The 143,547-nt window shown below is 46.5% G+C and overlaps 3 protein-coding genes across 5 annotated transcripts in view; 1 reads left to right on the forward strand and 2 right to left on the reverse strand.

Moving 5' to 3' along the window:
- The first annotated feature begins 2,278 nt into the window (after nucleotides 1-2,278).
- On the forward strand, nucleotides 2,279-88,289 carry JPH3 (junctophilin 3). Its single transcript, XM_035120767.2, has 5 exons — nucleotides 2,279-3,368; nucleotides 23,114-23,891; nucleotides 73,566-73,690; nucleotides 78,192-79,099; nucleotides 87,052-88,289. Exons 1-5 carry the CDS (start codon nucleotides 2,987-2,989, stop codon nucleotides 87,130-87,132), a joined length of 2,274 nt encoding a protein of 757 aa, XP_034976658.1. The 5' UTR covers nucleotides 2,279-2,986; the 3' UTR covers nucleotides 87,133-88,289.
- Nucleotides 88,290-88,405: 116 nt separating this feature from the next.
- On the reverse strand, nucleotides 88,406-112,246 carry KLHDC4 (kelch domain containing 4). Of its 3 annotated transcripts, XR_009557789.1 has the most exons (13): nucleotides 112,065-112,246; nucleotides 111,004-111,095; nucleotides 110,272-110,350; nucleotides 108,318-108,416; nucleotides 106,388-106,524; nucleotides 104,031-104,123; nucleotides 102,595-102,754; nucleotides 99,896-99,965; nucleotides 99,326-99,534; nucleotides 97,850-98,258; nucleotides 95,225-95,356; nucleotides 90,264-94,905; nucleotides 88,406-88,543 (listed from the first exon to the last, which is right to left on the reverse strand). XR_009557789.1 is itself a non-coding variant. In XM_035120042.2 (12 exons), exons 1-12 carry the CDS (start codon nucleotides 112,161-112,163, stop codon nucleotides 94,730-94,732), a joined length of 1,755 nt encoding a protein of 584 aa, XP_034975933.2. In that variant the 5' UTR covers nucleotides 112,164-112,246; the 3' UTR covers nucleotides 88,540-94,729. The 3 variants fall into 3 exon arrangements, 2 of the variants coding, with proteins under 2 accessions (XP_034975933.2, XP_034975935.2); XM_035120042.2 differs by having other exon boundaries at nucleotides 88,540-94,905; XM_035120044.2 differs by lacking the exon at nucleotides 112,065-112,246 and having other exon boundaries at nucleotides 88,540-94,905; nucleotides 110,295-110,350; nucleotides 111,004-111,088.
- A 27,533-nt stretch (nucleotides 112,247-139,779) lies between these two features.
- SLC7A5 (solute carrier family 7 member 5) overlaps nucleotides 139,780-143,547 on the reverse strand; it is a 49,576-nt gene continuing 45,808 nt past the window's right edge. The window contains exons 9-10 of the mRNA XM_035117901.2: nucleotides 143,190-143,367; nucleotides 139,780-140,677 (exon numbers count right to left, since the gene is read on the reverse strand). Coding sequence (XP_034973792.1) covers nucleotides 140,622-140,677; nucleotides 143,190-143,367 — 234 coding nt within the window. The 3' untranslated portion in view covers nucleotides 139,780-140,621. The remainder of the gene's footprint in view (nucleotides 140,678-143,189; nucleotides 143,368-143,547) is intronic.

Below are 143,547 nucleotides of genomic sequence, written 5' to 3' on the forward strand. Positions count from 1 at the left end.
ATTCTGTTTCTATTTCCCTTTGCACAGCCAGGTGTCCCAAAGCAATTCACAATGAAGGCCAATGAACTGAACCTGAACACCAACCCGATGAAGGTGCTGTTAGCCAGAGGTTTCCAGGTGCAGGAAATGGGCAGCAGGCCTGCTCTGGATTGGTTGCACTTCTGCTGGAGGACCAGCTGCATAGCCTAGGCTTACTTCTGCATTCTGCTTTGTCACCAGAGGCCTAAGTGATCTCAGTGGCATGGATCACTTATTTTCAGCTCTGGCTGGTTCACCAGCTATGGCTGTTCCTGGACAGAGCCAGCCTTGCCACAATAACCCATGCTCTGGTAACCACCTGGTTAGATTACTGTATTGCACTCTTACATGGGTCCACCCTGGAAGACAGTCTGAAGGTTGGCTGTGATGAAAATGCAGCTGTAGAGTGTTAACTGTCTCAGCCTCCTGGGACCACATAACACTGATTCTAAAAAAGTTTGCATTGGCTGACTATATGCTATTGAACCCAACTTAAGGTTTTAGCGTTGACATATAATGCCTGGACTGACTTAGAACCCAGGTATCTGAAGGAGTGGCACATACTTCCCTGTGTTGTCCTGCTCATTATTTAAGGTAAGCTGGGGCACCCCTTTCTGTCCTACCATGGTTTTAAGATTGTGGAGCCTGTGGAGCTGTGTTTCAATATGGGGTCTTCCTGACTGTGACTAGTCTCCAGCAGCAGCTGGCCTACTGGCGTTAAGGTGTGTGATGTATGAAACCAACTGGAGCCATTTGGGTTGTCTTAGAAAGGATCAGAGGAAATGAACTGTCTTCTGCCATGCTAGTTTGAGGTTTCTGCTTGACTTTATTATTTTTGTTTTCTTTTTACTGCTGGGGCCCTCCCTGGACTCATGCAACAACGAAGGGGATGGCCACCAAGTTGAATGGATTTAAAATGTGATTAGAGAAATTCTTGGAGGAGATGGCTATCAATGGCTACTAGCCGCAACAGCTGTGTTCTGTCCCGTGGTCAGAGGAGACAGTTGCTGGACTCTGCAGGAGGGGTGAGTGCTCTTGCATCTGGCTGGCGGCTGGGAGAACAGGATGCTGGGCTACAGGGGTCAGGTATGTCCTTATGACAGGCAGGATGTAATTTGCTTTAGTAAATAAATAAGTGCTCTTGCTGTTGATGCAGGGGTATACCTGGACTCCCTTGTGCCCTTGGCAAGGAGCTGTATCAGTGCCCCCCCCGGTCCCTTGTACCCTCCTCCAAGGCACCCAGAGGAGCCTGCGCACCTTGCTTGGCCAGTTCAGAGCAGGAGAGGAGTGGCCCTGGGAATGGGCAGGCGAGTGGACTCCTAGCCACTCCAAGCCAAAGTGGAGATGTGTGATTTTTGTGCCCCCTCCCCTAGGCCTGTGTCTTTGGCAGGGGCCAACCTGGGCAACTCCTAGGTATGCCCCTGGCTGTTGTTTTCAAGTCAGGAAATTAGGCTTATTTAAGAAGTGGGATGGGAGAATAGAGAAGTAAGTATTGCCAGCAGCAAAATTAAGTCAGGAGTGGGATCCTCCTAAGCATAGTCTGTTGCTTCTCCCAGCAAAATCAGTGCCACTTGTGAATGAATAAGCCAGGTTAGTGTTGGGATATCAATATGGAAGGCAAGAGCTCCCACTTGGTTTCCCTGAGAAATCTTTACCCTCTTCCTAGGCTGATAGATTGCAGCCTGCCGTTTGAATGCATTTTTTCTGGAAGCTATCTCTCTCTGGCCTGCTGGAGGTTTTTTAGCCTCCTGTCTCTAAGGAAGTGAAAGAGAACAGAGAGATCTGATGGGGGGGGCGAGGAGGGAGCGAGCGGTGAGTGTTACGCAGTTCCTGTACCTTTAAATCTAAGGAGCTTGAGCTGAGACAGAGAGCGAGAGAGGCAGAAGCTGAGCCTGGGGTCTGTTCCCCTTAATAAGCAAGATCGGTCTCCACTGAGGAAGATGGGAAGAAGAGGGTGAGGAGGATGCAAGAAGACCTCTGCCCCTCCCAGACAGGAGATACAAAAAAGGAAAGAGAGAGAGGCGCCTCTTTCCCTCCATCCTCAATCTCTTCCGCCTCCTCCATCCATTCTTTTTCTGCCACCCTGCTGAAAGAATCCAGCCCTTCCGAAAAGGGCACCTCTCCCTGTCTCTCTCTTTGAAGGCAAAATGTGGGAGTCGTTCCAAAAAACAAGCCGAGATCTAACGGAGTGAGAGGTTTGCTGTGGGTGGCGGTGGGAGGTGTGGGGAGGGGGGGGAGGAAGAAAATGAGAACAGTTGTTTTTGTAGGGTGAGGTGTAGGTGTGTTTGTGAGTGTGTATGTGTGTGTTTGTGTGTATGCGTGAGTGTGTGTGTGAGAGAGAGAGAAAGAGAGAGAGAGAGAGAGGAAGAGAGAGTGTGCGTGAGATTGAGACAGACACAGACACTGCATTGCTGCTGATTCAGGAGTCTCTCCAGCAAAAACATAACCACCAAGATGCTGCTCTGCCTCGGACTGCCTGATCCATTTCTCCATCAAAACAGCAGCAGGTGGAGGTCACAGAGGGGGATTTGAGACCCTTCCTGCCGCCTGCGTGTTGCATCCTCCCGCCTCCCGCAAAACCAGGAATTCTTCTTCTTATATGTTGGCACTTGGCCTCTTTCCCCCGCATCCTTTCTTTCCTTGGGTTTTGCCTCGGATGGTTTTAAAGGAGACTTGCTTGCACCAAAACCTGCCTGATTTGCTGTTCTGGACAATATTATTCTCCCTATTTTGCTCCAATCCAGCCTCCAGAGCAGGAAGTCAAGAGGATCCAGGTTCCATGAGTCTCCCCCTTGAGAAAGTGTGAGCAGCAGAAATTGACTCAAGCAGCTATTTGGATTTGGTGCATTATTTAAGGTGTTGTTGGGTTTTTTTTGTTTTGTTTCTTCCTCCCCTGGCGGCTGCTTCTCCTCCTCCTCCCTCTCTCTTTTTTTCACCTTTTTGAGAATTTTCAAACTGAGTTACATGCATGTCCAGTGGGGGAAGGTTTAATTTTGACGATGGAGGGTCCTATTGTGGAGGCTGGGAGGACGGCAAGGCTCACGGCCACGGAATATGCACCGGCCCCAAGGGTCAAGGAGAGTATGCGGGTTCCTGGAGTCACGGCTTTGAAGTGCTGGGGGTCTATACCTGGCCGAGTGGCAACACCTACCAGGGCACCTGGGCCCAAGGAAAGCGCCACGGCATTGGTGTGGAGAGCAAAGGGAAGTGGGTGTACAAAGGCGAATGGACTCATGGATTTAAGGGACGCTACGGAGTACGTGAATGCACAGGCAATGGGGCCAAATATGAAGGCACCTGGAGCAATGGTCTTCAGGATGGTTATGGGACAGAGACCTACTCGGATGGAGGTAAGTAGCCCATTTGCTCCTTCTGTCCCTTGGTGTTGTCCAGTGGATCATCCTTCCTTTTCTCTGCCAGTTTGTAGTGTATCCTTTTAGGAAGCCCTTCCAGTTGAAAGCTTCGTTCTTACTGTAAGACAGGGGAAAGCAGCCCACCCAAGGCAGTGCCCCTTCCCAATGGAGTCCTCTAAGTTCATTTGTGACCAGGGCTGTTTCTTTTCTCGTTCTCTGTTGCCTGACGAAGGGAAGGCCTTTTTCTGCAAGCTGGTTTGTTGGATAGAGTGGGGGGGCAGGAGGCTGGAAGGCATTCAAATTCTTACTCAGCTATGAAACTCCCTGTGGTGGGTTAGTCACTATCTTTCAACTAAGCTCACCTTGTGGGCTGCTGTAAGGATAAATGAGGTGATAATTGTGAAACATTTTTATTTTATTTTTTATTTTATTGCGTATGGAAAGGAGCTTAGAAATTAAGAGCAATGGCTGTGAGGAACCAAACTGTATCCAAAGTTGTATATGAGGAGGAATACAGTAAGGCAGGGTCATGAAACTGGTCAGAATCATAACAGGAAATGCAGGTTTTTGGTATCTGGAGCAAATGGCCCAAGAGAGAGCCCTTTACATGGATTAATCTGAGCCACAGTCTGCCAGGAAGTGACGTTTGGCTTCCATTCATTTTCATGAGGGTTGTTCAGAACGTCCCGGTGAATTATGCCCCCTGGATCAGGTTGTGTCTCTGCCACCGCCAGTCTGCTATCCTTAATTGTTGCCCATAATCTGCCACCTGAGGTGGTCACGTGCCTGTCCTATCATTGGGCTGTTTTATGACTTGAAAGCATGACTGTAGACCCACCACTTGAATCTGTAGGTTCTTTCAACTCCGAAGCAGATTAGGTTTAAAAACAAACAAACACATAACCCAGGCAGCAAGATGCAATGCTGGAGCTTCTCAGTGCAGGCACTTTGAAATTCTCACAATAATGAAAACACATTGCAAGCTGCTATCATTTTTTTTTATAATTCCCCCTCCACACATAAAGCTCAACCTGATGCACCCAGAGCTTATCTGGCAAACAACTGCAATTCGTAGAGAGTTCCTATGCTGAGATTTCACAACTTGATTCTGTACAGCAGGGGTAGAGGCTCAGAGGCCAGATGTGGGCCCAAGCCTCTCTCTGGGCCATACTCCCTCTTTAGTCATGTCCCTTCTGCCCAGGCCACCCTGCTCACTGGTTTTCCTTCACACCCTCATTGAGTGTGGCTTTTGTGTGGCTGGGATGTGTCCTTGAACCCTAATAACGACTTGCCTGCCTGGGTAGAGCATAGAAAGGTGTAGAAATAAATTTACATTTGTTGCTCTGGCCCCATCCACCACTGACTTGCAGCTCCCAGAACGTTGCTCAGAAGGGAATGTGGCCCAGGGAATGGAAAAGCTTTCCCACTCTTAATGCAGAGAAACCCAGAGGCAGGTGAGGACAGCTGTTTTTGACCTGTGATGGCACTTTCAGGTGTATCGGGGTGAGTGAGAATGGGTACAAATATTTAGCAGAGACACAGAGAGACATTATCTAGTTCTGATGTCTTATCCTGAGAAAACAGCTTTCTTTCTCTCAAGTGACTGAATCGCTCGGCCTCTTGTTCATTAACAGTGTCCCAGCTTCCCTAGGTAGTAAGGGCCAAACCAGCTTCCTAGAATCCTGTGGAAACAACAAGGGAGACCTCTGGTTTTCATCTTATGTGTCTGTATTTATCTCCCTCACCCCAGCCCATGTTGCTTAGAGTGTTCTAAAGATTTTAGATAGAGAAAGAAAGAAAAAAACATCCAAGGCCTTTATCCCCAGCCTTGAAAGTGCAACTCTTTATAAACAAGTTTGTTGTTCTGACTGGGGTAATAGCGGAATGGGGCGACGGGGGTGGGGGGGTGGGGATGAGGAAACAGGACTTTGATATGTTTTAACACTCTATGCTGTGCTTACAAACTTGCTTTGAAATGGTTAGAGCTGAGGGTTTACTTGATTGAACACAGAATTTTGAAAGAGCATGGATACATTCTACATGTTTCCTGCTCCGCTTCTCTACCTTTATCACTCCCTAAGGAGGAGATAATTATTCTGAATACATGGTTTTCTATAAAGGCAAGACTAAAGACCAGCTTGAAAAGTCTCCTAAAACCCAAGGGATGTTTTTTTTTAAAGAAGACATCTGGCCTATCCATGCCTTATTCAGAACTCAGGTGGTCATGATGGAATCTTACTGCAGCAGTACAATTCCTAATGAATTCTGGCTGGGTATGGAGTCCACCATAGCTGCCAAGTTATCCCTTATTTTAAGGGATTTTCCCTTATGCTGAATAGGCTTCCTCGCAAGAAAATGGAAAACTTGGCAGCTATGGAGTCCACAGAATAGGACATTAATTTGAATAACCCAAGAATTGGCCAGAAATGTAAATCTTCTGTCGTGGCTAAATTAATGTTGTCTCTAAAAGCCAGGAAAGATGGGGGAAACAGACTTCATGATGGTTGTGAAACTAGTTTAGGAAGAAATGCTGTCGAGGTAGCAGAAACCTACCCAGCAAAGCTTTGGTGGAGAATTGTAGGGCAAGTGTGGGGAACTTTTGGGCAACTCCCATCATCCCTAGTCATTGGCCATGCTTGTTGGGGCTGATAGGAGTTATAGTTAAGCAATATCTGGAGGGCCATTGGTTCCCCACATATGATGTAGAGCCTTATTTTGCACCTACGGTTATTATTATTTTTATTTTAAAAAAATATTTTCCAAGATTTTTTAAAAAAACAACAACACTTTTACATTCAATTATACACCAAACTCATATTGTTTGCCTTCCTCCCCCTCGCCCTGGCTTCCAAATTCAATCATTCATCATCATGCATATCATTATTTTTCCTCTGTAATTTTCAAATCTTAGTATGTTGTCCATATTTAACACATCATAAATGTTATAACAACCCTGCTAATGTTTTAACATATTTACAGTGTTCTTTAACATATTCTATAAATTTTATCCATACATAAACAGTCTCTTTAAGTTCTTTGGTATCTCTTCACCCACTATTCCAAGCAAGAAGGCTTCTGGGTTTTTTTTTATAAATAAAAGGTTATCTAAAACATTTTTTAAAACTCATTGTAAATCATTTCCCAGAAGTCCTTTGCCCTTCTACAAGTCCACCACATTATCTTTACATTTCCAATATACCGTATATTGGTGGAATTTTTATACATCTTTGCAATCTTAACTGGGGTTAGGTACCAACGGTACATCATTTTTATATAATTTTCCTTTAAAGAACTGCATGCAATAAATTTTAAATCCTCTTTCCACAGCCTTTTCCATGACTCAAATGGAACATTGTGTCCCAAGTCTTTTGCCCATTTTATCATTATATCTTTAACCTCTTCATCTTTTGTTTCCCATTCCAACAGTAGCTTATCCATTTTTGTTAATAATTTCCCATTATTTCCCAACAAATCTTTTTCAGACCTTGAGAAATCCTTCCCAAAGCCTATCTCCTTATCACTTCTGAATATGTCATTTAATTGGTGGTATTGCAACCAATCTGTTAACAGAAATTTTATTTCATCAAAATCTTTTATCCTCAATTTATTTTCTGTTTCTGTTAACAGATCTTTGCATGTGGACCAATTTTCTTTGCACCTACGATTAGCTCAGCAGTTGTCGGTGTAGAATCGAAACACACATAAAAGTATGTCCCTAAAACAGGCTCATGTCTCATGGTATGTCATTTAATCTTGGTTCACCTGAGGATAAAAAATGGCCTTAGTGGAATTCAGCTGAGTTCTCCAAGGGGACTGGGCTGGTGATCAGTCCTAATCAACTCCTGCATTCAGATATTATCGCATCTGGGTGTATGTATGGTCAAGTATATTACACTAGGAAGGAATGGCTCACTGCTTGTCTTGACAAAAAAGAGGTAGCTGTTGAGAGTTAAAGCTCATGTGCTGCTTTAATCCTTCTGATTTCTTAAGCTTCATCATTTCCTGGGATGTCAACATTGCTATCTGCCACAATGCTGTTTTTTAAATTGCAGATAAACTCCAGTATTGTAAGCAGATCAAGTTTTGTTAACAGGTTTAGACAAAGCAAAGCTGGTGTGTATTAAAGATCTGATCTGAAGAGTCTACATTTTCTTGCATAGGAGAAACCAACAGAGGGACATCAAGGTGCCAAGAGGAGCTCAGCATTATTTACAAATGACCATCGCTATGAGTACAGTACATTTGAATTTGAATTTGGATCCAAGGGGTCCGAACACTTCTGTTTTCATCAGCTGTCCACCTAATTGGATGCACTTTCCTCTTTCTACCTTTGATGCTCCCACCCACCCCACATCATATAACATGCTCCTGTTGCAGCAATACAGTTTCCTTTTGCTGTTATCAGTCTCCTGGAACTCCCACACACTCTCCTGTTCTTCAGGCACATGCGCATAGTCTCTCTCGCAAACTTCAATGCTGTCATACACATAATATTCACCCTTTGTACACATACCCACACACAGATGCTCCCACCTCCACATTTGTTTCATGTTTCAGACATGTTTGTCAAAAACAGGCCCATAGATTGCACAATTATATCTCACAGTTGCACAGATGCTTCAGAGGCACAGGAAAGGTATACTGGGCCTTGCAAGCACACAGATGCATTGCTCATACCCAGAAGCACACAGTGAATACCTTTCACACAGACACACCTCGTTTTCAGTATCACTCGGAGGCCCAGATCACAAACATTCCAAAGCTCACTTTTCTCGATGTCATGCTGAAGTTGCCACCTGCATGTAATCACATTTGTGTATTTGCTGTGCATCCTGGGTAATTGTACTTGCACCCTGGGTCAAATACATCATATGCACAGCCACACTGCTATTGTCAAACTGACTCTCCACATACATAAGCTTCCCTCTATTGGAGCAAGGGGTTCAGACTTGTGAACCCTTCCAGTCCCACGATTTTATACATCTCTAGCAATGCCATTTCTCTCTCAAATCATGCACACATAGAAAGAAGAAACATATTCTTGCTTTTCCAAGGTATAAACCTTCGTAGCAATCAAAGCAATGGACATTAGAGTGATAGAAGAGCTAAAGGAGGAAAGTGAGTACTCATTTCATGTTTCTAGGACTGAAAATTGCACGAGAGAGAGAGAGAGCCTGCAAGCATTTCATACATGCCAGCAATCTCTATTTTAGCTGCTTTATATTTGGAAATTGAAGCAGAGCTAATTGAACAATACCAGAAAGGCATCCCAGTCCTGGAAATAACTAAGCAATACTATGTCAGGCTGACGTTAGCAACTCAAATTAGCCTAGCCAATCATCAAGAACATTCTTTTTTTAAAAAAAACAAAACAAAACAAAACCCAGTTTTAATTTCTAGCAATCTAATCTCAAAAGGACACACTCTCAATCTTTCTCCTCCTCATATCAACTCTTCCTTTTTCAGGACCTTGGAGAGTACTAATTGAGCTGCCTGGGCATACAATCAACTGGGCCCTGCTGCCATAAAATTTCCACTTATTTTGATCCCTTTGTCCCAGTACCCTAAAATGAATGTGGTCTGCAAGCCTCAGTCTGTGGTTTATTGCAACCAATGCATTCTCCAAGGACACATCCAGAAGGCCGCTGGGAAGGGGGAGATGCTGTATGTGTATCAGGTGCACACCTGTCTCATGTGGTCCTCCTGTGTGTTAACTCAATCCTTCCCTGGCCCTGGAGGTCCCTGCCTTTCCCTGAACAAAAGCAAGCATATCAGACTAGTATTAAGTCATGAATGGAGACTGCAGAGCTACAGGGCTTGGTATACGGCAACCAATGTTTTCTCCAAGGACAGATCCAGATGGCAATTCATATGGTGCGAATCTAACTCTGATAAAGTGGAGGGGGAAATGGCACTGCCATTTGAAGATACTTCATGAGTCAAAGACTCGTTTACTGATTCACATGCACAACTTGTAACCCACCAAGCCGATTTCATCCACCTTGGTTGCCAGATGCTTCAGAGCCACCCTGTTTTTTGGCAGTCCCACACAGGCAACAAAACAGGAGGCTGATCGAGTCCCTGGTGGACTCCCATAATGTCTGGGGGCGGTGCTTGGGTCACAAGGTATATGTAGGCCTGGTGTACGTCATCCTATGAAAGCTCTGTGGTGTTTGATCGGCAGTGGCTCTTTCTCACATGCAAGTAATCCTTAAATGCTGCCCTCAACCTGTGTGGCAGGCAATGCATGTCCAAACCACCCTAACCACTCTCACACAACTGCCCAGCTGAATGTGCTGAAAGCAGTTGCTCAACAATCCCAACCCATTAGGAGCATGGTCCAGCACATTTTTCAGGAATGCGCACATGCACAGCCTCCAATGGCAACAGGGAAGTTTTTTAATGGAACTTCCCCACCTCCCCACTTTGAGTCATACCTTCCAGTAATGCAAACAGATTAGTTAGGGTAAAAATTGGAGGTAAGAAGCATCTCCTTCCACATGTAATGAATTTTATTCTAGGCTTTAACTATCTGTCATTCTCCTGCCCTCTTGATTTGCACCAAATTTGGTACCCACACTAAAAGGCATATTTACAAGAATTTGGACAATTTGTTCTATAGCCAAGGTTTCGTTCTGAAAATAAGACGGGTTTTTCACCTCACCACAGGGATAGAAATAAATAAATAATAATTATAATAATAATAATTATAATAATAATAATTATAATAATAATAAATTATTTATACCCCGCCCATCTGGCTGGGTTTCCCCAGCCACTCTGGGCGGCTTCCAGCCAAATATTAAAAACAATACAGCATCAAACATTAAAAACTTCCCTAAACACTGAATATAGACTATATATTCTATATATAGAATAGAATATATAGAATAGAATATATACTGAAAATAGACACGGAACTCAGCTCTGGGAGTGTGTAGAGAGAGAGGGGTGGTGGTGGTGGTAAAGGAATATAATTATTATTCTTTGCTGCCGTTGTTTATTTATCGCCTTCCACATATATATATCTTAGGACGATGTACGAAACATAATAAAAACTGAAAAACACAAGAAATAGATGATTTTTTTGTGTGTGAAATTATACAGAATGGACACATTGGCAGAGACCTCTTCATCCAGGAGGGAAAATGTGTCAGAACATATAATTATGCCCCCATCCCTCTCTCTTATTTTACTCTCTTTCCTTATAAGGCCTTAGCATTTGTTTACTTTCCTGGACAGTACATCATCTTCTAAGTGGGGTTCTTTTTGGAGGCACAGTTGCTATTTCTCCCACTGTGTAGGCCATTGGAGTGCTCTGGGTTTGTAACTTAGGCTAAGTGCACATCCCATTTGCACCTATTTGATGATGAAATACTTTGGCCCCATTCATTCCAGAGCCCCATGTGAACTTTGGTGTGTGAGCTCAGAGCTACCACATGTACGGGACACTTGTGCTGTTGTTCTGTAGAGAATAAAGAACTGTTGGCACCCTCACCAAGCACAGAAGGGCCACAGGTCAGTGGCAGAGCACCTGCTTTGCATGCAGAAGGTTCCCCGTTTGATCCCCAGTGGCATCTCTGGTTAAGTAGTCAGATAGCAGAGATGGGACAAATCTGTTCCTGAGACCCCAGAGAGCTGCTGTTGGACCACAACAGCCACCATTCCTGACCACTTCCCATGTTGGATGGAGATGATGGCAGTTGAAGTCCAAACAGCATCTGCAGGGCCACAGCTTGCCCATTCCTGGGGTAAGCAATACTGAATTAGCTGGACCAGTGGTTTGACTCTGTAAAAGGCAACTACATGTGTCCAGGCCACAATTTTGCAGGGTTTCCTGAGGGAAACAATGCATTAAAATGGTATAGAACCAACATCGTGTAGTGCAGATTATAGTGTAGGCTAAGCTGGCTGGGGATGATGGGTTTTGTAGTCCAACTGCACTTCATGACCCAAAGCTGAAGAACGCTGGTGTAGATAATCACTTGAATTCTGGCAATTGGTGGTTAGGGGACCCTCCCGGTACCTTTTTAAAAATTACATATTCCAGATTATTTGTGCTCTAATGCTATGTGAGGGAAGGGCAGTGTCACACATGATCCTGCTTTTTATACTGTTCACACTTGCAAAGTTTCAGGGTGATCACACTGCTTCATTTCCAATCAGTGCCTATCCTGAAGTTACCTGCTGAAATCATGTAGCTTTTTATACCCAAAAAGTTCTAGTTTATTTTTGCCCTGCTTTTTTGTGCTATAGCCCATCTGGAGAGCAACGATGTGGTAGCTTTGGGGGAAGCATTGCAGAACAACAAGTAAAGCAGAATAAATCCACCACTAAGGCACCATTTTTGTCTTAAGAACATGTTGCAGAATACAACCAAAATAAAACACCGGTCTGGAGGGGCCCAGTAAGATTTCCCTCGAGGTGATGGTGAGGGATTGTTTCTTTTCCTGGGATGTAAGGTGTGTGGCAAGCACCCTTTTCAGCCCTTCTTGCTCATATTCCTCCCTGTCAGATTCTCTTCCTGATAGTGAAGCATCTGAGCAACCGGCTGGTTTTTGTTAAGTGCCTTGGTTTCGCTGTTTACAATTCACCTCAGCGTCGTGGTAAATGTACCGTGGAACATTGCATAAGGAGAGAAAGGGCCTTAACTCGCCTGAGAAGTGGGATGAGATCGCAGAGTTTGTGATGAGGATTATTGAGTTTGAGGATTAGTGAAGAGAAAGAGAGAGAGAGAGAGAGAGAGAGAGAGAGAGAGAGAGAGAGAATTAGCCAGATTCTGCTGTACTTTGTGCAGGAAGCATATTAGAAAGAATAAGGCAGCTGAATGCATTTGGGAATGTTTAGCGTGATACATGCTGGAGCATCAGACAATTTTGTGGCACCGATCTTACCCTCAGAAGCAAAGCGTGATGGTCTAGTAGGAGGCTTGGATGAGGACAGGGAAATGGGCTGATTTAGGTGCCATTGACGCTGGGTGCTTTTTAGGTGAGTGGCCAAGATCCTTTTCTAGCCATAAAGCCTTGGCAAGTAAACATTTCTCAGTCTAACCTACTATGCTGGGTTGTTGTTGTTAAGGAAGAATGATAGAGGCCTCCATTCTCTGGAAAGGGCTACAGACACAATTTATGAATAAACGGCAGTCTAAGGTTGCACAGTGCAGAGCTCCTTCTCTCTTGCCACCAACTGTACCCAGGTTCTTGTGCAAGGCTGGTCCAAGCAGAAGTGGCGTTCACCTGGGGGGGGCATGGAACTCCTGGGGACAGATGCTCAGTGGCTCTTTTACAACCTGCCTGAATATTGTCATAGATACAGCTCCCTCTGTCTCTGCTGCTACTGAAGCACTATGGAGATGCCTGCCTGTTGCAGAGAGACATCTCCTGCACTTTACTCCACCCCACCCCACATTAGCCCCTTGTGCCCCATGGAGAAGATCCTTCCTGGAACACCTGATTTCCAGAGCATCAGAAGCCACCCAAAGTGTTATTTAATCCATGGTAGCTTTTTTATATATAAAGCAGGTGTGGGGAATTTGTGGCCTTCCAGGTGTTGCTGAACTAAAATACCCACCAGCCCCAGCAAACATGGCCAATGAGCAGGGATGATGGGAGTTGTAGTTCTGCAACATCTAGAAAGCCAAAGGTTCATCACACATGCTTTAAAGGTTCCTCCAACAGAGGCTCCCTGTCCAAACCTTTTCTTTGGACAGAGAAAGGAGATGCCACAAGCTCTTTAAGGCAGCCTATTGCTGAGCTATGCTTTACATTTGGAGAGTTTCCTCCTTATATTCCACCCTGGAGTAATGGTCAGCAACTGGAGGCTCCAGCTCTGGTCTGGGTCCATCAGGAGCAGTTCTTCCTAGCTTTTCAGCCACCACCCTAGAAGCCAAAAGAGGTGAGGCAACAGAACTTACTGACTGGCTACTTTGGGGGTAGGTGGGTGATTGAGGTGCAGATTTATTGCTCCTAAGCTTCTTATCAAAGCCCTCAGGAAAAAAAAAACCTACCATAGTTTCTGACAGGCCTCCTAAATCAAGCTTCTTGTAATTTAATTCTATTTCTTCTTGCTCTTTGAAAACATAAAAAGAGCCTGGTTGGTCAATCAGGCCAAAGGCCCATCTAGTCCAGCATTCTGTTTCCACAGTGGCCAATCAGATGCCCCAATGGGAAGCCCAAAAGCTGGCCCTGAGTGCGACTAGTGATTCCCAGCAAGTGGCATTCAGAGCCATACTGTCTCCGACTGTGGCAGTCAAGCATAGCTATCACTGCTAGTGGCCACCTGTAACCTTATCCCCCAGGAATGTGTTGAATCCTGTAAAAAAAACATCAAGTTGGTGGTCATCATTACATCTCAGGGTAATTCCATATTTTAAATTTTTGATGCATCAAGAAATACTTTTGTCTGTCTGTGTCTTGAATCTTCCAACACACAGCTTCATTGGATGGCCCCAAGTTCCAGTTTTATGAGAGAAAGAGAAAAAACTTTTCTCTTTACACTTTCTCTCCATCCTGCATAATTTTATACACCTATGTCACAGACGCTCCAAGTGTCCCTGTTTTCCAGGCATGTCCCTGATTTTAAAAAGTCGCCCCAGTTTCTGATTTGATTCCGGAATGTCCCGCTTTTCCTTAGGATGTCCCTGTTTTCATTGGAGAGATGTTGGAGGGTATGGAGTTATCCGATCCCTAAGCCGTCTGAAGGCAATCCTGTATAGGAAAGTTTTTTAATGTTTAATGTTTTATTATGTTTTTGTATATGTTGGAAGCTGCCCAGAGCGACTGGGGCAACCCAGTAAGATGTGTGGGTGGTTATAAATAGTAAAAATATCATTATCGAATTGGACAGTGATGGGAAACCTTTTGAGCTTGGTGTGTCAAAATTTGCCAAAAAACCGAGCATAACTCGGGTGGTGTGTCACTTCGAGAGAAAAACCATAATTTCGCGATATTTAAAGTTTAAATAACAAAAATGTATAATTGTAATATATAACTGTATTTAATAAACCAAAAATTAATAATTTAACCAAACCAAACCAAAAACCCCTTATTTATCACAAAGTGCCCAGAGTTGTTGAACTTTTCTGGGGGAGCTGCCGACCAAAGTTTTGGAGGTTTTTTTGGGGGGTGCAAAAGTTGCTTTGCTTTTTTGGGGGGGTGCCCCAAAGCTGCTGCACTTTTTGGGGGGGGGGAAGAGAACAGAAATAAATGACGAATAATACCTTTGCTGGAACTAACATGCAGCACCGACATAGTTAAAAAACGAACGCTGTTACACCCAATCATCGTCTGCCAAAGCGCCAGAAAAAACAGCACAGAAAGGGTTAAAAAACCAATCTCTGACTACCAGCAGCAACAACAACAAAAAGGATCCGGGTTTTAACAGCGGAGACAAGCTGTAGCGGAGACAAGCTGTAGGAGGAGCGGGAGAACAAATGGGGGGAAAACAACAACAACAGCGTGAATGGGCCGAAGGGGCGCGTGCCAGCAGTGAGGGCTCTGCGTGTTATGTCTGACACGCGTGTCATAAGTTCGCCATCACTGGAATGGGATGTCCCTATTTTCAATGGAGAAATGTTGGAGGGTATGCTATCATGTCCCCTTGTACTCACATTTTCAAGTTTAAACTAAAAACCTCCAAATGTTCTTTCATAGGGAGTATATTCACAGTTAGTTTTATATGCTCATGTTAGCTGTGAGCAACAATTTTGTTACAGATTGAGAACCCGCACAAACTGTCAAGCAGGAGGGACAGAAATTTGCCTTGAGAATATAGAGGAGCATTGTCTCTTAGCGGTAAAGTTTATTCTAGAGCAAACTGGGAGGGCAACATTGCATACACAGAGAGATTTTGTTTCAAATATCTATATGCTATATTCACCCAAAATAAATTATTGAAGCAGCTTTCAAAAACGTTAAACAATTGGGCAAATAAAGAAGCAACATTTTTTTTAAAAATGGAGGGAGGGGTGATTCAAAGGTACCATTCCGCTAAGGCCTTTTGCCAGCTGCCCTAGGAATTTCCAATTCGGAATGCAGAGAATGCCCCTCCAATGGGAGAAGGCAATACTGTTCCCAAGATGCCCAAGAAAACTATATGAACAAGAGAGGGTTTTGCATCCGGAAAGGTAATGCATACTGAGGCAGGCAGAGGCAGAGGAAAAACACTCACTCCAAACTCAAAGTCAAATTTAAATTTTGTTTTGTGAACCAGCAGGGCCGTCTCAACCACGTCGGGCGCCCCACCCCGCGCCACCCAGACTACCCCTAGAGCCAGCCCTGTGAACAAGATTGCCTGCATTGTCCAGTCTGAATGTTGGTTCATATTCTAGAAGAGCCAGAAACTCACCAGCTAGCCATAGGGCAATTTACTGATTTCTCAGCCTCGGCTTCTTATCTAGAAAATAAGTATAATAATGACATAGCCCACAGTGTTGTTTCAAGAAATAATTAAGTACAGATAATGAAATACACAAATATACAATATATTGCAGGAGGTTGTAAAAACTTGTGATGTCACAAGGACCTCCAGTAAGTCTTAAAGCCTTTCTTTTTCATTTATGAAATGTGTGTAAGGATATAAGTAGTAACATCAAAAGCAAGGATGATTGTTTTTGCTTTGTGCTGGCTTGAATTTGCAGGAATTGTCCTTTGGGAAACTGGTGAAAACAAGCCTTTTCTCTCAGGAGAATACCGGGCAGAGGGCCCAAGAGTTCAACAAACAAACAAAATGAAAGAAGGAAATTACTTGCGGGTGTATCACACATAGGAGATCTGCCAGACATTGCCTTTAAACTTTGGTTCTCACTAGGCTTTTCTCTAATCACAGATTAAATATTGCAACTGGAGGCAGGGATATTATATTTCCCCAAAATTCAAGCATTATAATTTTTGTTTTTTTCTCTCTCCTCCATCTCCTCTGCTAGCACCGTCTCCTCTATTAGCAATGTTTTGCAAAGTGAGTGCCAATCCTCATTTAGCCAAAACTGCACCATACACAAACAGGAGAAAGGTTTCAGCTCAAGGGAGCAAGCATTATAGAGCTACCAAAAAGAAGAAGGAAAAATAGAAACAAAAACGTAAGGAAGCAAACGGACAACCCCCAAAGCAACTCACCAAAGCCTGGATGTACTCAGTAGGCACAGAATGCTGGCTGGCTGCTGAAGGGGGAAAGCTGGAAACTGGGGGAGGGAATGGAATGGAGTATCCTGGGGAAGGGTCTGACTGGCCAGAACCTTGAACAGGAGCATTCCATGTTGCAGCCCCTGCTTACACCCATTGTAATGCTGATGATGGGATGTAGTTCTCTGATTGTCAGGAAATGCTACTGAATGTGGCCAAGTGACTCACATAACCCTGTACCCCTGCTGGTTTTTTTGACTGCTTTTAAAGATGCACCTTTTAACGTTTTTTTGAGGCAACGCACTCCCTCACTCAACCATCAGAGCTATTGAAATATGTACCTGCAGATCTACTCACTCTCGCTCTCTCTCTTTGGTGGGGAAGGGGGGGGGGATGAAGGGGAATGGGAAAGAATAGCTGTGCCTGTTAAAGGTGCACACTGTGGGGACCAGAGACTCTTTTGGAACCAAATGATGCCCTGCTGCACCTTTAAAAGCTTCTGCTGTTTCCATCTTTAAGCACCTCTGCTTTTAAACGGCCAGGTAGCTCACTGCAATATGCCGTGTTGTTACTGTTTTAATGCATTACATGCCTGAGATTCTTCAACGCTGCCACTTTGCATGGAAATGAATCCTGCATTCCAAATCCACTGTTGGAGGCCAATGCAGCATATTTCCAGACTCAAAAAATCGAAATCCAGGTCGAAGCTGTGGTGCAGTGCGCGCTTTCCTTTCCTGCTCGGTAAAGATTCAAGCCAAAGCACCTCCCATTTTCTTCGTAGCCTTGTCTGCCTCAGGCACCCCCCTTCCCGCCCCCGACCATGCCCCAGCATCCTTGCATTTTCATGTTCTGAGTGAGTCAGTTCCTTCTCTTCCACTCCATCTTCTGCAAATGCATCCCGAGATTTTTTTGTTACTTGTATTCAGCAGAAGGATTTCCCCTCGGCCAGCCTGCCTCTCTTTCTTTACAGCACTTTCTTCCTTCTCTAATAGCCTTGTTACCTCTCCCCCTGCTCATTTCAGGCAGAGGTGGCCTTTGCAGCTCTGCTGCCTTCTGCTTGATCATTGGTATTTTCTAAAGAAGCCTGTTGCTTAATCACACAGGCTGGAAGAAGGAAATATTACTCAGTCTCTGGGGAGAAAGAGTCCAGAACAATGGGCCTCTTTAAAAAGAAAAACCTACCAACAAAATAAGCCACCCAAATAAGCAGTCAAAGTGATAGTCACCTGGAACAGAAGCTGAGGAGCTAAGCTCTGAAGCAGAGGCAAATTTGCTCTCCCGAATGTGCTTGTATCTGTTCAAATAAATTTTATCCAAATTCATAGGAAATAAAAAAGGACACTGCCATTCCAGGTCAAACTTATTTGTCCATCTAGTTCTGTACAGTCTACTCTGACTGGCAGCCGTTCTCCAAGGTCTCCAACAGAGGCACCTTTCCTATTGCCTTCCTGTATGATCCTCTTAATTCAAGATACAGGCTATCAAATGAAATCTGAATGCCAGATTAACATTGTGTAAGGATACAAGCGAAGAAGCTTAAGTTCCAATTCATGCCAACTTGTTTAAATCAAACTGGAAAATTTGTTTATGCATTTATCTTGTACATTTCAACTTCATTAGATCCAGTTAACTGGATTCCTAACCCAAGTCCATGTTTGGCGCGCATTAATTAATTTTATTAACTCAAAATCAGGGTGATGTGTTGCTTTAATTAAGGCAGCACGCAAACAAGTTTAAATCCTCCTGCGAGTTATTTCCAGTGCCTGGGGGCTGTAACCAACTAAGTTTTACTCAGTGCAGACCCACTGAAATTAATGGATCTATGTTCGCCATGGTCATGAATTTCAAGAGGTCTGTTCTGATTGGATAACAAGCCTAAGGAAAGAAACAGATAACTTCCTTTCCCCCCACTCCACATTTTATACATCCTCAACATGCTCCCCCAAACACATACTTTAATAAGATTTTTGATAAGGTTTTGATAAGATGCTACTCTGGGAGAAGCAGGTGGAGTTGGGAGCTATATATACTCCTGTGGCATTATATGCACATACCCTCCAACATTAGGGACATCCTATTTATTTATACCCCTCCTATCTGACTGGGTTGCCCCAGCCACTCTGGGCAACTTCCAGCATATATAAAAACTCAATTAAAAAAGCTGCCTTCAGATGTCTTCTAAGGCTTGTATAGTTACTTATCTCCTTGGCTGGGGTGGGGTGGGGTGTCATATGACTCCATACCCTCCAACATTTCTCTGATGAAAATAGGGACATCCTAAGGAAAAGTGGGACATTCCGGGATCAAATAAGGAACCGGGATGGCTTCTGTATATCCCTGGAAAATAGGGACACTTGGGGGGGTATGAATGCTGTCTTCACAGCTCCTTTGTTTTCCAGCAGCAGAAGCTTCCTTCATATTTCCTTCCTTCCATTTCCGCACTGCCATATCAGTGTGGACTGAAGCAGAGCTATTCCCCTTGTGCACTGCCCTGTTCCAGAGCCACAGAACAGAGAACATGCAGCCCACCTCCTACGTTTATTTGCATTTGGGTATAGGATAGAGCGCAAGTGAGAAACACACTAGCCTCATGTTATGCAGCCCCCCCCCAACACCTCCTGTTCTCTGCTCTATTCTTCCATCCCAACAGAGTTCCTAGCCTCCTCCTCATTTCCCCTTTATTTACCATGGATTTTTAATGTGTAATCCTCTCCACCTCCTCCTATGTTTTTAAGAACAATTAGATGGGGCAGTATTTAAATTAAAGAAAGTAAACTTTAAAAAAAAATCCGTTTGCTGGTTGTCTTGGAGAAAAGCTGTCTGAGAAGAAATTAGTAGGTTTCTGCCATGCATAGCACACTAAGGTCAGAAAGGAATTACTTTCACTTACTTTCGAGAACAGTAGCTCTGTTGTACTAAATAAATAAATCCTCCATATACTTTTTTTGAGAACAACTTTTTTTAAAAAAAAAAAAGCAGTGAGGCTCACTTCTTATCAAGCCTGCATAGGTCTGGGAATTTTAATATGAGGTAGCCAGGATGAGAAGTGATGCAAGGTTAGTCAGTCCCAAACACTCTTTTGTCTGGCTCCTTTCACCACTGGCATCTGCCCCCCCCACATACTGTATAACCATCAAAGGAATACAACCCTGGACAGCAACTAAATTGACCACCCCAGAACAAAGGATGCAGCCTTTGAAAGTGGTCTCTCCCCGTCATTATTTCAGTGGCAATAGAACATAAGAAGCATGGTGTTTTTTTAAAACAACAGCAGCAGCAGCAGCAACAACAACAACAACACCCATCTCCCATCAGCATTCTGGTGTTGTCATTGTTGCAGTAATCCAATTTTCTACATTTCCCCCAAGAGCATCCCCATGCATGGGAGTCTAAACTGGAGGTCACTGGAGCAGGAATGATGGTGGCAGTATCAGCTGTGTAGCCTCTGTCACAAAGGTGTTCAATACTTCAGTGCCCAAGTTATGTGGCTGAACTCACTCAATCTCTTCCTAGTTCAGCAAAATGTCCCACAGTTTTTGAAAACCATATGGGTAGCTTTCTCCGTGTCTGCAGTGCAGTCTGCATTCCAAAAAAAGTGTGCATTCCACCCAACATCTCCTGTGTGACATTTTCCCTGTCATGGTGCACCTGTTGAATTTCTACATGCCTTGTAAAGCTCCCCCTCATTGGTTGCCTACTGAAAGACACATCGGTGTGAACTCCTTCTGCTTTTTCCAAGTGAGGAGGCTCCCTTCTGAACTGTGACTCCCCAGGCTCATCGCCGTAGGAATATATTTTCCGAAGGCCCAGCAATACAACCAACTCGCTCATGAGCCTCATCTCTGAGTCCTCACCCTCCTCCTTTTGGTCCTTATCCTAATCCCTAATCTTTCCCTACTTCCCAGCGCTAATCCTATAAATCCTCCATTAATCCTATCTGTCTCGTTCTCTCCATCACCCTTCTCTGTCTTTGTGTGTGTGCTGGGGGCGGGTGGGGGAGACAGTGACGAACCTATGGAGGCTGTGTTTCCATTTTCTCCAACAGTAATATTTAATAGGCCCTGGAGCCACATCTCCCTCCCTCCCTCCTTCCCTCCCTCCCACACACATACACACAGAGAATTTATACCTCATCCTGGAGCTCCCTTGCTTCCGCTACCCATCCATTCAAAATGCCTTGCTTGGGAAAGAGACCTGACAACTTTTGCTGGTGTGCAGGGAATTTAAAAAGAGCTCCTATGGATCAGATTAAAGGTTCATCTGGTCTAGACTTTCCTCCAAGGAGTTCAAGGTGGCAGACATGATTCTCCACCTCCTCCTCTGTTCCTCACAGCACCCCTGTGAGGTAAGTGAGACTGAGAGACCCAGTGACTGCCCTAAGGTCACCCAGAGAGCTTCATGGCTAAGCGGGGCCTTGAACTTTGGTCTCCCGGGTCCTAGTTCAACACTCTCAACCATTACACCTCAATGGAAGCTTGATGTTTTCAGGAAGCTCACGAGAAGGCAATGACAGCAACAGCCCTCCCTTGTTGTTGTTTTCACCCAGTATTGGCATTGTGGTATACTTACCCCTGGGCAGGGAGTTTCCATTTCAGCCTCAGAACTCATAGTCATTGATAGGCTTACTAATGTTCTCCATGTAGTTGCCTGATTTCCTTTTATAGTTGTCCAATGCAATCCTAACTCCACTGTTAATAAGCCCCATTGAATTCAATGTGACTTTCTTCTGATTATACAGGGTTGGGATTGTCCTGCAAACCATTGTAACATCTAACCTTAGTTCCACAGTGGCTACCGTAGGTCTGATGAGCGTTGCAGCCCCGTACGCCTGGAAGGCACCAGGTTGGGGATGGCAGCGGATTTAAAGCATTCTTATCCTGCCCTTTGGTCAAAAGAGGCTCCCAGAGAAGCTTACAGATGTCAGCAATATGACAGTCCCTACCTTCAGGCTTACATGTGTAAAATACACGATACAAAAAGAAAAGGGATTGGGAGGGAGGGAGGGAGGGAGGGAGGGAGGGAAAAGAAAATCCAGGCACAATTTCTTTGTTACATGTAATGACTGGCAGGAAAAGAAAGGTTTCAAGGAGAGGATCAAAAGTCAAAAGTTGCTGGTCTTTCAGCATATCCAATGGGAAGGGTCTTCAGTCCAATTTCTCTCCCTCTCCTGCAGCCTGATGAGAACCACTGGTGTAGGTCTGTGTGTGCTAAGATTTCTGGGCTTTAAGGGAAGAGAGAAGTCAATGCAGGGAAAAAGTGGATAGAGAAAGGTGTTTCTCCCTCTCTCATAATCCTAGAGGACATCCAAGGAAGCTGAATGTTGGAAGATTCAGGACAGGCTCTTCTTATATCGAATGAAAGACCACCCATGAAACCTATGAAAATCACTCCGAGGTCCTTGTAGGGAGGGTGGTGTATAAATGTATTAAATCAGTGTTCTTCAATCTTGGGTCCCCCGATGTTGTTGGACTACAACTACCATCAACCCCAGCCAGCCTTCCTAATGGTCAGGGATGATGGGAGTTGTAGTCCAGCAACATCTGGGGAGCCAAGATTGAAGAACAATGTAATAACTTTTTTACATAGCAGATGCTATGTAATACATTCCACTGACCTCTTCTGGACTGATGCAGAACTGCTCTGCAGTGCTTCTGCCTTTCAGCCAGGAAGATTGTGCAGGACAGCCTCCCCACCCTCTGCTCCTGCAAAGGCCTTCATGCAGCATTGTGCTGACAAATAATTTGGCCTTTGCCTGTTGAAAATAACACCTCCCCTCAAAAAAAAAAATCCAAATCTCTTTTCACCAGTGGGAAATGTTTCATTGCAATTGCAATTCCATCCTGTCACTTTTCAAAATGTGACAAGTTCAGATGTTCGTAGAATTTCCCAGGGCCTGGATAGCTCATTTTGTTAGTGTGTGGTGCTGATAATACTAAAGTTGCAGGTTCAATCCCCGTATGGGACAACTGCATATTCCTGCATTGTGGAGAATTGGACTAGATCCATGGTTCCCAATGTAGGGCACACGCCCCACAGGGGCAATATGATTTTTAAGGAGGAAAATTCAAGAATGAGTGATTAACAGTGAATGGCCTTTTAGGCTTCCTCCACATGAATGGGAGTTCACTTTTTGAATACAGTGGTACCTCGTGTTACAGACACTTTAGGTTACAGATGCTTCAGGTTACAGACTCTGCTAACCCAGAAATAGTACCTTGGGTTAAGAACTTTGCTTCAGGATGAGAACAGAAATTGTGTGGCGGCGGCACCGGGAGGCCCCATTAGCTAATGTGGTTAAGACCAGTTTCAGGTTAAGAACGGACCTCCAGAACAAATTAAGTTCTTAACCCAAGGTACCACTGTAATAAATATTATATGTCACTGGGGAGGGGCCACCAGGATTTTAGAGATGCTTAGGTGGGGCATGGCCAAAAGAAGGTTGGGAACCACTGGACTAGATGATCCTCAGGGTCCCTTCCAACTCTACAATGCTATGATTCTATGACTTGCAGTCCTGTGAGTGCAAGGAGCTTCCACTTGCGAGGGACTGTGTTGCTCAGAGGGTGCTGCTACCACCAGCTTGCTAACCCACCCCCTTTTCCTTTCCCGCCTCTTTGCTCACAGGGACATACCAAGGCCAGTGGCTTGGAGGGATGCGCCAGGGATATGGTGTCCGGCAGAGCGTACCGTATGGCATGGCTGCGGTTATCCGATCCCCACTAAGGACGTCCATCAATTCTCTGCGCAGCGAACACACCAATGGCACAGCGCTGCACCCAGATTCTTCGCCTGCCCTGGCCGGAAGCCCTGCCGTCTCCCGGGGCGGCTTCGTCCTGATGGCTCACAGCGATGCCGAGATCCTCAAGAGCAAGAAAAAGGGCATCTTCCGACGCTCCCTCCTGAGCGGGCTCAAGCTGCGCAAGTCCGAATCCAAGAGTTCCCTGGCCAGCCAGAGGAGCAAGCAGAGCTCTTTCCGCAGCGAGGCGGGCATGAGCACGGTCAGCTCCACGGCCAGCGACATCAACTCCACCATCAGCCTGGGTGAAGGGGAGGCCGAGCTCTCCGTCATCGAAGACGACATCGACGCCACCACCACCGAGATCTATGTGGGCGAGTGGAAGAACGACAAGCGGTCGGGCTTCGGGGTCAGCCAGCGCTCCGATGGGCTCAAGTACGAAGGCGAGTGGGCCAACAACAAGCGCCACGGCTACGGCTGCATGACCTTCCCAGACGGCACCAAGGAGGAGGGAAAGTACAAGCAGAACATCCTGGTGAGCGGCAAGCGGAAGAACCTCATCCCGCTAAGGGCCAGCAAAATCCGCGAGAAGGTGGACCGAGCCATCGAGGCAGCCGAACGGGCAGCCACCATCGCCAAACAGAAAGCGGAGATTGCGGCTTCCAGGTAAGGCTGCTGCTGAGTTGTCAGAGGAGCAGGGGGAGGGTGTCCTGCACATATCTATGGTTCCAGTTTCTGAAGGGAAGGTGGGGTGATTGTGCAGGGGACTACCACTGCTTGGCTGTGGTAGGACATAATTCAGCGGCATCTCTTTGTTACGGATGGTACCACGAGGTGAAATAACAAGGCCAGAATAACAAGTGTGGTCTGTAAGATAGAGGGCAGAACTGCTGTGAACTTGGGCCCTGAACTGGGCAGTCCTGGGTGAAGGCCGGGCTCATTCTTCCTTTTTGCACTGAGCTCATAATCAAAACTTATATTGCTATTTTGATACTGCTTCAGCACTGTAATCTGAATGACATGTCAAGGGCTTGGTTGGTCTGTCTGATGCTCAGAGCACACAAGGGTTGTTTCTTGGCCGTGAGTCAGAAGAAGAGAAGCAAAGATTCCAACTGGAGGATGAACAAAACAGGAAATGGGCAGTGTGTGAATCTGATAAATGTTCTGAACAGATCAAGATGAGGTTGATGGGAGCAAGGAAAATGGGGCTGAGGAGGAAGTGGGGAGTAGAAACTCAACTTGTGGATCTGCCTCTGTCTGCCTGAAGTCCAAGGCAAGATGTTTAAGGCTCAGAGAGACGTGTGGAGTCCAGAATATGTATAGTTCCCATGCACTTTCATTTGACCCTAAGACAGGAGGGGGAAGAAGCTGACCCTCCATATGTTGTAGGACTCTACCTAATTTCAGAAGGAGGCCGCTTGATAGGTGATAGTCCTCTGATGGTGGTCTTGGGCTGTAGGCCAGCATTTTAGGCCTTCTTAAAGACACCAGGATTGTTTCCAGTTTCCCTGTTCATACCACAACAGTCCAAGCGACACAATACATTCTTCTGTCCCACACAATGTTCTCTGTTTACTGCAAGGTACAGAAGAAAGCATCAATAACAGTAGGTACAAGTAATGAAGGTAACTATGGCACTTGGCCACAATGTCTGTGTTCCACCCCCACTGTTGGGGGGTATTATGCCTCTGAATAATACCAGTTTCTGGGAATCCCAAGTGGGGAGAGTGCTGCTGTTTCACTCAGATCCTGCTTGGGGGCTTCCTGTTGGGGCATCTGGTTGGCTACCGTGAGAACAGGATGCTGGCCTAGATGGACCTCCTTTGGCCTGATCCAGCTGCAGGGCTCTTCTTGTGTTCTTACTGTGTGTTGGTTCAAATCCTAACTTGGCCATAAGGTTCAGGGGGAGGCTTTGGACAGGCCCCCACCTCACAGCATGGCTTACTTCAGTAGGTTCATTATGAAGATAAATGAAGTTGGTGTTACATTTCGTGCGCTGTTTATACATTCTCATGATACATACTAATTGAAGTGAGGACAATCCAGAGCAAATACCAGTCATCCCCTCTTAAAAAAAAAAGAGTCATAGCTAGCATATTTGCACAGGTATGGGGCTTCCTTCCTAGAACAATGACGTTTTGTGTTTCAGGATGCCTGGAATTCAAATTTCCTTGATTCAGAGATTTGAGAGAAGGTAGAATGTCCAAAGCTAGGGAAAAAATCCCAGGTGCCCTTTTGCCCAGGTGCCTAAAATGAGGCCTAAGTAATTTGCCATTTTTGCTTCCTGCCCCTGCCAATGCGATCTTGGAATCTGGGGATCTAACATGTTTTTCCATCCCAAGGAGCAGACCAGCACTTGCCTAGAATGGAGAGCAGCATCACATACCTTGGAAGAAGGCTGAGAATGTCTCTCTCTTTTTGGGGGGTGGGGGCGGCGGAAATCATAGCTAGCCCTCTCCACTTCCTTCTCAGACAGGCCCTTGAGGATGGCCCCAGTTTTTGGCCTCTCTTCAGCCCACAGCTTCTCTCTGCCAGAGAGCAGGGGACTGTGCGTACCCAGAAAAAAAGAAAGTAAAATCAAGCCAGCACACCCAGGGACAGCACAGACAGTTTCTGCCCAGATGAAGGAGGCTTTCTGAGAAAAAAATAATAATTGCTGAGCAACGCTTAGCACCTGCGGGACAGACCCAGTTTTACCCCTATTGTTTAATTACACAGATCTTCCAGTTTTAATTACATTTCCAACACATACACACACACAAAAGTCTGTGCTGTGGAACACTGTGATAATCTTCTTTCTTTCTTTCTTTCTTTCTTTCTTTCTTTCTTTCTTTCTTTCTTTCTTTCTTTCTTTCTTCTAAGGATTTCACATCTTTAGGTTTAGGTTTTTTTTAAAACATGCATGTCCCTCTTTTCACATTAATCAATGGCTGCTAGCCAGGATAGCTATGTTCTGCCTCCTCAGTTGCAGGCAATAATGCTCCTGAATTCCAGTTGCGAGAAATGCCAGGAAGGGGGGGGTGCTCTTGTGCTTGAGTCCTGCTAACAGGTTTCCTACAGGCATCTGGTTGGCAACTGTGAGAACAGGATGCCAGACTAGACGGGACATTGGCTTAGTTCTTTTATTTACTAAATTTATATACTGCCCTTCATCCAAGAATCACAGGGTGGTTTACCATATAAAAACACAAAAGGACACGATGACCTGATAACAAAACGATAGCCCTTTCCACACACACACAGTTTAGAAGGCAGGCTCTCCTTATGTTCTTAATCCAGTGATGGCCAAACTTGGCCCTCCAGCTATTTTGGGACTACAGCTCCCATCACCCCTAGCTAACAGGACCAGGGGTCAAGGATGATGGGAATTGTAGTCCCAAAACAGCTGGAGGGCCAAGTTTGGCCATCACTGTCTTAATCCTTCTCCCTATTACCTTTTCAGCCCATATTATCTATACCACAGATAGGCACTTTAACAACTGTTCGTTTTCCAAACAGAACCATGCAGGCTGGTTTATGTGTGGTGTAGAAAGAGGGGTAGAGATTTCTAACAGCAAATTCATAGCAACCACACCAAAGTACTTTCCCGGCGTCTTTTGAGGAAACCAAGGCTGTTGAGTCTGTATAAAAAGGTAAAGGGACCCCTGACCATTAGGTCCAGTTGCGGACGACTCTGGGATTGTGGCGCTCATCTCGCTTTATTGGCCGAGGGAGCCGGCATACAGCTTCCGGGTCATGTGGCCAGCATGACAAAGCCGCTTCTGGCGAACCAGAGCAGCGCACAGAAACACCATTTACCTTCCCGCTGGAGCAGTACCTATTTATCTACTTGCACTTTGACGTGCTTTCGAACTGCTAGGTTGGCAGGAGCTGGGACCGAGCAACGGGAGCTCACCCCGTTGCGGGGATTCAAACCGCCAACCTTCTGATCGGCAAGCCCTAGGCTCTGTGGTTTAACCCACAGCGCTAAATATGACAAGTAGGCTTACCTTGTGTTTCTCCCAGCCTTTCCACTTCTCCTTAAAAATATCAGTTGTTGTGGTACCCTGGTATGGCACAGCTTCAAGGAGTCTGTGGCCCACTTGTGGCCATAATTCACTACTTGAAGACCAGCATGCTATAACAGCTGGAACAAGTTTTCCAATATGCTCCCTTCTCAATGTATTTTAATGACAGGATTATTTCCATCCACACAGAATGGGCTTCAGGATGATGGTGGGTGAGTGGAGGAGAGTCCTCAGTGTGACCCACTTCCTGTAATCTCTCTCATCTTGTTTCTTCATGTGTGAGTGTGTGACTCATCTGGTTGCCTCAGTGCCTCTTTGTATGATTGAGATTCAGGGGTGATAATCTCATAGTTTAAACTCCAGCAAAGCAGTTGTGTCATCCGTCCTCTGTCTCTGTGTTGTTATACTGGGGCTGTTATTCTGAGAACAGCCTCTAGCTGGCTGGGGTCCAAGGCTCCTACAATATCCTCTTTTGACTGCAGTTCTTTTTGCTGGGTCACAGGTTGCTTTGAGGCTAGCTAGACTAGAGCCCTTTTAGCAGGGCTGAAGCGCTGCTCCTCCATAGCCAACTAGAATCAGTTCTATCAGAGTGGCTCCACATGACCTATAATATAGCCTTAAAGGTCCAGTTGTGACCGACTCTGGGGTTGCACGCTCATCTTGCATTATTGGCCAAGGGAGCCAGCATACAGCTTCCAGGTCATGTGGCCAGCATGACAAAGCCACTTCTGGCGAACCAGAGCAGCACACAGAAACGTAGCGGTCCCTATTTATCTACATGCACTTTGACATGCTTTCGAACTGCTAGGTTGGCAGGAGCTGGGACTGAGCAACAGGAGCTCACCCCGTCGCAGGGATTTGAACTGCCAACCTTCTGATCAACAAGCCCTAGGCTCTGTGGTTTAACCCACAGCGCCACCTGCATATAGCCTTACATCCTCCTTATAAACTGCAGTACTAACCAAGGGTTCCCAAAAGAGCTTGCAGGTGTAATCTCAGAGTCACTGTAATTGTTGAGAATTATTGGAGAAGAGGTGAAGTCACTGCAGAATGGAGGTGGGCAAATATTGTCTTCAAATCTTCAAGGGGGGGGGAGAAGACCCAGGCAACTACCGACCGGTCAGCTTGACATTGATACCAGGAAAGGTCCTAGAACAGATAACTCAACAGTACATTTGTGAGCACTTAGAAAACATAAGTATCTCAAAAACAAGCCATGCCTGACAAATCTCTTTTCTTTTCTTTTCTTTTGATAGAGTTATAAGCTTGGTGGATCAGGAGAATGCTGTGGATGTAGTGTATCTTGATTTCAGTAAGGCTTTTGACAAAGTTCCCCATAATATTCCTGTGGAGAAGCTGGTAAAATGTGGGCTGGATGAGGTAATGGTTAGGTGGGTTTGTATCTGGTCAACTGACCAATGCCAAAGAGTGCTTGTTATTGGTTCCTCAGCATCCTGCAAAAAAGTGACAGGTGGGGTGCCGCAGGGCTCTGTCCTGGGCACGTTATTGCTCAACATCTTTATAAACAACCTGGACAAAGGAATTGAGGGGATGCTCATCAAATTTGCACATGATGCCAAACTGGAAGGGGTAACTAATGTGGAAGGGGTAACTAATGTCGATTAATATTGAACAGATGCCCCCAGAAGGTTGTGGACCCTCCTTCCTTGGATGTTTTAAAGCAGAGTTTGAATGGCCATCTGTTATGGATGCTTTAGTTGAGATTCCTGCATTGCATGGGGTTGGCCTAGATCAGGCATCCCCAAACTTCGGCCCTCCAGATGTTTTGGACTACAATCCCCATCTTCCCTGACCACTGATCCTGTTAGCTAGGGATCATGGGAGTTGTAGGCCAAAACATCTGGAGGGCCGCAGTTTGGGGATGCCTGGCCTAGATGATCCTTTGGGGTCCCTTTCAACTCTACAGTTCGATGATTCTATGAATCCCCAATGGCACAGTAAAAGAGGAAATGCAGGCTACTTTTGAAGTAACAGGGGCCGTTTTTGTTCCTGCACTTTCACTTCCTTGCAACTAGGTAGATCATAGAAATGCAGGAAGCTGCCATATCCCATTGATTCATCTAGCTCTGTATTGGCTACCCTGACCAGCAGCAGCTCTCCAGGTGCATTGCAATAGTCCAGCCTTGAGGTTAGCAATGCACGAATCACAGTAGTGAGTGTGTCCTGGAATGGGCGTTGCTGGTTTACCAGTGCAAACTGGTCAAAGGTGCTCCTGGATTAGCTATCCTTCTGCTTCTCACAATGCAGCCTGAAGCCCATTTTTCTCCATGTGAAAAATGCTCCTCTCCTTTCCTTCCATTCTTAAGAGAAACACTTGAACATGTGCGAGGAATGTCAACAGTCGGTGTGCAGGGGAGAGCAAGTTAATGATATTTTCAGGACACTGTGACCCCAAAAAGAAATCGAGCAATTCTTTCCACAGACAACTTGTTGGATTTATGCAAAAGTTCCTGGCAGATGAATGTGCAGAAGGGCACTATCCTAGCAGGCCTTGTAAATCTCACAAAACTCTCACTCAGATTGAGGAGAGGAAAACAACTCCTTGACTCCACAGAAGTGCTCTTCTGCATCATGTGGTGCCTTGCAGGGAAGCTGGCTTCTGCTTGCAACACACTCTTCTCTGGATATTTTTTTCTGAATGAGACTGGAATGAATGAGGATGGGAAAGGAGGAGGGGTTGGGTGAGCATTCCAGCTTTGCTGGATTAGATTAATTCTATGTTTCAATCATGTAGAAGATGGATGCTTAAAGCCCTTTATCAGCAAGCTGCTGGCTCCCTTATCTGCAGACGTGAATGAACCCTGTGGGTTATGCTAGCTTTTGTGTTCAATGAGATTAAGTATTTTTGCAAAAATTGTTGTCAAAACTGGAGAGAAAACAGATTGTTGAACATGGCTGAGGCTAGATCTCTCTCCTTGCGGCTTTGGTTGCAGATTTTCCATGGTGATGGGATTGTGGGTGGGTCCAGCTGGGAGAAGGAAAAAAACCCATCTTCCACCAAGAAGATGGCACAATTTCCATAGACTTTATTAACACAGATGCTGTCTTGCTGTTTGCATTTCATGGGGCTGCAAAACAGGTGAATGCCAGAGCAGATAATGTGGTTGATTTAAGGATTGACAAACAAAGTTTCATCTGTGGGGGAGATCATTTCTTCCAGGTATGCATAAATATTTACTTAATGTCCCCTGCTTCCCCCCGCCTTGGCAGGAGTTGTGGTGGGGACACACTTTTCAGTTTCCATGTACCCATGTGTCCCTGGAGGTGTAGCACAGAGGATGGGCCATTTGCCTGATGAGGGCTGGGATAAAATGTGCCAGCCTTGATCCTTCCAGAAGCAGGAGCTTAGAGTAAAGGTGACACGGGGAAGGCTTTCCCCACCCCCACTCAAAACAAAATCCCTGAGACCCCCTGAGCCTCTGTGCATCGCTGTGGGCCATTCCTCCATGTCACATCCCATAATGTGAACCTTTCCCATGACTCAGCTCAGAGGGCAACCCACACAGCCCTGAGCCCCACGCTGTCAGTGCCTCTGTTAGTGGCCTTCCCCATTCCTGTGCCCAGAAGAACCCTGTGAAAATGGGTTAGCCGTCCAGGCACAACCAGCTTCCTGAATGTGCTCTGGTCTTGGAAACGACGCCGGAACACTAACATTGACCTTCCCAAGAGGCAAATTAGACAGCCAAAAGAAAGACCAGGTAGATTCCTCCCTATGGGAGCTCTTATGGCAAAGCGTGTCACTAATGTGCTTTGTGGGGACTGGGTCATTTGCACAGGCAGAAGGAACCAGCGAAAGGGGCCAGTTGTGCTGCTGAGGCCAGGTAGGCAGATCATGGGCAAGCAGGGTCTGAGGCCAGAGATTCCTTGGAAGGAATGGTGGGAGAGAGCAGGAGCTGGAGAGCCACTTTTTAGTCTGTGGGGGCCCAGAGAGTAAAAAGTTGGCTGGGCGGGTGGGTGAGGAGGAATGCTGGGTGTTGGAGAGGGTTGACCCAGTTCTTGTCAGAAAAGGCCATGAGCAATAAATGGGGCCTAAGCATAAATACAGTAGCCAGGATTAGTGACAGCTGGTGGAGCATAGTACTCTTAATTTCAGGGTTGTGAGTTGAAGCCCCATGTTGGGCAAATAGTTTCCTGCATTGCAGGGGGTTGGACTAGGTGCCCCTTGTGCCCCTTCCAACTTTACAGTTCTATGAATCTGTCATGTTCAAGAAGGGAGGGCTGAGTATCAGTACAGTGGTACCCCGGTTTGCAATCCATTTCACAGAGGTGGTCGCTCGCAGAAGCGGTCTCTCCCCAAAGGTACGCTTCTGCGTGTGCGCAAATTGCTTCTGCACATGCGTGAGCTGCGCAGATTGCGTCTGCACATCCGACGCCACAGAACCCGGATGTAAACACTTCCGGGTCCGCAGCGGTCGCTGGCTGAGGTAGGCATAAACTGAGGTTTGACCGTATTCAAAGTGAACCAAACTGAAGGTCTTCCCAAATTTTGCCACAGTCCCACTTGCTGCTGCTGACAAGTGCAAAATGAGCTCCTTATTTTCTCCTCTCTGTGTAAGCTAAATAAGGAGAAGGGGTAACACTGTTTTGCTATAAAGAGAACTTTACTCCCAGGTGTCTGATAATAAAAAATTCTTGTTCGGATAAAACTGAGGAAAGAGCACAGGAAGCAGAAGTGATACCTTTATTTTTTGTGTATCTTGCAAGCCTTCGTGCACATATGTATATTTCAGTTTGACAGATTAATTGTTTGTACAAGAATATATTGCAATAATGGTCTCTTCGTGCTTGTGGTGATGCTGTGGACTGTATTATTTATGTATTTCCCATTTTTCTCCTCTTTGTAATTTATTTATTTTATTTTCTGTATAATTTTAAAACTAAAATTTTAAAAATGGTGTGTGTGTGGGGGGGGATTCTATCATGCTGTCCAACAAGGGTGCTGGCCAACATTTTCGCCCAGGCCTTTTTCCACTGCTCCTGAATAGATGTAGTGAAGGAGGAGGGGGAGAGAAAAGGAAGGAGAAAAACAGAAAGAGAAGGAGAGAAGGAGAGAAATAAAGAAAGAAAGCAGCTCTACTGAGAAAGGAAGCTTGTGTTCCCTTTTCCTGGGGTTGGGGGGGACTGCCATGGTGTGGCCAGGCTCCTTCACTATCTTAAAAGCTCCTTGCTAGTCCTTTATGCCTTTTGCGTTGATGAAGACGAGAGTGGGGTGGGGGAGGGAGGAGTGGAGAGATGCTTCAGGGACGTGCGCTGCTGTTGCGCATGAGCAGTGGCCATGTAAATAACATGTTTTCCTAGGGGCTTTCCGCCTGATTGCTCAGAGCATGGCCCAGCCGCTTTTTAGCCTGCCACAGAGCTTTCAGCATCCCCTATAATGGGTGTTTGCCCAGTGGCTATGTTGTCCCCTTTTGCAGATGGAGAATGGAGCGGGAGGAACAAGAGCAGGAAGACGAGGCAGTCGCGGCTCTGGCCTTCAGTTGCTCACAAAAAGAACTCTGTTTAGCACCAAGCGTCCATTCAACAGGATCTGGTGTTTTTTTAAAAAAATAAATAATTTTTTTATTGAGACAAATTTACCAAAACAATTTAGCAATCAATATATCCAATTACATCCCCCCCTTTTTTCCCTCCCTCCCTCCCACCCTCCCACCCTCCAAGGACTTCCCTCAGCTCCCCTCTCTGGTTTGTTTGTACATATTGTTCAACAACAGGATCTGTTTTTAATGCTTTGCTAACTGTTTTGAGGCTCTTTTGAAAAACCATGCTCAATGCATGCTCTGACAACCAAACCAAAAGTGGGGAGGGGTGGAGGGCTTTTTTATTTTATAAAAAACTAGCTGGCCCTTCCACACGTTGCTGTGGCTCAGTCTGTTAAATGGAGCCTCAGAGTCCCCCTTCAGACTCCCCTCACCTTCAGAGTCCCCCTGTTTTACGCGTGTTCTGTTTACACAGGTGCATCCCTGTGACTCCCCCCACCCTGTTCCCACCCATTACCTATCCCGCCTCCTCCTCACCCCACCCCCGGCTCATCCCTGTGATTGGGCCCACCCTGTCCCGACCCATGATCTATCCTGCCCCCTTCCCCCCACCCCCCAAGCAAGCCCCCACCTCCACTCAGCCTATTCTGGAAAGCGGCCTAGTCTGCAAAGCCAAGTCGAGATACTGTGGAGAGTGAAGCTTTCCTAGGTGCAGTACCAGTGTAGCCATCGCTAGAGGGTGCTGTTTTGGAATCTCTTCTGTGCTCCCAGCATGCACTTTGGTTTAATTTGTGAGTTCTGAAACAAGGGGTTTTGGGTTTTTTACCTGGCATAGGTGACACATCTGTCTTTGAAAACAGTATGGGGTCACCCGGGTAGTCACATCTGACTTTGTGTCCAAATTTCAACGCTATCGGTTATGGGTCACAAAGAGTTGGACATGACTAAACAACAACAACAAGATGTGCAACTAATGGAATTCTGCTGAGCAGGAAGTAAACGTTTTAGAGATGTGTGCACACGCAGATGTTTCATACGCAGTTACAGTGGCAAAGGATCTGTTTGCTGGTGGGAGGCTTGCATTTTTATAGGGGCACCAGAACCTGCCTTATACTGAATCTGACCATTAGTCTGTCTAGTTCAGTATTGTCTTCTCCAGTAGTAGCCAACACAGTGTCCTCTAGATGTAGAAATGGGGGAGGGGGAATAGCTGAGCCCAGGACTGACCTGCTGGGAGCCTGAAGGGCCCTGCCCTGCTTCTCTCCACCTGCCTTGGGGCGGGGCCTGACAGGTTCCATAAAGGACTGCTGCCGCTGTCACTGTTGCTGAGCAGAGAGGGCTCCGTTTTGGGTTTTTTTGGTTTCAAATTGCTTTTATTTTTTATCCATGTCATTTTAAACTGTGGTTGAGATTAATGCTGTATTCTTAGTTTTAGATTTTTTGATGTATGTGGAAATTGTTTTCCATTTGGTTGTGTACTTTTTGACATGTTTTATTTATTGTTTATGACTTTTGTTATGTTGGTAATTATGTAAACCTTGTCATGTTGTAAGCCGCCTTGAGCATTGTTTTAACTATGGAACGGCGGCATACAAATAAAATGAAGATGATGATGATCTGCAGAGTGCATTCCTCTCCCTAGTGCATAATCACAACCAGCTACCTCACTGCTTGTTAGGAGGGACTGACTGAGTCCCACGTCAATTTGAGGCCCAGCCTTTCTAACTTTAGAGGTACCAGTGCTGATGGGGAGAGACAGAAGGAGAGAGAGGCCAGTTCTCAGCCTGCTGGACAGTGAAAATGCTTGGTTTCCCCTCCCCTCTTTGGCCTGGCTCCATTTGGGGTCGTGGATAAGGAAGGAGCATCAGGCAACATTAAGGTGAACCAGGTCAGGGATAAACCGGATTCTAGAGAGTCCACCCAAGCTTGAAAGTTCATCTTTAAGGAAAAGCGGCAGTGAGCCATGTCCCGCCCTGACCTATTTAAAACAGCATAGCGAGAGTGCCTATTAGCGCAGGCAGCTAAATGGGATGGACGCAGCTGGTGGCTGTGAGCAGAAAGGGCGCCCATTCATAATTCATGGGCCTCCTTAGTTTGTGAATGAGAAGTGGGAGGGGGCAGTGCTATGGGATTGGTGCTTCCGCTGCTTAGGGATATGACCTACATTGAGAGCTAAGGGGCTGTGGGTTCCATGGGTTCTATTGAGCCACAGCTTAGGGAGAGCACTGCAGCCGCCCTTGTGTCTTGCTTTTGGACTTCCCATTGGGGCATCTGCTTAAAACTAGGATGCTGGACTATGATAGGCATTTGGCCTGATCGAGTTGCAGGATCCTTCCAACACTTACTCTTTCCAGAGGCATTGAATGCCCATTGCTGGGAAACACAAGTGAGGAGAGCACTGTTGCCCTCAGATCCTGCCAGTAGGCTTCCCACAGGCATCTACCGTGTTTCTCCAAAAATAAGACACCGTCTTATATTTATTTTTCCTAAAACAAAAAACAAAAAACCCCACGGTGGCTTATTTTCAGGGGATGTCTTATTTTTTTAAAATTAAGTATGCCTATCACTATGGCTTATTTTCTGGGTATGGCTTATTTTCGGGGTATGGATTATTTTGGGGGCAAGGCTTATTTTTGGGGCATGGCTTATTTTTGGGGTATGGCTTATTTTCGGAGAAACACGGTAGTTGACCACTGTGATCACAGAATGCTGCACTAGATGTGCCTTTGGTCTGAACCATCAGAACTCTTCCGATGTTCTTTAGGCCAGGACGATGCAAAACGATGGCAAGAGTGCTGCTGAGCATGTGCAGAGCGGTTTCCGTCAGCACGGAGTAACTGTCACCCAGTTTCCAAGTTTAAAGGTGTGGTTCCCATGATGCTGTTGAGCTCTGGTGCTGTGTGGCTGGTCCAGGCATTTCCACTTTATTTCTTTTAGTAACTTATACCCTGCTTTTCTTTAGAAACTCAAAGCTGCTTCCACCATGAAGGAATAAAAACCACAGTTTTAAAAAAGTAAAACAAATGCAAACATTCCTTTTTTAAAACAAAACGAAGCAAATGCCAATAATATCACAGAGAGCAGCACTCAACAAGCAAGATATAAAAACTATTGTTTCTCAGCTGAGAGCTTTCTGAAGCTGTATGTCTTAGCCACAGCCTCAAAAGGAAGAGTGCCAGCGCCTGGCACAGCTTCTTAGGAAGGGCTCTCCAAAAAATGGATTACCTGCTCCTTGTAGCTCCCCAGTCAGACAAATTCTGGTTACATGGCTGCAGTCCAGAGGCAGAAACTAGTGCTGAATGCAGCTGCCATCTTGATAAGTGGGGCAGGGAGCCCAATGGGACTGTGTGATTGACATTGACCAAAAACAAGGCCTTTGCAGTGGTGATTCCCTGTCTGTGGAATGTTTTCCTGGGTGAGGTGCACTGATCTTTAACTTTATGGGAAGTTAAAAACAATCCTGTTTACTCAGGCATTTGATGGCTGGGAGATATTAGCTATGGCAACCCTGGAATTAATAACTGTGAGAGTATCTGGTTGGTTTTTAAATGCTTTTAGATGTTCTAAAAGTTTTAAGATTGTTTAAGATTGTTTTAAATATACGTTTAGTTTACTTTGAATTGTATTGCTTTCACAATTTGCTGTTTGCTGTCCTGAGCTCCTTTGGGTGGAAGGATGATTTACAAATATAAGCAAAAATAATAAATAATATTAATATTAATAATTCTGCATTGGTACCTGGATCAAGGCCTTGGGCTTCTTATTCCTTCCAGCTCACTCCTGCAGGGTTCATTGCTTATTGCTCCTTGAAAGCCATAATCACTAGTGAAATGGTTGGCTTGGAGTGTGCACCCTTTTAGTAGTAACAACCCACGACCCCAGGCTTAGACATAACAGGAAGCCAAGTCTCTCATGTGAAAATATGGAGAACTGGGAAAAAGAGAAACAGAGAATCTGAAACAGAAAGGGTTGTCCATCCTTAGTATGAGGCAGCCTCCAGATGTTCCAAGCAATCATCACTAAATTTGGCCATAGATTGTAGAGATCCAGTGCTCAGTGCCACTGTAAAAGATGCAAAACCTCCACTTGCCTCAACGCAAAGGGAATGCAAAGATTTCCTATCCCCAGAGCATTACTGCAGCCACAAGGACACTGCTTTCATATAGGACTGTATTCTGAATGAGTGCTGACCAGCATTCCATTATCAGGTTCAAGTGACTTTATCTTCAGCATGGAGGGCGGGGGGGGGGGGCTAGATTTGGAGTGGAGGGAGTCAAAACAAGCTCTTATCTGCTCAGGTGAGTGCCAGGCCTTGCTCCCAGGTCCTTCCAAATTTTGGGGGGAGAGAGAGTCTCAGGAGTGAGAATCAGTTGTTGTCATGGCTTAAGGAAAATGAGAGGGAGAGAGAGCATGTCAGGGGGGGCGGCAGCATTCCTGTTCCTTTCGTTAGGAACGAAGCAATTGTGTGCCTGTAAGTGGGGGTGGGAACTAAACACAGGAGGGTTTGTGGCTTTACGGCATCATCTCCCCTTTCCTTGAATGCCGCCGCCTTCTTCCTCTTCGTCCCTGACAAAAGAGGGTCAGATGAGAACCACGGTCGGATGCGATTAGGATCAGCTGCTGCATCCTTCCGTTTCGTTGGCAGGCTGGGGGACATGGGCTACTCCATTCTGACTCATTAACAGTGTGGGCCCTGCTTCCACCTTGGGGCCATCGAGGCTTCTGTGAATGGCACAGAGCAAAACTGACGTCTCTAGCTGGACTCCGTCAGTGCTAGGAAGGCCCAGTGGTGATGGGAACGTCGGGTAACCCTCTCCAACTGCGCCTATCTGCTACTGGTGGTATTTGCTTACTTTCGGTGTTGCTGTTCTGCCTTTATGCTTGAGAGTAGGCTCCCAGGGCAGCTGGCAGTAAGTGAAAATGGACACATAAATAATAACAGCGGCAGCTTATGAACGCCTCTTTTAGCCAAGAGAAAAGACTAGGAAGAAGCTGCATGGCAGAAGTTTATGAAGTTATTCATGGCATGGAAAAAGTAGAAAGAGAAGAGTTTTTCTCCCCCTCAAATAACCCTAGAACTTGTGGACGTCCAAGGAAGCTGAATGTTGGAAAATTCAGGACAGATAAAAGGAAGTACTTTTTTCACGCAGAGCATGGTTAAACTATGGAACTCACTCCCACATGAGCCAGTGATGGCCACCAATTTGAATGGCTTGCAATGAGGAATGGAGGTAAAAGGCTGTCCTCTCCCAAGGAGATGAGTGAATCAGCATTTGTGAGCAAGAGCTCACAATAAAATGTTCATCTTCAGTGTGCAACAAGTCGCTCTGGAGATGTCTTCATTACCTGCTAAAGCCTCTTGTTCCTCCTTCTGCAGGGGGCCCAACAACCTGCTGACACCCCCAGCGAGTTGCTATTCCATCGGTGTCTACAAGCTGATATGGGATCATATGAGAAATTGTTAGAAGGCTTTTAGTTGCCTCCTCCTGCAGTGTGACATCAAGGACTTTCTGGCCCTACGTGGGGTCTCTCGCTGAAGGGGGCAAAGGCAGCCAGTGTAGTGGCTGCAGAAGGTCTGGCTTCAGCAGGGTGTCACAAGGAGCACAACTGTGCTGTTGCCATGCAGAAAGCCACCCTCCTCCTCCTCCTCCTCTTTCCTCACCCTAAACTCCTGTGTTAATAAGCCATGGACACAGAATACAAAATCAGTGCTGCAGAGTTTGCCTGTCAGCAGCACGCCAAAGGCTGGACTGTCTGGAGCAGAAGCCTCGCCAGCTCCTGCCACCCCCATCCCTGTTGATTTGCTGTTCTGTCACCTGGGCATGAGCAACACAACATAGGATTGTTTCTACCAGAAAGGAACTGGAAAGGGGAGAGTTGCAGGCCCCCTCAAAGCAAATGTTTTCGATAGCAGAAGGCATCTTCAGCTGCCGTTTTGCAACCGTCCTGGAGAACCCATGGCTCAAAGACTCTTCCGTGTCAGGGAGGAAGACTGAGATGGGGACGGGGGAGGGCATGATTTGATCTTTCATTACACAGTGAGAGGCTGGGCTTGGGGATATTATTCCTTTTCAATAAGGAGCAAGATACATGTGGCACGAGGCAGCAAAGCAGTGGAAGGAAAGGATCCTGCTTGTTTAAATCCTGGGCTTTGGCACAGCCCTCTGAGCAGTTGCTGGGGGCTAACATCAGGGTGCTCTCCTCGTTCTCACTGCCGATTCATCTGTCCTCTATGTGCATGCAAGGAATGAGGAGAAAGAGGGCTTCTCTACACTTACATTTTGCCCTGCTCCTTCCAGGCACAGCCCTGAGTTTTAAAGCTAAAGCTCCATGTCTGAATGCTATTCCCTGCCCCCTCCACTTCCCCCCTGAAAACCCGATTTTTAAAGCAGAATCAGACAAACATCAGTCCAATTTTCCATAGATTGACGTTTGCTCCGATTGAGCTTTAAAGAGCGGATTTTTGCACAGAAAGCTCTGGAGGGTGCTCAGAGACAGACTTTTATATTGCGAGCTGTAACGAACCCAAGGACTTTGCCACCAACTAATATGCGACAAACCCAGTCCCGGTGTTGTCACTAAACTTTCGGGGATCCTTCTTAATATGTGACGAAATGTCCTCCCTCTCTATTACTAAAAATGCGCCACAGGAATCCAGGGGTGAAACCACCCCCCCCACTTCTCCTGCCGCCTTAAAATAAACCCCTGTTACTTGGGTTCCTTAGTAAAGAGAGTCTTCCAGCTTACGTGGCCTGGTATCTTGATAAACTCTAGGCTGTTTGACGGAATAACCTCCTGCCTACAGTAAAGGGTCTCACTCAGTTTGATTCCCCACTGCAAAAGTTTGCCCTTTCCACTCTGGCAACTTTGTGGCACCCCAGGTTACCCTCCTAAGCCTCCTCAGTGTAACTCTAGGACACAAACTGTCGCCTCTATTCCCGAGGTAAGTTTTGTCCTCTACTGAGCCACCACTTCTGTGAGTTTAGATACCCAGCTGGAATACATAGCTGCCAAGTTTTCCCTTTTCTCACGAGGAAGCCTATTCAGCATAAGGGAAAATCCCTTTAAAAAAGGGATAACTTGGCAGCTATGCTGGAATAACTAAGCACATCCACTAACATTTAAGAAAGCTTTATTACTAGAGGTCTTTTAAACGCGTAATGGTTTCATGTGTACAGGCTCTTAGATCATATTCTTAGTTCCAATTAACAATGGCTAGATAATATAATTCAATTAAACTCCTCAGAACACTTTAAGATCTCCTACGCCTACCCACACTCTCTCTCGCTCCCACAACCCTCTCCACCGAATTAACTGCCTCCCATTCCTTTTAAACTCCTGGCAGTCCCGCCCCTCAGGAATGGAATGCGTCATTTATCCAGGAGGTTGGGGTTTAACTCTCTGCACCCTGGAGTTCTTTTGCCCACCAGGCCAATCCGTCACACGAGCCATGCCTGGAAAGAGCAGAGGAAAGGTAGGTGTGGATAAGCCTTAGTTGTTCATGTTCAGGGTATCATTTTCTGTGAATAAATACTGTTTTAACTCCATTTGGAGTTAAATAGTAAAGATAAGGTGGGTCCCCTGAGCATAGCTGTCAAGTCCTCCCTTTTTTTAAGGGAAATTCCCTTATGCTGAATAGGCTTCCTCGCGAGAAAAGGGAAAACTTGACAGCTATGCCCCTGAGGTCAGCTTGCCCAAAGCAGCCACCAAAAACAAAACACAACCTTTGCATATGGTGATAACCAACTGGTGCCGCTTCCTTCCCTTCCATGTCAATGTGTTGTGTATTTGGGGCCTCAGGAGAAAGGATGCTGAGCTCGGCAGAGCACGGTTCTGACCCAGCAGTGCATGGCAAGTCTTGTGTTTTTATGCAACCCAACATCAGGGAGCTCCATAGCTCAGCGGTAGATTGTGCAGATGGTCCCAGGTTCAAGCCTGGCATTTCCAGATGGGGTTGAGAATGTCCAAAACCCTGGAGAGCCATTGCTGCCAGGTAGCATCATAGGCAAAACTGAGCTGGGTGGACTAAGGCAAGGCAGCTTTCTCTGTTCCTAATGATCAGGGGAAGGAAGGAAGCAGGCACCACAGGCCCCTTCCCCAGGCCCGAGGGTCGCACAGAGCTGGGGAAATCTTCCTGGGGAGGGTGTGGCTGAAAAGGGAACAGTTTGGAGCGGAACGTTCTGTCCCTGCGAGTCTTTGGGTGTTTTTAAACAACAGGGCCAGATGGAAGCAGGCAGCAGCGGCGCGGCAGGGTAGCGAGACAGGAAGGAGAAGAAGGAGAAGAGGCTGACGGTGATTCACTCTTGGCACTGAACCACTTTCCAAAGAAGGAAGGCAGCAGCGTGAGAGAGAGAAAGGGATGGGCAGAGAGCAAGAGAGGCATTTCATCCCTCCTCCTTGGATCCAGGCTAAGCCACTAGATCCGGCTGTGCCTTCCTCCTTCTCTCCACCTCTTCATCACTGCCACTTGCTTGCCGACGCCGCATCTCCCCCACCCCCATCCCCACCCCATTTCTCAACTCCCCTCCCTGGCAAAGACAATGCAGTTCAGATGGATGGCACACATGCACTTAGCTAATAATTCTGTCATTCTGGTTATAGTGGGATGGAGACGGGCTGGCATTTTAGGGCAAGGAAAGAAAGGGGTTGGGGGGGGGTTGGCAGGGAAGGAGGTAAGAGATCCTGCTAGTATGGAAGATGTAGGATCAGCCACATTCAAGACGAAATTTGCCAGAGAGCAGGTGTTCTTGTACAGCATTTGCTGCAATTATTTCTGGAATAGTGGTTGCTATTGTTAAATTCGCAACAACTACCATGTTGTCATCGGTGTAGGAGAGTCACCTCTCTTTGGGCTGAATGGAAGGGATTTGTGCCTTTGTTCGGCATATTGTTATGTGCTGCTGGCTGGAAAGAACATCCAGGGGTGCACAGATGACCCAGATTTTGTTTCCTTGCTGGAAGGTTATGGGAGGGTGTGGTTTTTTGTTGTGTTTCTTATAGACAGGTCCTTGTAGGCCTGCTTTCACCAAACTGGTGCCCTCCAGATATTTTGGGCTATGATTCCCAGCCAAAAGATCAGCTTTACCGCAATAAAAGCCCCAGCCATATAGCAATATATACCCATTTATTGGTTGATATTTGCCACTTATTGTGATGAACAAATGTGCTCCTGAAGAATCACCGTACAGAGGGGTGGCTGCCCTCTCCATCCTTCCTCCTTACATAGTGCATCTGGAAGAGGAATAAGGTGTCCAGGGAGCTTTCCTGCACAGTGACATAGCTTTTAAGCGCTCTGCCTTGCTTAACAGGCTCTGAGAGGCTCTCACAAAATCTCATGGGGCCACCTGAGTTCCTGTAAGATCTCGCTAGAGCCTTTGGTGGGAAATAATGGGGGAGGATCTGAAATCACACTTGTGAAACACTGCCATTCAATGGATATTTACTCAGAAGTAAGTCCCATTGAATTCAGTGGCACCTACTCCCAAATAAGTGTGCGGAGGAGGGTGACCAAGATGCAGGGATGCCAACTCTAGGGGACCAGGGTGCCTTTGGCTCCCTCAATATTTGTTGGAAGGGGGCCAGGCCCTCTCAACATTGAGGGGGTGGAAGAGGTTGAGCACAGAGCCAAGCATGGCGCAGTTTAATTGGCCAGTTCCTCCAGAGTGCTCAGCCTACTCCAAACAACATGACGTGTGTGCGTGTGTGACGTCACATGTGCGTGTCGTGTGCTGGGCCCCTTCAGTCTTGGGGGTAACATGGTGCATCTGCCAAAATGATAAAGGGTCTGGAAACCAAGCCATATGAGGAATGGTTGAAGGAACTGGGTATGTTTAGCCTAGAGAAGAGAAGACTGAGAGGAGATATGATAGCCACCTTCAGATATATGAAGGGCTGTCACGAGCAAGCTTTCCCCCCCCCTGTTGCTCTGGAGGGTAGGACCCGAACCAATGACTGCAAGTTACAAGAAAGGAGATTCTGGATAAACATCAGGAAGAACTTTCTGACAGTAAGAGCTGTTTGACAATTAAATGGACTACCTTGGAAGGTGGAGGGCTCTCCTCCACTGGAAGAAGTTTGGCCTCTGCCAGGGATTCTTTAGCTATGATTTCTGCAATGCAGGGGGTTGGACTAGATCAGGCATCCCCAAACTGTGGCCCTCCAGATGTTTTGGCCTACAACTCCCATGATCTCTAGCTAACAGGACCAGTGGTCAGGGAAGATGGGAATTGTAGTCCAAAACATCTGGGGGGGCCGAAGTTTGGAGATGCCTGGACTAGATGCTCCTTGATGTCCATTCCAGCTCTATAATTCTATCATACTAAGTGTGCAGGCAACCTAAGCAGCTGTAAAACAAGTGGGCATGTACAAAATATTTTTATTTTATTTTTTAAAAAAGAAACATGCAAAATTCTCTAATCCAGGCATCCCCAAACTGTGGCCCTCCAGATGTTTTGGCCTACAACTCCCATGATCCCTAGCTAACAGGACCAGTGGTCGGGGAAGATGGGAATTGTAGTCCAAAACATCTGGAGGGCCGAAGTTTGGGGATGCCTGCTCTAATCCCTAAGATTGGTGAGTAGGAGGATGTGCATTATTATTATTATTATTATTATTATTATTATTATTATTATTATTATTTTAGCGATGGCTGGGATAAGATGAGTGATTAGGGGGAGCTCATTTAAAATGTGGAGCTCATTTTAGCTCTTGAAAAGTCTCATGACAAAGAGCAAATCAGGTCTGAAGATAGCATTTGTTGTGGGCGGCGTAAGCAAAATCAGGTGAATACTGGCTGATGTGGATATACGATGCACCACAGAATGAGACCCAGATTTCGGTTCCAATGCTGCTGCCTTTTAGCAGAGGGCCCCTTGCATGGAATTGTATCCCTCTGCGCGCACACACACACACACACACAGAGAGAGAGAGAGAGAGAGAGAGAGAGAGAGAGAGAGAGAGAGAGAGAGAGAGAGATGGATGATTTTACTGTACAAGAGCAGAGACAGCAAAGCTGCCTTCTCTGCAATTTCATGAAGAAAGAGGAGCTCACCTCCTACTCCCAGAGCTGCTTCTTTTCAGGCCTCTTGGCAACCGTGCATGTATTTCTGGGTTTCTTTACTCTCTCTCTCTCTCTCTCTTTCTTTCTTTCCTTCCTTCCTTCCCTATGGGGGCTGGGGGTGGCTCTGTGACAAGTTAAATAAGAGTAGGTGGAACATGAGGGCTGTGCTTTGAAAGAGGCAGAGCTTAAAATGTCCCTTCTTGCTCTTACACAACTGCATAGCCAAATGAGGGCAGATGCCTGCCTTCAACAGCCAGGCCTGTTTCCCAATGGGCAGTGGTTGGAAGGAAGCTCACAATTCCCGCCACCAGTTTCTAAACTCTGCCCTCTGACATTTGAGGGCGGAAAATAAGGTGCCACACTTTATACTAAGGTTGAACTAAGGAAGTTAGGGAAGCTGGCGAATTGTGTCTGGGAATGCAAAGAAACAAAAAAGCAATTGTGATTTTGAAATGGATAGTGTTAATTGTGAGTTTCGGACACACACACACACACACACACACACACACACGGCTCATTGCATCCGATGGAATCCAAACGTTGGCAAAGCCTACCTCCTCCATGCTGGGAAACCGCATTTGTAACCATCATGCCAAATTGAGCGCAGTCAGGCAGCAGCGTAGCAAGCCGATCGTGTACCTGGGGCAGCGCATGTGCCCTGCACCCAGGGGTAAGGCCAGCTACCTGCGAGGAGCCTGAGGAGTCTGCCTGCCTCCTCCCGCTCAGCCGCCCTACAGCTCAGGGGGAGGCGGCGGGCGGACTGTTTGGGCGCCCAAGCCACCGTGTCACTCCCAGGAGAGACGCATGGCTCAGGTGCGCTGCAGGCCCTCACGGTGAGTGCCGCCCGGCATTTTTTTCAACCCGCCCAGCGGTGACACCTGGGGCGGACTGCCCCCGCCCCCCTTCGTCTGCCCCTGCAGTCAGGCCAAAGTCACATTTTGATCTGCCATCTTGATTTTAAAAGGTGCTGGGTTTCCATACAGACTAAGAGCACCACCTCCACCTTGGGAGCCCTTGGTCAAAGTTTGGTGGCGATCTCTCAAGAGGCAGCCAAACCTATTCTCCAAAATATATAGCAGAGTGGAAGCCTTCTTAGACTAAGTCAGACCAATGGTCCATCTAGTTCAGAATTGTGTACTGGTTAGAGCAATCCTAGGTTTCAGGTGAGGGGGGGGTGTCTTTCCTATCCCTACCTGGTGATGCTGGGGATTGAACCTGTGACCTTCTGCATGCAAAGCAGATGTTCTCCCTCTGAGCTACAGCACCTTCCCCAGAAACTGCCTTCTCCCAGGTCAGATTTCTTGTCGATGTAGTCCAGTACTGTCTACTTTGACTGCTAGCAGCTCTCCAGGGCCTCGAGTCAGTGTGGTGGTGCTTCATTTCCATCACCTTCTTATCTGACTCCTTTAACTAGGGACTGAGCATGGGACCTTCTGCATGCAAAACAGGGGCTCTACTATAGAGTCTCCTCCCCACAAACATAAAAGAATGCAAGCATCCCTGTAGCCTGCCACCCGAAAGAGGCTTTGCACAGTTGTACTTCCAACAGTTCCAGCCACATTCATTACGCAGGGGGGCCCACCATCCTAGCTCTGGATCCTTTGTAATCCAGGAAATTAAAGGCTTTGGCTTCAGAGCGCAGCTCAGCCAGCTTCAAGTAGATTTAATGCACAAGGATCCCAGAGATTATCCTTCTAATATCATGACTAAACAAAGGAACAGCTCATCAAGATGGTGTGTTGCTGTACTTAGTGACCTCTGGGTCAACAAGGGGACACCTAGACTTCTGCAGCCAGTAGGTCACGTCATTTTAGGGGGTGAAAAGTAAAATTTGCAAATTTCTTCAGTGAAGGGTCTTTAAAAATATGTTTTTGGGCGTGAGGAATTCAAACCTGCTGTTATTTTTATAATTGGACAACATTTAGTGTGGGAAGTCTATGTTTGATGAAGAAGCACATGAACTAATTTTGGAAAACCAAAGATTTTGCCATCTGAAAATGTCAGGTAGTATCAGAAAAGTAATATTAATATAGATTATAAATTCAAGTACTTGGCAATCATTTTTCATTATTTCTATGAAATTTCACACACATGTTGCTTACCAAACAAAACTGAATTGTATTAATTTAACCAAAATATATTCTGAATTCTCAAGTCGTGTTGCAGCTTTTTAGCACCCCTCAGTTTTGAAAGTTGAAAAATTCAACACACCCCACTTCTGCAGCTGAGCTGAGCTGGGGGCTGCACCATGTCAGCCCCCCCCCCCCGGTCCAATACGTGCTCAGCCTCTGCCAGTCCACACACCTAGTCAAGTGCATTTGTCTGGGCCACAGATTGGCACAGGGGAGACATTTGTTTCAGATTGCAGTTAAAAGTGAACCTGCCAAATTCACAATAAAAAAGTCCAGTGCAGAGAGAATAAACACTTAAAAAAAACCACAACCCAACTGTGTGGAGCACTTATTGCAATACAGAGGACACAAAGTAAGCATGTACTTATTCTTACGCATTTAAAGGAAGAGAATATTCTGAAGAGGTCTTGGTATTGAGGAAGAAGTATTGCTTATTGACTCAATAACCAGTGAGGAATACATCGCAGGGAAACTATTTCCATTAATAAAGCTTATGAAGGGAAACCACGTAACATCAAAATGGTCTTGATAACATCATTATCCTCCTGTTTTGAGTCAAATGCTCAAACGGAGCTACAGTGGTGCCTCAACTTATGAATTTAATCCATTTCAAAGGTCGAAAAATTCGTAAGTCGAAAAGCGCCATTGGAAACGCGATTTCCCATAGGAATGCATTGGAAATGGAAAAATTTGTAAGTCAAAGCAACACCATATAAAAATTCGTGAGTTGAAAAAACCCCATCTAAAACCGCTGCGGTTTCTGTTCAGATGTTGAGAAATTCGTAAGCATGCAGCCATTTGCCCCACTCGTAAGTCGAAAAATTCGGTTGTCGAGGCATTCGTAAGTCGAGGTACCACTGTATATCCCGAATTTTTGCAAAACTACCCTCTTGAGTGGGGTCAACTTTCCATTTCTATTCTAGCCACAGCTCACAATAATGCTACCAATTCTTTATGTGTAAATGTGGGATTTAAATTGCTTTCCATAGTCCAAAATACTAAAGCATGGTCCAGAATGGGAGTTTGATTTGCTATCTCAGAAATTTCAGCAAACACAGATTTTCAATAAGTTGCCAATGTGTTACAGCCCCACCACATGTGAAGCAAGATGCGTCTATGGCCACAACCTCATCAGCACAATGACAAAGTATCTTTCTGCACGTGTGACAACCTTGCTGATGTAACAGAAGTTGCCCTTTCCAAAAGAGTATGTGAAGCAAAACATGGGCATCTTTCAAAATTCACTTTTCTGAATTTTGCAATGCAATTCTTCAGCCAAGTAGTGTGTCAAAAAACCACATATACTAGAACAAACCTGCATTAAAATGCAGATTAGTAAAAAATACATTACATTGTGCAGAATTGCATTGTAAAAATGTTGGGCAAAATTGCATGCACAGACATATGTTTTAGAAGAAATTCACACTAAAACGCTGGTGAATTTTCATGAGAACTTAAAAAAAAAAACCCACAACAACCCACAAACTGATGTGGAAATGCGGAGAACTGAAGACTGGAAAAAATCTGAGAAATGTAGAGAAACTGAAATCAACAGATTTGCCATTCACATAAGGATGGGAAAATCAGTCTTTCTGGTCTCTTTCACTTGCATGCGTGCTCACCAGCAAACCTGCCCCCTTCCATTTCTGAATTATTCTGCATTTATGAAATACTGTGTTTTTCATAAATTAGCTTCTGTCTGAACTGTGAAAACAAACCACCTAGCTGCATCTTAAACCAGCAATGTGAACGCAGCCTAAATTTGAAGGGCCGCAGCTCAGTGGTGGAGCATCTGCTCTGTGTGCTGAAAGTCCTGGTCTTAATCCCCTGCAGCTCTAAATAGGGCTAGTGGAGTCCACTGCCTGAAACCCCCAAAGAGCTGCTGCCAGTAGACAGTGCTGAGCTGGATGGCCCAATTTTATGGCCCGGCCTAAGGTGGCTCCCTCTGCCCCTAACTCTCATCAGCCCCAGGGATAACTGGTTTAAAAATTCTAAAATGGGAACTTTCCCTTACTGTTAAATAAGAGAAGAATCTTGCGCCTTCTACACTGATCAGTGCTATAGAAACCCTTTATCATAATGATCTCCTGGGGGAAAGAGAAGCCTTAGAAACACCTACTACCGGCGTGGCGCGCACAGCGGGGAGGTTGGCAATCTCTCAAGGTTCCCTTTCCCTTTTCTTTTTTTGTTGCTGTCATGAGAGAGGCAGGAGAGGTTTTTCAACACAAAAGACAACGTGATGATGGCGGTGGGGGAACTGTGCCCAAAGGAAAACAAATCTGGAGTGAGATTAGAAAATTGACTCTTTTGGCGACGGGGCCTGAAGTTCTAATCAGGAAAGAGCCTGCTGGTTGTCATGGCTACAGCAACGATCTTGGTGCCGGACCGGCACAGAAACCGAGAAGGGCGTACACGGGGGTGGCGCGGGTGTTGTTGTTGCTGGGGGGGGGGAAGAGATTGGTTGTGGGACAGATTATGAGTGAGAAAGCCAACAGGTAACATCTGTAGTTTTCTGCCTAGTCAAAGGCTGGGAGGAAAAGCTGTCACAGCCATATTACGCCACATTTTGGACTATAGCTCCCATCAGCCCCCAGCCAGCATAGGACTTGTCGAACAAATGGAGGGCAAAAGTCTGGGCAAAGACCGGCCAAACAATTGGCTCGTGAGAAGGCCAACCTCTGGAAATGAGATGCCAGTTTCCTCCCCTGGCACTGCTTGAGACAGGTGTACATAGCTCCTGAATTCTACAAAGACTCCCCCTTACCGTAAGCTTGGACTGGACCTTGAACCTCATGAAAGCTCCCCAGTTGTTTAGGCATACACACACACACACACACACACACTTGGGACTATGCCCCTGCTTGCTCCATATTAACCTATTTCTATGCCTGACCACTGGTCTTCTGCAACCTGCCCCATCCCGACTTCATGCAATTCAACAAAATTGTGATGCGGCACTACAAATCCCCCAATGGGGGCTGCATGACCACAGCCTTACATTTTTATGTATATAGGAAGATGCAATAGCTGCTGCCCTCGACTATTGCTTCAAGAGCTTAGGATGGTGCAGAATCCAGTGGCCCAATTCCAAACAGTGGAATGTCCAATAAAAAAACCAACAGCCAATAAATTCACTGACTTACAGGTTGCTTCTAGATAACCTGCTTATTGAGCATTAATGTTGATTTGTTTACACAAGGATTGCAGGAAGCTAATTGACAACTTTGACCACTGGAGTGGCCCGTCCCATTTCACCACATGAGGTGAAATGGGAATTGCTGCCTTCTGTGCACCCCTGTGCCTCCTCATCTCCACCGCGTCTCGGCTCTTACCGAACTATGTGGGAGCTGAGGCGCTGCTCAAAGTGTTCCTCTTCCACCCAAGGGGATGGGTGGGAAGCCAAGGAGCAACATGGCGTGCAAGAATGTCCCGCCTCCTGCTGAACTGAGTGGGTGTGTCTCATAAAGCGTTGCCACTCAACTCAGCTTCTCTGCCTGGGGGCAGGGAAGATGAGCAAAAATGCTGCACACCCGAATGCCCCCCTCTCACTGCTGCCACCACAAGCAGTGGGATGGGCGGACCACCAGCTCTTGCACCTTTGATGGGCAGGCCAGCTCTGGTTGGCTATTTACTGAGCAATCATCCTGATTTGTTTGTGGCTAGGTTAGACAACATTGCATCATGCAAATGTTATCCCACACTTTCCAGGGCATTTCCCCATCCTTTTTCTTATCACAAAAAAAATCTTATTTTGTAGTTTGTTGGTGAAGAGCACCAAAACAACTTTAATTGTGCAACCTGAAATTGTTGATATGTGATTGAATCCCAGCTGAAAATAGTGACGGTCTGGAACCTCCTGTAGATAAAGCTTTAGTTAATTCTTCCTTCCCTTCTCCCCCCCTGTTAGCTTCTGATGTTTTGTAAAATGAGATTCTGGATGAGGAGGAAGGAACTTAGACGGAAGATGAAATCTCAGTGTCTTATTTTCCTGCACCCAAGACATTTCCTGCCTATTACGGTATTTTCCTGCCCGCCTTGTCTTAATCAGTCACTTGCCTGATGCCCTTGATAGTGTTCCATTAGAGGTGACAGATGGCTGGAGATGCAGCTCCCGCTCCAGATGTTAATTAAGTTGCAATCTGTAAACATCATACATAGACACAAACATAGTCAGTGTACAGGCATCACATGGTAGAATAGTCATCACTAACTAATCAAAAACAGTTGACTCTGGCCCATAATATCCTAAAGCCTGTTTGAATCTCATTGTAGACATGTGCATAAGATATGTGCCAATGTAAGAAATGGTTGGTTTCTTACTTCTTTCACTATCCTTGATTTGTGGGAAATGGATTCTATCAAATACTCACCTTGGCAGTTCAGCCAGACACACACATTGGACTTAAAACAAGAACCTCTACATAGAATGCACATTTTTCAGACAGAAAAGCAACCAGGAATGTTTGTGTGTGTTGTATACAGTAAGTGTCCACTTCTGGGAGGATGTTGGATGGTGTATCTACTACCAAAGGAGTTGCAAGTGGCAGGAATGTTGAAAACTGAAAGTTGCACATTGTTCTGGATTTGTACACCTGGCTCCCCTGGAAACTGAAATTAGGCAGGGATTTTTGAGCTCACCATCCCACCTGCCCCAAGAATTTGGTCACAATTTGAATCCTCTAGTATAGGGCTCGTCCTATCACGTTCATATTTAATTTCTCTGAAATCTTAGAGCCAACTGAACTGATTAAACCAGATTGTATCCAATTAAGATACACTGCAGCCAATGGATTCGACTTAAACTTCATTCTCTTCTTTTCAGTGGTTCTACTCCGAGTTTACAATGTAATACTTCAGGGTTTTTCTTCCCCCTTACCCCCAAAGGCAGTTTAAAAAAAAGTAGCTCAGATATTTTAAAGTTAAAAATTGAAGATTAAATATTTATCTGGCCCAATCTCATTTTGTGAATGAGAAGAGGATGAAAATAGGCTATAGAGAAAAGAAGATCTGACATGATGATGATGATGAGGATTGGGATATGAAGTTGTCTATATCCGAATTTAAATTATTCTGTAAATAGCACAAATGTTCCTTCAAGGACCAGGGAGGAAGAGCAGCAAAGTGTCTCTGAGAACTCACTCAGTGAATGACCTTTCCACAATTTCAGCCCACAACTGCACAAGCACCCTTCCAGTGAGATCATGAGGCTACTTCTTAAGCAGTGAAAGCTTTGTAGGATATCTATTTCATTCATGTGTTTAAGGTATTTATCCCTATGTTTCACACGGGGTGTTCAAGGCTGTTTACTGTACAAAAGTTTCAGGACAAATATAAGAAGGTACTTCTTCATGCAGTGCATAGTTAAACTATGGAACTCACTCACACACGAGGCAGAGATGACTACCAACTTGGATGGCTTTAAAAGAGGACTAGACAAATTCATACAGGACTATTGATGGCTACTAGCCGTGATGGCTGTGCTTTACCTTCACAGTTGGAGGCAGCAATAGAGGCTGTTGCTGGAAACCACAGGAAGGGAGAGCGCTTGTATCCTGCTTGAAGGTTTCATTCTGGCAGCTGGTTAGCCACTGTGAAAACAGGAAGCTGGGCTAGATGGGCTACTGACCTGATACAGCAGGCTCTTATTATGCTCTTACGTTATGTTCTTACATGAATAATTACAAAACCAACAACAATGAAAATCACAAATTTCAGAAAGAGCAGCTCCGCACTCTATAATTGCAGTGGAAGGGCAACAGAGAAGGAGCCAGGGAGTCCCCCAGGAATGGACACCCCCCAGGAAGGGAGTTCTGAAACTTTGGCACAGCCTCCTTTAGTGAATAACAGAACAGCCTTCCTCAGCTTCATGCCTTCCAGATGTTTTGCATCCCCAAACTTTGGCCCTCCAGATGTTTTGGACTACAATTCCCATCTTCCCCGACCACTGGTCCTGTTAGCTAGGGATCATGGGAGTTGTAGGCCAAAACATCTGGAGGGCCGCAGTTTGGGGGTGCCTGGTCTAGCCCTTGAGACTCTCCCCAGGCTATATCCCTCACTAACAGAGTGAAATCCATTCTCCCCTTAAGGGAAGTGGGGAAGAGGCAAAGACTCCGCTGTCCACCCATTCCTAGAGTCCAGATGTGATGGGAAGAGCTCTCGGGTAAAGTCAGAGCTCCTACTAGCAATTGAAACTGACTAGTCTAAATGCAAATTGTGAAAAAGCAGCACACCAGTTTCGTCTTGGCAACCAGACTAGCTGCATTCTCAAAGCAGAGCCTGAAGACCCTGTTGCCCAAAGGTTGAAATCCCAACTTGCCTGTTGTTGTTGTTTAGTCGTTTAGTCGTGTCCGACTCTTCGTGACCCCATGGACCAGAGCACGCCAGGCACTCCTGTCCTGCACTGCCTCCCGCAGTTTGGTCAAACTCATGTTCGTAGCTTCGAGAACACTGTCCAACCATCTTGTCCTCTGTCGTCCCCTTCTCCTAGTGCCCTCAATCTTTCCCAACATCAGGGTCTTTTCCAAGGATTCTTCTCTTCTCATGAGGTGGCCAAAGTATTGGAGCCTCAGCTTCACGATCTGTCCTTCCAGGGAGCACTCAGGGCTGATTTCCTTAAGAATGGATAGGTTTGATCTTCTTGCAGTCCATGGGACTCTCAAGAGTCTCCTCCAGCACCATAATTCAAAAGCATCAATTCTTCGGCGATCAGCCTTCTTTATGGTCCAACTCTCACTTCCATACATCACTACTGGGAAAACCATAGCTTTAACTATACGGACCTTTGTCGGCAAGGTGATGTCTCTGCTTTTTAAGATGCTGTCTAGGTTGGTCATTGCTTTTCTCCCAAGAAGCAGGCGTCTTTTAATTTCGTGACTGCTGTCACCATCTGCAGTGATCAAGGAGCCCAAGAAAGTAAAATCTCTCACTGCCTCCATTTCTTCCCCTTCTATTTGCCAGGAGGTGATGGGACCAGTGGCCATGATCTTGGTTTTTTTGATGTTGAGCTTCAGACCATATTTTGCGCTCTCCTCTTTCACCCTCATTAAAAGGTTCTTTAATTCCTCCTCGCTTTCTGCCATCAAGGTTGTGTCATCTGCATATCTGAGGTTGTTGATATTTCTTCCAGCAATCTTAATTCCGGCTTGGGATTCATCTAGTCCAGCCTTTCGCATGATGAATTCTGCATATAAGTTAAATAAGCAGGGAGACAATATACAACCTTGTCGTACTCCTTTCCCAATTTTGAACCACTCAGTTGTTCCATATCCAGTTCTAACTGTAGCTTCTTGTCCCACATAGAGATTTCTCAGGAGACAGATGAGGTGATCAGGCACTCCCATTTCTTTAAGAACTTGCCATAGTTTGCTGTGGTCGACACAGTCAAAGGCTTTTGCATAGTCAATGAAGCAGAAGTAGACGTTTTTCTGGAACTCTCTAGCTTTCTCCATAATCCAGCGCATGTTTGCTATTTGGTCTCTGGTTCCTCTGCCCTTTCGAAATCCAGCTTGCACTTCTGGGAGTTCTCGGTCCACATACTGCCTAAGCCTGCCTTGTAGAATTTTAAGCATAACCTTGCTAGCGTGTGAAATGAGCGCAATTGTGCGGTAGTTGCAGCATTCTTTGGCACTGCCCTTCTTTGGAATTGGGATGTAGACTGATCTTCTCCAATCCTCTGGCCATTGCTGAGTTTTCCAAACTTGCTGGCATATTGGGTGTAGCACCTTAACAGCATCATCTTTTAAAATTTTAAACAGTTCAGCTGGAATATCATCACTTCCACTGGCCTTGTTATTAGCAATGCTTTCTAAGGCCCATTTGACTTCACTCTCCAAGATGTCTGGCTCAAGGTCAGCAACCACACTACCTGAGGTGTACGAGACCTCCATATCTTTCTGGTATAATTCCTCTGTGTATTCTTGCCACCTCTTCTTGATGTCTTCTGCTTCTGTTAGGTCCTTACCACTTTTGTCCTTGATTATGGTAATCTTTGTACGAAATGTTCCTTTCATATCTCCAATTTTCTTGAACAGATCTCTGGTTTTCCCCATTCTATTGTTTTCCTCTATTTCTTTGCATTGCTCATTTAAGAAGACCCTCTTGTCTCTCCTTGCTGTTTTTTGGAAATCTGCATTCAGTTTCCTGTATCTTTCCCTATCTCCCTTGCATTTTGCTTGCCTCCTCTCCTCCGCTATTTGTAAGGCCTCGTTGGACAGCCATTTTGCTTTCTTGCATTTCCTTTTCCTTGGGATGGTTTTCATTGCTGCCTCCTGTATAATGTTACGAGCCTCCATCCATAGTTCTTCAGGCACTCTGTCCACCAAATCTAAATCCTTAAACCTGTTCCTCACTTCCACTGTGTATTCATAAGGGATTTGATTCAGATTGTATCTTACTGGCCCAGTGGTTTTTCCTACTTTCTTCAGTTTAAGCTGGAATTTTGCTATAAGAAGCTGATGATCTGAGTTACAGTCAGCTCCAGGTCTTGTTTTTGCTGACTGTATAGAGCTTCTCCATCTTTGGCTGCAGAGAATATAATCAATCTGATTTCGATGCTGTCCATTTGGTGATATCCATGTGTAGAGTCGTCTCTTGTGTTGTTGGAATAGAGTGTTTGTGATGACCAGCTTGTTCTCTTGACAGAACTCTATTAGCCTTTGCCCTGCTTCATTTTGAACTCCAAGGCCAAACTTGCCAGTTGTTCCTTTTATCTCTTGATTCCCTACTTTAGCATTCCAGTCCCCTGTAATGAGAAGAACATCCTTCTTTGGTGTCATTTCTAGAAGGTGTTGTAGGTCTTCATAGAATTGGTCGATTTCACTTTCTTCAGCACCGGTAGTTGGTGCATAAACTTGGATTACTGTGATGTTAAAAGGTCTGCCTTGGATTCGTATCGAGATCATTCTGTCATTTTTGAGATTGCATCCCATTACAGCTTTTGCCACTCTTTTGTTGACTATGAGGGCCACTCCATTTCTACTACGGGATTCTTGCCCACAGTAGTAGATATGATAGTCACCCGAACTGAATTCGCCCATTCCCTTCCATTTTAGTTCACTGATGCCCAGGATGTCGATATTTATTCTTGTCATCTCATTTTTGACCACATCCAGCTTACCTCCACTCATGGTTCTTACATTCCAGGTTCCTATGCAATATTTTTCTTTACAGCATCGGACTTTCCTTTCGCTTCCAGGCATATCCGCAACTGAGCGTCCTTTCGGCTTTGGCCCAGCCGCTTCATCAGCTCTGAATCTACTTGTACTTGTCCTCCGCTCTTCCTCAGTAGCATGTTGGACGCCTTCCGACCTGAGGGGCTCATCTTCCAGCGTCATAACTTTTATATGCCTGTTGTCTTTGTCCATGGAGTTTTCTTGGCAGGGATACTGGAGTGGCTTGCCAGTTCCTTCTCCAGGTGGATCACGTTTAGTCAAAACTCTCCACTATGACCTGTCCATCTTGGGTGGCCCTGCATGGCATAGCTCATAGCTTCTCTGAGTTATTCAAGCCCCTTCGCCACGACAAGGCATTGATCCATGAAGGGGCCAACTTGCCTGTGCTTCTCTACAATTCAGCTTGAGGTTAGTCCGCTTCAGTTCATTTGCAACACTATTCTTTGCAGGTTTTGCGTGGGGGTTCAAAATATGGGGAGGAGTGTGTATGTTAAGAACATAAGAACCCTGCTGGATCAGACCAAAAGGCCCATCTAGCCAATCTTTCTGTTTCTTTCTGAAGCCCAAGGAACATGAGTGCAATAGTTTTCATTTGGTATATACACAGACATGATGCCTCTGAAGCTGCAGGTACTGCAGAACCATCACAAAGAGCTTTATCTTCCATGTCTTTGTGTAATCCCCCGAAGCCGGTGGCCATCTTCTTGCCCTTAAACAGGAAATTCTGCAAGTTGATTGTCATCCATGATGGCGCAGGCACTGCCCAATAGGTACCTGCCATACTTACATAAAAAGATGCTATGAGGATGCAATGGTCTGGATTAAAGAATGGTCCTTTAAAACAGGTCTGGGGAAGAACCTGTGGGGTCCCTCCAGATGCTGTGGGGCTTCAACTCCCATCAGCTCAAGCCAGCATGGGAATTCAGGTTCATCATCCCTGCTGTAAACTAAGAGGTACCAGGAAGCAGAACTGTTTTGCATGCAGCCCTGCAACTGTCTCTTGCAACAAGCATCAATTAAGCCAGGACCTGCAAGTCAATTGGCACCTGAGTAGCAAGTCCCTACTGTTTGCTATTCATAGCATTTGCCTTCTGTCTGGTGGTTGCAAAGGACCAGAGCAGGTGCGTTTTCCTCTCAAATTGCATCACGCCAGAGGTTGCAATAGCTGCTTTGCCTTTCTTAATTAGGGATCTAGCTAAAGGGCCTGCTCCAGGGGGTGGGCACAGGTTTAACAGAGGAGTTGGGCTTATCGGTGACAAGCAGGTAATTTGAAAACCCGCCTTAGAGAGTTAATTGCGGTGGCTAACAGTTCATTCCCTGGTTCTGACATTCTATTACTGCTTTCATAAATCACTGGTTGCAGGTCTTCTGTGCAGATAGCAACTTGGGGAGGAGAAGGGGACAAAGCACATCAAGGCAGATAAGAATAGTCTTACTGGGGCTGCAGGCACCTGATGGACAGGTATCTTTTTTAATGAACACAAGAACATCAGAAAAGCCTTCTCGGTCAGGCCAATGCCCCATTTAGTCCAGAATCCTGTTCACGCCTGTAGTAAACCCTCAAGCAGGACCTAAACATAAGAACCCTCTGCCTTCCTGTGATTTCCAACAACTGTTATACAGAAGCATTGCTGCCTCCAACTGTGGAGGCAGAGCATAGAGAAGCAGAGAGAAACCAAAACTGACATATTCACCTGTCTCCAGTCAGGAACAATTCACACTACCAACTAGCACCATAAAATAATTTGAGAGTTGTTCTGTCCCCTTTCCTTTGTTTTCCTGCATGCACTTAATGGTGTCCAAGGCCCATCAGATGGTCTTTCCTTCCCCTTCTCCTTTGCAACTTCATCTACTGTGTTTCTCTGAAAATAAGACACCGTCTTATATTTATTTTCCCTTAAAAACACACACTGTGGCTTCTTTTCAGGGGATGTCTTATTTTTTTCCCTCCTCCTCCTGCCGTGGCTGGCTTTGCTGCTGCGCCTATCACTATGTCTTATTTTCAGGGTATGGCTTATATTCCTTGAACGCTTAAAAATCCTGCTACGGCTTATTTTATGGCTACAGTGGGACCTCGAATTTAATCCGTTCCGAATGCACAAAACTTTGTAAGTCAAGTTTCCCATAGGAAAAGCAGTTTCTCTTAGGAATGCATTGGAAACGTAAAAATTCGTAAGTCGAGGAAACCGCATCTAGCCGCGAACGGGTTTTCCGTTCAGATGTCGAAAAAATTGTAAGCGCATGGCCACTTTTCCCGCTCATAACTCGAAAACGTCGGATGTCGAGTAGCTCGTAAGTCGAGGTCCCACTGTACGTCTTATTTTTGGAGAAACAGGGTATTACATGACTACAAAGACCACTGGTCTCTGACATAATACAGAACTAGATTCATTTGCAGAACACGGGATTATGGGATATGATTGGCAGGGGGTTGGACTGGATGGCCCTTGTGGTCTCTTCCAACTCTATGACTCTATGATTCTGTATGTATGTGCAGAAGTGGGTAGGTCTTCTGTGCATTCCACAGAAGTGGAGGATGAACCGAGACAGGATAACAGGCAACACAGACAAAACTATGAGGCTCCAGATCATGTAACTGGCAGCAAATCTCCCTGAAATGAAACCTGCCAAGATGGTGTATTAAACCGTTATCACTGCCTCCTCTCTCATAAATTGACTTTCCTGCAAGGTTGCCTGGCCTTGGGAAGAAAAGCAGGTCAGGGGGTGGAGTGAAAAAGAGAGTTTGCCTCTGGGAGTTGATGGAGCTGTCTACCCAGCCCAGGAGAAATGAGATCAGGACGAGGCAATGGAGAGCTGATAAAGCAGGGGCTGGGCTTGATGAGTTGCCAGTTTAAAAGTAGAACTTCTTGCTTTCTCTGCAGAACCTGAACAGCTCTGGTAATGTTCACAGAATGTTCAGAACACAGAACAGTTCAGAAAGAGCCCTGCACATCCCCCCTCTTTTCTTTCCTGCAGATCTGTCTTCTAGCTCCACCCGTAACTAATCATTTTACAATGAATAATGAAGTGAAAGTCTTTGAAATGGCCTGTTAAGATATTTATTAACGATTTACCTGTGCCTCCACTGGGGATAACAGAGGCATGCACAGAAGCAGCCTGTTGAATTAGGCTGAATTGCATTGGTGCCACTGGGATAATGGAAGCCTCTCACATCCCCTCCATTTCCCTCAAGTCTACTCTAAAGTGGCTGCACCTTAGATCAGAATTGTGGCATTCAACTAGTGTACAGGCCCTGACTGCAATGGGATCTTTGCTCTGGATGCAAAGGGAGATTGGAGAGCACACTTTGAACAACCTCCTGGGTCTTCCTTTGCAGCTACATTTTGAAGTCTAAATCATATTCATATGAAGCCAGGCTGGCATTGGACTGGTAGGTGACCTTGCCCACCTGTCACGGTGCCCTGTGGAAGCTAAGCCACATCTTGATCTCTAGCCCTTTCTCCAGATCCAGTTTAGCATCCCTGGTGTCAGGTAAGGGTCAACCAGGCCTGGTGCCCGGGACAGAAAATGTGAAACGTGACCCAAAGCCAACCCTGTATTTTATGACTTTAAAAATTAACAGCAGTTGTAATGCAATGATAAACAAGTGCAATTCTAGGATTGAGTAAGACTCTCTTAATGAATATTCATGGGTTCTTTTCAGTAGGTCTAAATGAGCTGCTGACTCTGGAACTGGTAGAACTGACAGTAGCTGGTGCTTGAAGCTTTCAAATTCTGATAAAATTTCTGCAGGATTTAACTCACCCCCACATTTTAGCGCCATTCCCACACCTAACACATTATTAAAATAATTAAATTTCATTTCCGTAAATAGTGTGTAGAACAGAAATCATGATTTTGGTGCTCCCTTGAACCAGGCCCCTGCTCGCCCCACCCTAGTTCTGGCCCTGGAGTCAAAACAACCCTTAATAGTTGTGTCAGAAGAGCGAGTTTTGGCAGGTGCCACTTGCCAGAAGCTTCACCTGCCGAAATTAGTGGTAGGCTTGCATCCACCCTTCAGATCCTGCCAAGTGACCAGTACCCTACTTAGCAGGCAGCATGGAAAGGAACCAAGAGACTCTCCTTCTTCTCCCACTTGCTGAATGGGCTCCTCCTCCTGATGCTTAAAGCCGCAGAGAGAAGCCAAGAAGTCTGCAGTGGCAATGAATAATTCAGTCGCTGCCTGCATCCTCCAGAGAGAGCCTGGAGAAGAGAGAAACTACTTTCCCAATCAATTGTTTCCAGACAGAACCTGAGAGCAGAATGGGTTGCTTGCCACAGAGCGAGGCCAGAGGCAAGGAAAGGCCTTCCCAGTGCTCTCCCAGAGATATTGATCCCGAGCTGGGTGATGGCTGCGCTGAGAACCCATTGCCTTTCCTCCATTAGCACTTTAGTTTGTGGACGCCATCTGATACCCTTTGGGGAGGCTGACTTCATCGCAGAGGTTGTATTTCCCTCCCCTTCCCCTGTGTGTGGAAGGGATTCATTTCATCTGCTTGATCAATATGGGGGCTGGGCTTTCTCCCTCCTTCGGGCAGCCAGTTCTTGCACAACTTGCCATCTGAAGTGCACAAGTCGGGGTAAATTTGGAAGTGTTCCCTGTTGCTGAAACGTCTCGCTGATTGTGGGTTTCTCTTCGCTCCCCGCACCCTCCTTTTCGCCTTTCGCTGCACTGTTTCCAAGCGAGCTCTCCAGGAAAAGCAGATGACTTTGTCGATTTGGCTCTAGTGAGCTCCCCTGCACCTGTTGCCTTTTCCCTCCTGGAGGCAAGGGGACCTGTCTCCATGGCAACTGCCTGACACCACAAATAGATGCTTCAACAGGGAAAGTCTGGCAAAAATGGTCCACCGAGGTCTCTCGGCTTCGCCTGGTGATAGTGCCAAGACACTGGGATGTCTCAGTTGAGTCTTACTGTATGTAGTTTGGATTGGGGGGGGGGAGGTTTCCCTCTCCTCTATTTTTTATACCATGCATGATCATAAGTTTGCCTGGGGCTTGTGTGCTCTCCTTTCCCTCTCTGTCTCCACTGTGACTCTTCCTGTCTTAAAGTAGCAAGGGTTATCACCATGCCTAACTCAGTGAGAACTCCTTGTTAGTTTAAACTCAGGTTTGTTAACAGGCCAGGAGGATAAAACATTTATTGATTCCGGTTTGTTGCACCAAATTGTAGTTGAAGCTAACTGGAGTCCGTCCGTCCGTCCGTCCGTCCCCCCAAGGTTCAGATAAGACAATAAACTTTGCTTACTTGACAGTGGCAGCGGCAGAGGGATGGGTGCAAGCCTATAGCTTGCTTCTGCTCATTCATGGTGTGCTAAACAAGGGCTAGCAAACATGGTGCTCTCCAGATTTGCTGGACTACAACTTCTCTCACCCCCCCCCTTGGCCATGCTGACTGAGGCTGATGGGAGCTGAAGTCCAACAACAGTGGCAACCTCACGGTTGGATAACAGCAGTGTGCTGTAGGTGGAACTGCCCTTGAGACTGGTCCAGAGGCTGCAGCTGGTGCAGAATGTGTTAGCTAGGTTGCTTCCGGGGGCAAAATACTGCCACCATGTAATGCCCTCCTTTACATATGCTGGCTGCCAATCTGCTCCTGGGACAAGTTCAAAGCATTGGTAGTAACATATAAGATCCTATACAGCTCAAGACAAAGTTACTCGAGAACCCTCATAAGGTTGCTGTAGTCTGCAGGAGAACTCCTCCTGCAGGTTCCAAGGACCTCAGAAGTCCTCTCTGCAGTGACTCAGAGCAGGGCTTTCAGTGTGACTGCCCCTGTTCTGTGGAAGAGTATTCCTACTGCCTCTCTCCTTTGAAAAGCATTCTTTGCACACCTCCTCTCTATTATCTGGGACAGGGGTTCCCAACAAAATTTTCTCGAGGACCCCTCATCGAGCCGCTATTGTGACAAGGACCCCCATTAATTCCTAATCCTAAAATTAAAAAGTGAGAGCCAAATTAAGAGTCTTTTTATATTTTATATTTATACGTTTTTTACAGTTACAACAGAGTACTCCATCAGTATACAGTTAGTTTTAATTTTCAGTTCTTAATGAGATGAGTTAAATCTGTCCTTTGAGTCCATTATTTCTGAAATATTAGGTTCCAAACTTGAAACTTTCACTCTGAAATCCGACCGCATGTCGAGCCGATTCCTATATTTGTTTTTCATGAAACACATGGAAGAAAATGCTTGCTTTGTTTACAAACACTACTGTTTTGCAAAGAGGCAGCGCGCACCAGGGAGGAAGGAGGGGAATGGAGAAGACGGGGTACCTGCGCAGTAGCGCACAAATGAAGCCGACGTGTGCAAAGCATCTTGGGGAGGTGAGCATTAGTAGAATGTGTGCGCTGCCTCTTTGCAAAACAGTAGTGTTTGTAAAGCGCCACCTAACGGCATACAGCAGAACTACTGCCTCTATTTAATTCTAGTTTTGCGCTAGACTCTGCTCATGCAGGAAGCGGCCAAAACAAAAATCTGTTATCATACGAAATATATTTAATATATTTTTTATTCTAATAGCATCTTGCGGACCCCTCTGGCATAGCTCGCAGACCCCTGGGGGTCCCTGGACCACCTGTTGGGAACCACTGATCTGGGAACTGAAACTGAAAGCAGTTGTTTGAGTATCCCATTTCCCAGAGGATTAGAAGGGACAGTGAGCTGATGCTTCATCCTCTAGCCATGATGATCTCCAAGCCTTCATTAAAACAGAAAGTTAGGGAAGATGTCTCTGAGGAATCTGGGTTTTCTGTTGTCTTCGTGTACACACACACACACACACACACACACACACACACCATGCTAGATATTATCCTGAAATAAGCTGCAGCTTCAATGCATTGCTTACGTCAAAAGATGTCCATATGGATCATTTACACAGTCATCCCACCAGAGCAAAATGCATCGTAGAAGTTATGCACTTTTATTAGAAGCCCACATTTAATTTTTTTTACCAAGGAATTAACTGAACCAATTAAGATGTGAATGCTTTCAGCATCATATTTAACACAGCCAGTATATGTGCTTCCTTCCAACATCCCCTGATAACCTATTCCTCATTATTGGTCACACAACAATCATTATCTTGCTGATCTCAAAGAAAAACAAATATGATCTGAATGCCTCTAATGGTGATTTGTCTTTTTATGGATGAACTGTGTGTTGCCAAGGTAGCAAGCTTTTTGATCGCACAAAATTATTATTTAGGCATGACAAGTGCAGGCTGCAGCAAAATGTTGCAGCTTGGAGCACTCCTGCTCAGAATTCCAGCCTACCAGCCATGGATATCCCATTTCATTCTCCCTCCTCACTGGTTTTATGCTTGCCCCCTCCTTCTACAACACTCAGCACCATTCCATGAGCACAAAATGCACTCAGGCAGTGATGACCACCAGCTTAGGTGGCTTTAGAAGAGAATTGCACAAATTCACGGAGAAGGCGGCTATCAGCAGCTACTACGGTAGCTGTTTTGCTGGATGCAGTCATGCTTCTGAATACTAGTTTCTGGAAACTGCAGGAGAGAAGAGTGCTCATGGGTTCAGGTCCTGCTTGCAGGTTTCCCACAGGCGTCTGTGAAAACAGGATGCTGGAGTAGATGGGCCATTGGCATGATCCAGCAGGCTCTTCTGATGTTCAGTGTAATTTTCCAATAGGATCACTCTGAACCATTTTGGAGTCCCATTGCGCACTGAAAAGGGTAACTGGTGCAGGAGAAACCTCTTTCTTTATTTCTTTATTTACCGTTGCAAGGATAGAGAAATTGTGCAAAGGGATATGGATGGAATAGGTCAGGGGTCTGCAACCTGCGGCTCCGGAGCCGCATGTGGCTCTTTTACACCTTTGCTGCGGCTCCGGAAAAGGCTTGCGGGCTCGGAGCGCGTGTTTGCTGCTGCTGCTCCTGCCTGCAGCCTGCCTGTGACCTCCTGCCGGCCTGGTCAGGAGATTGAGGTAGATGTATTAATCAATGGGTTGATTCAATATGAGGAAATTTTATAAGTTCACTTGATGGGAGCAACACACATGAAACCATACAGGTGTCCTAATAAGGGAGTCAGAGTTTTGCCCATTCCCAGTAATCAAGGCAGCCCAAACTCATAAGGCAGTGGTTGCTGGTGCCCATTCCCAGTCATAGCTGCCAAGTTTTCCCTTTTCTCACGGGGAAGCCTATTCAGCATAAGGGAATTTCCCTTTAAAAAAGGGAGAACTTGGCAGCTATGTTCCCAGTAATCAAGGCAGCCCAAACTCAAAGTTATTTTTATAATGACGAGGATGACATTGGGCCCTCATTATTAATTATTATTTACATCAGGCACTGATTATGATTTATGGTACACTGGGGCCCTGATTAATTTTCTATGGCATTTTGGGGCATTGATTATTGGGCATAGCAAATTTTGCTATGGGACCCTCTTATTTCTAATTACGTCCCTGTTTTGCGGCTCCCAGTTTATTTTTTTTTCTTCGGAAACGGGTCCAAGTGGCTCTTTTTGTCTTAAAGGTTGCAGACCCCTGGAATAGGTTGAAATGTTGCCCTATCAAGATCCCAAGAGCAGGGTTATATTATATATGTGAACATCTGCTGAGCTACAGGGTGAAGCGGTAAATTTGAGTCTCTTAAAACAGGAACCTTGTGTGACTAAATGCTCTCTCTCTCTCTCTCTCTCTCTCTCTCTCTCTCTCTCTCTCTCTCTCTCTCTCTCTCTCTCACACACACACACACACACACACACACACACACAAACACAATTCCTGCAGAAAGCTAAATGCCAGAGAGAACACTTCCACTTACAAGCTAGCTTTCTACTTGTAAGATGCAATCTCTTCCCCTCCCCTTCCAGTGAGAAGCATTTCCAGCCCATGAGCTCCCAAGTGCCGTGTACATTAGAGACACTCTGTGAGCACTAGACCACCTGGAAACTGCACCACCAATTACTCTGCAGTGGAAGGAAATATTCCCTTGCTGTAGGAAGACCGGGAGGCATTTCTCAAAATGTACCTGACTGCATATTTACCTGAAAGACAGTGTGGTTTCCATGGAACCAGCCCAAACCTCAGAGGGAAACACTGGCCTTCTATAGGATGGGCTTTGAAGATATGGACCAGCAAGATGGAGGGGGCCTCTTGGCATAGGTGTGAGCCCCAGGTTTTGTTGGTGTGCAGCCAACTGTGTCTGTGTGCATTTACTGCTATGCGCAGGATGTGGTTCTTCCATGCTCCACGAAGGTTGCTTTTCAAGCATTTGTGGTGGGGTGCTGGAAGCTGGCACTTCAGCTTTGTGGTGGCTGGGAGGAAGCGTGGCACTTCTTTTGCATGCAGGTCCCAGGTTTGAGCTCACGTTAAAGGATGGCAGGGCTAGGAAGGACCTCTGTTGTGCACTCACCCTGAGGGAGAGGGCAAGGCAAACAGCTGCATCTCCTTCTTCATTCAATGGCCACATTCAAATCTGCATGGCATCCTATGGGGCTGATGGGAATCATAGTCTGAAGCACCTCAATGGCCCTTGGGATCCATTCCAACTCTAGTTATATGATCTGGAGGGCACCAAGGTTGGGAAAGGCTGGCATAAACAATGGCCTGGATTCAACAGAAGGCAGCTTATGTCCCTATTTATAAGATTTTTCTTTAACTTACAGGCAGTGTGTATGTGTGTGAGGTGGATTGGGACCATAGTTCGGAGAAGGGCCTAACTCCTTGCCTCTGCTATACCACTGTCCAGAACATAAGAAGAGCCAGCAGAATCAGGCCACATCTAGTCCAGCATCCTGTTCTCACAGTGGCCTGTGGGAAACCCGCAAGCAAGATTTGAGCACCAGAGCACTCTGTCCTCTTGTGGTTTCCAGAAAGTGGTATTCAGGAGCATTACTGGTTCTCCCACTGTGGAGGCAGAGCACAGCCATCGTGGCTCGCAACCATTGATAGCCTTAAAAAGGTAAAGGTACCCCTGACCATTAGGTCCAGTCACATATGACTCTGGGGTTGCGGCGTTCATCTTGCTCTATAGGCCAAGGGAGCCGGCGTTTGTCTGCATACAGCTTTGTCATGTGGCCAGCATGACAAAGCTGCTTCTGGCGAACCAGAACCAGAACGCTGTTTACCTTCCCGCCGGAGCAGTACCTATTTAGCTACTTGCACTTTGACGTGCTTTCAAACTGCTAGGTTGGCAGGAGCTGGGACCGAACAACGGGAGCTCACCCCATCACAGGAATTCAAACCGCCGACCTTCTGATCGGCAAGTCCTAGGCTCTGTGGTTTAGACCACAGTGCCACCCGCGTCCCTTCCATTGATAGTCTTACCCCCATATTATTTTGTCCAATCCTCTTTTAAAGTCATCAAAATTGATGGCCATTCCTGCCTCCTGTGGGTAGGAGCAGGTTCCAGAGTTGTCCTGAGTCTTCCATGATTCATCTCCATTGGGTGCTCAGTTACTTCAGTTGCTCTTTACTGAACCTTTTCCAACTCTACAATATTCATTTTTAGGTGAGGTACCCAGAACCAGACAAAGCATTCCTAATGTGGTCGCACCAAAGATTTGTATAGTGGCATTGTGATGCCGATAGTTTCATTTTCAGTTCCTTTCTTAATGATCCCAAGCATGGAATTTGCCTTTTTCACAGCTGTCACACACCAGAAGCCCCTCTCTCCCCTCCCTCATGCCTGCTCTTCTCAGTGCCTGCTCTCCTCCTTGCAATGAGTTCTCCATCTCCTGGTGCGAGGTCAGTGCTTGTGCCTCCACGGATGTAAGGGGAAAGCCTCTTCCGTTGCTCCTCAGAAATAATCGTCTGCCTAAGGCAGCTTTTGCTATTAGTGTGATGTTTATATTAAAGGAAGAGATTAACATCTTATTCTGATAGTTTTTCCTGGAAGACTGGAGGATGCTTATTTTGGCACGGAGACATACATCAGCCCTCACGAAAAGCTCGTTGCCAGGTTAACCATAGCTGCTCCATAGCCTGAGCCCCAGGAGGCTGGCTTAAGCCCTGGTTACGATGACTTCAAATTAGAGTCTCTTGTTCGCTTGGTAATAAAATCCGGCTAATAAAATAGGTTACCTTTAGCTACTTGCTAAAGAGTAAAGAGAGGATACCCCATGGTTACAAGTTCACAACAATTCATTAATGCGCAAGTGGCACTGTGGGTTAAACTACAGAGCCTAGGGCTTGCCAATCAGAAGGTCAGAGGTTCGAATCCCTGCGACGGGGTGAGCTCCTGTTGCTCGGTCCCTCCTCCTGCCAACCTAGCAGTTCGAAAGCACGTCAAAGTTCAAGTAGATAAAAAGGTACCACTATAGCGGGAAGGTAAATGGCATTTCCGTGTGCTGCTCTGGTTCGCCAGAAGCGGCTTTGTCATGCTGGCCACATGACCTGGAAGCTGTACGCCGCTCCCTCGGCCAATAACACGAGATGAGCGCCACAACCCCAGAGTCAGTCACGACTGGACCTAATGGTCAGTATGTATAATATACATACTGTATATTATATTAGTTCATTCTCATCACAAAGGATCATCACCTGTAGTAAGTGAACAATGAAACATGTAAGAATATTCTACCTTAAGCCATCATATGCTGTTCCTCTGTAAGAGATACAGGCATAAAGGGTTCTTGGATAGCTCAGTTGGTTAGAGTGTGGTGCTGATAATGCCAAGGTTGCAGGTTTGATCCCTGTATGGTACAGCTGCATATTCCTGCATTGCAGGGGCTGGGACTAGATGATCCTCAGGGACCCTTCCAACTCTAGAGTTCTATTCTTCCAAACACAGTGCCTTTCTATACATGCCCAGAAATCTTATGGTGTTGGAGTAAGGTCATTTCTTTGAATATTCTCACTTATAAAAGCTCTCTGCATGTAGACATTGGTGCCCTTAGGCGAGAGACCACTTTAATTGTGCATGGTTAAGTTTCCAGTATGTGCCTGAACCTGTCCTGCAAAATACTGGCAGTCTGGGAGCACCCTGAATTACAATACAATGGACAGGACTATCCCTTTGAAATCAGCTCAGTCAGAGAATGCCCTTCTTGCCCATTGAACTGACCAAGCCAGCAGTGGGTATGCAGAGCACTGAGACAGATCTTAATGCCTAGGCTGGCTCATACGAGTATAGGCAGCCCTTCAAATAATGGGCCCCAAACAATAGAAATCTTGCACAAAACCAGCACTTTCAACTGGGTCCAGAAATGCACCGGCAGCCGGTGTGACTGATACAGAACTTGTGTCACTTGCTCTGATCACTTTGCTCCCACCAACTGACATTCTGCACCAACTGAAGTGTCTGAACCATCTTCAAAGGTAGCCCTAAACAGAGCGCATTGCAGTAACATATCCTAGATAGGATTAGTTTATGGATTAATTGAGGTAAGGTCCAATCTGTCTAGATAGGCAGCTGGGTATCAGCCTATGCTAGCAAACGGCAGCCCTAGGTACAGACATCTCTTTCACTGACAGCACTGGATCCAGGCTGATAAAATTGTGTAGGCACAGGAATAGCTTTTCCCCTTGTGCCATCAAATTGTTGAATCTGTAGTTGTGGGCAAAAGGGAGGTCAGTTGGTGGTATGGGGTTTTTCCGTTGTGCTGTTGTATTGTGAGGGGAATAGTGTTTGTATGAGGTACGTTTTTATCTACATTGCAATGCAGTCAAAGCAAAATTCCAAGTATGGTTGATACTTGGCGAATAAATTATTCTATTCTATTCTATTCTATTCTATTCTATTCTATTCTATTCTATTGGTCCTGCAGGGGAAGTGCAACCCCTCTAATACCAGTTGCACCCTGCTAGCTCCCCCACCCACAGCACCTCCATCTTGCCTGGATTGCGTTTCAGTTTGCTTGCCCTCCTCTATTCCACAACCACCTCCAGATGCCTGTTTCACAGCTTCCCTGGGATACTCAGGTGAGCAAGGGACCTTTCTGTGGTGCGCATTCTTCCTATTTATGGGACACCATGTAAGATCTGGAAGGAGTTATTCAGCAGCATTTTTGTCCTGCCACTGGAGATCACAGCAAGGATGCTGTCTGTTCTTTGATGCTTTGTGGACACCTGCTTTATTTAAAGTTGTCTTCTGCTATTCAGCGTGGCGGGCATGTGAAGCGGGTGAAAAGTGATTAGACAGTGTGTGCGTTCATGTCAGAGAGCCTGCTTTACAAGAAAAATAAAAGCAAGCAATTAACAGGGGAATTAGGAAGATGAGCTAACGCACATTCTGTATGGAGGGCCTATATGAACGCAGGCAGCCGATAAGTGCTTTGTGCAGCAAACACGCTTTGCAAGTACTAAATGGATTACTTGCATTTATTTAGGGTGCTTATGCTTATTATAATGAAGCTGCAATATATATGGATTGCTATCTTAATTCTGCATTTCACTCCTCCTGCTCCCAAGTGCCTTGCTGCGTATTAACAGTCACACCAGAAAATTCCCATAACGCAGATGAAAAATAGGGGTTTTATACACTGGGCCCGTCTTGAAAGGAGAGGTTCCAAATTAACACCCTTCCCCTCTTGGGCTTGACATTAGTTTGTCTGTGGGCGCTGAGCAAGGAACTTTCCCTCAAACTGGGAGAGGTTCAAGGTGGCTTTTCCCCAGAGACAAGGACTGACAGCAGGGGCTCTATGTGAGGCCAAGGCAACCAGTGGTGAACAGCTGGAATTGTAAAGGGATGCTAATTAGACTATTATATTGCAAATGCAAACAGTTCCATTGCTCAGCTTGGAGAAGAGTAGCACCTGGGGTCTTGTGAGCTCTCTTCCTTCTTCTCTTCTGGTGGCATTTCACATGTCTGGACTGTCAGATGCGTCTTCCTCTACCTTTTCTCTAGCATCAGTAGGTGTTTCTTCCACTCAGCATGGTCCATTGTTTCCAGATTCATCTTCCCAGAGATCCACAACAGGATTCAATGTCCCCTTTCATGTGCTGGCAAACAACTGAATTCTCTCTCTCCTTCTCTCTCTCTCCCCCTTTCTTTTCCTCCATCGCCATCACCCTTATCATTTATCATTTATGCAGTGCATTTCAAGTTTTCAAAGCATTTCACCATCCTATATAGATTGATATAGACAGAGAGATAGAGATTTATTAACTGCACTTTCATATGTAACATAACAAGGCGGTATACGGAATAAAAACACAGCATCGCAGTCAAGAACACTGCCAAACACATCAGTAAGAGCTAGTTGGCAAAGAATCTCAGTTTTGAAAGGCCTGTCTGATTCATTAAGCTTTTGGAAGACGTCTGGAAATGAGTAGGGATGACTCATGCTGCTGCCCAACCTCTATTGGCAAGGAGTTCCACAGGACAGGCCCTACCACACCAAAGACCCAGACCCTGGGAAAGGTTAGCCAAATGTCAGGGACATGGAGGAGCACCAAAGGTTGCCCTCAGAATACCTCAGTGATCAAAGTGAAGCGTTGTTGTTGTTGTTTAGTCATTTAGTCGTGTCTGACTCTTCGTGACCCCGTGGACCAGAGCACGCCAGGCACTCCTGTCCTCCACTGCCTCCTGCAGTTTGGTCAGACTCATGTTAGTAGCTTCAAGAACACTGTCCAACCATCTCGTCCTCTGTCGTCCCCTTCTCCTTGTGCCCTCAATCTTTCTCAACATCAAGGTCTTTTCCAGGGAGTCTTCTCATGAGGTGGCCAAAGTTTTGGAGCCTCGGCTTCAGGATCTGTCCTTCCAGTGAGCACTCAGGGCTGATTTCCTTAAGAATGGATAGGTTTGATCTTCTTGCAGTCCAAGGGACTCTCAAGAGTCTCCTCCAGCACCATAATTCAAAAGCATCAATTCTTCGGCAATCAGCCTTCTTTATGGTCCAGCTCTCACTTCCATACATCACTACTGGGAAAACCATTGGTAAAGGGACCCCTGACCATTAGGTCCAGTCGTGACCGACTCTGGGGTTGCAGCGCTCATCTCGCGTTATTGGCCAAGGGAGCCGGCGTACAGCTTCCAGGTCATGACAAAGCTGCTTCTGGCGAACGAGAGCAGCACACAGAAACACCGTTTACCTTCCCGCTGTGGCGGTGCCTATTTATCTACTTGCACTTTGATGTGCTTTCAAACTGCTAGGTGGGCAGGAGCTGGGACCAAGCAATGGGAGCTCACCCCGTCGCTGGGATTTGAACCGCCGACCTTCTGACCGGCAAGCCCTAGGCTCTGTGGTTTAACCCACAGCTTAGGAGTATATTATTGTGGTGATGTTTATGCCACCGTTGTAAAGCAGACCAGCAGCCTAAAAGTCCAACATCCTGCTCTTGCAGTGGTCAACTAGATGCCTGCAGAACCTGAGCACAACAGCAGTCTGCCCTCTTGCGACTCCCAGAAACTGTTCTACTTCCCCTTCTGCAAAGGTGGAGCTGAAGTGGAGAAAATGGCAACTTAACTACAGTCTAACTGAACAGATGGAAAATGGCCAAAATATTTTAAATCTGCTCCCCCTCAGCTCCACCCCCAAATTACTTTTATTACTGCTTGATAGCAGGACTGCCTGGAGGCAACTGCATGTGAACAGGGATTTTGTAAGAATATGGGAAATGGCAGTCCATAATCACTGCCCGCTCCAAGTCATCATTCCCAAGTAAGCATGACCCACGGCAACCATGTAAGCAACCATGCAGTGGCCCTATGAAGACACCTTCTTGCGACCCCTGAACCCAGCTCCTCCCAGCGCCGGGCCATTGTAAGGACTTGCTGGCATTCACTCACAGTTCTGGGGCTAAGAAGAACAGAAGGAACATCACCTTGCTCCATATATCCCCACAGCAGCTCTAACCTGCGGAACTGGGACTGTTACAGGGCCCACAAAATGCTCACTCTGCATTCGTAAGAAATTCATCTTTTCGTGCAGCACTGTCCCCACTTTGGAACTCCCTGTCGATTGACATTCGCAGCCCGCTTTTTGACACATATGATAAACCCATTTGGTTTAGGGAAGCCTATCCAAACCTGTAGAATGTTGGCATGTGTTTCAATCTGGGATTTTCTTTTAGCTTATCTGCTAATGCTCTATAGCAGGCATGTCAAACTTGCGGCCCTCCAGAGGTTTGGACTACAATTCCCATCTTCCCCAACCACTGTTCCTGCTAGCTAGGGATCATGGGAGTTGTAGGCCAAAACATCTGGAGGGCCGCATGTTTGACATGCCTGCTCTATAGTGTAATACAGAACTAGTGTATTTCAGCCCGTTCAATAACGGGCGCTAGAACATCCTGGGTCCCGCCAAGAAGTCCTGGCGGCTGCCCTCCTCCCACACGCTGCTCCGCCCGCCTCTTGAGGGGCTCGTGGGGGAGGAAGTGAGGGAGGAGGAGCTCGTGGTGCATGCTGGGAGACGTAGTCCTGCAGGGGCAGGAGAGGTGAGCGGGCGGGTTTTTGTTTTGTACTGCTGCTGTTCTCTGCAGCTCCGTCCCATGTCTGCCTCCCTCCCCACCTGCCAGCCTCGGGGTCTGGGGAGGCCCTCCCGGTCGACTCACATGATCCCAGAGGATCCCCTAATCCTGTCTCGCTCCGCGTCTAGCGCGGGACTCGGAGCAGGATGCGCAGAGGAGGGAGCCAGCGGAGGAGAAGCCGAGGGATCCGCGTGGTGGTGGTGGCGCTTCTGCTGTTTTTCGCAACGGTGGCTCCTCTGGGAAAGCTACCTGTTGCGTCGGCTCAGCAGATCTTGAACGGCCGAGGAAAGAGAGGCCCCCCTCCACACACTTCCGTAGCTTTCAGCGCTCTCTCTGCCCTCTCAGGAAAGGTAGCCCTGAGGGCTGGGAAGGGAGGGAGAAGCTCAAGCGGATCCGGCCGCCGCCTGGCGCTTCATTCTGTCTGTCTCTCTCTTGGGAGGTTGGGGGAGTGAGAACGGAGGGAAGGACCTGAGCTGGGTGACAATGCGAGAGGGGAGTGCGAGGGCGAGCGGCGGTTGGCAGAGGGGTGGGGGGGTGGGGAGAGCGTGTGTGTGTGTGCGCGCGTCCTGTCTCTCCGTCCAATCCCTGTGTCCCTGGGGCCCATGCGCAGTGACCCAGGGACACACGGGAAAACTTGGACGCAGGGACACTTGGACTTTATTATATAGGATGAAAGTGAAGTCACTGCAGAAAGGAGATGGGGAGGGAGTGGGGACCCAATCAATTATTAAGCTTAAAACAGCAGCTTTTTTCTGCCACTCTGGGAGAAGTGCAGAAGAACCACCTTGTGAAAGCTGATTTGTGTCCCACAAAGGGGGGGGGGGTTGAAACTGTCACTCAGGCTGTCAGTTTCAACAATGCTCTCTCTGCTTATTCCTTTGACTTGGACATGGCAAGGGGCCAAAGAGGTACTGAATTTGCTTGCCACTCCCTGCTCTTTCACCCAGAAGGGATTGCAAAGGATCCTCTCACCTCCAGCTTGCACATACACATCCCTCCAGCCAGCTATATCTCAACTGTTGTAACCTAGGAATAAATCCTCGTATTATTTTTTTTATTGTGATCTATTGTTAGCTGCCTTGATGCAGGGCCAAAGCAACATGTTGTATGCATATGTGCTTTTCTTTATTTAACTATAATTGTGTGGCTGTGTGTGTGTGTGTTTACATAAATATTCAGCTGGACATTTCCTGCACCTGATCAAGTAGTCCCTTGTCTACAGGTGGTTATGCTACAATAAGTGTGTTAAGGGGCCACAACCCATTTTTTAATTCTTAAAAATCAAGATAGCACCCCGCGGGTGGAGCTGCACTGTAAATAAACCTTGATTTTACACCACTTACCTTTCTCCAGAGAACCTTGGGGATTTTAGTGAAGGTGCTAAGAATCCTTTGCTACAGGGGTAGCCAATATGGACTCCAACTCCCATCAGCCCCAGCCAGCATGGCCAACAGTTATGTAGGGTTGCCATATGTCCTCTTTTTCCAGGACATGTCCTCTTTTTCAGGGGTAAAATTTGAGACGAATCGCATTTGTTTGCTTTGAATGGCAGTCGTAGCATTCTCTTTTTTGCTCTTCAAAATATGGCGTCCCTACAGTTAGGTATGATGGGAGTTGTAGTTCAAAGCACCTGGAAGGTGCCACTTTAGTTACACCCTCCTCGCTCCTCACAAAACTGCAATCCCCAGAGTTCTTTGAGAAGCAGTTCTTAAAGTCACAGCAGCACAATCAGCCACTACAGAGAAACATGTTAGGACAACATGTGCTAAGAGAATGGTGTCAATACTTGGGTGGAGCGGGGAAATGACCGCTCATCCTGCCTTCACGTTTTGGCATTGCAATTGGCACATTCTGGCAGAATCGCACCACCACTCTGGTGTTTGAGCATTGATTCATACAAGTGGAATAACGGATGCAATGGCCTGGGCTGGTTTCCAGGAGTTTCAGTTCCCAGGGCACTGGTGCTGCAGAGCTAAAGGATCCAGACAAACTGGATGGGTGGTGCTGGTGCTGGTGGTGTGTGGGTCATGGAATGAGCTGGAGAAAAACCCCTGACCCCCAGTGTTGCCTTTTCTGTCCCCCTTGATCTCTCACAGGACATCCCACTCCAGGGCAAAGGCAGACGCAGCTGTGACAGCGGCGCAGAAGGCGCAGGAGGAGGCTCGGATTGCCAGGATCACTGCCAAAGAGTTTTCGCCTTCCTTCCAGCACAGGGAGAACGGTCAGTGACTTCACCCCCTCATCCCTGAGCGTTGCAAACGCAGCTGTGTGCCTGGGAAGGGAGCAAGGCATCCCTTGCAGGAATTCTCCTGAGCCAGAGAGCAGGCCTTTCTTTGGCACTCACTCGCCTGCTGAGCCAGGGCTTCTGCTCCATCTCCTTCAGAGTCCTTGTGCCGCCATTTCTTTCCTCTGGGCCGCGATTCACAACCACCTTGGTCTTACACAATCAAGGTCCTGGTGAAGGGTTGCATCCAGTGCCCGTCCTACTCAAAGTAGACCCATTGAAATTAATGGGCATGGCGGATTTAGGCCCATTCCTTTCAGTGGGTCTACTTGAGTAGGATTTAGTTTGATGCAACACTTAGTGCATAAGCCCCACACTTACAGACCCTCCAAGGGTCCCTGTTTTCCAGGGACATCCCTGATTTAGAGAAGCTGTCCTGGTTTCTGGTTTGATCCCAGAAAGACTCACTTTTCCTTAGGATGTCCCTATTTTCAATGGAGAAATGTTGAAGGGTATAGAGTTATCTGACCCTCGAGGCATCTGAAGGCAATCCTGTATAGGGAAGTTTTTTTTAAAAAGTTTAATGCTTTATATGTGTTGGAAGCTGCCCAGAGTGGCTAGGGCAACCCAGTAAGATGTGTGGGGTATAAATAGTAAAATTATCATTATGGAATGGGACGTTCCTATTGTCACTGGAGAAATTTTGGAGGGTATGCACTTATATTTCCTCCGCACTTTAAAGCTCCGTGTCTGAGCTCTCTTTACCTCTGAATCGGAGTAAACAGCAATCCATGGGGAACCTGAATTGCTCTTTGTTGCGCTTCAGCTTTAAAGAGCGGGCTTTTGCTGCAAAAGCTCTGAGGTGAAAAAAACAGAGCTCAGACATTTGTTTGTTTGTTTATAGCCCTCCCATCTGGCTGGGTTTCCCCAGCCACTCTGGGCGGCTCCCAAAAGAATATTAAAAACATGATAAAACATCGAACATTAAAAACTTCCCTAAACAGGGCCGCCTTCAGTTGTCTTCTAAAAGTCAGATAGTTGTTTGTTTTTTTTGACATCTGATAGGAGGGTGTTCCACAGGGCAGGCGCCACTACCGAGAAGGCCCTCTGGCTGGTTCCTGTAACCTCACTTCTTGCAGTGAGGGAACCGCCAGAAGCCCCTCAGAGCTGGACCTCGGTATCCAGGCTGAACAATGGGGGGTGGAGATGCTCCTTCAGGTATACTGGGCCAAGGCCATCACATGGGCACCCTGGAGATTCTTCCTCTGTGCTCCCTCCCACTACTGAGCCCTGGTAATGGAGGTTAATTGGGGGGGGGGGGAGTCCATTCAATGATTTGCAGCTGGCTCCTACAGGGGTTAAACTTGCAAGCTGCATACATAGTATTTGTATTCATCATCATCATCATCATCATCATCATCATCATCATCTAAAGGTGCTCTTTCCCACCTGGAGATCCAAACTCTCCCTTTGCCACCTGGGGGGGGGGGGTCCAGACAAAGTTGGAGACTTCAGTTCAGCCCTGGAGGTCTGGCCACCCTTCATGTGATTACTCTTGAGAAGAGCAGGTAAAGGTAAAGGGACCCCTGACAGTTAAGTCCAGCCACGAACAACTCTGGGGTTGCGGCACTCATCTCGCTTTACAGGCCGAGGGAGCCAGCGTTTGTCTGCTTCCGCAGACAGTTTTTATGGGTCATGTGGCCAGCATGACTAAGCCACTTCTGGCAAAACCAGAGCAGTGCACAGAAATGCCATTTACCTTCCTGCTGGAGTGGTACCTATTTATCTACTGCATGCTTTCGAACTGCTAGGTTGGCAGGAGCTGGGACCGAACAATTGGATGTGGAGGAGCCACCTCAAATTTTAATGCACAAGGGTTTGGCTTGGCTGTGTGTGTCCCTGTAGAGCAAAGGACAGGAGGGATGGGAGAAGAGATATAAGTCTAAGATGCAGTCATTAAACAGCACATTAATTAATGTGTGTTCATGTCAAGGAACCCAGTTCCAATGCTCTGCACCCTCATTAGAAGTCTTTCACTAACATTTTTTTTTTAAAGAGAATTAAATTGGAGGTTACTCATCGCCCTTACATTAGGGTATTGAGAATTTGACAAGTGATGATTTACTTTGCTACGGTAGCTTCTTGTCCTTTTTCAGAGCTCAATCCTACTTCCCCCACCCCCCTCTCAGCAGCAGTGACTTAGGAAGGCTATGCTGCCAGTCCTGTACATTATCTGACCCATTCTCAGCTGACGGCTTCTGTTTCTCCTGCTTCTGTTTAGGGAATGGCCATAACTCAGTATAGTAGAACATATGCTTTGCATTCAAAAGATCCCTGGTTCAATCTCCAGACATCTCCAGGCAGATAATACTGCCTGAAACCCTGGAGAGCTATTGTCAGTCAGTGTTGACAATATAGACCAGTGATCTGATTCATGTTCCTCCAGTGGGCAGAAAATCAGGGTTCACCTCACTCCCTTTGCAAAAATGACCTGCAGTCTTCCCCCTCCCAAAAGTGAGTTTGTGGAGGTTCCACCATTTAATCATCTCATTAAAAAGATAATCAAAATCTGATGCTTGGCCTGTTCTGAGCCAGAGGGCTCAGACCTGGGGGATAACTGTTCTATTTATCCATTTCTCGCTTTATCACATGTCTGTTCAAAGTGCTTCCTTGCGCTCTGTACAGGCACACTTGCAATGATAAGAGGCTGTGGGTGTTTCCATGGCTGCTCCTGTCCACCAGTGCCTCAAAGGACACCGAGTTTCTCGGTTTTAAAAAGAAGTCTCAGTACCACAAATGCACACTGCAAATATGGTATGAATACTTCTGGAATTCAGTTCCACAAGATGTGATAATGGCTGACACTGAGCCCTGGCTTTTTCACCCATGGCCCTGAGAAGATGTTTATGTCGTCTTCCTCCATTTATTCCACAAGTCAGCTAGCAAATCCGGCAAGGGGAACAAGCCTGTCTTTGGAGGATAGGCCGTTCTGACATCAACATCCCCCGGGGTTATCACTTCCACACAGAACTACAATCTGGGTATCAGAGATCTGAGCGCTTTAGCAGGCCTCTCTGAGCCCCAGAGGGCTCCTGCAACCCCGAGCTGTTTGCTATCTACCTCTCCAGTTGCCAGGGGACTTCTTCTCTTTAAACATAATCTCTCAAAAAGACTTTATATCTAATACATTTTTTATCAGCTTCCAGACTGGGCTGCAGAATTCTGTTTGCAATGGAGTTTGTTTCTGATGCACTTAGGAGGGATTTTAATACACATCCCACTATTGCATGCATTTACAAAAAAATGCAAACACGCCAAGCGGAGAGGATCTTGCTCAGGAAGAAATTGAGTAGATAAAAACTGGAGCCCTTCTTGCATTATCTGCCCCAAGCCCTTAGGCTGCAAACTTCAGCAAATCAATAACAAAATGGAAAGGAGCTACGTACGGTTATACCTGCATATATCCAATTGATATTAGTGGGGCTTATCTGAACACAAGATTAGAGGGAGAGGGGGGGAAATGAGGACTTAGCTGGAAATGCCAGTGTGGGTGTTTCAAAACAGGAGGAATTGTATTGCCTTTGCGTCCGTGAAGCCTTTGATTCTCGCCTGGGAGTGATGCTACACTGGAGTGATCTCGCAGAATGTCCACAAACATTCCAAATGGTCAGGGAGTGAAGCTGTGAGAATGTTTGCTGACAGAAGGAAAAGCTGAAGAAGTGGGTTGAATTTTCTATGTGGATCTGCGCTAACAAGTCAGTTCTTTGGCAACGGGGTGCTAATATTGTTTACTGCAGTAACTGCTTGCCTGCAGAACCTGCAGGAAAGGTTAATAACCACCATGGTAGCACTTGCAGAAAATTCAGGTCTTGTTTGGTGTTGCTGTGTAAATCTCCCTGCAATCCTCGGAAGAAGGGCGGCATATAAATTTAATACATAAATAAAATAAAATAAAATGTGCAAGTGGTCATATGGGTGGCCAATAGCAATGTGGTGTTACTTCGATGTAGCTAGTTGCACTAGCAGTGTGCAATTAGTGTGGTCATGCAGCTGGACTGGATGGGTTTGAGCAAGACCCAAGAGAGGTGGCAAAGTCAATGTGAAAGGCAAAATATGAACTCTTGTGCAGTGTGAGGTATTTTCCAGCAATTCATTTCTGGGAATTTTGGGCCATATGTTTCCCCCTTAAATACCAGAGTGTGTGCCTAAGGCCCTTACAGAGTTGAGAGAGCCAGATTGCCGTAGCGGTTAGAGTGTCAGACGAATGCCTCGGAGACCCGAGTTCAAATCCCAACTTCACCATGAAGCTCACTGGGTGATCTGGGCCAATTCCCGTCTCTTAGGGTAACTTACTTTGCAGGGTTGTTGTGAGGATAAAATGGGGAGAGGGAGAGCTATGTATGCCACCTTGAGCTCCTTGGAGGAAATGTGAGGTATAAATGTAATAACAAAACAAATGGCTGACTCTTGTGTGCACCTTTTCTCTGTCTCCTTCCAGGACTTGAGTGTCAGAGGCCAAAGCGGCAGAATTCAAGTGACGACATTGAGGTCCTTTCGACAGGGACGCCGCTCCAGCAAGAAAGCCCAGAGCTCTACAGGAAAGGAACGACGCCTTCGGACCTCACCCCTGACGACAGCCCCCTGCAGAGCTTTCCCGCCAGCCCCTCCTCCACCCCACCTCTGGGTCCCTCCTGTAGAAACAAGAGCGCCCACTTCTCCAGGCAAGTGTGCATGGACGAAGAGAGGGGCGGGGAGATCCAAATGTTGCTGGAGGGACGTGGCAGGGACTATATGAGACCCAACAGCTGGGGCGAAGACAAGGAGGGCAGGGCACACGGCGTGAGGGGCGGGGCCTTGCGCAGTGGCCAGCCGGGCTCCTCGGAAGACTATCGGGGCCGAAGCGGCGGGCACAAGCACGTGGCCTCCAACCACAAACAGCGGGAGAGGTGGACAGACCCCCCGGGCACAGTTTCATGGACTCACCACCGACCCCACCACCACGGCTCGGGGAGCAACAAGCTCCTTGAGCTGGACGAGGAGAAGCTGAGCAACTACGAGATGGAGATGAAGCCTCTCATGAGGATGGATTCTTATATGCAAGAAATACACTCCCAAAAAAGACATTATAGCAAAATGGGCCCCAGCAGGAGCCTCGCGGAGGACCACCACGGGGAAGACCGGGGCTTTGGAGTCCAAAGACTGAGGTCTAAGTCCCAAAACAAGGAGAACTTCAGGCCAGGGCCTTCTACCGAGCCAACAGTGCAGAAACTAGAAAGTCTGAGGTTTGGGGACAAAGGGGAACCCCGGCTATTGAGGTGGGACTTAACCTGCTCCCCGCCACAGAAATCCTTACCTGTTGCACTAGAATCGGAGGAGGAAAATGGGGATGAGCTCAAATCCGGTGCGGTAAGTGGAATATTTAAATATATATGTATATTGTGTAAGTGTGATCTCTTCCGTGGGGGAAATGGGCAACATGGTGGTCGTTGAATGTATTTACACCCTGCTTTCCCCCCAAAACTGGGATTCAAGGTAGCTCACATTTTAACAACATTATTGCAAAATGCAAAGTAATAAAAAAGAGCTAGTTGAAAACAATAGTTAAAACGGAATGGAACACATTTAGAATCAGCGTTAAAATACCAGATGTCCTGAAAACAGCCCAGAAGTCAACATCTAGTCCAGGGGCCCCAAACTATGGCCCCTGGGCCGGATGCGGCCCAATTGGCCTCCCAATCCGGCCTGCGACGACCCCCGCCGCCCGCGGCGGCGATCTTCAAAATCAGCAAAAAATCGCCGAAAATCCTTTGTGCGCATGCGTATGGGCCTCTCCCGACCCAGAAGAGGTCATTTCCGATGCACTTCCGGGTCGGGGGAGGCCCATACGCATGCGCACAAGCGATTTTCGGCGATTTTTTTCCGCCCGTGTGCGTGTGCGCATGCGCACGGGCGCGCACTCCCCCGCCCTCCGGCCCGAAGCCCGGTAAGTCTGGGGACCCCTAATCTAGTCCATAGCTAGTTTCCAAAGGCCTGTCTGAATAGGAAGGTCTTTCATTGTGGAAAGATAGCAAGGAGGGAGCCAATCTAACCTCTCTTGAGAAGGGATTCCACAATACGGAAGCAGCCACAGAAAGGCTTTCTCTCATGTCACCACCAACCATGTCTCCCATGTGGATGAGAGTGACAGAAGGTGTTCATATCTGCAGAACGTGTTTTCAACTCCCCTTGCTTTTTCAACTTCAGGCGTCTGGCTCAAGCTTTTTAATCCCTTTGGCATGGTGCTGAGAACACCAAGGCTGCAGGTTTGATTCCCGTATGGGACAATTGCTATTCCTTTATTGCAGGGAGTTGGACTAGCTGATCCTCAGGGTCCCTTCCAGCTCTACAATTCTATGATTCTATGATCTCAGCACCGGGGCAGGTTCTGAAAGGGAGATACAGTATTTCAGGTAGCTTCGTCCCATGCGATACAGGGCTTAATTGATGCTAACCAGAACTTTGAATAGTGCCTGGAAATGAACTGTAGCCAGTGAAGTTGTTATAACCGGAGGGGGGTGGTGGTTAAAGCGATAGACTATGCATATTACATGGGAGCAACATGGTGGGTGATGTCTCTAGTTGTTAGGTGTAACAAGCAGAGGCTCACAAAAAATTGAGGAACACGTGTGCAGAGTACTCAGCCATTTACACACCCAGAGTGCGCATGTGCGCGCACACACACATTCTCTGCACTTAAATTTAACAAACAAACAAACCGGAGACCAGGACTGCATTTTTGAGGCTACTGCAATGAATGGATGCTTCTGTCTTGTGCCAGGATAATTGTGACATGCTGAATCAAAATTTCCCACTCAACTTTCTACCCACTGAGGTTGCTTCCAGATGGGTGGCTCCTAGGGCTACTTAGTCACACACACACACACCCTTTTGTTAATAAGCTACGAGCAAATTGCAGCTGACTTCCCACGCTATGGGGAGTATTGCACTTCCTCTGCGGGAACATCTTGTTGCGTTCTGTCCGCTGTAGTGAGGTGTGATACGGCTGATATGGGTGGTGCTGGTTGCAGCTCAGCACACATTCCCTCTATCCCTTGGGGTGGATGCTGCTTTATTATCCTGCTTTTAGTTTAATCAATCTTTTAAAAGGTAAAAACACTGCTCTGCCTTTAAGAAAAAAAAAACAATAGAGAGGTCTACTCTACACTATAACACCACAATGCTACGAAGCTGTAGCATTATGGTGTAATATATATATTACATATACCGGTACATATACATATACATATACATATACATATACATATACATATATATACATACTGTATATTCCTCCGTATAAGACTACTTTTTAACCCAGGAAAATCTTCTCAAAAGTCGGGGGTCATCTTATACGCCGGGTCATATTTCTTATACGGCAAGTACGGTATATTTTAAGGGGAAAGTTGGGGGTCGTCTTTACGCCCAGTCGTCTTATACACCGGAATATACAGTATATATACAGTATATATACATATACACACACACACACACAGAGAGAGACCCTAACGTTACAAATAAGTTTTAGCAGTAATTAAAAGATAAGTAAAAGATAAGTAAAACCAAAAATAGGCCATCACCACAAATGTTATAACAAATGTGTACTGGGCTGATACAGTCACTTTGCTTACACACCACTGCCTATGTCAGAACCCCACCAAAAAAACGGGACAGTAGCCATAAGGGTATCTACACCTATGGGGGCTTACAATACTCTCTCATTTTTTTCTGAAATTAAACTTTCTGCAGCTACGGCCACATTTAAAGCACATTTAAAACACCCCAGAAATCTGGGTGCTGTGGTTTGCTATGGCTGCTGGGAGTGACAGTTCTATGAAGGGTCAACTACAGTATCCAGGGGAGCAGTGGGAAATGCGTTTTTAATGCATGATGTGTGCGCAGTCTGAGAAACTATGGTGGAATGCCAGCAAAAATACAGAATGTCAATTATTGGACGATGGTGTTATGTGGATTGCCTTGTAAAACGAAGCTTGTCAACGAAGCTCAGCGACCCCACACTGAATATCTGGTAATGGAAGACGCCACAGGCAGCTTGTAGCATAGATGTGCTGTTGTTCTGCAGTATCCAACACTACTCTAAAGTAGGCTGCCTTTCAAAACAAACAGAACTCTTGATTAGATTAATCTCTTTCTGTGTGTCCATGTGTTTTAAAAAGGTGCTGTTACCACAAAGGAACACAGGTCTATTTTTGACCCATCCAGAATAACCCCAAGCAGATCTGAGGTCAGGTATGTGGGGCAGTGTGTTCTAAAAATAACCCACTGCCAGACAGCCCCGTCATAAGCTGAATTCTGTCTCGTCACCACAGTTTCCTTTGTGTACTGTGTACCTGACATGCATCCTGGAGTGGCAAATAGGCCTGATCTGTAGTCTCATTTGCACTTCAGTTCTGCAAGTGGTGCGAGAAGTTCTAGGAGTGGCATGCCAGGGTTGAGTTTCCTTGGGATGAGAGAACTCTGGTGACTTCAGGCATACTCACAGTGTTCGCTGTATTTGCAAATATGCACGTACAAGCAAAGCCTAAGTGCAGTTGAAAAGGCCAGGGTGACAATACATCTCCTTGCCAAGAGTGCAAGTGAGCCTGAGTATGCCTCTGGGAGTGAGTCCTGTATGTGCTATGAGGCAGCAGTGTAGGAAGTAAAGAAACTTTGTGTGTGGTGCAGTGGGTTGTGCCTTGAGAGGCAGATGCTGGCACAGAGAGCCACCTCAGCCGTGTGATGTCTGTATTTTATATGTTCCTAGAATAGCTTGGAAAGCAGCCAGAGGGAGGCAAGGGCTTGTGTTACTCAGGGAATGACCTTGTTCAGGACCATGATGGGACCTGAGCTCTTCTTCCTTTTTGGTCCAGAGTTCTTCCTATCACTTATAACAGGTGAGGGATGAGAGTCTGTTTCTGGAATGAGGAGTGGGGAGGGGGAAGATAAATTGATGCTCCCAGACTCTTGTCAGTGAACAAACTGAAGACCAGACACAACACTGATTTCCATCTAATCATTGCCAGGCAGCCTCCTCTTTTATAAAACTACATATATAAAACTGCCTACAGCAGCTGGAATAATGTTACTCCTTAGCAGTGTCCTTGTCAAAACTCTTTTGATCTGAGAAGGCTTTTGATATAGTTGAAGGGTTTGCCCTCATTTACCTTGTGCCTGTCACCACCAACAATCAGCTTTAGATTTCCCCAAGTAAATTTTTAATAAACTCAAAACTCTTGAGCATTTCTGAAGGCAACTGAACAGGGTTATTCCGTGCAAATGAAGCTGGCCTTGGAAATCCTGGGAATCATATGAACATTCCTTTCCTCAGATCCCAAGTCTGGGTGGGAGATAATTTGGCTCACTCAAGGAGTGGGAAGCAGTTTCCATTCCCTCCCAGTTTCTAGGGTTGTTTTTGCTTGCTTGCTTGCTTTTACATTAAGATACTATAAATCTGTATCTTGCTGAGGCCGTTCACAGATTGACCTTCTAAGTACCATACTGTTTCAAAAATTTACTATGAATAAAAATACTAAAAGCCCAGCTGCAAAGTCAAGAACGTTGATAGTCTTGTTAAGCACATTGGTTGACCACTGCATGTCATATCAGACAGAGGGCCTAACCTATCCGCACTACAAAAATACCAGTTTTACACCATGAATGCCTTCCCTCGTAGAAGCCAGAGTACTGTAGGTTCATTGAACTTTAGTTCCCAGGATCCTCTAGGGTGAAAGAATGTTAAACTGGCTTAGTCTGTAGTGCAGATCCACTAAAAAAAAAAACAAGTGGTGGGCCTTGTCACGAGGCTCCTTTTCTAGGATAATAGCTCACCTTTGGTACTAGTACTGGCTGTGTAAATCTATAAATGTTAGTAATAAGAATTATGTTATGTTCTATAGCATGGTGCTGTTTGTCAGCCTTACACCAAGGAACATCAGCTCTGGATGATTGCCTTTTCAAAACATAAGCTAGAAATGTTGGAAAGGAAGAGTAGGGAGGGATGGAGAGGACGCGTCAACACAGCATCTCCCAATTGGATTCTCCCCCCCCCCCCTTGCAGTTTTCAGTTTATTTTGTCCTGGTTTGACTTTCTCAGCCCTCCCCCGTTATTCTTAAGTATAGACACTGTTGTTGGGAGGTGGGACGTTTCAGAAAGGGGAAGAAACAAAAAATATCGAATATGACAACTTGACCTTTGACATTATTGCCTTTCCATTCTGCCGACAAGTTGTGAGTTTTAAAAAGTTGTCCACAGAGTGAAATATCAAAAGTGACATTTGAAAATGCTCAAAAGCCAAACAAGTCAACTCTGGGTTCTGAACGTGTTTTTCCTGCCATTCAGGTGAGCTGTACGAAATGTCACTTAAGTTATTGTGGGTGGAAGGGGCCTCTTGCCAGCCTGAGGGCAGGAGAGGGCTTTCTCTGGGATGGGGCACTTCCTTCCCCTTGCAGCACAGGGAGGGCAGGTACCGGGTGGGGGTGGGGGTGTGTGCCAAGAGCCACCCAATGAGAAACCCAGACATAAAAGTTCAACTGCTAGGCTTACTGGCAGAGCTCAAGAAAAAAGCCTCTGGAGCGGAGGCAGTCGCAAAGCTTTTTATCAGATTAGTTATGAATATTAGGCAGCCTTCCAGACCCTGGCCAAAGCCACCGCCTGGTGCTTTTCCAAGGACTGAGCCATTTCCTTTTGGAGCAGTGGCTGCATTTCTCCTGGGGGAGCTAGGAGAGGCAGAGGAGCAGCTAGCGGGAAAGAGAACGACAGGCTGCCATCAGCTGAAACAAGGGGCTCATCCACTTGTGCCTCCTCACTAGGCACTACTGCCTATTCAGAGTAACATCACTGTTTTGGTGCTAGGGTTTGCTATGTAAATCTTTGTTTCATATACAGCAGGGATGGGGGGGACCTCTCGCAGCCCAAGGGCCACGTCCCCTTTTGAGGACCAAGGCCAGAGAGGGGCAAGAAAGTGGAGCAATTTGTGCAACTCCTACTTTATATTTTTATTCACTTATTAAATTTGTTACTTGCTTTATCTTGTCAAAGGCAACCCAAATGAACTTACAACCCGAAAAGCAAACTGCATTCCAGGCATGCAAAACAAACACACAAACAAACACCTTTGAGGTTTCCAAACATGCATGCAGGATTCTCCATCCAGGCAAGCAAGAGGCATTATCCCCATTCAAGGCTATATTCCAGCCTGGTAAAAGCACTGAAGGAGGGTGCAGAGCAGCACTGGAGAGAGGTGTGACCAGAGAAGGGTGTCACCTGAGGGCCAGATAGAGAGTCCTGAGGGCCGGCATTTGACCACTAGGCTTGAAACTCCCCACCCATCACACCCTCTTCTAACAACCCAGCCATATTGCTGAAGCCTCCAATCTTTCCCTACAACCCTTCCCTTGGTAGTAGCCTTCCTACCCTGCACTGCTTCAGAAAGCAAGGCAGTGTTTGCCTTATGATCTGATGGCAGCAATTCAAAATAAGCTTCCCTGAAGCGGAATTGTGCGCATGCAAGTGCGTTTATGTACAATGCAGATTAGAGACAAGACACCTCCAACCTTCCGTCCCCACCCTCAGGTGGAAATTTTAACTGCTAGAAATCCTGGAGAGGAAGTTCAACCATGAAGCATGACTGGCCCTAGCAAGTTTCATAGGCAGCATTTTAACAAGGCATTGCCCAAAGCGAAAAATCAGCACCATGGAGAGAGACCAGGAAACAAGGTCTGTTCCCAGCTAAACTGAGAGAGTTGGAGTACATGATTTGTTTGCTGCGAAGCTGTGATGGTTTGATCCACATCTCATTCAAGGCTCCCCCTTTAGAATTCACTCACTTTTGGTAACTGTCCTGGATTTCAAGACACTAGGATTAGATTAAATTCAAGTGCTTCTGATTTACTGGCTTGCACCAGAGTGGCCTTGAAAGAGGTTTGTTTATAAACCTTCTAAAAGCAAGTACCTGTCTGCTAGGTATATGGCAGGTGGGAGGGGTGTGAAGAGGAAGAGGTGGGTCATGTGGAACCTCTCCCTTTGATTGGCTAGCTTTCTTTCACCTTGTTGCTATGCAACAGCAAAGGCCTTTTCTATCCATTGAAAAGAGAGCCCTTTCCTTTGCCTGTGACAGTACTGGTTGTCTCTCTCTTCCTTGCCAAGAGATGCAATGAATCCTCCTCTTGGGCTGTAGGAGCAGATCAGCTTCCCCCCTCCTATCACCAAAGAGTTTTTTAAATACCTCTGCATGGCAAGGCAAAGACTTTTTAATGTCTTATGTATCCTTAGATGCACAAGCACCCAACTGCACCCAGAATAGGTGTCCTTTGTGTTTGCTATTGAAAACAAATGAGACATTATAAATAATCCTGCCATTTTAGAAGTTGTCAGATGTTGGTCCGTGGACTGCTCCCATCTGGTCCACAATTGAAGCCAATTAAACCCAGCAATTAAAGTTTGGCTTGGTGAGTCTGTCTCTAGGCCTGGGATAGGCAACCTGTGGCCTCCAGGTATTGCTGGACTCCACCTCCCATCATTCCTGGCCATAAGCCATGTTGGCTGCTGAGAGTGGAGTCCAACTACTTGTGGAAGGCCTCAGATTTTCCATTACTCCAGAGGCCCCAAAGACCCTTGGTCATGAGGATGTTCCATAGGGAAATGGTGACAGTTGTGCCCCGGATGTCACACACACACAAGGGCCCTAACTATGCAGTGCTTTGTGGCACATGGGCTAATAAGCATTTACAAATGGCTCCCTCCACATGGAGTGGCACCATGGAAAGGAATTGGAAGACAACGAAACCTGCATTTTAGCCTACACTACCCCACAGGGTTGGTGTGGGGCAAAAATGCTACTCTTGAGAATGAGGAGGATGAAAACCTCCATCTGGAAAATGTGTGTCTCCTCCTCCCCTTGAAGCAAAAGGGGGAAGCAAGAGGTAGGTGACAGTCTGAGAGGTTTACGAGAAGGTGGCAGTGCAGGCTGAACTCAGAGCAGACTGGCTCCAGTCTCCCAACAGTCTGAAAAGCCAAGGGTTTGATGGAATATTAAGATCGGGTCAGTGCCAAGTTCAGTCTGTGTTGTTGACAGCCATGCGACGGGTTCAGCTTCTGGCAGCCCAGCTGAAGGTCAGGAGAAGCAGGTGAAAAGGAAAGGCTGCCACGGTGTGTAGACTGGTTAACCTTTGGAGCCACCCATTGTCGCAAAGCAAAGTTTGTGTTGCCAGTTCCTGCACATCAGACCAGCCGGCTTCCCTTGCCCCAGTCCCCAAACTGATCATGCAAGTGTGGCTCTTTGATGCTGTTAAATAATTCCTTTCTTCTTTTTCTTTTCCCACAGGGCTCAGCTCCAATCCTGGTAGTCATGGTGATCTTGTTAAACATTGGAGTCGCCATTTTGTTTATTAACTTTTTCATCTAACTCGAGACTGTCTTGTTTGCAAAAATTAACAGATTAATAATAATAAAAAAGGTGTATGAATGGGGGAATGATGAAGCAAATGACAAAAACAAAACAAAAAAACCATGGGAAAGATGGCATCTTTTTGAACTGTCCTGCGACAACTTCCAAGTCTTTTCACAGATGAACAACAAGATTGAGTATCACTCACAGTTTGCCTTTTTTTCCTGGGTAATGTTTTTTGGATTTTAGCCAAAATTCTTTGCTTGTATAACACGTATGCTGTGTGGCATGGCAGACTGGTACCAGCACTCCACTCCTCCCCAGCGCTAGGCAGGATGGGGGCTCCTCAGTGTAATTACTCAGCAAATCTTCATGGATGGTGGGAAAGGCGTTCATGTCAGCTGCATGATTCTGGGAGGGAGGGTCCTCTCGCTGTTGGATCATAGGGGAAATCCAGAGCTGTGTCCTGGGATAGCCACGTTGTGTGAAATGGCTGGCCCAGGTCAGCATGGTTATCAGATTATGTGCTCGTCACTCAATAAAAGTCCAAACTCCAGGATCTGCATGTATTGGGAAGTTGAGAGGAAACACCTAAGTAATTTTTGCCACTTAGCAAAAAGTTATTAACCAATCTTTTTTCTACTTCATTCAAAAAAAGGGAAATCTGAATTGAATGATGCCTGCTTAAGACGGGAACAAATTCCATCCTAATAAAAGTATTTAATATGTTAAAAAGGCAATGGGTCTTAAGCTCTAGAGGCCCCTAAATTCCAAAATGCTCCTCTGAGGATCCCATCCAAAATCATTATTAAGGACTTAAGAAGTCACAATACCAAATTTATAAAAGTTGCACATAAACACATGGAACTGAAAAGATGTCTTGGCTCAGGTAAAACCCTGTACCTATAATTTAGGGAAATTACCAGTCTCACCCAGTGCTTCAGAAACTTTTCAGTCACAAACTGGCATGTGTTAAAACTTGACCCAGAAAGATTTTTAAGATGACCAAAGTTCTCCTAGGATTTTTTTTTTGTCCAGCTATCTGCTGGAACCCCAATCTTCATTGGGTCCAGCCTGCTAGAGGCCACTCTTCTGCTGTGCTGGAATGCAGTGGTGTTAAAGGAGAAACTCTCTTGCTTTCCGTCTTCCATCACGAATCACAGCTGCACCTGGCTGTTGGCCTCAACTGTTCCCACAAGGTGTGCTTGTCAGGAGGTTTGCTTGAGGACCCTTCCCTGGCAGGTGTGCAGGTGTGGCCGAGGGAGGGGGGAGAGCAGCTCCTCCCTGCTGCTGGCGAGGAATGGGGTGTGCTGGGGGGTTCCTGTTCCATCTTGCCATGGGCCATTTCCAGATGTCATGCTTGGCCTCTGAGCATGTAATATTTTTGCACTTTGTCCGCAGGATGTATATTCCGGCTTCCGACATATCCCTGTACAAAAAAAAAAAAAAAATCATTGACAACAGCAGCCTCCGAGTACGTAAATGCTCTTTTTATATTTTGTTTGTTTGTTTTTTCCTCCTCTGTGTATCACTTAATTTTGGTATGGTTCAAAACATCTTTGTAAGATGCCTGCCTTGTTCTTCTTTCTTCACTTCCTTGTTTGGTTTGGTTTCTTTTTCCGTTTTACTTCCCCTGGTAACTCACTGAAAATATGCATTGTTCATTAAAGATGCAGTACCCCTGATCAGGCCGCCATCATCCCAAAGAGAGCCTGGGGGGAGAGGGGAGGCAACCTGGAAAACACCCATTTCTTCCTGCCAATCAACCTGGACCCGCTGATCTGTTTGACCAGGTTTCACATGTGATGGCTTGACTGCCCCTCTCGCCCACTTTGTAGCGATTGGGACCTGTTTCTACACTTGGTGTCCTTTAGCTTGAATGCAGGTGCAAAACCTACAAGCTACATGGCGCCATTTCCTTTCCACATGAGGAGATGTATGGAAACCATAAGTACCTGCACAGGCACCTGCCTACCTGGGAAAGGGTAGGGTGGTGGACATGACTATGCCCCACATGCCAGTGGGGCATCTTTGCTCGTGGGTTCCACCTTCTGCTTCCAGCTGCAGGGCAGAAGACAACCTAGGACCATTCCTTGGGCTCCCACTGTGGCTCGAAGGGCAGGGTTGGCAGCTGAGGGGCTGTAGGGGCAGGTGATTGAGGGCGCATTTGGCTGGGGGCAGCACTCCAGTCATCTGGATCCCTCAGCTTCCCATTTCTTCCATTTTACCAGTCCCTCTGCAACCTTTTGAGCAGGCCTCTTTCCTACGCTGCATTGAATTGCTACATTTTTAACTGGGGGAAAAAACTAAAAGATTAGAGCTTCCCCCACCCACCCAACACAATTCTCCTCCTCCATGTCCATCAACCATTACTGGCCAACTTTTGAAGTTGGGTGAGACAAGTGGAGGGGACAGCAGCTCCTCTGTTGCTTCTTCAGACTGTTTCGCTTACAACGCTCCCAAAAAAATAAAAAATAAAAGGTTTATGTGCCTATGGTTTCCCTCCCACCCTTTTAGTTTGAACCACATAAGGGTTGAAGGCAGGCAGCCATTTGTGCTTTGGCATTCAAGAAGGAAAAGGAACTAAGCTCTAGAGAACTTTTTCTGTGTTTTCTTTGGTTCCCTTTCTCCAGGAGAGCTAAAGCACAAGCCTGGGTTCCGTAAAGGCTTATCCAAACTTCCTATTGTCCTGCTGGTTTCTCCCAGGGAAAACCGCCCTTAGCACTCATTTAGAGTACACGGGAATTCAGGTTTTCTGCAGATTGACGTTTCCTCCAATTTAGCACTAAGGTTTTTAAAACCACTCGGACCCGAACTTTCTATGCACAGGACAAGCGGAAGTGTGGGCAACCCCTAAGCCACACCATGGCTTGATGCCGGGCAGCAAAATTATGGCCCTCCCTTCTTTGGGAGACTACATGTTTCCACCCGGACATGGTTTGGCTTAGCGTTACAAGCAAAGAGTTATCAATGTCAGGCAGTTTTGCAGACTAAAGCCCACTTTGTTACAAGCTTGAAGTTGGCAGGTGCATAGAAAGTCACAAACACACACGTGTGTTTATACTGGCAAACATTTGGACCACACTCCCCCACCACCACACTTTGATAACTGAAGCCAACAATTCATAGAGCGGATAAAGAAGACTCACAATGCTCAGGTTAGGCTGTTTGGTGTTCCAGGGCAGCCTTTGGCAAACTGGTGCCCTTCAGATGTTGTTGGGCAGCAACTCCCATCAGCCACAGCCAGCATGGCCAATGGAGAGGGGTGATGGGCATTGTAGTCCAACAGCATCGGGTTGTTCTAGGGGTTGGGTCGCCTCATTGGTGCCTCATTATTCTTCCAAGCTGAGGAATATGTGTGTTGGCCCAGTTCTAGCTTGGGGAAACAAAATAGGACATTGTATCTAGTGGTTAATTACACCTAGGAAGCCACACACCCTGTCTTTAAACACCTGAACTGTTTCACACATGTCTGCCTCCTGTCACCTCTGCTTTCCAAGAGCGCCTGTTCACACATGCACTTTCCAACCATCAAGCAATGTTTGTGGAAGCATGGAGCAGCTGTTCAAACTGCCGTTATTCCACGAGGAGGGGGGGACCCATCCTGAATGTCTTCAAGAGGAGGTGACAGGGGTGCAATTATTCCAGATATTTCCCTTTGCATGTCGACGGGGGACTAATACAGCTTAAGAGGCAAAGGGGCTGGAAGATTTCAAAAGACTCCTTCGAAGGTGGTTCCTGAGCAACGTGATCAAAAATAACGAGTGTTTGATTCTTCACAGTGGGTTGAGCCATTTATCATCGCCTCTGCCCTGCTCTGTCTCAGGCAGCCAAAAATAGTCCTACAACATTCATCCAGAGATGCAAGCACGTAATTGGCTTCTCATGCCCAAACTGTGCAGTCTTTGTTCTCCCATCTTGAATAACACAATCCCCACCACCACCACCACCGTAGATGCCCTGAATCTGCACAATTCCTTCCAGTTTTCCGTTTCAGATTCACACGTAGGCGTATGTGGGGAACAGCTGTAGTGTGCACAGAAAGGCTAGTTATCCAGTTTGTTTCCAAAACACCCATTTCTACTAGCATTTCATATAGAATCAGAGGAACTGTTGAGTTGGGAGGGACCCAAGGGGACATCTAGTCCAACCCCCTGCAATGCAGGAATCTCAACTAAAGCATCCATGACAGATGACCAACCTCTGCTTATAAACTTCCAAGGAGAGTTCATTCCTCCTGAGTCCATTCCACTGTCAGGCAGCTCTTGCTGTCAGAAAGCTCTTCCTGATGTTTAGTCAGAACCTCCTTTCTTGTCATTTGAATCCATTGGTTTGGGTTCTACCCTCCAGAGCAGGAGAAAACAAGCTTGCTCCATCTTCCATGTGACAAGATGGCTATAATATCTCCTCTCAGTCTCCTCTTTTGCAGACTAAACATACCCGGTTGCCTCAACCATTCCTCATAAGGCTTGGTTTCCAGACCTTGGTTGCCCTCCTCTGCACATTCCAGCTTGTCAACATCCTTCTTAAATTGTGGTGTACATAATGGGTTGTACCTTAAAACATACACACACCTGTGAGGCTAATGTCACATCCTCACCATACAGCTAAAGCACACAGCTTCCTCCAAAAGAATCCTGGGAACTGTTGTTTGGATGTGACCTACGAGGGTGGAACACCAACCCTGCAAACAGGACCCCAGGTTCAATCCCTGTCCTTATAAGATACCATGAGCCATGTCTGAAGGGTACAGGCCAGTGTTGTGAATGGCCAGAGGTGCCAAAGAGGGCAGAGCAACAGAAAGGTAGGGCCTAGAGGAAGACTGAAAAGCCAGATAGGGAGCCCAGCAGGGCCACATGCAGCTCCTGGCCCAAGGCTTCTTTACCCAAAGTTAAAAGGCTCTCAAGGCAGCAGGACTGGGGGAGGATGGAAATAAAAGCTCCCCCCCCCAAGACCTCCTGGAGCATCAATATGGAGGAAGCATTGCTTTGCGATGTGGACTTCAGGGGAAAAGCTGTAGCTCAGTGGCAGAACAGGTGGCCCCAGGATCCATCCCAATGGCATCTCCAGGTTGGGCTCCCTGCCTGAACCCCCACCAATGCCCATCCGTGTCTCCCCCCCCCCAAAAAAAAGCAGTGAAATCCTTCCTCATTCTTTTTTGAGCACAGAGCACTTTACTTGAACTTCTTTTAAGGGACTGCAGAAAAGCAGCATTGTGCAGAGCATTAAACCATTAGCTGCTGGAGATAATGCTCCACTCCTGCAGGGCAGGTCCCTTGCGACAATAACCATCTCCACGGCTGATGGATATCCTGCCTGTCAACAGGCGCCGGCTGCTGTTGGCGCCAAGCCCAGGGGGGCTTGTCCTTCGCTTCCTCACTTGCTCTCAGTCGCTCTCTCTTCCCGTGATCAGGGATCCTGCTCTGCCATATGGCACCGCGGGGAACAACAGCAACACTTGGTTGCAAAGGAAGCCAAGGGTATTGCTAGGTGGAGACAAAGGGACGGCTATTTAAGCAGGAAGATGGTGACCTGTGCCCCAGTTCTGGATTCAAATGGTATTTATTGAAAATAACAACAATAATACTGAAATGAAATTTTAAAAAACACCAGGTGATTAAAAAAGAACGCGAATTGAATCTACAATTCAATGCCAAGTGAATTCCTGTGATTAAATAGTGGAAACACCCATTGATGCTCCTTCTCTAGGTTTATATATCAATTCCAAAACTGAGCAAATGAGTCCAATTTTGTTGCAAGAGTTCAGAGGAGTTAGTCCTTAGCAGCCCATTTGACCCTTGGGAGCAAAACTCACTGATTTCCAGGGAATCTATTTTGAAGCAGCTATATGAACACATGAAGCTTAGTCCTTAGTCCTGAGCTAGATAACACCTAGACTTGAGTCTGTCTCTGACTGACAGCAGAGGCCCTTTCCCAGGTCTATTACAAGATGTTTAACTAGACACAACCTGCCATCATCTGTCTGCTAAACACACATGTGGCCTGCCACTGAGGGATGGGCCTGCTACATTGACTGTCCAATATCTCAGGTGCCTGAGGAACTTTTAACAGGAGTAGCTGGGGCCAGAACCTGGGCTTTTCTGTAGGCAAAGCAAGTGCCAACATGGCCCTTTCCATGGAGATGTGGTTGTGGGTTGAGATCCATTTATCATGTGAGCAATAAAACATCTGCAGCTGCTGTACTAGGACTGAAGTAGACTCAGCTCCACCTGAAGTTAACAGGACAAAAGTCAGCTTAAACTTGGGCATGCAAATCCTCTAGCCAGTCTCTTAAATGAGTTTAAATAAGCACGCACTTTCAATTACCGGTAGTTGTTATTTTTCAGCAACTGGATCTGTGTATTAACTCAGATCCAGTTGCTGAAAAATAACTAATTGAAAGTGCTTGCTTATTTAAACTTGTTTAAGGGTTAAATACCTTTGATAGGGGCAGTTTTTCTATTTCCAATGAGAAAAGTTATTTTTAAAAAATGAGGAATTCTTAAGACATTGTAAATGTTTATAAAATATGGTTCTGACAGCACAGTCAGTCTGAGAAAAAAAGGAAAACGTTAATGTCTTATGAACCAGATAATGAACCTTGCAATGTGGGGCAGATTCAAGGCCTCTTCCAGTCTCCACCCCACCCGTAGAGCTCTTCCTCCTATGAATTTGAAACCAGGGTTACTAAGCTTTATTTCTGCACTCTAAAAGGAAAGAAGTTAGGCGACGATCTGGGAGGAAATTCAGCCCGTGCATTTAGTATGGTGACGTGACGGCGCACTAAAGCCAGCATGATATAGCTTTCTAAGCATGAAGAATGTCTGGCTTGATGTTGGCACATCTGTCAGTTGCAGAACAAGATGGGAGCTTGGTACATCCCGGCTCAAAAGGTTTCCCATCTTCAATACTGCCCATTAAAGAGAAAGCATCCTAACAGACAAAAGAACCTTTATTTATAAAACCTGCTGAAATGGTGAAGTCCCAGTTCCTGATCTGATGATGGGAGTGGAAAACAGGAGCCTCCTGAAACTCTCAAACATTTAAGTATCGAACTCAAAGCTTCCAACAAGAATAGCCAAGCTTTTAAGTGCCTGATCCCTCTAATCCAGGCACCCCCAAACTTCGGCCCTCCAGATGTTTTGGACTACAACTCCCATCTTCCCCAACCACTGGTCCTGTTAGCTAGGGATCATGGGAGTTGTAGGCCAAAACATCTGGAGGGCCGCAGTTTGGGGATGCCTGCTCTAATCCACCGACTCCCTCAGAGTGGCCCACCCAAGCCTATCCCATTTCCTCTCCTCTTCCTGCCTCCCTTCCTTGGAAGGCATCCCTTTGCCAACCAGGGTTACGTTCACAATATCACAAGGGAACATCCTCCAGTCCCGAAGCACCAGCAACCTGTCACAAAATCAGCAGGAGCAGATGAGGGAGAGGGAGAGAAGTCCTTGCAGGGCCAGAGGTGGCCTTTTCATCCTTGTAGCTGCAAACTGCTCCCTTACAGCCAATTCATAAACATGCAGAAAGCCAAGTGGTAGTTTCCCCTGAAGATGGAGAATTGCATGTTTACACACCAGTTGTGCCAATGCTCATTGAGGGGCAGGCAAGACCTCGCCTAGGCAGACCCTTCGTGGAAGGCCTTTGCCATTGCATGCCCCACTTTCACCATCTTCTTCTCTTTGGCATCAGGGCCCATCTTCTGGCGGGCCAGTTTCACCCAGTATTGCTCTGTCCTGGAGAGGTAATCCGTGTACTTTTCATCAGGCTGCACAGCGGGGTGATCTTCCTCTGCTGCAGAAGGCAGGAAGGGAGAAGAGAGAGAGAGAGCAATGAGGAGCAGAGCAGAGAGGACCACCTGTTCTCTCCCAGGTGTAGCACTCCATAGACAAAAAAGATGCTGCACAAAGAATGTGTAATATCCTATAGCAACTCTACCAAAATCCCCAACGAATCTCCACTTCTTTACAGATGAAGCTTGAACTACACGCAGATTACATTAAAGCTAACATTTGGCATGCAAAGTCAAGCGGAGACAGGAAACGCAAGCATCTCCTTTCCAGCACATCTGAGAACATGGGTGCTCTTTTCCAGCTCTTTTCTGCGCAACTACCTTCATCCTCGCCCTCAGCATCGTCAGAGTCCTCTTCTTCATCTTCTTCCTCGTCCTCCTCATCTCCTCCCTCCGCACCTTCCACATCTCCCTCGTCATCAGACTCCGAATCTTCAAGCCATTCCTGAGTTTCTGCCGCAGCCATTAAAATAATTCGCAGGTATAAAAGGGAATACAAAGTTAGCAGCAGGAACAGCAGCTTCCCCTCTGGCCACTTTATCTAGAATTTCATCGCCATCAGGTGACCAGCAGCAACTCTTTATACACCTGGGTTTACAGTGGTGGCTGTCGAGGGCAAACAGGAGGTTGCCATGGCAAGCTTGAGACTCATTGTCTCTAACTTTCGAAATTCAAAATACTGAACCTAGATTGGGGCTCAGGTACCCAGAGAGGGAATAGCACCTCCTCATAGCTTAGAGTGAATAGGGAGTTGGTTAACCATCAAGCAGGAGGGAAATGGGATCAACATCCTAACCTCACTTGAAAAGCAACACAGCCAGATGCACCAAGGAAGTCCACAGCAGAGGGGGAGAGCATCTGCTTTGCATGCAGAAGGCCCCAAGTTCAATTCCTGGGACCTCTATGTTGGGCTGGAAAAGACCCCGCTGAAAAGCCTCTGCCAGTCAGTGCAGACAGTACTGAGCTACATGGACATATGGCAACTTCCTATGTTCCTAGAACCCAGGGAAACGACCAGCTAGGCAACCGTTGAATGCTGAAGATGCACGACTTTATCCCGGCCTTTGACAGCTGAGATGCGTGTGCTTTCAGGGCCCAACCAGTGACTGTAATCTGCTTTTAATTCTGAATTTTTAATTGTTGCAGCCCACTCTGAGACCTGCTGGTAAGGATGGGCAATGCATTTAATTAATGCTACAAATAATAATAATCAGTCAACACAGCTGCCTGTGTCCAGGTATCATGGAAGGCTTGTGAGCAGCAGAGGCTGAGATTTGTTTTATTTTATTTAAAGGAGTCACTTCCTGCCTTCCCACTAGAAGATGCCACTGAAGGCAGGTAGCAACTGTGATTAGCTGTGATTCCTGCATTGCAGGGGGCTAGGCTAGATGACCCTCGGGGATCCCTTCCAACTCTACAGTTGTTTAGGGAAGCTTTTAATATTTAATGCTGTATAGTTTTAATATTCAATTGGGAGCCGCCCAGAGTGGCTGGGGAGACTCAGCCAGATGGGCAGGGTATAAATAATATATTATTATTATTATTATTATTATTATTATTATTATTATTACAGTTCCACGGTTCTATGAAAACGGTAATTGGAAAGAGGAGTCTGCAGCTCGTGCCTGGGGCTGTGGGCAACTGGGGGTTGCCAAAGGCACTCAGCCTAAAAAGGAGTCAACACACAGACATGGCGACTTTGGTGGGATTAAGACAAAGGTTTCAAGATCCAGACACAAATGAGCCCAGACAACTTAGAGCCAAGGGGCACGGAAAAAAAGGTTTTCCCGGGGATTAAGCCAGGCCAAAATTAGACTCTGTGTGCGAGCACTTGATGAAATCCAATGCTATTCACAGCCCCAAGAATTAAAAACAGCCTCAGCTGCAGGCTGTATCCCCATCACCTGTCTAATTTGCTAGCCTAAATAGGCTTTTGTCCCCAGTCAGCTGCAGTTGTGTAGCAAAATTAAACACGGCAGCCCTCAGATTTCTAGGAATAGTTTCCAATGCCCAGGAACTTGATGAGATTCTTATACAAAAGGCTTTCCTGAAGTTCTGACTGTCTGCTGATGCCTGTGGATGCTCCACATGCTCCCACTGGTTTTGTGTCAATGCTCAGTGTCTGGCACAGAATCAAGTATTTTAAGAATAAGGACTTCCTCTTAAGTTTCTAGTCCTTATATTTGCAGAGACAGGCTGGTAAAAAAAGACAATGTGGGTAGTGCCTAGTGAAATTTCAGAAGTTGTGTTGGATGGGCAGCAGCAGCAAAGCTTGCGGCTCATTGGAATTTCTCGTGGAAAGGAGTTGACAAATACTACAGAATCAAAGCCCTAGCAACGGAGCATGTTTGTGCCTCCTTGGTATTCAAATCAGGCAAATGAGCAAAGTGCGCATATTTTCTATGCAATAGACATAAGAGCCTGCAGGATCAGGATTGTGGCCCATGTAGTCCGGCATCCTGTTCTCACCTTGGCTGACCAGATGCCTGTGGGAAACCTGCAGGCAGGACCCCGCTAAGTCCAATTGCTGAGTCGAAGCCCTAACACAATTGAGGACCTGATCAGATGGAAAGACTGTCATCTATTGGTAGCGTTGTGAAGAGGATGGCAATTACTGTGTTGTTTTATCCTTCTGGTCAGTGTTGTACATTTTGCTTCTGCTACCAAGTGGGGAAGCGCAAGGAGCCAGAACACCAGTGTCTGATCCCTGGGCTCCAACAGCTTTTGGGATTTCATCAGGCAGTACCAATAGGCTTTCAGAAAGCTTCAGCCGTAAGGACTAGCAACTTGTTGTTGTTGCTGTTGTTTTAAAAAAACAAATGCAAGAGAATTTGAATTCTTAACATCAACAAACGTTGCAATTTTCCCAGTGTAATGGCAGAAGCACAGAACAGAGAGCTGGCTGCAAGAGCTTGAAGCAAAATATGGTAAGTGGCTTCAACTTACTTGGGTCCATCTCCACGAGGACCTTCCATTCTTCCATCTTGTGGAGGTCAATAGCATAAAGGTCGTTCAGAGTGAACTGGCGGTCGCCCACCTCAAACATCCCTCCGTAAACATAGAGCACCCCGTGCTTAACTGCCAGCATGGCGTTTGAGCGTGGGCATGGCTCCACCTGCTGGCTGGAGGCCTCATCACCCGTGCCATCCTCTTCATCCTCCGACTCAGGATCCTGCAGCTCCAGCTCGGGGGCCGAAATCACCTGCTTGATAGTCATGATGGTCCCATCCTCCGCCACCACCTCCTTGACGATCTCCACGGGGCCCGGAGGGAGCTGCTGCTCGCTCTCACCACCTTCACAGCTAGTCTTTGCCGCAGGCCCTCGGCGCCGCTTCTTCTTCTCAGTCTTTGGGCCCTGTTGAGGTTGGAGGGGAGGAAGAGAAACACTTTAATGGAAGCAGGCCGGAGCCCAAAGGCGAAGGTCTGCACAACTTTTGAAAGGCAAAGCAGAACAGACAGCTGCCACCTTCCTGACAAACTCATGAAATTTGGCAGCAATTGGTTCATTATCCAGTGTGCTCTCCCTCCACCTCTCCACTTCTGCTGACAGGGAGCTGACCTGAGTGTTCAGAAATGGTACAGTCCTTCTGGCACTGTACCACTTTAAAATGCAGGTGGGAATTGCATGGTTAAATGTTTTAACATAGAAGATGGTCACACTGGGGTGTAGGCTTGGCTGGAGGCTTTCCCCTGGAGTGCTAGCTTTCCTTTTTAAGGACTTTGTGATGACACATAGGGAGCATTCAAACACAACACTCCCAACCTGCTTTCTGAAGTGGTACAATCCAGGTGGGATGGGAACACATGCATTTTGCTGAATGGGCAGATTAGTCCATTGTGATGACCGCAAGTAATCTATTTTGTTTTATTCGTTCATTGCATTTATATCCCACCTTTCCTCCAAGCTTGTGATGGTGTGCATGGCTCTCTTCCTCTCTGTTTTATCCTGACAACAACCCTGTGAGGTAGGTTAGGCTGAGAGGGAGAGATTGACCGAAGCTTCATGGCTGAGTGGGGATTTGAACCCTGGTTCTCCAGGTCCTAGACCAGCATTCTAACCACTGCACCACCCAGGCTCAATTCTCTATGTTACAAGAGGTCTGCATGAGCTGAATTCTACTGCAGGTGAAAAGATGTAGGTTCTTTTCTTTCTTTTCAGTTTTCCTTTTTTCCCCATTTGGCAACTTTGTGGTGTTCATGCACACATCCCTGTCTCCTCTGCCAGGCCAGGGGGCTTGTAAACCAAAATGTGAAACCCTCAGAACTTGCACAGGGCTCTGAAGTGCTCAGAGCACTTTCGCTGACATTTTGCACTTGCTGCAATTCTTAACAACAACCCTGCAAGGGTTGCAGATGAAGGCAGAGCTGGTGGCTAAAGGCTGCTGAGTGAGAGTAACCCCGCGGTTAAGAATCTTTCCAGACCTTTAGCTGTCCAGGAAACCACCGGTTCTTCGCCAAGTCGTAGAAATAAATATCATTAAAGAAGTCTCCTTCAAGGTCCTCCTCCTCTTCCTCATCGTGGACCCCACCAAAGAGAAGGGACCGGTTGCTGGGGCCCACAGCCACCGAGAAGCCAGACCTGGGGGTCGGCTTCACCCCTGAAGAACTAATCCGAGCCCATGTCCACTTGTCTAGGAAACATGAAAGAGAAAAGGAGTGCTTCTTTCTTTTTAAGGTGCAAGTCACAGGCAAAGGGAAACATCATGAGGTATAAGGTCAGTAGAATGTGAGCAGAGTGCCTGCTTGGAATGAAAAGCAAGACTTTAAATCCTGCCTCTACTCCTCTGTCCACCCCATACCTCTGAAATGGCAGCTCTGTCACCCATCCACCTGCTTCCCCCGCCATCCCACTTGTGGAAGGCCACCTGAAGAGCAAATAGCTCCAAAAATCTCATGTAAGTAAGCCAAGCCACTACACACTGAGAATCGAACCCAGGCCAGGCCCAGCTTCCTATGTATGGAGTCCAGGCAGCCCTGAGCCCTCCTGCTTACCTGAGCTTTCAGCCTTCAACAGGAACAAATCTGTATGAAGAGTGCCCTTGTCAACGTCTTTTTTAATTCGCTGTAGAAAAAAAGAAATGTTTGATATCTTTTTAATCTAGCTATCTATCCACTGCTTAAATAAAGGAAAATCAAAGTGGTTGATATAAAAATGGTACAAAATTTCCATTAAAAACTAATAGCTAAAACAGATTTTAAAACTGTGAATATAATAATATTGTTTATATATATAAAAAAATAAACAGATTTTTAATACAAAGTGTACATGATAGGTCTGAATATGTCTGAATGGGCTTGCCTATATATACGAGTTTTTACAAAAGGCTTTCCTCTGCAAGCATGGAATAGAGTTTACTGAGACACAGAAAGACTGAAATGCAAACAAGACTACAGGCCAAAGAATAACCACTGCATCTTCTACGAATTTTAAGGAGTTCAGAATGTGCTTCGCGGGCGTTATCCTGTAATCCTTACAACAGCCCTTTAGAAAGAGAAGATAAGGCAAGCTGGTGGCTTTCCAATACAGTATCTGATCTGCCATCACGCAGAAGGCGGAACAGGCTTGCTGAGAAACATAAGAGGCGCCTGCTTGATCAGGTCCATCTAGTTCAGCATCCTGTTCTCACAGCGACCAGCCTGTCAGAAACCCTCAGAAGGACCTGAACACAAAAGCTCTCTCTCCTCTTGACTTTCCAGCAACTGGTATTCAGCATGACTGCCTCTGGAAGCAGAGCAGAGCCATCATGGCTAGCAGCCATCAATAGCCCTCTCCTCCATGAATCTGTCTAATCCTCTTCCAATTTGATAGCCATCCCTGGCTCCTGCGGGAGGCAGTTCCATAGTTTTGTGTGCTCTGTGGTTTAACTCACAGCGCCACCTGGGTCCCTAGGGCCTGGGAGACCAGGGTTCAAATCCCCGCTCGGCCATGAAGCTCACTGGGTGACCTTGGGCCAGTCACTCTCCCTCTCAGCCTAACCTAACCCACCTCACAGGGTTGTTGTGATCTCTTTGAAAGATGTGGGATATACAGTAAATGCAATAAGATCTTGCTAAGGCTACATAGGCTGCCAACGTACCTGGGTGTCCCCTGGTGTCAAATCCCCAAAAGAGGAAGGGGGAGCTCCGTAAGCCCATATATAGCAGGCCATATATAGCAGGCCAAGAAAGGAGTTCCTATTTTCTGCATTCAAGCAGGAGCTCCGACCTTTTTGGGCCAGGGGACAAATCTGGAATTTTGAGAAAGTGCTGTGGGTGCCAGGCACAAAATGACTGCCGGGGAGGGGGGCTGGCATATAACAAAATGGCTGCTGCAGGGGTGTGGCAGGTCACAAAATGGCTGCCACATCTAAAAGAGCAGGAAAAAAAGAGAAAGGATCACAAAATGAGGCAGGCAGCTACATATGTCAGCCGCTGCTGTGCTTGCTCACTGGGACAAGTTTTCTGCCCCTCTCTGCCCTCTGTGGGAACACGTAGGTAACCCCTGAAGCAGGTGAGCATCTGCACAATTGGAAATCCAAGCAGATGCCACCCAATATGGCAGAGCACACTAATGAGAAAGTCAGAAAGTAAATGTAAAATGAAGAATGAATTCACAGGAGAGCAGCCCCCACTTCACCCACTTGCTTCCAGACAAAACAGGATCAAAAGAGGGGGGTGGGTGATCACAACAGTCTAGCTTTCTGCTCATGCTATTAGACATCTTCATTATGTCTCCCCTTAATATCTAACATGTAGTTCACAAGCCAGCTGAGCAGCCACGCTCACTCAGATCTGCGTTTAGCTACAGTGACTTCCTTGAGGCTTGCCCTCAACCCAACCTACCTCCTGGGGTTGATTTGAGGCTTAAATTAAACAGCATCCTGCCTAGAGCCCTCAAGGATTGGGCAGGAAAGGAAGAGGCATTCTGGAGTTAGCGCTACAGCCACAGTCTAGTTATCCACTAGGAAAGGCAACACCAAGACCTCCATTCCATACCCTTGACTGATGAAGCAAACAGGAAGGCAAAAGAGATAAGACTGGAGAGGCTCAAAAGGTGGTGTCCCTCTGGCTGTTCAGATGCAATAGCTGCTAATGAGATCTGCTTCCATGCCCTGCAAAAGGAGGGAAGTCGTACATTTTCTGTACGAACTGCAACAAAGTCCAACTTAGGGGATGTGAAGCTGAACATTTTCACTTTAAGAAGTCTTGACCACCCAAATGTTCAGTCTGATTGTCCAAAAGCTCTAGCCCAGGCATAGGCAACATTGACTCTCCAGATGTTTTGGAACTACAACTCCCATGATCCCTAGCTAACAGTGCCAGTGGTCAGGGATCATGGGAGTTGTAGTTCCAAAACATCTGGAGAACCAAGGTTGCCTATGCCTGCTTTAGCCAAATGAGGCCCAGAGGTCAAACTTTCTGCAGATCAACAAGTTTGCTGAATGACTTGGGGAACAGAGTGACCGCCCCACCCCCGCCATGTGGGAAATCTGAGCCACCTGAAGGGAAAGCTGTCCCAGAAACCAACCAGTCCAGAGTGTGTGTCTTCAGTTATATGGACATTGCTACAAATGATCCAGAGCCCCAACGAAACACAGATAAGAGAAGGTAGCCTATTCCTTGCAAACTCACTCTTAGTCGCTCTAAAGAATATGGAACAGGGAACTAAGCAAGTCAATGTTTTGGATAAGGCAGTAAAGGGCACCACTTACCTGCTTGGAGTAGCCTCCATAGACAAGGATGTTGCCTTCGGGAGTGGTAGCTAGATGGCAACCAGACCTTGGAGCGGGGGCAATCCCAGAGGGAGTCAGCTTGGTCCAGGCAAACACGTCCAGGTTAAAGGCATAAACATCGTTGTAGTAGATGTAATCTCTGATTGAAACAAAAGCAGCAGGCAGAGTTACTGATAAGATGCATGGTCTGAAGGCACATGGACCTTGCTGAAGCTAAGCAGGGTTGTGTCTATTGATTATCGGACACCCTGCCTCTTGGAGCCCTAAGCTGGGGCACTAAGGTAAGGGACGCGCCCACATCACTGGCACTCCCAGAGACTGCAATGTACACCTTATCATTTGGAAGGCAGAGCAAAAATGCATATGCACATGAAACTCGTCAGGAAGTCTCTTGCTTCCTAAAGTTGCTCTCCCTGGTGCTGAATGTCCAAAAATCCTTCCTCTCTGATGTGTAGGTGACAAGAAAAAATGAATCATTTCTAGAAGCAGATTCCTGAAAGGAACCTGTCTGAATTCCACTTTTTCTTTCTTTCTTTATTTTTTTAATGATGCTCCAGTCTAGCTTTCAGAATACACTCCGAGCTTGGCTTTAGGTGCAACTTGTAAGAACATGAGAACACGGAGCAACGCAAAGGTACATCTAGTTCAGCATTCCATTTCCCACACAGTAGCAGATCAAATGCCGCAAGCATTCCCACAAATAGGGCGTGAGTATCTTCCACACTGTATGCCTCTACTACCTGACATTTAACGGTATACGTCAACTGAACATGGAGGCTCCATACAGCCACCATGGCTAAGAGCTATTGATAAATCTGTCTTCCAGCAATCAGAGCAATACACTTCAACATCTGTGTAAGCAAGCAGACACCACAAGTTTATTGCATGAAGGTGGACTTCCCTTTGTCCATCCTGAATTTACAGCTAGTCAGTTTCATTGGTGTTCTTTCTAATGTTATGGGAAAAAGAGACGACACTTTTCTGTGGCCACATTCTCCACCCCATTCCATCACATGACAAACCTTCACAATGTCCCTAGTCCCTTAATTGACTTTCCTACCCACCTCCAATGAAAGGGAGTTCTGTAGCAGATCCATCTCTCCACAAGCCCTTGCCATCAACACATGGCACACGGTGGAAGAAATGAAGCCCAACGACTGGAGATCAGCTGACAAATGGAACTACACTGACTGGCAGCATTCAGAATGGGGCACAATGAACAAGATCGATCTGAGATAGGAATGGGGCAGCTGCTGTAGCCCTCCAGTTATTGTTAGTCGACTCCCTTCTGCACAGCCATTGCTCAAGGATGATGTGTACGGAGACTCTAGCAACATCTGGAAGGCCACAGGTGAGCAGCCCCTGGCCTATGGCCAATCCTTTCCAAGTGAACAAAAACCACAGCGCCAACTGACCTTGCACTTTCGTGGAACCCTCCGAAGAGGATCAGCTGCCTCTTGCACACCACCATGCGGTGTCCGCTCCGACCTGAAGGGCCCCCAGAAGCCCTGAAACAGAAGTGAACAGACTGAGCAGTGACTGGAGAAGGCCCCACTGTTTGCACTGTTTGCCAGTCCCTGCTTCATACCTGTCAGGGGATTGTTGCGGCTGCTCTCGAGTAAAGACGCTCCAGTCCGCTCTGTCTTTCAGAGTTTTATTGTGCATATTATTTACAGTGCAGAGATATCAGAAAACATGACTGCCTAGTCCGATTCAGAACCCGGCAATGGCTGCTTCTGGTTCTTTGGCCAGCATAAAAGCCTGGGCACCCCAAAGTGCCTCCCCCTAGCCCTGCATGTGGGCGTGTGCCTCAATTCGGGCACCGGAAAGGGCTGCGTTCCTTCTCCCATCCTCTGACTGGAGCGTTGCAGAGGCTCCGGCACCTCGCTGGGCTGCCCTTCCCTCTCTGGCCAGCTGGGTCGGTTGCTTGGCTCTGACGCGCGTCTGAGAGCCCCCGCTCCATTCCTCATTCCCTCCTCCTGACCCGCTGCTAGTGCTGTCACCGGGCGAAGTGCTGGTCAGGATGACTGGGGGAGGGTCCCTGTAAGGAGTCCCCCTGACAATACCATTGGGGGGGGGAACCAAGGTGCCTCTGCTCCTCCACATGTTGCTGGTCTCCAACTCCCAGCAACTCCTGCAGCCAGCAGGACCAATGGTCAAAGGGATGGTGGCAGTTAGGACTCCCAACTACATCAGAAGGGCCAGAAGTTGCCCACCCGCAATTTGAGGAACAAGAACTTCTATTTGGCTCAAGCACCAGCTGCCTGTTTTTCTGTAGGCAACACACTTGCCCTCTTGGCTGACAAACTACTTCTCTCTCACCCCCCACCCCTGCCCTTTTTTATTTATTAGAAACCAAAGCTCCATCTCCGCCTCCTCCTTGGGAAAAGCTCCAACATCTGTGCTGATGAGAAAGTCTGCGGGGGAGGCAGCCCGCCTGTGTTTCACTGCTACCCTGACAGCGTGCCTGTGTGTAAATCAACTTTCTGCTACTCCCTCCTTCTGGCATTTTGATTGCAGTTTGCAGAAAACAAAAAAAAGGAGAGGGTGGGCAAAACAGGGGGCCTAGGAGGTCTTACTGACAACACAGGGTCAGGCAGAAGAGGAGCAGCAGAGCCAATGCATCACGGGCAGAAGGTCCCAGGGACTCAAGGTGCTCTGCAGGGTCCTCCTCCTTCTCATTTTATTCCCACAACAACCCTGAAAGGTAGGTTAGGCTGAGAGGCAGTGACTGGCCGAAGATCATGCTTGGTGAGAGTCAGGAATTTAAACCTTGGTCTCCCAGGTCCTAATTTTGCACTCTAACCACTACACCAGACTGCCATTTTCAGCTGATCAGATCTCAGACCTGGGAAAGAACTTTGCCTGAAACCTTGGAAAGCCTTTGCTTGTCCAAGTGGTTGATACTGAGCTAGGTGGTCAGACTTAGAATAGAGCAGCTCCATACAGAAGGGTATTTCTACTGTAGCTCAGGGGTAGAGCATCTGCTTTGCAGGCTGACGTACCCAGGATCAATTCCCAGCAGCATCTCTGGGAAAGATTCCCTGCCTGAAACCCTGGAGAGCCATTCTGCTTGTCAGTGTGGACAATATTGAACTAGAGCAGGCACCCCCAAACTTCGGCCCTCCAGATGTTTTGGACTACAATTCCCATCTTCCCCGACCACTGGTCCTGTTAGCTAGGGATCATGGGAGTTCTAGGCCAAAACATCTGGAGGGCCGCAGTTTGGGGATGCCTGAACCAGAGGGACCAACAGTTTGAATTGGTGTAAGGCAGCCTCCCATGTTCCTGCATGTTCATATAAACACCAATGTGCAGTTTCATGTTTTAAGTATTTCCTCCAGGTAGGAAAAGGTGATCACATATGGAAGATAGCATTGCCTATTTGCCAACCAGGTAAATTCACACTTTATGTTGTCACAATTTCCTAAACACTCTTCAGTATTTGAAGATGCTCTACCTTTCCAATCAGTTGGGATCAGAAATCAAAGACTCGCTTTGCCTACCCACTTATCCCACCCCACTACTAAGGTTGGGAAACATCTGTGGCCCTCCCAGACACTGTTGGACTCCAACTCTGATCAGCCCCAGCCAGCTGATGGGAGTTGGGAGTCCGGCAACATCTGGAAAAGGAAAAAATAGAGACGTTTCCCAGGACTAAGCTGGTCTGTGACCGTAAGAATAAATTCAATTCAATTCCCAGGACTGGACTCTGGCAATGCTGCTGCTCAAGGAGACAAGCAGCTTATGCATTATGCCACACCTCACTTACTTTATTTGCTCCCAGGTCTTGTTGGCCAAATGCAAGACCCAGAGATCTTTGTAGTGGTAAAACTGCTCCCCGTCTGGTGAAGCAAACTCCCCGCCAAACACCCAAAGCTGTCCACCACCCTGAGCTACCACCACAGCCTGCCAAAGAAAGAGAAATAGATAGAAAAAGTTAGGGCAACTTTTGTGTAATTTTCAACATGTCCAACATATGAACAGCCTCCTTCATTAAACCTTACCAACAACACTGCGAGCTGGGTTGTACTGTTGGGGCAACCAAGGGCAAGGCTCTATGTGTACAGGTCATCCAGAGTTCGCAGATCTGAACCAGCTCCAAGCAGAAATGGTAATCCTAGCAATGGGTAGAGCAATTCCTTCCCTGACAAAGCCAAGCCTGTGGCTTTAATAGCTGATAGGGGATGGGGGAGAGATGGCATGATTGTGGAGGTTTCACAGTTCAGTGGTGGAAGATGGGTCTTATTGCCTCAACTCCCGGAGTGCATTTGGGCTAAAGCCTTCAGAATCCCTTCGTAATTCAGAATGGACACCAAAGGATAACAGTGTCACAAGGAGAGGAATCTAGATGTTCTTTCTCTGCAGCATACAAAGTAATTTACCAGACAGGACTTTTTTCCAAGAGTGGCCTCTCAAGATGAATTCCAAGGAATTCCCTGCCTCAAGAGATACATTTGGCTCTCTCCTTGTCATCCTTTCACCAGACCTTGTGGATATTTCTTTTTCTATGAGTTTTTGGGTAGAAAAGTTGGTGGTGGGGGTGACGGCGTTAGTACTGCTGCAGTTGCCTTGTGCTGGGATTGCTGGGTTGAATGAAACAGTATTTTTATGCTTTGATCTGGCCAAAATGGTGCAATGTATTTATGCAAAAGTGTACCGCAACTCCAGGCCAGTGGTGGCCTACAGTAGTTGGATAGGGGCCCAGAAATAGATCACATGTAACCCAAAGGTAGGTCACACAAAGAAGTCTAGAAGGATTTTTTTCTTCTGCTGCTGCTGCTTGGTAGGGAGACAGAAAGGCATATCCAGCAAAACGAATTTAAAAACAGGTCCAGGTTGCAGGGTGAGGTTAAGAGTGGGATCCCAGGACTTGATCTGTATAGGTTAGAGTCCTGCTCCAGAGAATGGCTTGTTGTGGAAAATTACAGCTTGTTAAAGCACCACCTGCTGGACACTGTCATTTATGACAGGTAGAATTTTACAGAGAACACACACACACACAGAGAGAGAGAGAGAGAGAGAGAGAGAGAGAGAGAGACCATCCTTTTTCGAGCATCAGCATCAAACTCAGTGGGTTTTTCTAGCACCGTTCTTGCATATATGCTTATTTCCACATCTGATGCAAAAATAACCATGCAACTTTCTCTCTCTATGTAAAAATGTAAGGCTGTCATTGCTCTCCCTTATTGGACGATATGCAGTGCAATCTTGGATTTGCATGAAGTCAGGGTGGGGTAGGGAAGGGTGGGGAAAGACAGGTTGATCGACACAAGGGGCAGTGGCATGGGAGTCAGAAGGGAGAGACACTGAAGGGGAAAGCAGAAGTTTGAGTAAAGCAGGGGCAGAAGGAACTGAGAGGAAAATGGGAAAGGGGTGAAGATAAAAACAGGAGCGCAAGGCAGGACTGCAGAACTAAAGACTTCCCCTTCTTTGGGAAGGGGGATCCCTTGTGTGGTGCAGCAGCCCCAAGTGTGCATGTGTGTCTCTGTGCCTATATATTTATATGTTTTTAAAGTTAAATATATGTTGAATTTTAAATTGTTATTACCCACCCTGAAACCTTAAAACAAACAACAATTAATATACTGCTACTCTGAGGCAACACATGGTATGATGTTGGCGAAGGAGGATGTCAGGAGCTGTGTAACCCCTCCTGCTACTGCGAACCCTCACCTCCTAGAACTGCTTCCTGGTATTACCTGATGGGCACAGCGGCGCGGAGGGGGGTTGGGGATGTCAAGTTTAGCCCAGCTGTTCTTCCGAATGTTGTAAACAAACAGCTCATTGTACAGGAACGTCTAGAGGGAGAGAAAGAGGAGGTGGAAGCTTGCTAGAATATGTAGCTTACTCAACACACACACACGTTCCTTTGATTTATTAAAATACTTGTATAAGGCAATTTAATAATAAAAAACCCCAAAGTGATTTGCCACAATTATATCTATACAAATTAAAAAACACATTAATATTTATTGATTTAGTTTTTATAAAATTTATTTGGTTTTTCGAATTAAAGTTTTGCAATCAGATATCCAACATACATCATAAAAACAAGATGACAAAGAATCTCCTGGACTCCCCCCCACACACTTTGTGGGTCCTATTATTAATCATTTCCTCCTGCATCTTTTATAATAATCCAAATCTTTTATATCTCCATCATATCCAAAATTCACCATTAAACTACAAGTGATATTCCAATCCTACTAATGATTTTAATCTATAACCATATTAAAATTTAAAATAATGGATCTTATGTATATACGTAACCTAGCACGGAAATTTTTCCAGCAAACGTTTCAAGGTGAATTTAATCTAGAAGGCGCCCAATGAATCTTCACCAGTAACACCATGCCACAGGATCAGGCCAATGATACTGAAAACTCAATTTCACATCAATGCCAGATGAGCCTGGGCAACTCATAGAATGATCCTTTGCAGATGATCTCAATGATCAAGCCAGGATATAAGGGTTCAGGGGGTCCCTAGGCTACCCTGGACCTAAGTTGCTCAGGCCTTTGTAAATTAATGCAAGGACCTTTAACCTGACTTGGTAATAGATGTGCGCTCAGTTTCTTCTCTTAGTTTAGAGCCTACCCCATCCCTTAAGTCTTGGGAGAGGTACTGATGCCAAAGCATTATTTTAAAAGATCCCGCCAGGATTTTCATTGTCCAAGCTCTTTGAAGAGGGACAAGGACACTTCTGCACCCTAGGCAGTGTCCAGATCTAAACAGAAATCTATTACATTCATAAAAGACTTCTAGTTACCAAAGAATGACCTTTTGTAGGTACTGAGGGGTGAAGGTACAACTCCTAGCAACTTTACCTACCCTCAGAAGGGAATCCTGGCATTAAGGGGATAGGAGCATGGTGGCAAAAGCCAAGCAGGCTCCTTCACAATGAGCGGACCTCCAAGAAACCTGTTGCCCCATGTTGATAAATTGTGGGCTGAAGGTTGAAGCAGCAGAGGAACTGTCCGCTTCCCCCACTGCACCAGCCCAAAGAATGCTTTGTACAGAAAGAGGGAGCGGTTGGGGGAAATGACTCAATTCCTATACTGCTAATTTGAGACCACAATCAGTCTGTGACCCAAATGTCTGCCTCTGCAAAATTCATAGTCTGGATGTTCTCAATTTGGACAGAAAGGAGACCAGCTCCTTTTGGACACCAGCAGGAGGGCTGTTCATGTGCAGAGAGGCCGAGGAGCTGAAGGAGATGCTCCAAATCTGTCTCCAGGAATTATGAACTCCTAAAACATTGATGATGGCCAGGCAATCACTCTTGGCCCTTTTAATGGAACCTGCCATGCCTGTGGCAGCTGGAACGTCATTACAACCGGCAGCATGGACAGGCAGTCCCATTTATTCTGGGACCCTGAATAGCTCCTCATTCCAATAAAATAATTTTGTGCAAAATCACTGAAAGCAAAAAGTCAAGGCAGAGTTTATAAGCAGGGTGAACTGGGGTTAGGGCAGGGCTGGGGAGCCCATGGCCCTCCAGAGGTTGCTGGAGTACAATGCCCATCACCCCTGCCCATAAGGCCATGCAGATGGGGGCTGATGGGAGTTGGGAGCTTGGCACCACCTGGAGGGCAACCACAGGTACCCCGGGTCAGGGGAGGGGGGAGGATAGACAAAAAGGATATACTTTACTTTTTTGCCATTGAAATATTCACCTCCAAAGAGGATTAGCTCATCTTTCTCAGGATGTGGAGACAGAGATGCGTTGAGCCTGGAGATGGAAAAGTGGGGCAGATTTATATGAAGCGGCACAAACTGGGGAGCTGTTCCATGCATACCGTGCAAAAGTACTTTAGAGCTTTATATAACTCCATCCTGCAACGCTTATGGTGACATGCAAAAGCAGCCACTTTCTGAGATGCATGAAAGTGGTCACTATATTGACGACAGCTTAGGTTCATTACTGTTGTCCATACTAACATAAAAAGAGGGGAAGTATCAACACATTTAATTTCAAAATCAGAGTATCATTTATTTACTTCATTTATATTCCACCACCACCCCCACCCCACCCCGCCGCAAGGAGCTCAAGGGACTCTTCCCATCCTCATTTATTCCACACAACAACCTTGTAAGGCTGAGAGGCAGTTTGCAAAAACGCCAAACCAATAGAAATACAAGAGCAAACACATAGTTTAAACAAGTCTCAAAAAAGACTATTAGGTAAAAACAAGCACATTTTTTTAAAAAAAAGTTAGTAGAAAAAATATTAGAGAATAAAGCCAAACGATGAGACCCCTCTGATCTTTTAATTATTCTGAATGCTGCACATTCAATGCTGGTTCCAGCAAGGCTGGTAAAATTATTAGGGGTTGTTTGTAGCCCACACTTCCAGAAAAATAAGACCTCTGTGCACATTCTTACCTTGGGGAGGGTGGGGGGCAGCTTGTCTCAACCACTTGAGTCTTCTTAGCATCCAGTGTCTGGAATTCTGCTATCAAAGCTTCAAGATCCTCCTTTAAACAGAGAGAGTCTGTTCAAGAGCATTTCACAACCAGGTGCCCTCCATGAGTTGTTGGACTACAACTCCCATCAGCCAGCACAGACTGAACCACAAGATCTAGAAGGAATTTCCCCTCCTCAGGTGATTTGGGGGCTTATTCTATTACACTGCTCTCTCTCTCTCTTCTTGTTCTCTCCCACCTAGTACTGCCACAGCCCCCCAAACCTTTATTTTTAAAAGAGCTATAGCTTAGTGGCAGAGCATCCTTTGCATGCATAAGGTCCCAGGTTCAATCCCCAGCAGCACCTCCAGATAGGGCTGGAGACACCCCCTGCCTGAAACACCAACATCACGGGAGGGGTGTTTCCAGTTACCCCACCCTTTGCCCTTGGAAGCCTTCTAAGCGGCTGGAGAGGCACACTGAGCAACACCTTGGGAGGCGTGCTTCTAGGACTAAGGCGAAATGCGAAGCTCCTTTATTATTTCCGCTATTGAACGCTGCGTGTTGTTTAAATAACCTCGTTATATTTATAGGATCAGAATGTGGGCTTTTGTTTTTATATTTGTTATTGTTCTGCTATGTTACGAAACTGTTGCCATGTTCTGCTATGTTACTATGAAATTGCTTGAAATGCATCCCTGTTTTTGTTGTTGTTGTAAGCCGCTTTTTTGAGCATTTTATTTTGTGGGAAAGAGGCATACAAATAAAATGAATGAAACGAAACCTCTGGAGAGCTTCTGCCAGCCAGAACTGAGCTCAATGGACCATGAATTGCATTCCTCCCCCCCCAAAAAAACCCCATAGTTGATGCACCTTTTCTTTTAGAGGGGTGGGGGCTGAAGTTTGCACATAAATTCAGCCAAGGGGGCTTTTTTCTTTATCCAGGAAATGCAGACCTGTTGAGCTTCTGCCTGCAGCGAAGCTCTTAAAGGCACAGGAGCCCTGGCGGGAGGGGGGCAGTTCAACTTCCTTTGGGCTCACCTGCTCCTTCTTGGCCCTCTTGGAGACTTTCTTTTCCATCTTGACGGCTGTTTTCTCAGCCCCCTTCACCTTCTTCTCCTTCTTGCTCTTCTTGCCCATCTTTGCAGCGGTTGAGGCCGCCTTGCCAGCCTCTTCCCTCGGCACGCAAAACACACGTGCCCCGACCCAGCCTTGCCTTTTCCCAAGACCCCAAACAAAGGTCATTTCCTGCCGAGGGAAGGAGCAAAGGCGGCAGGAGGGATCCTTCTCATCCGCCACAAAAACTAGACTATTGCCATCTGCTGGAAAGGAAGGCTCCCTGCCAGGCCTTCGGATCAGGCGAAAAGTCTGCGGTTGCAGACAAAGCGGGCTGATTCGATGCAAGTCGGTGGCCGCTTATTCCATTTTGCAAATGAAACTGTGCAAAGCGTCTTGGCAGCAGGCACGGTTATCCTGAAGAATACGGCTTGAACGAGAGTGGTGCGTGGTGGTTATAGTGTCGTCGGAATGAGGCCCTGGGAGAAAGCAGGGTTCAAAAATCCCCACTCGAACATGTTGCACACTGGGCCACTTCCTCAGGCCAGTGGCTGCCTCTCAGCCTAACCTACCTCACAAGGCTGTTGTGGGGATTAAAGGAGGGGGGAGCTCCTTGGAGAAAAATACAAAATATATTCTTCCCTGGGAAAGATTGTTTGTGATGGATAAAACAACTTTTGTGCTGTCCCCAGGATGTTGTATGGGTGGACATTTGAATAAATTTTAAGGATTAGTAGGAATCAGATTCCTGTATTGCAGGAGGTTATAGACAACCCTTGTTGCCCCTTCCGACTCTGTAATTCTAAGCCTCATCAGCTCTAGCAAGCATAGCCAATGGCCAGGGAGGATGGAAATCGTAGTTCAGCAACTTCCAGAAGGCCACGGGTTCCCCACACCTGATTTACACATCGGTTTCTTCTCAAAATCAGTGAACAAAGGGAAGGGATGGGGCTTTTTTCCAGCCAGAACTCACAGGAACTCATTTCCGGCACCTCTCAGGTGGGCGCCATTGCCATTATAGCAGAACAAGGGAGGTGTTCATGGTGAGTCCCGGCACCTCTTTTTTTCTAGAAAAATAGCACTGGGAAAGGATATTGTAGAACTGGGAAATGTTCACAAAAGGGCAGCCAAAATGACCAAAGGACTGGAGCTGCTTCCGGATAAGAAAAGGTTATAACATTTGGGGCCTTTTAGTTTAGAAAAAAGTTTGGTAACAGGAGATGTGATATAGGAGAGTACCGCCTCGCCGCATTTCTCCTAGCCTAGCACAGCACCCCCAGCACAACGACTGGCCGAAGCCCAGTGGGCCAGTGCCTCACAACAAGACTGGACCACCTGCACCCCGAGGGGCTCAGGACGAGGCAGTGCGGGGGGGGGGGAGTAGGGACCTCTGGACCTTCCAGCCCCAGGACCCAGTGTATGCAAAGAACTTCGGGGTGGGCCTGACATGGGTGCCCACCACAGTCACCAGAGCGACCAGCCCCATGTTGTACGAGGTGCTAACGGAGGGGGGACAAAGCTGGCACCGCCACTGCAATCAGCTATGGCGACGATTCCCGGGGGGAAACCAGGAGGAGGGCTGGACTGAGGAATCCCAAGGGGGCAGCTAGGAGGGGAGGCCTGTAGAGCAGAAGGAGCGGGCAAGGGAGGCAGAACTATTAAGTCCAGAGGTTACCCCCGACCATAGCTGCCAAGCGTCCCGTTTTTCGCGGGAAACCCCTGGGTTTTAATCCGTCTCCCGCTGTTATCCCGTATAGAAAAAAATTGCAGAAATCCCCCAGATTTCCTACCTGCCAGGGAGGCTCCATTTCGGGTGCCGCTCTGCCCATGTCAGGGCACCAGAAATCGGGCAGCGCCGGCACTGGAAGTTGCTTCTACGCATGTCCAGACATGCGTAGAAGCGACTTCCGGTGCCACGCCGCTGCTGATCCTGCATTTTTCAGCAGAAGAAACCTTATAGGCACAACAGAAACTTAGAAGGGAGGGGTGTTAGGCTGGCAGCTCAGGTCCTGCTTGCATGTTTCCTGCAGGCATTTGTGTGGCCACAGGATGGCAGACTAGATGGGCCATTGACCTGATCCAGCAGGCTGGTCTGTTCTTATCTGGAGGGGCTCCTAGAGGTCGTTCCCCCCCCCCCCCCAATGAGAGCTGCTTTAGCATTCAACGGGTTGTCCCTAGCATGCATGGAGGGAGATGTCCCTCTGCCTCACTACACATATCAGATTTCCTTTGCTTTTGTGGACACGAATGCACCACTATAGAGAGAATCTGCTGACAGGGAAGAAAACACAGGTGCCCATTTTGCCAAAAAAGAAAAAAACAGAGAAACTGCCGACTGCAATGTCTGCTGTGTGAAGCAGCCCCCTGCTGTCATCCCTGGCGCTGGGGGAGGATCTGAGGCCTTGGCTTGTTATTCCAAGTCACTGTCTGGACTAGGTTTTCATTCATTTGCTTGGGAAATTTGTGCAGCATTAGTAATGCAAAACCAACGCACATGTCTGAGACCCGTCTGGACTGGAGCATCTCCCAAAAGCGGGGGAAAGAAGGAGGGAGGCCTGCCTTTCTCCTTTTTATCTGATCACACACAAAGTATTTCAGATCAAGATTCTTAACCCTGAGGCCTGTGATGTTTTGTTGATTCATGACCAGGTGAGGGTGTTGGGGGGGGGGGAAGAATGCCCTACCTGCCCCCTTTCTGGAGAGCACCATCACTTATTTGCCACTATTGCCACCTAGCTTAAGGTTATCAGTTGTTGTTTTTTTCAATGAATCCGGGGACACTTTTCAACTTCCTACTAAATAGATGGATTTTGTCAGGGGACTGATTTGTAAATCCACGGACTGTCCAGGGAAACGTCTGGTAACCTTAACCTTCACTCCGTCTGTGAGATGCTCAGGAGGGCATGGAACAAGCAAGCCATCACCTTAATAAAGGAATTGCTTTGGCAGGTTCCTCAGCCTCTTCTACTAGATCCCAAGGCTTGCTGGATACAGGATCGCAGGCCTGGAAGGGACGCTAGGATATCATGCAGGCTGACCCTGTGGGGATTGAAACCAGCATTTCCAAAGGCTCGAATCCTGCTTTCCCCAGATATTTGTGGTACAACACAGGTAGAACACGAAGGCACCTAAACGCCGGCAACCTGTCTGTTGCGTCGTTGCTGACCCACCCTGTATCACATGTACTTTGCGTTCACCTTATTTCCTGTTAATACATTAAGACTTTGGTTGTTTCTGTGCCTTCGTGTTCTGCCTGTGTTGTATCACATTTGAACTCTGCACGATTTGGCAGCATTGGCCCATTGTTTTGGCTTTGGATTCCCCAGATATTTAGCACCACAACTTCCATTATTATTATTATTATTATTATTATTATTATTATTATTATTTCAATTTATACACCGCCCTATACCCGGAAGTCTCAGGGCGGTTCACAAACAAGACCACAACATATACCAAAAACAATAACCCAATAAAAAACCCAATAAAAAAGGTGTAAAATGAAGGCACCAGGTGAACTTCCCTGGGGAGAGCACTCCATAGATGGGGAGCCACTGCAGAGAAGGCCCATTCTCATATTGCCACCCTCCAGACCTCTCAAGGAGGTGGCACACAAAGGCCAGGTTAGGAAAGGCTGCATGAGTCCAACACTGGTTCCGGGTTTCAGAGGACCCTTGAGCAAGATGCCTTCAGTGCCACCCTTTCCCTCAGTGGGCCACGATCCTCCTCCTTATTGACATTCCCACTGCCCATTTATTTGCCCTCTTCTTCTAGACCAGGCATCCCCAAACTTTGGCCCTCCAGATGTTTTGGACTACAATTCCCATCATCCCTGACCACTGGTCCTATTAGCTAGGGATCATGGGAGTTGTAGGCCAAAATATCTGGAGCTCTGGAGTTTGGGGATGCCTGTTCTAGACCCTATAGAACTCCCTATAGAGAGAGCGTGCAAGGCAAACGAAGCAGTCTCTTCTCCTCACTCCTTGCATTCTCAGAAAGGGCAAGTGGACACAAGAGTGGGAGGCTCTGGGGGTTGGCAGTGTGAGCCTCTGCAAGGATGGGGACCTTGGCACCCGCCTCCAAATGCCTATGTCTGGCTCTGGCTCCGCTAACCACTATACTGGCTTCCTTCCCAGAGGGGGTAAAGTGGAGTCCCCCTGCTCACATCTTACTTCTTCAAAGGAAAGGGGAGGGTGAAGGTCGCTGTTGCCCAAAGATTCCCAGGGGAAAGCACCCCAAGGTCTTTTCCTTGTAACCAGACGTAGAGGGCCACCTAAATTAATTAAGCCGCCTAAAGCTTCTTAAGAAGTATTAAATCTCCACTGTATGTTAAGCTGTCGAGGATCAGACAGTCAAGGGGAGAGATGCACAGCAAGGTTAATAAAATTGGCCATTTTTCTGTAGCATTTCCAATAGCATATTTAAGAAAGGTTTGTAGCTGGGGTTTCTTGCCTGAGCACATTAAGGGTGGGGAGGGGGAGTGATTAAACCCCTAACGATGCTCAACTTTGTCTTTGAAAATTAGCTTCAAAGGAGTTAAACATTCAACTAAAATAGATTATAGGAGCAAAGGGTACCTGCTGCCCACAACTGATGTATTAAACAATAATTAAAACATTTTTGTTGCAAGTTCTGCAAAAGGTTTCAAAGTCAGTTAATCAACCCAGTTAATCAACCATGAGCTGTAGCTCTAATTAGAAAAGCGTCTCATGGAAAACATTCAGCTTGCTATAGTTTTTCTAGATCAAGGGTGGGCTACCTTTTTTTCTGGAGAGAGAAAGTCACATTCCTTAAGGGGGCTCCGTGATGGCTGTGAGTGCGGCCAAAACCACTGCTATGCAAGGGCATGCCCCCTCTCTTTCCTGACCCTCTCTCTCTCCCCCCCATAGTTCTCCTCACCCAGTGGAGGAACAGATTGCTTTTGAAATTAGGCTGAGAGCCACAAAAATAAGTCTGAAGATGGATAACATGGAAACATGAATACCTTTCTGCTGCTAAACACTGATCCAGAGCTGCCAGAGATCTCATCAGATAAGGAAACTGTGACATTTACAATTGGGCTCACCAGCTGCTAACAAGATGCTCCAGAGGGTTGCTTGTCTGCAAAAGAAAAGCCCTGCAGGATCAGACCAATGGTCCATCTGCTCCAGCATCCTGTTCTCACAGTGGCCTCTCAGGTGCCTCTGGGAAGCCCAAAAGCAGGACATGAGTTCCACAGCACACTCCCCACTTGTGATTCCCAGCAGCTGACATTCAACTGGCATTATGGCTTTATTCTTAATATAAAAACACTCCTGACACTCAGAAGATGGAGACAGGGTGATTGGAGGGTGGGGCAGGCTAGGAGTCAGGCATCACTGTGGATCTGGACATGGTACCCGGTGCTGCCTCACTGCCTCAGTAGTGACTAAGCCTTGAGTGCGTCGAGCACAAACATGATTGAAAACCAGATTTCACCTGATAACGTCGAGGAGCCAAAATCATGATGAATGCACAATTTTTTAAAAAGACGTCTGCAGTTGAACTTGGAGGTCTGGCTACCCAGATCCATCTGGAATACAATGGATTGCAACACAATTGGGGTTGTGGAGCAATTGCATTCATGACCCTTATGTTTTGGCTGCAGTTGAGCTTCACCCATGACTTTATAGGGAGTACACGCTTCTTGGCTGGGGGCTGATGCAACTGCGGCTTGGAGGTGACGGGTGCCTCCTTGCTGCAGTGACTGCCAGCCCACACTAGGGGTCAGCATTCTGCAGAGGATCCGCCGGCTGCAGCTGCATCCCCAGCCAAGCAGTCTGCACCTCTGCTGCTTGGATGGCGCAAGGGATGCCGAGGAGTTGCATCATACCAGGGGGGCTGGTTTGGCTTCTTCCTCCTTGTGCTCTCAGGGCCAAACAAAAGGCTTCGAGTGGAACAAAAGAATATCATTGACTGCATGAGGTGCGGGGGGGGGGGCACCTTTCCAGACAGCTTGTCTCCAAAAAAAAAAAAGCTTCTTAGTTCGCCCAATCGGAACTTCTTTGGTACACAAAGGCTGCTGAAACAGGCAGAGACACAAGCAATCTTGCAACGAGAGAGAGAGAGAGAGAGAGAGAGAGAGAGAGAGAGAGAGAGAGAGAGAGAGAGAGAGACTTAAAATTACATTAATATGCATAGGTATATAGGTAAAGGTAAAGGGTCTCCTGACCAATAGGTCCAGTCGCGGACAACTCTGGAGTTGCGGCGCATATCTCACTTTACTGGCTGAGGGAGCCAGTGTACAGCTTCCGGGTCATGTGACCAGCATGACTAAGCCGCTTCTGGCGAACCAGAGCAGTGCACAGGAACGCCGTTTACCTTCCCGCCGGAGCGGTACCTATTTATCTACAGTACTTGCACTTTGATGTGCTTTCGAACTGCTAGGTTGGCAGGAGCTGGGACCGAGCAACAGGAGTTCACCCCGTTGCAGGGATTCAAACCGCCGACCTTCTGATCGGCAAGCCCTAGGCTCTGGTTTAGACCACAGCGGCGCCACCCGTGTCTCCAGGTATATAGGTAGCTCATCCCAAAATAACACTATCTGGGGGGCCTAACCTGCTCCTCCACTCACAAGGGGGGAGCTTATGCCCAGTCCTCCACTGTCTGCAAGAAGGATTGTCCAATGTGACCATTTTAGTTTCCCATTTTTCCATTCTTATATTCAGTTCTTCACATTTCCCCAGGTTTTTTGTAAAGGACCTCACTACAATTCATCAATATCTTAGTGCAAATTTATCCTAACATGGACACAACCAGTATTTTTGTTGGGGGTGGGTGGGTGGCGGCAGACCTTTTGTTGGGGAGGCAGGACCTCAGCTATGTATTTTTATTGATTTAGGGGGGCAGCTGCCCCTCCCTACCCCTGCAGACTACGCCCATGCTAATATACACACTTTTGTATGCAAGTTTGCCTATCTACACATTTTTGCAAATAATTTCGCCAAATATAATGCATTTTTCATCTTGTTGTATCCTAGCTTATGTATTTTAGTATACCCTCCTCGACTGGAAAACTATTCCAAAATCAGGAGATGCGTGAATTTTGAGCGGTGGCTGTATTTTGGTTAATTTATTGTTTCAAAAGGCCTTCCCAGGGAAGTAGAAAGTAGGGATTTGAACTGCGGTCTGCCAGCTCCTAGTCTATCACTATGCCACACAGGCTCTTTTCTGCTGTACACTGCCCTGAAATCTTCATATGCTGGAGGTCAGCATAAAAAAATGTTTCAAATGAATCACAGTAACTAAGCAAGCATCCCACTTCTCATATAGAAAGTGCAGAGGATTCCACGTGGCAGTCGCAGAGGTCCTCACCCCCAAGCTGCAATATCAGAGCCTTTGATCTCCTTTGCAGACCACACAACAGAATCAGATCCTCACGATAGCAGGTGAGGGCCTTTTAATAATTCTTCCTTTAGCTAATTATAGACACGTTCTAACAGAAAAGAAACCAGCAGCACTGTGGTGAGATTGGGACACCCACACAGAAATGACTGCGCAAGAATCACCCATTTCACCAGTGTTTGGTTTTTTAAAATGTAATTTTATTAAAGATTTCCTTGATTTACAAAAGTATGTGTGATGTATTTTTTCCCCATGGAACATTTTTACAAATCAGTTTCATTTGTTGAGACATTAAGAAGAAAAGGGGGAAAGAGGTGGAGGGGAGGAGATGGGTGGGGTGGGGCCGGGTGACGATGTTTCTATTTTACTTAATATAGTGAACAAGCAACGCTGACACCGTTTCACCATCGTTGAAGGAGATGGTGGCAGGAGCAAATCGAGAAGGAAATGTTTGCTCTTTCTGGCTGCTGTTTACCCTCGGACAATGGCTCTAGGGTGTCACCATGAATCAGATTTCTCCATTGGCAGCTGCTTGTCTCCCATCCAGGTTGAAGTGTGAGGAGGCCACAAGCCTAGGGAGTAAAAGGGCAAAAGGGACAAGAGCAATAGTTTTATTGGGGCAGAAGAAAAGGATGAGTGGATTGGCGTGGTGGTGGTGGGGAGGTTAACCATCGTCTGAAGGAAGTGAAGTAGTAGACATGAACAGAGCTGGCATCCGCCATCGGGGTGGATGCATTTGGAATACCGTGCTCATTTCTGGTTGCATCCCCTCAAAAGCACACTGTAGAGTTGGACAACATTCAGAAAGGGGCAACCAAAATGATCAAGAGCAACTCCCCCCCCCCCAGGAGGAAAGATCATAGTGCGTGGGATTTTTTAGTTTAGATAAAAGGTGAGTGAGAAGCAACATGATGGAAGTTTATAAAAAATGGAGAAAGTGGACAGATAAAAGTTTTCCTCCCTCTCTAATAACACTAGAACTCATGGACACCCAATGAAGTTGAGAGTTGGAAGACTCAGGAGGGATAAATGAAAATACTTCATGTAAAACAGGAGTGGCCAACTCCCAAGAGACTGTGATCTACTCACGGAGTTAAAGACAGGCAGTGATCTACCCCCCTTTTTGAGGTTCAGGTCAAAGTTGTTGAGCTTCTCTTGAGCTTTTAGGGAGGAGGAAAGCCCCGTTTTGGGGGGGGGGTGCAAGGCAATAATGTTGAGCTTTTCTTAGGGGAGCCAAAGTTGTTGAGCTTCTTTGGGGTGAGCCAGTGATCAGTGATCTACCACAGACGTCCAGTGATCTACCGGTAGATCACGATCTACCTGTTGGACGTGCCTGATGTAATACTTAGTTGAAGAATGGAATCTGCCGCCACAAGATGTAGTGATAGCCGCCAACTTGAATTGTTTTATAAGGGTTTAGATGTGATAGCTATGGTCTGCTTTTGCTGTCAGAGGCAGCTTGCCCCTGAATACTACCGTAGTTGCTGGAAAGGATTGTTTCACTCAGGTCCTGCTTGCAGGCTTCCCAATGGAGTGTTTGGTTGGCCACTTTGAGAACAGAATGCTGAATGAGATGGGGCCTCTGTGGCCTGATCCAACTTCAGGTCTCTTTCAGTGGAAGTCTGCAAGCAGGACATGAAAGCCATAGCCCTCTCCAATTCTTGCTCACTGGTAACTGGCATTCTGGCTTTGTGCATAGGAGTTGCTTAGCCATTGTGACTAATAGCAGTAGCCACAGACAGATCCACCCTCCACAAATCTGCCAAATCTGCCTTAAGCTAGCAGCTATCACCCACAGCCTGCGGCAGTGAATTCCATAACTGGTTTAATTATGGGCTGTGCAAAGGAGGAGTCTCTTTTGCCAGTCCAGAATCCACTGCCAAACAATTTCATGGGATGATCTGAGTTGTAGAATTATGGGAGGGATACAAAGGAGGAGGGGGGATGTCAATCTGGTTACCTTTGCAAAGGAGATGCTGCTGGACAAATGAACAAAGGAATGCATGACTGCCTCCCCGTACCGATCATGCCAAGAGACCCCAATCATGCCCCATCAGGCTTTCCCAGTGGCTGATATTCTTCACATGACCCCCAATGGCAACCTGAATATTAGGCAGCTCTAAAGGTGGGTTGGTGCTCCCTTTAGGTCACATTGCATCAGAAAAGGCCCCTTTGCGCAACTCATCACAGGGTCCCTCCAGCTGTGCTTTTCATTGTGCGTTCATGATTATTTGTGCTCATTATTGTATTAGAGCAGTTATATGTGAGCCTGCTTTCAACAGTATTTTAGGTTTGGTGGGTCTGTCTAGAGATGATACCTGCCAGGCCTGCTTAGAATCTAGTAGAAGAGGCCACTGAACCAGACAGACAATTGGCTCTGGAAGATAATGGCTCTGGCTGGCCAGTTAAGTACCGTGATTTAACATATCCAAATAAATTGCTCTGTTATAGAGACAAGAGCATGGGCCCTTTCCCACACCACCTGGCTGGATGCCACATCATCCTAGGATGAATAACAATAAGTGGGGGAGGGTGCTGTGGGTGTGTGAGGCTGATGCTAGAAGATGGAGATGGAGACATGTCTGCTCTGTGCTGAATCTAAAGCTGTGACTTCCCTGGAAAATCTAACGGAGAAGCAAGATCCATTGGTGGTGTTAATGCTGCAAGCCCCTTCATCCTAGGCTCAAGTTGTACATATGTGTAAATGAAACCATATATCCGAAGGACGCCATATGCTCCACTGACCTTCATTCCACGGAAACCAAAGCTTGGGTAAGCACTGGAACCCCTTGAGTCTCTTGCTGCTTAGAGATTGGGGGTGCTTGTAACAACACTGTTTGCATCTGCAGACGTTTTGGCACAGGCACGCTGCTTCCTTTCCAAGGACCTGCCATCCTTTTTATACAACAAATATTTTGGGGTGGTTGCTTTCCTGCTTTTGTTGCACTATAGCACAAGAGTGTCTCAATGCAACAACAATGGAGAAGCATCACATAAAGCGGAATGATATGTGAATTGTCCGATATATATCCACTGCTAATGTACTGTGATTGTACCAAGTGACATCCTGCAGAAATAATGCACTCACTGAAACAAACAAACCCCAAACACAGTCTGGCCCATAGGCTGTACCTTCATACTGCCAAGTGTTCCTATTTTCCAGGCACAGTCCCAGACATACAGAAACCATCCCGTTTTCAGATTTGATTGTAGAACGTCCCTTAGAAGGTCCCTATTTTCAACAGAAGAATGTTGGAGGCAGTAAACTTCTGGCAGAAAAAAGTGCAGTTGTCATTGACAAAGCCAAAGGAACTACTGTATGTTTTTATTGAGACTTGGGAAAGAGACCAAGCAAAAACTTCAGTTTAATACCCAGTACTATGCAGATTATGACTTCTGCCTTCACAGTAGTCACTGACTTAACAGGAGGGTATGGAATAGGGCGGGACATGGGTGGCGCTGTGGGTTAAACCACAGAGCCTAGGGCTTGCCGATCAGAAGGTCGGCGGTTCGAATCCCCGTGACGGGGTGAGCTCCCATTGCTCGGTCCCAGCTCCTGCCAACCTAGCAGTTTGAAAGCATGTCAAAGTGCAAGTAGATCAATAGGTACTGCTCTGGCGGGAAGGTAAACGGCGTTTCCGTGCGCCACTCTGGTTCACCAGAAGCGGCTTAGTCATGCTGGCCACATGACCTGGAAGCTATACGCCGGCTCCCTCGGCCTGTAACGCAAGATGAGCACCGCAACCCCAGAGTCGGTCACGACTGGACCTAATGGTCAGGGGTCCCTTTACCTTTACCTATGGAATAGTGCGTCCCTGTTTTCAGCAGAGAAATGTTGAAGGGTATGGTTGCATAGTTTGGAACAAGAAGGATGTTGACATTTTATAGTACGTCCTGTCAAGTTGAAGAGAGGGGGAAATGGACAAGACTGAACACAAGCAGTGGCAGTTCTCAAAATTTCCAGGGTCTCTTCAAATTGTTCCCTGCTATTCCAGCCTCAGGGATTTCCCACTTGAAAGGTTCCCTCACACCCATCCTGCTGAGCCCTGCCTTTCCCACAGAGGCAACTGCCATCTGGGCCTGCTGAATGCAGACCATTCTTTTTGCCTGAGGCTCTACAGCCTAACCCTTGTATTGACTTGTTCATTCACAGCTCAGCTTTTGCCCTCCTGTCCTGTAGCCACCTGTGTTCTTGCGGCTGAGTCTCTCTCACACTCTTGCCTTTGAGGATCAAGGGCTGCTCTTCCTCTTCCTCCTCCTCCTCCTCATAAAACCAGCTTTCATCCTTTTATAGGGAGGGGGCAAAGGAGTTGTCTCTCCCCCCCCCCCCGCCGCCGCTGTGTGTGGTTTCCCTTTCAGCTCCCTGACATGTTGCTGCCTTTCTACACCACTGTAATTAAAAGGCTGGTGGCCTGGCAGAGGTTTCTGAAGCAATGCCACAGCTACAGAGATGGCTCAAGCAGTTTCTTCTGCTGCCTGGCACAACTGGGCTCCAGCAATAACAAAAAGTCTTGCATCATTAGATTGTTTGAATCACTTTGCAATGGGGCAGCCCTCAGGATTGGGGCAAGGCTTTCATCCCCACGGAGGCAACAAGACACACAGGCCTGAGAAAGGCACAGCAAAAGGATTTTCATTAGAAGCAACACAAAACACCACCCCCACTTTTCTTATCCTAATCCAAATCAAGATTCACAGTTAAGTAATTCCTTAATTATAACCAGCCAAAACGTCATAAAAATGTCACAAGCTTTTAAGTTCTCTAGAATTCTTCATCAGGCAAAATGTTGCACAAATCTCTTGGGGGGGGGGGGGAGGGAATACCCCCTGCCTCAAGAAAACTTCTAAAATATTGGCTCTAGTGGCCATGAAGTAAGACTGCGAGGATATAAGAAGAGCCCTCCTGGATCGGCCAGTGCTGTCCAGCATCCTGTTCTCACATTTGGTCAACCAGATGTCAACGGCAAACCAACAAGCAGGATCTGAGCACAACAACAGCCTCACCACTTGTGATTCCCCGCAACTGGCATTCAGAGGCGTCCTGTCCCAACTGCTACAGGTATCAGGGTATGCACTGAGGATTCTGGGACAAGGAAGCAAGGCTGCTCCCCATTTCTGATAATGTCTGGTTTGGAAACCCAGTACGTTTCCAAGCACAATTCAAAGTCTTGGTGCTGACCTTTAAAGCCATAAACGGCCTCAGTCCAGTATACCTGAAGGAGTGTCTCCACCCCCATCGTTCTGCCCGGACACTGAGGTCCAGCGTCGAGGGCCTTCTGGTGGTTCCCTCCCTGCGAGAAGCCAAGTTACAGGGAACCAGGCAGAGGGCCTTCTCGGTAGTGGCACCCGCCCTGTGGAACGCCCTCTCATCAGATGTCAAAGAGAAAAACAACTACCAGACTTTTAGAAGACATCTGAAGGCAGCCCTGTTTAGGGAAGCTTTTAATGTTTAATAGATTATTGTATTTTAATATTCTGTTGGAAACCACCCAGAGTGGCTGGGGAAACCCACCCAGATGGGTGGGGTATAAATTATTATTATTATTATTATTATTATTATTATTATTATTATTATTATTATCTTTTCTAACCAGGATTCTGGAATCACAAGGCGCTCACCACCCCACACACCTACACAACTCTTTCCCTCTCTATTTCTGTGAACCTTTTTAGTGAACCTTTTGCGCTCTCTTTTTCTAAGAAAAGAAAACCAGAACCAAATAAATAATAATAATAATAACCACCATCCATTCTTTGCAAGTAGGAGTTAGTTTGCTGAAATTCCTGGCTATGCTTTAGTTATCACACACTGGCTCATATGCATCTTTTGTGATTCAGCTAAAGTTGTAAGACTAGCACCAAGTTCCTTATTCTGGAAAGCAAAGAATTTTTTGAACCTGTGTGATGAATTTCCCTCCAGCCACTAAAAAAGCTGCTAGCCCCCCTGCTTCCCTCTCCTCCACCCCTTGCTCAAACACGCAACTGGCACAGGTGGTGTTCTAAAACTGAGGCACATCTCATCAAAGAAGAGGGGGAATAAATGGGGAGAGGGGCTTCCTCTTGTTCATACCCTACAATTCTCTGCGTCTGCTGCGGGAATTGCGGAAGGTGTGGAATTCTGGGCATGCCAGCTGGGGATGAATTTCCTTGTGGCTTGGGGAGACTGGGGGTACTCATTCAGCAAAACCCAAAGGGGAAAAGGCACCCTATGCAACCCATAACAAGCAAGACTATCTGTAAGCCAGAACAAACCATCAGCATGTCTTCCTAAAGGCTTCTGGCTGGCTGATGTGAGAACAATACGCTGGACTAGGTGGGTTGTGGCTTGATCCAACAGCCCAGGCTCTTCCTCTGTACTTAAGTTTATATATAACAAGTACCTAATATAATATGCTAGGTCCATGCCTGTAAGTCCACAGTCAGAAGGCCAAAGTCCATGCGACATCAGAGACACACAATTGCATCCCGCAGCCTGCCTTCTTGAAGCTGCTGTTAGCAGTGGCATGCATCCCAGTCTCCAAGCTGCAAAATACTGTAGGGGTCCCCGTGTGTACCAGGATTTGGTTTCCTTGGAATGAAGGTCAGCGGAGACTGTGGTGTCCTTAGGATGCATTGTTTTACTTACAAATATATGTACCACCTGAACACAGTATGGATGGGGTTCACAGCACTAGCACCCCCATAGATCTTGTTTCCCCTTTAGGTTTCCAGAGGAGCCCCAAAGTCCAGCACAGAGCAAGATATGTCTCTGTGTCCACACATGCCACAACTCTGGCTACTGTTCTTCCACATGGGATCATGCAGCCTCCAGTCGGGCGAGGGGGGTGGGGAAAATGCCTACCCCTCTTCTTGGAGAGCACCATTGCTTAGCTTTTCAACTAGTGTGCTGTGGCACCCTGGGGGGCCTTTAATGGTGATGAGGGGTGCTGTGGGCAACAGTGGCCTCTGTCCCTCTTTGCTTCCCTCCCTCCTCTGATGCCCTCTTACATCTCTGCCTCCCAAAGGCTTGCACAGCTGTCTATTGCAGCAGCCCTGGCTATAAGCTCCCCAGATAAATGCTGTCTCTGAGAGACACCTCTCTTGAGGGGGGGGCAGTTCAGAGACCAGGGGTGGCAGCTGTAGCTGCCCAGAGGACTCCCAAGGAGAGAGGGGAGGGGAGGAGGCCGAGGGAACACTTCACAAGGGAGGGTGTTCCAAAAAGGGCGAGAGACTGCCAGCTCTGCAGGCAAGGAGTGGTAAAACGGGCTCCTGACCCCCCACAGGGGTGCCACAGAAAGAATGCAGTTGGTAGAAGGAGCCATGGACTCAAAAAGTTTGAAAACCTCTGGCTTAGCTCATCCTTTGAGACTCTGATGAGCACTTAACCGCGCAGCTGGTCTGACAAGGCCCCGCAGAATCAGGAGCATAAAAATCTGAAGGGACCCAGAGTGTCATCCAGTCTGACCCCCTAATTCAGTGTTTCTCAACCAGTGTGCCTCCAGATGTTTTGGGACTACAACTCCCATCATCCCTGGCCACTGGTCTTGCTAGCTAGGGATGATGGGAGTTGTAGTCCCAAAACATCTGGAGGCACACTAGTTGAGAAACACTGCCCTAATTCACTTAAATAATAAATTATTTTTTAAAAAACATAGAGCTGCAAAGAGGATGAACTGGATACACCCTCACCCCACCCTAGGCAGCAAAAAGGGCATTTTCCCAGGAACAGGAATACTGTGCAGAAAGAAGACGTGGCTTTGGGAAGCAGGAGGAAGTAGACAGGACGGCATCTCCAGGGGGGTTATAGAAACATCTGGAGTCACAAGACTCATGAAAATAAAGACTCCCTAAATATTTGTGATGCCTGTTCAATATAACAGCTGCAGGGGGTAGGAAATGCAGAATAAACAACCAAGACTAATTGAGGAGGAGGAGGAGGAAATGCTCCAAGATCCGAGTTCTGCCATGCCTTGTTATCTAGATGCACTTTTTTGATGGATGGGGTTTTGATAACATACACACAGTCCCTTTTATCTCCAACATTTGTGTTTTTCTTGGCTCTCAGAGAAAGGGACCGTTTGTGATGACAGCGGATGCAATTAACTGATCTGCAGGGAGCACAATATGCACGCGGGCCAAGCGAAACACGCTCCCGAGACCTGGGCGACAAACAGTGGTGACCTCAAAGCTTTGCCTGAGCCCTTGTCCAACAACAGGTTGCTGGGTTTTGAAAAATAAAATGTAATCTTATCTCTAAACTCAGACAATCATCTTTACGTGGGGAGATCCAGGTGAGTAAACAGAGTTTGAACTGGGCATGCAAAAGGACACAGAATCAAAGAGTCGTTTGGGGTCTGAAAGGCTTTCTAAGGTAGGCCCCAAGGGTAGTTGCCTACCAGCCATCTCCCACATTATTCCTGCTCATACCAAAGTCAGATGGTTGAGTGACAACAAGACTGGAGCCCAAATGGAACTGCTGGGAACAACTGGGAGTTACCAGTGTGCTGAGGTGAACTCTGAAGTATGCAAAAGCACAAAGCATTTACCGTAAATGAAAAAAACCCAAAGGAGTCGACTCTTACCCTGGGTTTCACTTAGTAGTTTTAAGCTCTGTACTTGCTTTAGATGGCTCTGTGTGTTACCTGAAAACATGGTCAGCAAACCCTGCTCATTCTACTGAGACGTCTGTGCCGAGTCCTGCCCTTCCGGCACCCGCAGGACCTCCAGGAAGGTGTGAGTGTGCTTGGTGGCCACCAGGAGCCATAGAATTTCAAGCATCTGGCTGTGCAGATGTTGCCGGCTTAAAACACAGCTAGGCGGTTCTTTTTCTCAGTTCTGATTGAAGCTGGTTTTGGGGAAAACACACCAGAGTGCAGTAATTCAGAAGAAACAACAGGATAGATATGGAGCTTGTCCACACTTCCTCTTATCTCACTGAAACCACTCTTTAGCAGTTGGAGTAAAAGGCAATTCTGGTTTCCCCTAATTTCCTAATCTATCACTAAAGAGCAGGTTTTCTCTTGGAATAGAGTGGGGCAAGGGGAAAACCTCTCGGAGTCATGCTTTCCAGGCATGGGACAAACAAGTGTGGATGATTCCACGGACAATGGAAAATGTAGTGTATGCACTGCTTCGCAAACGCAATGGGAGCACATTGGACACAGAGTGAACAGGAACGTGCACACAGCCTCCAATGAAAAGAAAAACAGGACAAGGAGAGGGAACTTGCCTGTTCAAGCAACTATCAGCTCATAGCTTCCTGGAAGAGGTCGTGGCTGGCTGGATTATTACTATTATGATAAAATTTATTACCTTACCATCAGGTCCTAGGGCATGTTATGACAAGTTACGAATCAAAATTAAAACAGGAGCAGGAGCACTCATGTTCAAAGGTAATAGAAGAATCAGAGACCCAGCATGTATATTTTGATTTAATTATGTCTCATATATTAATGGCCTTTAACATTTTGAAAGATAGAACACATCACTGAATAGTTTTTTATGCATGGTTCCTGTCCGCCTACATTTTATAACATCTTATAACCCAGGTGCTCTATAGGCCACAAACAAGAAATCCTATCTAACTCTGAAAGTGGTGTCATTATACCTGAAGGAGCATCTCCACCCCCACCATTCAGCCCGGACACTGAGATCCAGCACCGAGGGCCTTCTGGCGGTTCCCTCATTGTGAGAAGTGAGGTTACAGGGAACCAGACAGAGGGCCTTCTCGGTAGTGGCACCCGCCCTATGGAACACCCTCCCAGCAGATGTCAAGGCAATAAGTAACTATTCTACTTTCAGGAGACAGCTGAAGGTGGCCCTGTTTAGGGAAATTTTTAATGTTTGATGCTGTACTGTTTTTAATATTCGGTTGGAAGCCGCCCAGAGTGGCTGGGGAAACCCAGCCAGATGGGCGGGGTATAAATAATAAATTATTATTATTATTATTATCATCATCATCATCATCATCAGGGCATTGGTGAGTTTGAATCCCAAAATGCAGAATGACCTCCCCAGTGGTTTTTCATTAAATAGCATGGGGGATAAGACTGAATGCCATAGGCCAGAGCCCCAATGTTCCCCAAACCGCACCTTCAGAAATCACTCCTCATATCACCATATATGCAGGTGCAGTAACCACTTTGGAGACTTCTAAGAGAAACATTTTTAAAAAGTAGGTGCGCCGACCCCACAGTTGTTGTTAGGAAAGGTGATCAATGACAAGGCAGACCCTCAGCTTCACCCAGCTGGGAGGGGAAATTGGCATTCAGCTTCTTTTAAAGTGTGCAGCAGGTCCAGGCATTCCAAGCACAGCACACCTCCTTTTTTGGCAGTTTCTTTGGGAATACTTTACTTCTGCTCTCAATGCTACCTCGCCTTGCCCTCCCCTCCCTGCGGGCATTTCAATAATGGGCAAACTGGGTCACGTATGCAGCCGCTAAGTGGGCACCACTCCCTTCCCACAGTCAGCCACCCAAACATTGCTCCATCTCATCCATTTGCCAGCACCTGGGGCTTGAAACAAAGGGCAGAGTTGATTGTTTCGGTAAGCAAAGTGTGGGCTGGGATGGCAAAGAAACAAAGAGCACCTGTTCAAACCTGTGTCCATCCATGCTTCCTCCTCTCCTGGCAGTGTGACTACATTAGCCCCGTGCCCTCTCTGTCTCTCTCCCTCCATCTCCGCACAGCCACTTTTCCATTCCTCTGCTGCAAGTGCAAAGTGACACACATTGGGGCAACCCCTGGCCCATCATTTCACATATATGCTCCTGGGGTTTGAACTGATAGAACGAGACCTTGGGGTCCTAGTTGACAGCTGAAGAAAGACATTGACCCAGTGTATGTGGCAGCTGTGAAAAAAGGCAAGCTCCATACTAGGGATCGTTAGGAAAGGAACTGAAAACATGGCTTCCAATATCATAGAATGCCATCATGCAAATCTATGGTGCGACCCCATTTGGAACGCTGTGTACGGTTCTAGTCGACTCAACTCAAAAAGGATATTGTAGAACTGGAGGTGGTGAGTCCCATATGAAGAAAGGTTGCAATGTTTGGGACATTTTTGGTTAGAAAGAAAGGGAGTCAGAGGCAACAGGATCGAAGTTTACAACATATGCATGGCATGGAGAAAAAATTGTGCTTGGATGCTGCTTAAGGGCTTCTCATAAGCATCTTGGTCACTGTGTGTACAGGGTGCTGGACCCGGTGGGTCCTCTTTGGCCCGATTCAGCAGGCTGTCATTATGTTCTTAGGAGAGGTGTTGCCTGGCATTATCTGAGCCTTTGCAGATCTGTCTGTCTAGGAAAGCAGAGCTGAGATGACTACCAGCTACAAGAAATCCTAATAAAAATAATAACAGTAAACCACGCAAAATCAACTGCCGGTGCTGCCTGCTCCATTCTGCCTAATGGTAGGACTGGGCCTGAATTCCAGGAGCTGCAGGGCCATCGGTCAGCTGGCGTTTTTTACACTGGCAGTCAGCTGTTCCAAGCCAACGAGGCTACGGGCCAATCTGTGTTCCTCTTCATCACTCCTCACATCTCCAAACAGCGAGGCCTCCACCTCAGTGAAAGCCTTCTGCATCTTCCCTTGGCAGCATGTGCCACGTGTCTGATGCCCATGGACCTGTTTCTTGTAAAAGAAGACTGTGGGCAAGGTGCTATTAGATTTAACATATAATTAAGCTATTTGGAAGTGTACCGGCACAACTCTTAACAGCTTTGCTAAGACATGTCGGTAGTGGCACCCGCCCTGTGGAACGCCCTCCCAGCAGATGTCAAGGCAATAAGTAACTATTCTACTTTCAGAAGACAACTGAAGGCGGCCCTGTTTAGGGAAGTTTTTAATGTTTGATGCTGTACTGTTTTTAATATTTGGTTGGAAGCCGCCCAGAGTGGCTGGGGAAACCCAGCCAGCTGGGTGGGGTATAAATAATAATAATAATAATATATTATTATTATTATTATTATTATTATTATTATTATTATTATTATGTCAGAAAGCTTCGGCCAAATATACCCTATTATGAGTACAGTAACAATGGCTGCTGTTCATTTGCTTCCATTCAAAAATATTTTGCCTGAAAGCATTTCTCTCATTAAAACATATACAGTAATTTTAGAGCCAAAGCATCATTTTATGATTTACACACATGCACACAAAAGTGTGAAAGAGCCCTTAAGAAAATGGCATTCATTTCTGACTAAACTGAGAGGGATCTGGCTCAGGGTTTGCTGTCTCAGGTTCTTGACGTTTTCTTCGGTGCCCCCAAATTCCCTCCTGTCTGGAGGGCTAGTCAAGAGAGCTGTTGGCGGCAGTGATTACTGGATAGTTAAGACACAGTCGGTCTACAAGGCAGTGGTGCAAAAGAAGGGCATAAGCTGGCTCTCCTAGCCTTTCTGTTCTGATACAATAACATAATTCTGTTGAGAAGTTTTAAGCACGGCCCAGTTCCTGCCACATGTAAGCATGAGAGGCAGATCACTCGAACAGGTGGTGTGCATCTCCTCTGCTTCTTCCTTATGCAGCCAGTCGCTTGCTCACTTTTGCAGCGAGGTGCCAGAAAGGTGTGCTGATCTGAACAAGAACCCGATTTGTCACTGGCAGGTGGAGTCTCAGAACAGTGATTAAGGAGCAAATCCAGGATTTTGCAAATTGCCAAGCAAGCACAAAGCAGAATTAATTTCAGTTTTGAAATGTGTCAGAAAGCATGTTCACCTGAAACTGCCTGGCCACTCTCCAGCAACAAAAAAATTCATGGTTTGATGCGAGAACTACTACTCTGGCTTAAACAAACAGCAAGTAGCTGGGGCTGTCAAGGGCTGTTTGCAATTGCAATTAAAGGAGACCATTACAGAGGGGAAACTAAGTGACACTGACCTGCAAAAGAACAAATGGTTCGCTCTGGCTCACTTCTCTTGCTATTATGAAAGCCTTCAGTGTTTGAGGAGTCGTCTGTTCTCGCACCCACTTCTCCCCCCCTCCCCTTGTTTAAAACTGGAATGCCCAGTATTTGGCCAGGAACACACCACAGTCTTGAGAAAGGGCACAGTGACACCAAAGTGAAATCTTCACACTCTAATGGGAAAGGGCACGTTTTCCTCACAACCTGTGCTACAAATTCTACCAGCTCAGCAATTTCACACACAATCTTTTCTTTAGATTCAGTGAGAGGCCCCACCCACCCCGGGAAGAAAACGCTCCTCCACACACCAGTTTCACATGATGAAAAGGAAGTCTCAGGCACAATCTTTTTCCTTCTTTCAATCAACATGGTCTTGCTTTTCAGCAGGGAAGTCAATAACACTTGAAGAAAGTTCCAGAGTCTGGAGTGCTTTCAGATTACACAGGAACACTGCTGGGTTTGCCTCCGCATGGCACATAAGAAGCTGCCTTATGCCATCATGCCCTTGGTCCATCGAGTTCAGTATTGCCTCCACTGGCTGCTGCTCCCCGTAAAAATAAATGCAAGTTTCCAGTCCTCATGGTTCTGGAGAGCTGATTTAAATAGGAACGTTACACAAAAGTTCAGACCCTTGGACCCTCCAGCTCAGCAACATCTTCACTTTCACTCTTGCCTCTACTCTTTATTGACAAATCAAAGATTTTATCTTTATCGTAGTTTTTCACATTTCATACTGAAAAATTGGGGTGAGGAGATGGCTCTCCAGTGTTTCAAGCAAGATCCTTAACCTGGAGATGCTGAACCAAGGAAACTTTTGCACACTGCATGGACAACCTTGCCTCTGACAAGTGTGTCTGTGGTGCATGTTTTTAAACACCAGTCATATTTTTAGGGGCGTACATATTTCTTTATTTTTAGTACGAAGTGCCTGTGGTAATGGGATCCATTATTTTGATTTGCAGTTACCTTTAATGTCATTGTTTGAAAGCCAAATCAGCAGCCCCCAAAGGCAAGAGTTGTAACCTTTTGAAAGAGGGTCACAGTAGCTTCGTATATATAGAGATGGAGGATGTGCATGCAAAAAGGTCCTTTCCACCAGCCCTTATGACCCAGCTGCTACCACCCAGTAACACTGAGCGGAAAGCAGAAGCCAGTCACTTGGAAGGAAGGTTCTGGGATGGGTGGAGGGAAGAGAAACCTTCCATGATCTTTGCTTTATCAGTAGTTACCCTAGTCAGCTTGATTCCCCACCACCCTGGTGGAAAAGCCACGTGGAATATAAATACAAATAATAAACTTAATCAGAAATGCAAGACTTGCTTTGTGACAATATCAGGATTTAAAAATATAAAATAAAGAAGCTCCAAGACAAAAGACCAGCAACAGCAGGGTTATAATTCAGAGCACTTCGTTCAATTTAAAAATCAAACACATTCAAAAGGTAACAGAAATTGTTAATTATGAACAGCAAAAAGAGACCCAAGAGATTATACATCTTTTTACAAGGCGGAATTGACCGAGTTTACTACAGAACTGATAATAAAATAAGAAGAAGGGAGAACAAACAACACAAATATTGGAACAAAGTTTTACCGACAAATGCAAACATCATAATAAAAACGGCACTTTTTGAATTGAGACACTTAAGATATTTATTATTTAAGCCATTTAAAATCTAGCATAATCATTAAATTAGTAAAAAATACTTTTCAAGTGTAACAAAAAAAACTTTTAAAGTTAGGTTTACAGTTTTCCTACATTTTTAAAAATAACTATGTTAAAAGAAAGGGGGGAATTTGTAAGGGAGTCAATATTATATACTCAGGAGCATAAAGATAATCCCATTGGCTGAGAGAGCCTCTGTGCAAGGTCCGTGCAATGGATTGGACTTCCCCATGTTGAGGATTAATTAGAAGGGGCAGCGGCAGAGAAAATACTGCTCCTTCCATGCTGAACTGCAGGACAGAGGAGGAAGGGCTTGCTCTCCTACTCCGGGGAAAGGTCATATAAGATGAAGACTTTGGAGTGGGACACACTTATGAAACACCATGCGCACAGGGGCTTCATGCTCAAGACAGAAATGTTCTATCTGCACATACGGGGATTTCCAAACTATGGCTTCACAGAACATGCTCTGGTTAAGTCCCAGAGAAGCTGGGCCCTAGCAGCCATATGGACCCCAATAAGGCTAAGCCATTCAGCAGCCTCTTCACATAATGCCTTTATTTGTCAGGGGCGATGCCAATTTCAAGACCCGGCATGTCTGCAAACTTCTATATAAGGTGAAACCAACATGTAATAAGAGTCATTTTACGGAGCACAACTCAGCTAGTTATGCACAAAGCGTTCCCACAAGCCTGATGTATTAATATTCTGCTGGAAAGTGATTTTGGTGGGAGTCATTCAGGGGGAGCCTATTTTAGACGAGCAGCGACAAAGTGCATTTCACCCACACTAGGAATAAATGGATATAGATTAAAGCCACCCCAGCTTTAATAATTCATTTGTTGTGCCCCTTTAGAAGTCCTTAAAAATTAAGAAGATTACAGCAAAATTAACACAGGAGGCATGAAAGAGAGAGCTCTTTGGGGAAGCCATGGCTGGCTTGTGCTATCGCTGTGCTTTAAATGTATGGTGGCCTTAGGTAGCATTATTACTCAATGAAAACAAAACAAAAAACCCACAACAACATCATTAAAAGCAACCAACGGCTTTAGTCATCAACTTCATCTCAGCTCTTTTGAGGAAAGTGTTTGGGTACATTCTTTTAATAAAACTTAAGGACCTAAAGAGACAATGCACAATTAGGATGGCTCCACAATTTGTTAGCCATTGTGTTTGATGCCTTGTGCGGAAAGAAAAGGGAGCCTCTTACCCAAGGCCTTTCGTTAGGAATAATAATTAAAGAAACAAAGTTAACACAAAACAAAACATTTCATTGCAAGTCCAGAAACTGCTGTAGTGGTTTGCAAAATAAAATAAAGCACATTATGAGCGTCATTGGAATTACTGTCGTATTCTGCAATAAAAAATGGGGGAGAGAGGTTCAGTCAAACTTAAAAGAGAAAAGATATCCCAGTGGCATTTAACTACTGCTAGGGCCAATCTTGATCTGTTACCTTCTTTTAAAAATGTATACAAATACATATCTTTTCAAACTGGGTATTTCTTACCTTCTTTCAAGTAAATACTTAAGAAAGATTTTAGCTGCCAAGAACAGGAATTGGAATATTTTGGATTCTACTTGCATGTGTGAGAAAGGCGGACGCAAACATTGAACTGGACTAAAACTAGCACATTTTCTCAAATCTAAATTTCCAGTGAAGCATGAGGGGAAGCAAGAAAACCACAAAAGCATGCTAGTCTGCCTGCAACTTAACATCCTCAGATCTGCCTCCCCTGCATTCTTGGTTTTACACTACATCTTGCTCTCAAAACCAACTTTTCAACAAGGTGCTTGTACTGTATTAGGCTCTTGCCCAGTACAGTTGTTAGCAGCATTCATCCAATATATACTTACGATAAACATGCCACAGGTCACAATAAACACTGTAAAAAGGTGACCTGTTCTCTGAAAAGGGTGATCATCCACAGGGCCCTTCATATCTTATATAGTACATGATTTGCCCTATTCATAAAAAGTAACTTCAGTGTCAACTTGCTTCCTTGAAGTTCATATTTTAGGGTCGGGGGAATGCAAGCAGTTTTGCAGCACAAAACTCTGAAGACAGATAACGTGTTTGGTACACAGCCACCGATAGAGCTCTAAAAACCATTCGCAGCAGTCATAAAGACTTAGAAATGTATCCCTTGGTAATATTCTGAGCCCTCCAGTTATTTGCCTGCCACTCTTGGCACCACAACAGACGACAAAGTCAACCCTCAGTTGTCTGCCTGTTCTGCTTTTACAAAACTACTTTGCCTATTTGGAAAGAACAGTTGCCACATTTCAACAATACATACATGTTAACAACAAACAGCAACTGCATTATTCTGATACACATCTGAAAAGAGAACAATAGGGAGGTTAAGGCCAACTTCTGTGTTGACAGGGTGGGGTGTTCTTAACTGCTAAGAAGTGGGGTCCGTTAGGCACTTTTCCCACAGAACCCAACTCTCAAAAAAGATAAAGATACAAATATGCCTAACACTTCTGACAACACACACATCTTGGTCACCTCTACTTTGGGCCAGAAGAGGTAGCTGACCCCAAAGAATTCTGGGAGCTCTAAGTTTGTTTGTTAAAGGTGTTGAGAGTTGTTAGGAGATTGCCCTCACAGAGCTAAAATTCCCAGCAGGGGTGGATCTACTATGAAACAAATGAAGCTTAAGCTTCAGGGCCCCTCATCACGGAGGGGCACCAGAAGCAACTTTGGTCCATGTTGCTTCAGTCTGAGTCAAACAACTCAAACTGATTATTATTTTTTGTATATATTTTAACAATACCAAAGTTTGAGAGTCAGGAGCACAGATGTTGAAATGGTGTGGTGATCTGTCATGGAATAACTCCACTGAAGAACAGGGGCTACCCATTGCTGGTTGCGAAGGGGCCCCCATAACAGGCAACCTTCAGGGACCCCAAAATGTAGGCTTGCCACCGATTCTCAGAGTGGATAAATACTTGACCCCTCTTTGCACAGAGCTCTGAGAGAGGACTATAGGGGTCTCTTAACAACTCTCAGCACCCGCAACAAACTGCAGCCCCCAGAATTCTTCTGGAACCAATTACACTCATACCTCGGGTTAAGTACGCTTCAGGTTGAGTACTCCGCGGACCCGCCTGGAAAAGATTAATCCACTTTCCATTACTTTCAAAGAGAAAGCTCACTTCAGGTTAAGTACAGACTTCTGGAACCAATTGTGTTTGTAAACTGAGGTACCACTGTAATAATATTTTAATCAGGTGACACCTGGGGTGGGGGATTCCTGCGATGCAAAAACAGGGCCCCCTAACTCATATTCTCCAGGATTAGGATGACATTGTTATTAAAAACATTTAACTGACGGCTAAATAAATACATGCATATCATTAATTACGCTAAATGCTTGGTCCTCCTCGAAAAGGTCGCCTTGCACAAAGTGGGTAACCAACAGCAAAACCTGCATTTTTAGCAGCACTGATACTGGTACACTGTGTCCTGGACATTGTGAATGCCACTATAAAAAGGCAGGCATTTTATTCCTCTTTTGTAACAAAAGTGGGCCAAAAACATAAAGCAATTCTCATCCAAAAGAAGTAATACATTCTTCCTTTTGGTTTCCCATGGAAGGACTTGATTGTTGGTTCCCCGCCCCCCCACACCTTTGCCTGCTGGTTTAGCTAAGAAAATACAGATTCTCAGCATGGCTCCCCTGGCTTTATACGTGTGTAGGCCTCTTGGATAGCACAAACTGCTGGGATCACGAGCAGGAGGACAATTGTGCTCATGCCGTGGGCTCCCCATGTGGGCATCTGGGACCCAGGTGGCGCTGTGGTTAAACCACTGAGCCTAGGGCTTGCTGATCAGAAGGTCGGTGGTTCGAATCCCTGTGACTGGGTGAGCTCCTGTTGCTTGGTCCCAGCTCCTGCCAACCTAGCAGTTCGAAAGCATGTCAAAATACATGTAGATAAATAGGAACCGCTACAGCGGGAAGATAAACAGTGTTTCCGTGTGCTGCTCTGGTTCGCCAGAAGCGGCTTTGTCATGCTGGCCACATGACCTGGAAGCTGTACGCCGGCTCCCTCGGCCAATAATGCGAGATGAGCGTGCAACCCCAGAGTCGGTCACGATTGGACCTAATGGTCAGGGGTCCCTTTACCCTTATGCCTCTTGGATAGCACAAACTGCTGGGATCAATTGTGCTCATGCCGTGGGCTCCCCATGTGGCCTTCTGGTTGGCCACTGTAAGAAGAGGGGGTGGCTATGTTCCTCCTCTACTGCTGGAGGCAGTATATGCCTCTGAATACCAGTTGCTGGGAATTGCAAGAGGGGAGAGAGCAGCACTGTGGTTGCAATCAGGTCCAACTTGTAGGCTTCCTACTGGGGCAGCTGGTTGGCCACAGTGAGAACAGGATGCTGGACTAGGTGGGCTCCCTTTGGCCTGATCCAGCAGCTAGGCTCTCCTTAAGTCTGTTTGTATTATGAAAGCATGGGGAGGGGAGGGATAATATCTGCTTCAATTGGTGTTAACAATTCTTGACTCTTAATTAAATGAATCAATGCAGAAGACTGCAATTTCGTGAAAGGAAACTTTGCCAAAAGGAGTTGCGGTCCAACAACACCTGAAGGGCACAGGACTGGGCTACGGTTGCTGTCAAATCATTCCTGGTAACCCCTCCAAACGATGAATTTCTCAGTGTTTGTATTGGAGTGTGAAAGGCACAACACTGGCTTGAAATGGTTGAGGCCAGCTCAGATACAGGCAGCCCAAGAGAAAACACAACTGCCATGCCTAAGGTGGAAGGCCTACAGTAGCTGTGTGGTTAAACGGCCTTTTGAAAAGGACAACCCCAACCCTCAAAGGCCACAACTTCTTTAGGGTTGCCAGTGTGGTGCCCTCTGAATGATGCTGGACTCATCATCTCTCTCCATTGGCTTCGCTGCCTGGGGCTGATGAGAGCTGGAGTCCAACCAAAGCTGGAAGGCAGCTACCCCTGTTGGAAAACATTTGCTACACTCCTTCTATGCCTCAAAAACGGACCATAACACTGCCCTAGTGTGACTGAGCTACTTCCTGTGTTGGCGGATGCTGGAAATTCTGTGGGGCTGGAAGGCGGGACTTCTAGGGGTCAAGTTTAATTCCCAACAAGTAAGGAGAAAACCTTTAAATAAAAAAAAAAGGCTTGCTTTGAAAGACATTCTGTTTCACCCAGGAACAACGGAAGCAAAACATTAACATTGAAATGTATACAAGCAGGTCCCTCTTGCCTGCTTGGTCCCCTAAGATGTGAAGTCACAAGACCACTGCCAGGGGGGCAGGCAATGAGATGGCAGCAGACACTCCAAGCTTGGCCAGTTACAAAGCCTCCACACAGGCTGAACTAGAGCCAGGCACACAAAACTGCTACAGGCCGCCGCTGCCCACCCAGAGCTTCTGCTGTTTGCAAACTTTTGTTCCAAGTCTTCCAGGTTCGGCATCACACGGAACTGTCATTCCCACCCCTTCCCCCTACCAGCCCCAAGGGCAAATGGATGTCACTGGAGCATATAACACTCTGTGCAGAAAGAGAAAGCGGCAGGGATTGGCGTAACCGCTGGTGCAGCCTGAAGTCGCCGATCGATCCTGCAGAAGGTAACCGGGTGAAGGCTGATCATGGAGAGCAAGCTGGATATCTCCTGTAGCCACCAAAGCTGGCAGCGTTTCATTTCTGGCCGCAGAGATCGCCGTAGATTCAGAGGCCCCGGAGGGAGCTTTTAGCTTGGGTGCCCAAGAGGTGTCAACTTAAAGAGCCGCCTGGAAGGAACGTCGCAAGGGTGACCATATACAAAATGTTTATTGCAAGTCAAATACAAAGCGGAACTACATGGGAATCTTAAAAGGGAAAAAGGGAAGAAAATAAAAAGCAGATCCCTAAAAAAAATAATTAACAACAATAATAATTAAAAAAAAAGTTCATGTTGGGGCAGCCAAGTCTTTTTGCGAGTGGAATTAAGTTGATATCTGTGCAAGTCCACAATTTCAGCGTCGCAGTTTTCCTTGTTTTTGCCTGTGTGCGTGTCCATCTGTTTTAAGGAGTGTAAAGCTCGGGGTGGGAGGGGCACAGACATTTTTTTTGCGCCCCAGGAAAACCCTCCGCCGGCAAGAGAATCAGTTGCATTGGATTCTTTGTCCTTTCTGGACATGTGGAGGGGGCAGTTGTGGTCCTGCTGGTGATTCTTGGCAACTCTCGTTTTCCTTTTGTAAAGGAACTCAGGGTGGAGAAACGTGGGCTGCTAATGAAAGAGAGGACTAAGCAAAGGACAGACCCAAGAGTCCAGCCCACAGCTGCACATGTAAACATTGCCATCCTGTTGGCTTCCCTGTTGGTGGGTCTACTGAGGCCTCTTGAGGTTCCCAGCAGAAACTTCTCTTCCTGGATTAAATTTGCACCTGGGACTCTTTGCCTCTTGCCTCTGGTCAGCTGCCTGGCTTGGGGGGAAGGGGAGGGAAGGAGGAGGGGAGGGGAGGGCCATGCAGGCAGCAGGGGTCTAGGGACTTGTCACTGTCAGGCCCCTGGTTTCGAGGTTTGCTTTCTTGTTGAACGAAGAGTCCGACGTACTCGTGGTTTTCAAAATAATATTGTGCGTTGGTCTGGACCGAATGCCTTTTCTCTAGTTTTAAGATTCCTGTGGGACAACCTCCATCATCTTCTGGCACAGGACTGTCGTGGAATCTGTTTTGAGGGAGGGGGATGGACAAAAAACAAAAATTACCAAGCTGCACTGTGAAATGCTTGGAAACCGTAAACACTGAAAGGGAGTTTTAAGGACATTCTAACAAATTGTCATTCTGCTTAGAATCTGCAGGAGTGTATGGCTCTCTCAAATGTGCACCTGCCCACTGCCCGATGCATAGCAAAATAGGTTTGCTTGGTTGTAAGTCGCTTTGGGTTGCCTTGGACAAGATAAAGCGACCAGCAACGTCGTCATCATCATTATAATCATCATCAATAGTAGTAGTAGTAGTAGTAGTAGTAGTAGTAGTAATGATAAAAATAAAAATAAAAATGTGAAAGGTGGTTTGAGCAAGGGATCATGGTGAGTGGTGTGTATGCTCACGTCGCTTTTGCCTCTGTCGAACAGGGCTTGGAAGTATTCCCCCCCCCCCAAAACCTGTAGCACCTGTTTGTCCAGAGGGACAAACGAGAAACAAAGCTGCACCCTGAAGAATGTAAAGCCTCTCTCAAAATGTTCCCCATTCAACTTCTGCCTGCTTCCAGCAAAAGGGCTGGACACTTGGCTTGCACCAACACTTTCTGGCTACAAGGAGATTTTCTTGGGCGGGAGGTTGGTAAACAACACAAGGCATCAAGAGCATTAGCTTTGTATTAAGACACTTGCAAGATATTCCTTCCATCTGCTCTGGAATATTCCATATGCCTCCCCCCTCCCTGGCCACCCCGCTATTCTCTGGAAGGACGGAAGGCCTGCAGCAATTAATATGCTGATTTGTCACCCAACAGCTTTAAAAATTGGCTTCTCTAAGAGCAGAGACTGATACTTGGAAGAGGAAGAAAGTGTGTGCATAAAGGGAGAGAGAATCTGAGAGAGGAACCACTGAAAAGCTCTTGCGTTCTCCACCCGAAAGTGCAGCACTAAACCCTTGGCGCTTCTGCTACTCTGCATTTCTAGGTCAGCCTGTTTGTTGTTGTCGTCTGGAGCCCCCGGAGAGACAGATGGTGGTGTTTAGTTACATGGACACCATCCAGTGAGACTTCTCATGATTCAGCTGTTCAAACAGAACTTTGTTTCTGGGGCTGAAAAAGAAGGAGGGCAGGCCAGGAGACCCAACTGGCCCCTCAACACTTGCTCTGTGCAGTGGACATATATAAGCTGACTGCCCTCAAGTTGTTGTTGTTGTTTAATATATTTTTATATCCCACCTTTCTCTCAAGTTGGAATTCAAGATGACTTGCAGCATTTTAAAAACATCTTCATAAAATGCAAAATAGTGTAGATAAAACTAGTTAAAAGCAATAGCTAAATGACAACAAAGCACATTTAGAACCAGCATGAAAATATTGATTGCCCTGAGAGCATCCCGGTGGTCAAAATCATTTGCACCTAGTTATCAAAGGCCCATCTGAATAGGAAGGTCTTAGCCTGACGGGAAAGTTAACAAGGAGAAAGACAGACTAACAGGGGAGTCGGAGAAGAGAGAGCTAAGAGGACTGTGACTGGGAGCTGATTAAAGTTGCATTTTAGTTGTGTTTAAATAAACCAGATCTTAGGCTTTTCTGCTTATAGGAACAGAGGAAGCTGTCCTCTGCCAAGGCAGACCATTGGTCCACCCAGCTCAATATGGGCTCTCTGGGATTTCAGTCAGAAGAGGCTTTCCCTGCTCTACCTGCAGAGACCAGGGACTGAAATGGGGATGTTTGGCAGGCAAAGGTTGTGGTTGGAGAGTGCGCTGAACACCTGTGGCACCACCAAGCAAGCACAGGTTCTGGAATGAGGGAACTTGCTCAGCTGGCATGATGCAACCTACCTGCAGAGTTCAGGCTTCCTGCAGAGTTCAGACTGGGGTGGGGTTGAGTGTGTGTGGAGGGTTAGGGTTGGAGGATGCAAATAGGCAATGTAGCACAAATAATAGTTCCTAGAACCTAGAATTCCAGCTGCCCCCACAAAATCTGACTGGTCCTTCTCAGTGAGGCAGGAAAAAGTGTGTGCCTGGGGGTAGTATGCCTGTGTTCTTCTTGGTGCTGCTTGGATAAATGCATGAATCTAACCTTTGGAAAATTTTGTAAGTAACGCATTTTAAACTTACTTAACAGTGTGTTGTCTGTTCATTGCAAGAGGAGTAGAAAGAGGGGAACGCTTTGCAAGCTGACTGAACAAGATATGCAAAAGGTTTAACGGTTTACATTCCTAATGCTGCTTGACTTTGTGAGTTCAAACTCTGCTACTAGTGACTCTGTCCTGCCGGAGAGTGAGTTTATTCCCACACTTTGAAACCAGGCATCCAGCTGATTCTTTTGTTATTTATCCCACACACGTGGGTCAAAGGATAATATATTTTCCCTCCCATACTTTTAACAATATATCGAAAGGGGATTTAAAAAAACCCCCCGCACAAATTGATTTAATACCATTATGCTGAGATCAAGAGTATGGATTACTGCTCTTGCACCCATTCCTAACCCGCACAATGCCGCCATCACCCTGCAAGCCAGGAAAGGGACTCACATATGAGCTGGAGAAGCCACTTTGGTTTGTTTGTCCACCAGACCCCAAAGTAGTAAACGGGGACCCCGCTGAGAATGATGGTGAAGCCAATGCCACACTCCTTTGGGGTCATCCAGAAAGAGACGACAATCAGGAATATGCAGGCCAGGATGAAGAAGATGGGTAAAATGAGGTTCACCTGTACATGGGAAAGTGCCGGGGGGATGAGACACAAAAGAGCAGCAAAATCAGATAATTTCTATACCAAAAGAACAAAAACCCATTGGACTAGATTAACCACTCACTGCTTCAATTTTGTTTAATTCAATTAAAAACCTTTATAGACCACTTGGCGACCAAGGTGGCACATGTAGTTCTC

The sequence above is a fragment of the Zootoca vivipara genome, chromosome 6, assembly GCF_963506605.1.
Source record: "Zootoca vivipara chromosome 6, rZooViv1.1, whole genome shotgun sequence".
NCBI classification, from domain to species: domain Eukaryota; kingdom Metazoa; phylum Chordata; class Lepidosauria; order Squamata; family Lacertidae; genus Zootoca; species Zootoca vivipara.

Coding starts and splice junctions, on each gene's coding strand:
- JPH3 (XM_035120767.2), top strand. CDS start 2,987: ATGTCCAGTGGGGGAAGGTTTAATTTTGACGATGGAGGGTCCTATTGT. Junction 73,691..78,191: donor CTTCCAGCACAGGGAGAACG/GTCAGTGACTTC, acceptor GTCTCCTTCCAG/GACTTGAGTGTCAGAGGCCA. Junction 79,100..87,051: donor ATGAGCTCAAATCCGGTGCG/GTAAGTGGAATA, acceptor CTTTTCCCACAG/GGCTCAGCTCCAATCCTGGT.
- KLHDC4 (XM_035120042.2), bottom strand. CDS start 112,163: ATGGGCAAGAAGAGCAAGAAGGAGAAGAAGGTGAAGGGGGCTGAGAAA. Junction 111,096..112,064: donor AGAGGGCCAAGAAGGAGCAG/GTGAGCCCAAAG, acceptor CTCTGTTTAAAG/GAGGATCTTGAAGCTTTGAT. Junction 94,906..95,224: donor TGCTGAGGGCGAGGATGAAG/GTAGTTGCGCAG, acceptor TGCCTTCTGCAG/CAGAGGAAGATCACCCCGCT.